Raw genomic sequence first — 144,179 nt, forward strand, 5'->3', positions numbered from 1 at the left:
AAGACTCAACCATGGACACTCTTACTGACAGTTGTGGCTGCTTTGCGTGATGTATTGTTGTCTCTACCTTCTTGCCCTTTGTGTTGTTGTCTGTGCCCAATAATATTTGTAACATGTTTTGTGCTGCTACCATGTTGTGTTGCTACCATGTTGTTATCATGTCATGTTGCTACCATGCTGTGTTGTCATGTGTTGCTGCCTTGCTATGTTGTTGTCTTAGGTCGCTCTTTATGTAGTGTTGTGTTGTCTCTCTTGTCGTGATGTGTGTTTTGTCCTACATTTATAATTAATGAATCTATTTTTAATCCCAGCCCCTGTCCTCGCAGGATGCCTTTTGCCTTTTGGTAGGCCGTTATTGTAAATAAGAATTTGTTCTTATCTGACTTGCCTTGTTAAATAAAGGTTCAATAAAAAATGGATAAATAAAAATAGGAAGCGTTAGACAACCAGGCAGTAAATCTGTACAGGGAGAACATTGTGGTTAGTCACAGCAGAGCCAGAACATCAGGAGGGAACATCAGCTCATTAATCTACAGCCTACTACGAACCTAACAGCCAGTCTGTAGGGAAAGCTAACAAACCCAGACCCGACCTACAGAGACAGTGTTTGAAAAGCCATTGGATTGAAGGAATTTTCTTTGATGTGGGATGGTATCTTAGTGACAGCATGACTAAATGGGATTCACATCTAAAACAATGCTTATTCTAAAGTTATGCAATGATAAACTCATATATGGTGTGTTAGCTGGGGACATTCAGAGAGCAATAATCCTTTAGAATTCTGCAGGGATGTATTAATAAATCGCAGACAATGGGAAATCTGCAACTGCTAACTACAACCATTTTCATAGTGTGGAGTACCTCAGGTTAGCCACCAGGGGGAGACTCGAAGATAAGCGACCAGATAAGCGACCTACTGCACATCACCAAGGCATGGCTCCTGGCTGCTCCACTGGATGTCATAAGGTGAATGCACCAATTTGTAAGTCGCTCTGGGTAAGAGCGCCTGCTAAATGACTTAAATGTAAATGTAAATGTAACTGACATATCCAACCTCTCCATCATAGCTTCTTACGGGAGTTACCCCACAACATGACGAGGACAGCGAGTCTTCGTGCGCCCCAGACCTTGGAGGACCTCCTGGAAGCAGTGGAGACACATCACAACATAGAGGCCCTGCTGAAGGGGAGCCGGGCCGATTCGTGGACCCGTCTGAGGGAACGGAAGGCAACCCCCCTGCCGTATACCCCGAACCAACTGTCAGCGGGGCCAAAGGGCCGCAGAAAGACGGCTGGGGGAGAGCCGACCCGTAGCCGATGACCCCTGGTAGATGGAGACCAAAGGAGGTGTTTTGAGTGTTGCACCTTGCATGGAATTGCCCGGCTCGAGAGGAGTCGGTGCCATCAGCGAGCCCCGGAGGCGAGATGGGTCACACTGTGAACTACATCACCTCTTGTTGGGCCACCACAAAACACCGGCACCCATGGTCCTGATGAAAGTTGACAAACATGACACTGAAGCTTTATTGGACTCCGAGAATGTGGTTACGCTCATCGCCATGAGCCTGCTGACCCAGGGGACCAAACGCGGTGGGGAGATGTCCGTTTCCTGTGTCCACAGTGACACCGAGCAGTATCCGACCGTACAGGCCAACATTGTGACACCACAAGGGAGCTGCCAGATGATGGTGTTGCCATACCGGAGTTGCCAATACCCCTCCTCATGGGACCTGATTGTCCACTGTTCATGGCACTGTGGAGGCATGAGGAAAATGGACAGAGAGCTGACGGTAGACGAGAGCGAGTACGACCTGTCACCTGCGCGGCCCGGAAGCAAGCGGTTGACTAACCCATATCTACGGGTCCAGAGTCAGAGTCTGAGGGGGCGCCGGAACCAGACCCCCCTGGTGAACAACTAGAGGAGGAGTCCAACCTCCCCCTCATTGATTTTGAGGGACTAGCCAAGATGCCCGCTATGGGCCAACTGAGGGGACAGTTCAGTGGGAGGATCCAAACTTGAAAGCCGCTGCAGCCCAAGTGATAGTGGTGGATAGCCAGCTACTTCCGGGGTTGACTGCGAGACCCCCATTTCCAAATCAATAATAACATTTTGTATCAGGTGTGACGCCAACAGAGGGAACTTCGAGAGGTACTGTCGCTGCCCCAACGGTATATGGAAACCGTTCTTCAGCTGGCCCACACCCATCTGTTGGGGGTGCACCTTGCAATGTAGAAGATCCGGGAATGGCTCACTAACCAGTTCCACTTGCCCGGGATGAGGAGGGCCGTGGCAGCTGCCCAGAGTGTCAAATCACTGCCCCTAAAGCACACTTCCGAAACCCACTTGTACCCCTACCGATCATCGGGGTGCCCTTTGAATTGCATCGCCATGGATATAGTAGGACCCCTGGTAAAAATGGAACGAGGACAATGGTACATCCTGGTAATAGTAGATTATTTCGCCCGGTATCCTGAGGCCATTCCCCTATGGGCGGCTTTCTCCAAGGGAATCACCCAGGAGCTGTTCCACGTCTTTAGCCTGGTGGGCATCCCGAACAAGATCTTGACCGACCAATGTACCGAGTTTATGTCCCGACTAATGAAAGATTTGTGTGCTCTCCTACAGATCAAGCAGATCCGGACATCCGTCTTTCACCCGCAGACCGATGGGCTCATCGAGTGGTTCAATTAAACGCTCAAACAAATGCTGCGGAAAGTCCACGAGCAGGACAGGAAGAACTGGGACCAGTTACTACCCCACCTTATGTTCTCGGTCCGAGGAGTGCCCAGTCATCCACCGGGTTTTCCCCTTTCAAACTGCTCTACGGGAGGAGGCCACGCGTACTACTGGACCTCGCCATGGAGGTGTGGGAAGCACAACCAACCCCCTTACGCAGCGTGGTAGAACACGTGGAGATGATGAGGGAGCGGATGACAGCCAAATGGCCAGTGGTAAGGGAACATATGGAGAAGGCCCAGGTCTACAATCAGGGAACCCAGCTCTGAGAAATCCAGCTGGGAGACAAGGTGCTGGTCTTAACTTCTTGGTGACAGGAGGCAGTATTTTCACGTCCGGATGAAATGCATGCCCAAATTAAACTGCCTGCTACTCATCCCCAGAAGATAAGATATGCATTAGTAGATTTGGATAGAAAACACTCTGAAGTTTCTAAAACTTTTAAAATCATGGCTGTGAGTATAACAGAACTTATTTAGCATGCGAAACCCCGAGGACAAACCATTCAGTTTCTCTTTTTTTTTAGGTCACTCTCTTTTCAATGGGTTTTTATTGGGAATCCAGATTTCTAAGGGACCTTCTTGCAGTTCCTACCACTTCCACTGGATGTCACCATTCTTTAGAAATTGGTGAGGTTTTTCCTTTGTCTAATGAAGAAGTACGGCCATCTTGAACGAGGGTAACTTCAAGTGTACTGTTAGATAGAGGCGCATGACCAGAACGCTAGCTACAGTTTGTTTTCCTCCTGTATTGAACACAGATCATCCCGTCTTCAATTTGATTGATTATTTACGTTAAAAAATACCTAAAGTTTTATTACAAAAGTAGTTTGAAATGTTTTGGCAAAGTTTACAGGTAACTTTTGAGATATTCTGTAGTCACGTTGCGCAAGTTGGAACCAGTGTTTTTCTGGATCCAACGCACCAAATAAATTGACATTTTGGATATATATCGACAGAATTAATCGAACAAAAGGACCATTTGTGATGTTTATGGGACATATTGGAGTGCCAACAAAAGAAGCTCGTCAAAGGTAAGGCATGAATTATATTTTTATTTCTGCGTTTTGAGTCGCACCCATCAATCACCACGTATTGCAGCCGGGGAGACAGAAACCACAGATTTACCACAGATTTACCATGTGAACCTATTGAAGAGGTGGCACGAGAGGACAGCCTTGGCCGTGTTATGGTTGGGACCTAGGATGCCAAAGGTACCAGTGGTGGTACTGAGCAATGAGGACCTTGACATGGCCCAGAAGCAAACGCTCTGGTAGCTCGTCAATCGGAACACTGCGGTGTTCTCTGAGAAGCCAGGCCACATGACCCTCATTGAACACCATGTACAAAAGAGGCCATATTGGATCCCAAGGCCCGAAGGAAGGCTGTGAAACAGGAAGTGGAGGCTATGCTGAGGATGGGCGTCATCGAAGAGTCCCACAGCGCCTGGTGCAGCCCCATCATGTTGGTGCCCAAACCAGGACGGTAGCATGTGCTTCTGTTATGACTTCTATGGTGTGAACGACATCTCTTTGTTCGACACCTACCCCATGCCGAGGATGGACAAGCTCATCGACCAATTGGGAAAGGCCCGGTACATCAGCACCCTCAACCTGACCAAAGGATATTGACAGGTATCGTTGGCAGCATCCTCCCGGGAGAAGACACCAGATGGCTATTATAAGTACCGGGTGCTCCCATTCGGTCTCCACGGAGCCCGCCCACGTTCCCATATCTGACGGACTGAGTCTTAAGACCCCATCAACAGTACACAGCGACCTATGTGGATTATATCATCATCCACAGCCAATGTTGGGAAGAGTATCTGACACGCTCAGGCAAGCCGGGTTGACAGCGAATCCCAAGAAATGCAAGTTAGTGTTCGAGGAGGTGGAGTACCTGGGGTATTTGATCGGATGGGGGAACGGAAAGAGAGGAAAGCCCACACGGTATGTGACTGGCCCGTTCCATGCACCAAGACACAGGTCAAGTCCTTCCTGGAACTGGCAGGAACTACAGCCGGTTTATCCCCAACTTTTCGGCAATAGCCTCCCCCTTTACCGATCTATCCAGGGTTCCCCTCCCGAAAACAGTGAAATGGACAGGTGAGACCGAAGCGGCATTTAGGTGCCTGAAGGAAGCACTATGCTCCCATCTGATTCTCGTAACGCCCGATTTCCAGGTACCAATGTTGGTCCAGACGGACGCATGTGACACGGTACTAGGGACGTCCTGTCCCAGGTACATGATGGGGAGGAGCAAACCAGCATGTACATAAGCCGAATGCTGATACCCAGAGAAAAACAAAACTTGATTGTCGAGAAAGAGTGTCTAGCGGTGAAGTGGGCGCTAGACACTTTCAAGTATTACCTGTTGGGCACCCACTTCACCCTGGTCACAGACCATGCTCCCCTGGCCATCCAGACCAGGGACACAAACAGTCATGTCACCAGGTGGTTCTTCAACGCTTCTCTTTTTCTGTTTTGCACAGGTCAGGGGCGAAGCATGGGAATACGGATGCCCTATCGAGAATGGAGACATACGTCACACTGACGACAGCCCCCTCAGGTTAGCCACCAGGGGGAGACTCGTCAAGGCCTGGTGACAGACGGACGTGCCAGGTCTCGACGGGCTCTCCGGCCAGGACTAATTGGGGCTTATTGTGGTTTGTGAGTAATCAAGGGGCTGATTGCTCACCACCTGGACGAGTCTCATAAAGCTGCCAGAAGGGCAGCACACGGGAGTGGGGACTGGAGAAGAGAGTTTACTCCTGTATAGTCGTGCTCAGTACCAGAGATAACAGAGGGAGCTCGGTTTTGTTCCCAACAGGATACAGCAAGATCCCGGAGCCCAGAAGACAGTATCCTGGAGGAGACCTCCTGAAGGAGGCCTATTATTTCCTTTTTGTTTATTATTTAAGTAAACACCCTTGAAACCGAGCTAATACAATTCTGTCCGTGTCCGATCTGTGTAAACGTCTTGACCAAACCCCCTGGTCTGCCACAATAGGCTTAGGAAATATGTGTTCCAGCAAGAAACAAAACAATTCCAGGAAATGAAATGGAATATTCAATAAAAAAATACATGCATTTTTGTTACCATGTTATTATAATAGGAAGAGACCTTGATGAAAATAACAGTTATAATACATGTGCAGAATGGAGGACATTTGAAAAAAAATGAATCATTTTCATTTGTTATAATAAAGAGGCACATAAATGTCCAGTATGTTCTTGGTAAAAACAACAACTGTAATTAATACTATCACCCAGGTGACCCTATATTTCCTTTTCCCCCACAGAGAACTGTCCCCATTTGAGAATTGAGAATTTAACAAACTCATGCAAAAGCACGAGTTGAGTTCATTCCCAATAGCCTAATTAAAAAGCTTTCAAAGCTAGTTTTTCAAATCTTCTAATAATCGAGACAGGGAAGTATTAACTTTTGGCCTGAGCGAGCACAAACATACACTGCCTTATACACTTTACAGAGCAAATACATCTATAATGATTGAATTTGAACTCCTGCAATGAGACACGCTTTTGCCAAGCACTGGGAGCAGTCTCTGCTCCATATACAGGTGGAGGACAGAGAACATCAGACAATCAGCCATACAAGGAATAATGAGCATGACAAGCCATGTCTGGTAAACCCTAAAACAACTACCAATATATAATATAGTACATATCAAGAAGCTGCAAGTTGGCTACTGAAAAACAAAGGCCACGACTCCATGAACACTTAGTTTCAATGAACTATTCAAATGTGTTGTGGGCGTGCCAAACAGCCAGACATTATACCTGGAACTACTGTCCATCACCAGCTGTCAATGGTCCTCCCTATTAAATTAGCAGTGACACAAATGTACACTGTATTGTTTAACTGAGTTACTGTATGTACTTATGAAGTCAGGAAATGGGGATGCTTACACGGGGCACAACTCCTGCAACTCCTGGCCCCTTCTTTCCCCCTTAACCTGAAACCAAGAGCGTTGACAAAATCTCAGCGAAAAGAAACTAACATCTTCCAATACATTCTCGAATGCACACAGAGCATATTTTATCATCCATCCGAGAGTTTGAGTTTATTTATTCATGTAGCTATCGATGGTTATGTTGAATGATTTCTGAGTTATAGGAACACATTCCCTCCAACTAAATGATTCCAGAATTATGAGCTCATTTGCAAGTCTTGATTTCCCAGGCTCGGTGCCTAACGATGGAATATTTGGCACAAGGACCCATTTCTAATGGAATGGAATGGAAATATTAGTGATATCCCATATATTTTGTTCCTCTGGTCTGTCTGTTGCATCAGAGGTGTCATGCCCATAGGGAGAAGAGGGGCACGTGCCCTCTCAGATTTGTCCTGTCCTATTTTGTTGTTGTTTCTTTGTAACACTACTAGCCACCTAGCAATTTTATAAAGTTGGTTTTAGCTAGCCCAGATAGGTTCCCAATCTCCCAGCCTCATAACTAGTGACCAATAAGCCATTTCAGGATATCAATCAAGTTAGAGAAGCTAGCTTGTCTAACTATCTTAGCTGGCATGCTGACAAGGTTGGTAGCCTTTAGAAAAGCAAGCCATTACTAAATGTACTGAATAAGACTAACATTCCTTTCAATCTTTTACCCAGATTTCAGCAGATGCAGAGAAGCATATGTAGTTTCTTGAAATATTACCATCAGTCACAAGGATACAGACAGCTCAAGAGGTATGCTTAAGATATGCAAAAACATAAAACATATTTTTACATAGAATTAAGCATAATAACGGGTTCCCCCAGCCATATCCAGTCTGTATTTCCTTGATTGCCACAGTACGTATGAAAAATCTATTTTGGCCTTTCATCTGGTAATGAACCTCTAGTTCTAGTTTGCGTGATAAAGATTGTCCACTGCTAAATTTATACACTGTTCTCAACATGATCTGTTTTCATAACTTGTTTTATCAGCAACACCAAACCGTCATGGACAGATGGACAGAGAAACGGATGTTAGCTGGCCAAAGTGGTTCCCACTCTCTATCTAATATCAGATCCTTATTGTGGTTTAATCAGCCTGATAATGAGCCTGGGCGCCATGCCATTTCAATCTGACACCAGGGCAGGGTCATGTCTCAGCGAACAGCGGGACCAGGCAGCAGCTAACTAACTTCCCCCAAGCAGCAGTGCCCTCCCTTGGGCTGGAGAGCATTGTTTTAAACTGCTCATACGGCCTGGGACACTAAAGAGTCAATATTACATTCCATACACTCCCTCCACAGATTCCTGTAAGCCCATGCTTTTCTCCAGTTGCTCTTCCAGCCAGCTTCCCCTCTCTCAGAGTCCCTTTGTCCTTTTCACTGATTCACTCAGCAGCTGGGCGGGATCCTTCAATAGAAACTTTTGTAAGAAAATGAAACACTGAGGAAACTGATGCCTACTGCGATCCTCCTCTACCCTCCTCTGCCTCTCTCTCGCCACTCTCTCTCCCTCCATAACAAAAGTCTTCTTTTCCTCATGATTTCTTATTATCACTGTCACTATCTCACTGGCAGCCTTCTACCATCTCTACCTCTACCCCTCCTCTCCCTTCAACTCTCTCTTACGTCCCGTACAAAATAAATACGTCAAAGTTGCAGTTTTACATATGAAAATCACTTTTTCACATGTTGAGCTTAAATTTCACACCTGAAACCATATTTTCACATGTATCAATTTAGAGTTCACATTATAACACCACCTTTTTACATTTGTGGAGAATACAGATGCCGTATGTTAATTTGATCATCCTATTGTTGCAGAAATGTTCCTGCACGCAAACTTGTATTCGAGATTGTATTCAAGGTTTAAAAAAGCTTCTATACCTTGTCATTACCATTAAAAAAAAATCAGATTTGTTTTCCCCTATTGAACATTTTATCAGCCCCTATAAAAAAGCTACAGCGGTGTTTGTCAGACCATAAGACAACCCTGAAACCCACGAAAACATCTGTAGCGTCCAATCAGTTTAAGCTACAAAACAAGGGAAGTACATATGGATGTAGTTCAGTGCCTAAACAAAGGGGTTAAATATGTGTAAGAAATATGTATAAATATCCTGATCTTTCTTATATCTCTCAGATATCGGACAGAATTCAAAACAAACTTCATTTTGTTTGAATTTTTTTACTATGTATTTTTCCATCTATGAAACTGTTATTCTTAAAATAATTCCATATATTAGCTTAGTAGAAACCTCCCTCCCCCGGCTTAGACTATAGAAGGTTTTAATGGATTACGCTCAAATGGCGACATACACTGAGTGTACAAAAAAATTAAGAACACCTGCTCTTTCCATGGCATGGACTGACCAGGTGAATCCAGGTGAAAGCTATGATCCCTTATTGATGTCACTTGTTAAATCCACTTCAATCTGTGTAGATGAAGGAGAGGAGACAGGTTAAAGAAGGATTTCTTAGCCTTGAGATAATTTGAGACATGGATTGTGAATGGGCAAGACAAAACATTCATGTGCCTTTGAATGGGGTATGGTAGTAGGTACCAGGTGCACCAACTTGTGTGTGTGAACTGCAACGCTGCTGGGTTTTTCCCGTTCAATAGATTCCTGTGTGTATCAAGAATGGTCCACCACCCAAAGGACATCCAGCCAACTTGACACAACTGAGGGAAGCATTGGAGTCAACATGGGCCCGCATCCCAATGGAACGCTTTCATCACTTTGAAGAGTCCATGCCTTGATTAATTGAGGCTGTTCTGAGGGCAACTCAAATATCAGAAAGGTGTTCCTAATGTTTGGTGTACTCCGTGTAGTTTACATTTACATTTACATTTAAGTCATTTAGCAGACGCTCTTATCCAGAGCGACTTACAAATTGGTGCATTCACCTTATGACATCCAGTGGAGCAGCCACTTTACAATAGTGCATCTAAATCTTTTAAGGGGGGTGAGAAGGATTACTTTATCCTATCCTAGGTATTCCTTAAAGAGGTGGGGTTTCAGGTGTCTCCGGAAGGTGGTGATTGACTCCGCTGTCCTGGCGTCGTGAGGGAGTTTGTTCCACCATTGGGGGGCCAGAGCAGCGAACAGTTTTGACTGGGCTGAGCGGGAACTGTACTTCCTCAGTGGTAGGGAGGCGAGCAGGCCAGAGGTGGATGAACGCAGTGCCCTTGTTTGGGTGTAGGGCCTGATCAGAGCCTGGAGGTACTGAGGTGCCGTTCCCCTCACAGCTCCGTAGGCAAGCATTTCTTCAGCCTCCTGAGGTTGAAGAGGCGCTGCTGCGCCTTCTTCACGATGCTGTCTGTGTGAGTGGACCAATTCAGTTTGTCTGTGATGTGTATGCCGAGGAACTTGAAACTTGCTACCCTCTCCACTACTGTTCCATCGATGTGGATAGGGGGGTGTTCCCTCTGCTGTTTCCTGAAGTCCACAATCATCTCCTTAGTTTTGTTGACGTTGAGTGTGGGGTTATTTTCCTGACACCACACTCCGAGGGCCCTCACCTCCTCCCTGTAGGTCGTCTAGTTCTGCTGTATGAAGGACACTGCCTGTTAAAGGGGCAATCCTTCGTTTTTACATACATTTTTGGACTTAAATGAATGATTACGTACCCATTGATTCTTGAAGAATATAACATAAATGCCTCATGAGTTTACTTCAACTGTTGTCGCCCATCAGAACCCCACATATAAGCTTCTTTTACCCCAATGTTTGTAAGCAAAGTACATTTAAACAACCACGGTTTAGCCATAGCGCAGTCTATGGATTTGAGAGTGGTTGCATTCCTCCAGCCTCATCCCTCAGCTTTTTACGGAAACTCTGGCAGGGAGTTAACTTTGTTCATTTTCAATTAAGGACTGTTGCTTTAAACACTTTCAATAGAGTAATAGTGTTATTATATGGTGCAATCCTCTAGTGAGTGAGATAATTTTGTGCCATTAATATCAAGCAACGCTTCTGAAGTAGAAAACAGAATTCTTAGTATTGCAAAAAAAAAAAAATTATATTGAAAGCAAAACATAAACCCAAAAATATTGACAGCAAAACAAAATACTGCAAGGAAATATTTTTTTCTTTTATTTTAATAATGTATTTTTGTAAGAGATGCTCTCTACCTCTCCCTCGCTCCCTCTCTCTTTCTTTCTCCATATTTTTCTCTCTCTCTCTCACTCTTTCTCTCTCTCACTCTTTCTCTCTCTCACTCCCTCCCTGAGCTGCAAACTGGACCAGATAGTATCTCTCAAGCATCCAGCGCCACAGCGTCATTTCTTCACACACCAGCTCTGGGTGACAGCTCAGTAGGGGTGTTTGGGAAAACAGCTTGCTGTGAGAGACGTCTCAGGGAGTTCTACCGTCTAGATCCAGGTAAGGAGCACTGCCTCACAGGCATTCCCTTGCTACATACCTTAGCACACATTTAACCACGACTGGTACATAAACAGATATACATTTAGAGATGCTATAGTTTCAAGTTTTCATAGGATTGAAACTCATTTGTATGATCTTTGCTGGTCATTTTATTTAATGTAAAAATGTATACTAATTTTGCTACCAGTCAGATAACACTTTTCTATCTATCTGTGCTACATGAATACTGTATCATGCATGCTGCCTACTTTATGGATTGTTTTGAGCATGAATACTACATGTGTGCATCCTAAAAATACCCCCAAAGCCACCTGAAATGTCTTAACAAACTAGAGAACAATAACAAAAAACATTACATTTTCTTTGTCACTATATAGATACACTATATATACAAAGGTATATGAACACCCCTTAAAATTAGTGGATTTGGCTATTTCAGCCACACCCGTTGCTGACAGGTGTATAAAATCGAGCACACAAGCCATGCAATTTCCATAAACAAACATTGGCAGTAGAATGGCCTTACTGAAGAGCTCAGTGACTTTCAACGTGGCACCGTCATAGGATGCCACCTTTCCAACAAGTCAGTTCATCAAATTTCTGCCCTGCTAGAGCTGCCCCGTTCAATTTTAAGTGCTGTTATTGGGGAGTGGAAAAGTCTAGGAGCAACAACAGCTCAGCCGTGAAGTGGTAGGCCACACAAGCTTACAGTGCTGAAGCGGGTAGTGCGTAAAAATTGTCTGCCCTCGGTTGCAACACTCACTACCGAGTTCCAAACTGCTTCTGGAAGTAACATCAGTACGAGAACTGTTTGTCGGGAGCTTCATGAAATGGGTTTCCATGGCCGAACAGCTGGAGCACAAGCCTAAGATCACCATGCGCAATGCCAAGCGTTGGCTGGAGTGGTGTAAAGCTCGCTGCCATTGGACTCTTGAGCAGTGGAAATGCGTTTTCTAGAGTGTTGAATCACGCTTCACCAGGAGAACCAGGAGAACGCTAACTACCCGAATGCATCGTGCTAACTGTAACGTTTGGTGTAGGAGGAATAATGGTCTGGGGCTGTTTTTCATGATTCAGGTTAGGCCCTTTAGTTCCAATGAAGGGAAATCTTAACGCTACAGCATACAATGACATTCTAGACGATTCTGTGCTTCCAACTTTGTGGCAACAGTTTGGGGAAGGCCCTTTCCTCTTTCAGGGGGAACGTCGACTGCGAGCCAGGCCATATTGCCCAACATCAGTGTCCGACCTCACTAATGCTCTTGTGGCTGAATGGAAGCAAGTCCCTCCAGCAATGTTCCAACATCTAGTTGAAAGCCTTCCCAGAAGAGTGTAGGCTGTTATATCAGCAAATGGGGGACCAACCCCATGTTAATGACCATGATTTTGGAATGAGATGTTCCACGAGCAGGAGTCCACATATTTTTGGTCATGTAGTGTATAAACAAAACATAGGCTCAGAGTTCAGAAACATTGAGTAAGTTCATTCTGTTGACCTGACACAGGCACTAATCCCTGGCACCGAGTTGAGAAGTTTAGAGACGTGGCTGTGGTGCCAGTCACCAAACATGTAATCCCATCTAACGAGAAAAGGTGCTTAGAGCAAAGAAAGTCTAAATCCATGACATTTTCCACCCAAAGGTTTCATTTTGATGTCTAGTTATGCACCATAACATTGCATCATTGCTCTAATTCACAAATACACCTTTAAAGGTTACTAAATCTCATCTATTCCCCCAAGACATTTGAGGGTACAACCTACACTGAACAAAAATATAAACGCAACATGTAAAGTGTTGGTCCCATGTTTCATGAGCTGCAATAAAAGATCCCAGAAATGTTCTATATGCACAAAACACTTAGATTTCTTTACATTTCTGTTAGTGAGCATTTCTCCTTTGCCAAGATAACCCATCCACCTGACAGGTGTGGCATATCAAGAAGCTGATTAAACAGCATGATAGTTACAAATCAAATCAAATCCCACCAAACTTTATTTGTCACAAGAGCTGAATACATCAAGTGTAGACCTTACCGTGAAACGCTTACTTACAAGCCCTTAACCAACAGTGCAGTTCAAGAAGAGTTAAGAAAATATTTACCAAGTAGACTAAAATAAAAAGTAACACAATAATAATAACAATAACGAGGCTAAATACAGGTGGCACGGGTACCGAGTCAGTGTGCGGGGGTACAGGTTAGTTGAGGTCATTTGTACATGTAGGTGGGGGTGAAGTGACTATGCATAGATAATAAACAGTGAGTAGCAGCATTGTACAAAAGAGAGGGGGGGGGGGGGGGGTGGGGTCAATGTAAATTGTCCTGTGGCGATTTTATTAATTGTTCAGCAGTCTCATGGCTTGGGGATAGAAGCTGCTGAGGAGCCGTTTGGTCCTAGACTTGGCGCTCCGGTATCGCTTGACGTGCGGTAGCAGTGAAAACAGTCTATAACTTGGGTGACTGCAGTCTGTGACAATTTTATGGGCTTTCCTCTGACACTGCCTATTATATAGGTCCTGGAAGGCAGGAAGCTTGGCCCCAGTGATGTACTGGGCTGTTCGCACTACCCTCTGTAGTGCCCTACGGTCAGATGCAGAGCAGTTGCAATACCAGGCGGTGATGCAACCGGTCAGGATGCTCTCGATGGTGCAGCTGTAGAACCTTTTGAGGATCCGGGGACCCATGCCAAATCTTTTCAGTCTCCTGAGGGGGAAAAGGTTTTATCGTGCCCTCTTCATAACTGTCTTGGTATGTTTGGACCATGATAGTTCGTTGGTGATGTGGACACCAAGGAACTTGAAACTCTCGACCCGTTCCACTACAGCCCGTCGATGTTAATGGGGGCCTGTTTTCCTGTAGTCCACGATTAGCTCCTTTGTCTTGCTCACATTGAGGGAGAGGTTGTTGTCCTGGCACCACACTGCCAGTTCTCTGACCTCCTCCCTATAGGCCGTCTCATAGTTGTCGGTGATCAGGCCTGCTAACACTGTTGTGTCGTCAGCAAACTTAATGATGGTGTTGGAGTCGAGTTTGGCCACGCAGCCGTGGGTGAACAAGGAATACAGGAGGGGACTAAGTACACACCCCTGAGGGGCCCCAGTGTTAACTTCTTATGGCTGGGGGGCAGTATTGAGTAGCTTGGATGAATAAGTTGCCCAAAGTAAACGGCCTGCTCCTCAGTCTCAGTTGCTAATATATGCATATTATTAGTAATATTGCATAGAAAACACTCTAAAGTTTCTAAAACTGTTTGAATGATGTCTGTGAGTATAACAGAACTCATATGGCAGGCAAAATCCTGAAGAGAAATCAAAACAGGAAGTGAGAAATCTGAGCTTGGTATGTATTCACCACAGTTCCCAATGAGATATTAATGATGTTGCACTTCCTAGGGGTTCCACTAGATGTCAACCATCTATAGAAATTTGAATGAGACTTCTACTGTGTTGTGGTACTGAATGAGAGCAGAATCTATCAGGTGACTGGCAGTCAGCCATTTTCTGATCACACGCATTCCTCATGGTATCCACTTGCGTTCCATTGCTCATCAAGACACAAAGGAATACTCCGGTTGGAACTTTATTGAAGCTATATGTTAAAAACATCCTAATGATTGATTCTGTACTTAGTTTGAAATGTTTCTTCGACCTGTAATATAACTTTTTGAAATTTTTGTCCAATGTAACGCTGACCAGAATGAGCGTTTGGATATGTATACCAAACGCGCTAATAAAAGAAGGTATTTGGACATAAATAACGGACATTATCGAACAAAACAAACATTTATTGTGGACCTGGGATTCCTGGAGTGCTTTCTGATGAAGATCATCAAAGGTAAGGGAATATTTATCATGTAATTTCTTGTTTATGTTGACGCCAACATGGCGGCTATTCTGGCTATTTATTGCATGGTTTGCTTATTCCGTAAAGGTTTTTGAAATCAGACACAGCGGTTGCATTAAGGAGAGGTATATCTATAATTCCATGTGTATAACTTGTATTATCATTGACATTTATGATGAGTATTTCTGTTGAATGATGTGGCTATGCAAAATCACTGGATGTTTTTGGAACTAGTGAATGTAACGCGCCAATGTAAACTCATATTTTGATAAATATGAACTTAATCAAACAAAACATACATGTATTGTGTAACATTAAGTCCTATGAGTGTCATCTGATGAAGATAATCAAAGGTTAGTGATTAATTCTATCTCTATTTGTGCTTTTTGAAAAACTCTGTGTTTTTCTGTGGCTTGGTGGTGACCTAACATAATCGTTTGTGGTGCTTTCGCTGTAAAAGCCTATTTGAAATTGTACACTGTGGTGGGATTAACAACAATATTACCATTAAAACGGTATAAGATACATGTATGTTTGAGGAATTTTAATGATTAGATTTCTGTTGTTTTGAATTTGGCGCCCTGCACTTTCACTGGCTGTTGTCATATCATCCCGTTAACGGGATTGCAGCCATAAGAAGTTTAAGGATCAGCATGGCAGACGTGTTGTTGCCTACTCTAACCACCTGGGGGCGGCCAGTCAGGAAGTCCAGGATCCAGTTGCAGAGGGAGGTGTTAAGTCCTAGAGTCCTTAGCTTATTGATGAGATTTGAGGGCACTATGGTGTTGAACGCTGAGCTGTAGTCAATGAACAGCATTCTCACATAGGTGTTCCTTTTGTCTATTTGAGAAAGGGCAGTTTGGAATGTGATTGAGATTGCGTCATCTGTGGATCTGTTTGGGGTGGTATGTGAATTGGAGTGGGGCTAGGATATCTGGGAGGATGCTGTTGATGTGAGCCATGACCAGCCTTTCAAAGTACTGATGTGAGTGCCACGGGGCGGTAATCATTTAGTCAGGTTACCTTTGCTTCCTTGGGCACAGGGACTATGGTGGTCTGCTTGAAACACGTAGGTATTACAGACTCGGTCAGGGAGAGGTTGAAAATGTCAGTGAAGACACTTGACAGTTGGTCCGCGCATGCTTTGAGTACACAGGTGCATCTTGTGCTGGGGACAATAAAAGGCCACTATAAAATGTGTAGTTTTGTCTCACAACACAATGCCACAGATGTCTAAAGTTTTGAGGGGGTGTGCAATTGGAATGCCCACCAGAGCTGTTGCCAGATAATTTAATGTTAATTTCTCTACCATAAGCCGCCTCCCATGTTGTTTTTGAGAATTTGACAGTATGTCCAGTCGTCCTGACCATCTTCACAACCGCAGAACATGTTTGGCATCGTGTGGGCTAGCAATTTGCTGATCTCAAAGTTGTGAACAGAGTGCCGCATGGTGGCGGTAGGGTTATGGTATGGGCAGGCAGGCATAAGCTACGGACAACAAACACAATTGCTTTTTATCGATGGAAATTTGAATGCTCAAAAATACTGTGACGAGATCCTGAGGCTCAGTGCGAGGCCCATTTTTTGAAGGTATCTGTGACCAACAGATGCATATCTGTATTCCCAGTCATGTGATATCCATAAATTAGGGCCTAATGAATTTATTTAAATTGACGGATTTACTCATATGAACTGTAACGCAGAAAAATCAATGAAATTGTTGCATGTTGCGTTTATATTTTTGCTCAGCATATATCAACAGAATTTAATACATAAATGACCACAACCCTTTGTAAGAAAACTGAAGATGACAGTGCAATCATATCACTATTAGATATCAAATATGCAAAATCTAATTATCAAAATAAGGAATTAATTGTATTGTCTATCTGAGGGGCGAAAGCAGATTTTTGGCATGGATATAGGCCTACTACAGCAACCTGGTCTTGTTGACTACAGAGATATGTAGCACTGACATTGAGACAGACAGCTTTTGCGAATACATTCGAGACGGGCAGTAAAGACCTGCAGCTCCACCAACCTCCAACAGCCGTGACAGACGTGCCCATGAGTATTCATCAGGAGAAGCTAATGGGGCACCGCGGCATGAACCTCTGATTTAGAGCCCTGCCTCCTGTCACTCCTAATAGAAGAGCAGCTAGAGAGCGTGTGCAACAGGCTGGTATTGGAGGAGGAACAGGTGTTGATGAGTGAAAAGATGCAAAGTGATGCTGAAAGGTATGAGTCATTGGGATTTGTTCCCCAGAAATGCTCATTTGCTATATTGTGTTCAGATAAAACATTATGATGAGTAGGAAATATTGTGCAGGAGGTGTACGGCCAGCTGTAGAATTATGAAGAGCCACATTAACCCTATTGAGTTAGGCCTACACATTTTTTTTGTGCTAAAAGCACAAATGCATAATTTCATTCAAAATGCTTTAAGATATGAGTGGGTGAAGAAACCCACGTTATATCTAACATTAAGCCTAATATGACCACTTGTAAGGCTAAAAACGTATCCAAAGTCAAATGAGCAAATATTATGTCCCAAACTAAGAATTTTCTCAAAATAGCAAAGTGGCAAAGCTGAGCTCATAATTTGTTCTGTGCATTGTTGTCAGCTGTGTCTGGGTAATATCACAGAAGCAGTCAAGGGAACACCATGGTCACATCAGACACTACAATAATTTATTTCCAGGTGTGCAGTAGGCCCAAATGGAAGGGTGTGATTCATTATGCTATTAGACTATAAATAAGCTTTAGCATAGAAAGGAGACACACTTTCCTACGAAGGGATAAGTTGAAGGTTCAACTATGTTTTCTCTCACTCGGTCTAGGTCACTTAAACGACTGGCATAGCACTGCATCACTTGACACAGCCCACTCACAAACGGGTACGCAGGCTCTCTGCCTGTGCCCCGTCCCTTCACTCTGCACACTCATTTCCCAGAGAGCCCGGAGAGGTGAGAATGGGAAAATCCGAAAGCCAAATGGATATCATGGAAAAATCAACCAAACCAGTGAAGCGCCGTTGGACTGTTGTGGAGATCGGGCTATCTGTGCTGTTGTTGCTGGTCAGCTGTGCCCTAGCTGGACTGATAGTCCTCTACACTTCGGCTTTGAGAGGTAGGCTCAACCCAACGACCGAGGACTATTCCCCTAATCAATTGCTAAATGCCATTCCATTTGTAAAGTAAAGTGCTTAATGTCCAGAATTGGTCTGTGACCCTCTGATTTTCTCCACTAATAGTAATGCCATTTACATTTTAACGGGTATGTCAAATTGTGGAGGTCATATGGTTTGGCTATAGTTGGGCAATGGTCATTGGGCAGTAGAAATACAAATAGAATTTGACCTCCACTAATTACACTCACATCTTACTGTGATATTCATCAGGTTTTCATGTTATGATTTGTCTATTTGGAAAGCACAAAGCCAAGCAGTATCTGAAAAACTTTATGAGCATCTTGTGACAACTATCCCAGAGTGTTTTGTAAAATATATTGAGGGATAAATAGGCAACCAATTTTCTAATCAGAATAAAATGTCCAATATTGAGGTGGGCAAAGCATTCCAGCCTATTGTAAACAGTAAGTGCTCTAATCAAGCATTTTCCATGTTTATTTTCTCTCCAATGCAGAGCAATCTAATAGATCTGGTGTGTCAAGGAGCTCAGTCACCGAGGGTGAGTCTTGACACTTGAGTTGAAATATGTGATTATATCCATGTTATAGGATACGCTATGACGTAAACTGGCCAGAGGATGTTCCCCTTGTAATTCCCTCTGACAAAAGTGAGAGAATAGTCATCGCTGACACAGCCATTTCAGAGTGTAAGGGGTGCGTAACTGTTGGCAGGGAAGTCAAACGCAGGAGAGCAGAACGTGGTGAATAGCTGGAGCAGTTTAATATATAAAACTAACTGCATGCAAAACAACAAACACATGGCTACAAAACCAGTAGCGCACCAGTAACACATAGAACACGTACTTACAAAATAAACAATTCCCAACATGGACATGTGGGAAACAGAGGGAAAATATACAACATGTAATTAGGGAATTGAAACCAGGTGAGTGTGAAAACAAGACAAAACAAATGGAACATGACAAATGGATCGGCGATGGCTAGAAGACAGGTGACGTCGACCGCCGAACACCGCCCGAAAAAGGAGAGGAACCGACTTCGGCAGAAGTCGTGACACAGAGAGACCAGACAGACAGACAGTATCAAGCCATGATTGACAGAGAAATCCAAATGGTCCTTAATGCCGCTGTTAATAAATTCATACTCTTTGCCAGGAATGACGATAGTTGTTTTCTATTAAAAGTTCCTCTTATATCCATTCACTGTGTCATGTTTTCAGGGCAGCAGTATCATTCTGCCCCCAGCAATGTTTGCACAACTCCTGAGTGTGTTACTGCAGGTGAGCATTCTGCCTTCATACGGGGTTGTTCTTCCTCCCAAAACAAACTCATCACTCAATATTACATCAACATCACAGATAACTGCATCACAAGTTTCCCTTAACTGCTATGTAATCCCATATTCCCCTCTCTTGACTCCTCATCTGACTGTGGCCCCACAGCTGCTCGTCTTCTGCAGAACATGGATGCAACGGTAGAGGCTTGTCAGAACTTCTACCAGTATGCCTGTGGGGGCTGGCTGGAGCGCCATGTCATCCCAGAGACCAGCTCCCGCCACAGCGTCTTCGACATCCTCAGAGACAAGCTGGAGATCGTGCTTAAAGGTCCAATGCAGTCATTTTTTTTATTTTTTTTTATCTCAATGTCAAATCATTTCTGGGTAACACTGAAGTATCTTACTGTGATTGTTTTCAATTAAAATGGTCAAAAATAAACAAAAATAGCAAAAGGCGATATCTCAAGAAATAATTTTGCCAGGAGTGGTCTGAGTGGGGAGGGGAAAACTGAAAATTGAGGTGTTATTGGCAGAGGGGTTTGAAACTATCTTTCTTATTGGTCTACTAACAAATTTACCGCATGGGGATGTCACCATGGAAGGCCAAAACTCACCAAGACAGGCTGAAATTTCAGGTGGTCTTTTCAAACAGTTCTTACACCAAAACGGCATGATCATAACCTCATAGTGTGGAAATATATATAAAACACAGGAAAGTCAATGGGCCTTTAAAGGTCAGTCGGCAACATGTTTCCATAGTAACCTCAGGGTCAGCCATTTTGTGATAAAAGTGACCCATGGTCAGCTACTGTCTTGTATGCAGGATTAGACGGTGTTATCATCAACTTGCTGTGTTAGATAAAATCAATGAATAAAATTAGGTCAATCTTTGCAATGCTGTCGGTTATCTTCTCACAGGAGTTTTTGAGACTGAGAGTGATCAGGACCGTGATGCCTTCAAGAAGGCAAAAACTCTCTACAGCTCCTGCATGAATGAGAGTGAGTAGGATTTCTCACGTCTAAACTCATACTAACTCAACAGCAGTTAACACTGTTACACAGCTCTTTGGTCTCATCAGAATTAGTTGCATACTCTGTAATATTAATCAACAGTAAGTATGTAAGATTGACTCATGGTGCGTTCGTAAAGGTGTTACTGTGTTGTCTGTGTTGTCTGCTGTAGCTCTGATAGAGCAGCTCGACTCCAAGCCTCTCATGCGTCTCATCGACAGCATAGGAGATTGGCCTGTTGCCTCAGAGGACTGGAACAGCGCTACAGGTACTGATCACACACACACACACACACACACACACACAACCTGAAATGATGAAATGATGAGTGATTTGAGTGAGATATGAGTGAGAGTGACGTGTGACATGCTCGTCCAACCTGCCCCTCCTCCCAGCTCTCAGGTGTTGTGAATCAGTCAATCAGGACTGTGACTGATTCTTAAAATAGACCACTGTGCTCTGTGCCAAACCTCCTGACTGCCGCCAGTATAATTAAATGTAGTTAAGGACGGCGGCTCAAACAAAATTGAACACACGTAAGTGCATCTGGTGCCTTTTCACAAGCAGATATATGACTGTAAATTGTGCGGCAGTGGCCATCTACAGTGCTGTGCCTTCAGAAAGTATTCACACTCCTTGACTTTCTGAACATTTTGCTGTGTTACAGCCTGAATTTAACATTGATTAAATGTAGACTTTGTGTCACTGATCTACAAACAGTACCCCATAAATGGAATTGAACAAATTAATAAAATATGAAGAGCTGAAATGTCTTGAGTTAATAAGTCTTTAATCCCTTTGTTATGACAAGCCTAAATAAGTTCAGGAGTAAAAATTTGCTTAACAAGTCACATAATAAGTTGCATGGACTCACTCTATGTGCAACAATAGTGTTTAACTTGATTTTTGAATGTCTACCTCATCTCTGTAACCCACACATACAATTATATGTCCCTCAGGTCCCTCAGTTGAGCAGTGAATTTCAAACACAGATTCAACCACAAAGCCCAGGGAGGTTTTCCAATGCCCCGCAAAGAAGGGCACCTATTGGTAGATGGGTAAAAAAAAAAGAAAGCAGACATTGAATATCCCTTTGAGTATGGTCAAATTATGAATTACACTTTGGATGGTGTATCAATACACCTAGTCACTACAAAGTTACAGGTGACCTTCCTAACTCAGTTGCCGGAGAGGAAGGAAACCGCTCAGGGATTTCACCATGAGGCCAATGGTGAGTGTAAAACAGTTACATAGTTTAATGGCTGTGATAGGAGAAAACAGAGGATGGATCAACAACATTGAAGTTATTCCACAATAATAACCAGAGTGAAAAGGAAGCCTGTAAAGAATTAAAAATATTCCAAAACATGCATCCTGTTTGCAACAAGTCAACAAAAATGTGGCAATGCGATTAACTTGTGGTCCTGAATACAAAGTGTTATGTTTGGGGCAAGTCCAATACAACACAAAATTGAGAACCACTCTCCATATTTTCAAGCATAGTGGCGTCTGCATCATTTTATGGGTAATGCTTGAAATCGTTAAGCACTGGGGAGTTTTTCATGATAAAAAGTAAACGGAATGGAGCTAAGCACAGGTAAAATCCAAGAGAAAACCTGGTTCAGTCTGCTTTCCACCAGACACTGGGAGAGGAATTCACCTTTCTACAGGACAATAACCTAAAACACAAGGCCAAATACCAAGAAGACAGTGAATGTTCCTGAGTGCCGAGTTACAGTTTTGACTTAAATCTACTTGAAAATCCATGACAAGACTTGAAAATGGTTGTCTAGCAATGATTTTGAAAAGAATAATGAGCAAATGTTGCACAATCCAGGTGTGGAAAGCTCTTAGAGACTTACCCAGAAAGACTTACAGCTGTTATCACTGCCAAAGGTGCTTCTGCATAGTATTGACTCAGGGGTGTGAATACTTATGGAAACATTTCTAAAAACACGGTTTCACTTTGGCATTATGGGGTATTGTGTGTAGATGGGTGAGAGTTTGTATTTATTTGATCCATTTTGAATTCAGGCTGTAACACAACAACATGTGGAATAAATCAAAGGATATGAATACTTTCTGAAGGCACTGTATGCTTGGCTGTGTGAGAGGTAGTCAGTGTACTCTCTGCAAGCCAGATGATTCATGTTATATTAAATGGCCTTGTATGTAATTGTTTAATGTTATTATCCCAGAACAGGCTTGGAGCCTGGAAGATACTCTAGCCACCCTCAACTCTCATTACCACAAAAAGGTTATTCTGGACATGTATGTGTGGACGGATGACCGCGACTCCCGGCGCCACATTATCTACGTAAGGACAGTGTCTTGAATACACAATGTTCACAAATTTTCAGTGTTTTATTTGTCAATCTTCACCAATAGTGATTTGGTGATAGAAAACTGACATGTCTGTTTATATTTTACAGATTGACCAGCCAGGACTGGGAATGCCATCCAGAGATTATTACTTCAACGATGGAAACTACAAAAGGGTACTTTCATCAACAGCGTGTTTAATAACGTTATATGGATGTCATTGCAGGTCAACTTTGCAGTTATGTGTCGTATGGCTCTTTAGGTGCGAGAGGCCTACTTGCAGTTCATGGTTTCCATGGTGAGGATTGCCCGCGAGGACAGGAACTTGACCCAGGATGATGACCGTGTGGTGGAGGAAATGGTGCAGGTGCTGGATCTAGAGACAGATATAGCCAATGTGAGTGCCAACCTGCCACAATAGGGACCAGAACTGGGAAAGAAATGAAAAAGAGACTTCAACGAATTAGTCTACAGCAAGAAACTAATCTAATAGAGACTCATGAAATCAACTACACTCTACTTTATGTTGTCCGCATGTTATAATCTTGATGAATATCATGATTAGATCAATATTACTGCTAAATACAGCTTGTCACCTCAAATTATAATACATCAGACATTACTGTACACCTATACTTTCTGTGCTGTCGTGTCATAGGCCACATCCCCTGCAGAGGAACGTCAGGATGTCACGATTCTCTACAATAAGATGACCCTTAGTAAACTGCAGGAGTCCTTCAATCTCAACGTAAGTGCTTCCACTCCAGTGATTTCAAGTGGATGAGACTTGAGTAGGATGGCGTTGTCTATTTATAGTACACTGTACTATATGTGCAGTGCATTCTGAAAGTATTCAGACCCATTCCATTTTTTCACATTTTGTTACGTTACAGCCTTATTCTAAAATTGATTAAATTATTCCCGCATCAATCTACACACAATACCCCATAATGACAAAGCAAAAACAGGTTTTTAGAAATGTTTGCAAATTTATACAAAATAAAAAACAGAAATACCTTATTTACATAAGTATTCAGACCCTTGGCTATGAGACTCGAAATTGAGCTCAGGTGCATCCTGTTTCCATTGATCATCCTTGAGATGTTTCGACAACTTGATTGTAGTCAGCCTGTGGTAAATTCAATCTATTGCACATGATTTGGAAAGGCACATACATCCCACAGTCCCACAGTTGACAGTGCATGTCAGAGCAAAAACCAAGCCATGAGGCCGAAGGAATTGTCTGTAGAGCTCTGTGACCGGATTGTGTCGAGGCACAGATCTGGGGAAGGGTACCAAAGAAATTCTGCAGCATTGAAGGTCCCCAGGATTACAGTGGCCTCCATCATTCTTAAATGGAAGAAGTTTGGAACCACCAAAAACAATGAAGCAAACTTTAGGCACATAAACCAGAACTATATAGTTATGTTAGTGCAATAAGGGTAGATGTATTGGCAATGCCTTTAGGTTTAGCTTGTAAGATCAGAAGAAGACATTTACAATGAAAAGAATGGCTTTGCTTACATTACTTGATACTCTTATTTGAGTATGGGGGTTAACCAAATACCCACAAGGCATAGTCACGACAAAGACCAGCCATTCATATTAGTGACATACACTTTACCACATTCAACAAAAACAAGTGCTCTTCCTAGAGCTGGCCGTCTGGCCAAACTGAGCAATCAGAGAAGAAGGGCCTTGGTCAGGGAGGTGACCAAGAACCCGATGATCACTCTGACAGAGCTCCAGAGTTCCTCTGTGGAGATGAGAGAACCTTCTAGAAGGACAACCATCTCTGCAGCACTCCACCAATCAGGCCTTTATGGTAGAGTGGCCAGAAGGAAGCCACCCCTTAGCTTTGAGTTTGCCAGAAGGCACCTAAAGGACTCAGACCATGAGAAACAAGTCTGATGAAACCTTGATTGAACTCTGTGGCCTGAAAGCCAAGCCTCACATCTGTAGAAAACCTGCCACCATCCCTACGGTGAAGCATGGTGGTGACAGCATCATGCTGTTGGGATGTTTTGCAGCAGCAGGGACTGGGAGACTAGTCAGGATTGTGGGAAAGGTGAACGGAGCAAAGTACAGACAGATCCTTTATGAAAACCTGCTCCAGAGCGCACAGGACCTCAGACTGGGGCGAAGGGTCACCTTCCAACAGGACAACGACCCTAAGCACACAGCGAAGACAATGCAGGAGTAGCTTTGGGACAAGTCTGTCGTTCTGCCCCTGAACAATGCAGTTAACCCACTGTTCCTAGGCCGTCATTGAAAATAAGAATTTGTTCTTAACTGTCATGCCGAGTTAAATAAAAACAAAATGTGTATGTAAAATTATGTTATCTCAAGACATCAGTCAGGAAGTTAAAGGAAGTTAAAGCTTGGTTGCAAATGGGTCTTCCAAATGGATAATGACCCTCAGCATACTTCCAACATTGTGGCAAAATGGCTTAAGGACAACAAAGTCAAGGTATTGGAGTGGCCATCACAAAGCCCTGACCTCAATCCTATAGAAAATTTGTGGACAGAACTGAAAAAGTGTGTGGAGCAAGGAGACCTACAAACCTGACTCAGTTACATCTGCTCTGTCAGGAGGAATGGCCCAAACTTCACCCAACTTATTGTGGGAAGCTTGTGGAAGGCTACCTGAAACAATTTGACCCAAGTTAAACAATTTAAGGCAATGCTACCAAATACTAATTGAGTGTATGTATACTTCTGACCCACTGGGAATGTGATGAAAGAAATAAAATCTGAAAGAAATAATTCTCTCTACTATTATTCTGACATTTCACATTCTTAAAATAAAGTGGTGATCCTAACTGACCTAAGACAGGGAATTTTTACTAGGATTAAATGTCAGGAATTGTAAAAAACTGAGTTTAAATGTATTTGGCTTAGGTATATGTAAACTTCCAACTTCAACTGTATGTAAATGTGATATTTCAGTTTTTTTTTCTACATCTCTCGCAAATTTAAAAAAAAAACTATATTTGCTTTGTCATTATTGGGTATTGTGTGTAGATTTATGAGGGGGAAAAAACAATTCAATCCATTTTAGAATAAGACTGTAGCGTAACAAACAAGTCAAGGGGTCTGAATACTTTCCGAATTCACTGTATGTATTTGTAGCTTGCAGAAGAAGGCTCAGCCTGATAGTAATAGCAGCAAATATATATTTCTGACAGGGTTTTAACTGGACAAGGTTTGTGCATGGAGTGTTGTCCAGCGTGGCTGTGGACCTACAGCGAGAGGAGGAGGTGGTGGTCTACAGCTCTCCTTACCTGGAGAAGATGAACGACGTGCTTTCCAAACACACTGTCAGGTCAGACTCTGCCCAATAGCAGCTGTTCATGTAGAACAATGGTAGGATCATGAGAAGCCCATGGTTCAAATGTGCTTCTATCAGTATAGTATCTACTGTGAATTATCACGCGAGTCATGCAGGAGGGTGGATTGTGGTCACACCATCTTGGGCTGTGTGTGTCATGTAGATACATTGCTTGAGCGATTGAGGGACATAGTTGGTGAAATATGTCCATGTTTTTCTCATCCAGAACTTTGCAGAACTACCTTACCTGGCAGCTCGTCATGGAGAGAGTCAGCAGCCTGAGTCGACGCTTCAAAGATGCCAGGGCACACTACAGAAAGGTGAGACAGATATTTGAGCACACTTAGGAGCACACGTCGAAACAAGCACATTGAAAAGCAAATTTGTGTAAACGTGTGGCAAATTAGACTGTCTGTGTGTGTGTCAGGCACTGTACGGGACCACCGTGGAAGAGGCACGGTGGAGAGACTGTGTGCGTTACGTCCAGGGCAGCATGGAGAACGCAGTGGGTGCTCTGTATGTGCGAGAGACCTTTGCTGGTGAGAGTAAACGCATGGTGAGTCACTCCTGTTGACGAGATGCAGGCAAAACAGGGAAAATCCCTCTCCGGCATGTTATATCACTGTCACTAAAGCAGTTTAGGCTGCACTTTTAACATGAGTGCCCATTTGTGTCCATGTGAGTTGTTACGGGTGTGTATATGTTGATTTATTAACTCTTTGTGTGGACAGGTCAGTGACCTCATCAGTAAGATCCAGGAAGCGTACGTGGAGACACTTGAGGAGCTGAACTGGATGGATGACCAGTCTAAGGAGAAGGCAAGAGAGAAGGTACTAACAAAGTGGTGCAAACAAACATACCATGTACCTCAGCATTTTGAAAGTGTAATTCAAAGAACTTACCAGCTGACTGTTCTACTACTCTATGTTACAGGCCATGGCCATTAAGGAGCATATTGGCTATCCTGACCACATTCTGGAAGAGAGCAATCTGAAGCTTGACCAGGAGTATGCCCATGTATGTGTGACCTGGCCAAAGTACTGTGCTACATCTTCCAATTTGAAAGAGAAATGGATGTAGAATTTGTTGTCTAGATTGTTTCTGATGATCTGGTCTCTTTCTGCAGCTGAACTTTAGTGAGGAGAACTACTTTGAGAACGTCCTTGAGAACCTGCAGGCTGAAGCACACAAGACTTTGAAGAAGCTGAGAGAGCCAGTCGACCCGGACATGTAAGATACATCCATTTAGCCTCACATACTGTAGACGCACCCCCCACTGGGCACAGACGTCAATTCAACATCCATTCCACGTTGGTTCAACGTCATTTCATTAAGATTATTGACTCAACCAGTGTGTGCCCAGTGGGACATGAACACTGAGCACACATTCCCTCTCAAATGATGGGATCTTTATTCTAATTGGGTTTTTTTCTAGGTGGATCATTGGCGCTGCTGTTGTCAATGCTTTCTACTCGCCAAACAGAAACCAGATAGGTAAGATGACAACAGCCAACACAATAGCTGCAACTTTTGTCACCCATCCACAGTTAGCTATCGTCAGCCAATCATGACTTAAAGAAAAATCCCTTACTAGAAAATGAACAAGTTCTGCAAACACCATAATTATTTGATGAATTCAGAAGCATGTAGAGAATAAAAGCAAAAACATGCATCCTGTTTGCAACAAGGCATTAAAGCAATACAGCAAAACATGGCAAAGCAAGTAACTTTTTTAAATGTTTGGGGCAAATCCAAAACAAATCCAATACAACACATTACTGAGTACCACTCTCTATATTTTCAAGCATAGTGGTGGCTGCATCATGTTATGGGTATGTTTGTAATCTTTAAGGACTGGGTATTTTATCAGGATAAAAAAGAAACGGAATGGAGCTATACACAGGCAAAATCCTAGAAGAATGATTCAGTCTGCTTTCTTCCAGAGACTGGGAGATGAATTCACCTTTCAGCAGAACAATAACCTAAAAAACAAGCCCAAATCTACACTGGAGTTGCTTACCAAGAAGACAGTGAATGTTTCCGAGTGACCGAGTTGCAATTTTTACTTAAACCTGCTTGAAAATCTATGGCAAGACCTGAAAATGGCTGTCTAACAATGATCAAAAAACAACTTGAAAGAGCTCTTAACCAATTGTGCTATTTTGTGTTTATTTCGCATTTTTCGCACTTACAACATAAGTTTGTAACTTATGTTGTACATAACATTGATAGTACCATCTCTTATGACCGAAAAGAGCTTCTGGATATCAGAACAGCGATTACTCACCTCGAACTGAGAAATATTTTTTCTTTAATGAGTCTGACGTTCCCGGACAAGAAGAAAGTCCTCGTCATTTGCATGAAGCAAATAAGCAGATACAGGGGGCGCAGATCAGGGTGCCTTGTGAGAATTCTTCAGGGAGTGGGTAACCCGCCGCTACCATCCATTCTATTGGCCAATGTGCAATCACTGGAGAATAAACTGGATGAGCTCAGTTCGAGACTATCCTACCAATGGGACATTAAAAACTGTAATATCTTATGTTTCACCGAGTCGTGGCTGAATGATGACATGGATAATATACGGTTGGCTGGGTTTCCTGTGCATCGGCAGGACAGAACAGTTAGATCCGGTAAGACGAGGGGTGGGGGTGTGTCTATTTGTCAATATGTTACATATGTCTAATATTAAGGTTGTCTCGAGGTATTGCTCGCCTGAGGTAGTGTACCTTATGATAATCTGTAGACCACACTATCTACCAAGAGAGTTTCCATCTATATTTTTTGAAGCCGTCTATTTAGCACCACAAAACGATGCTGGCACTAAGACCGCACTCAACGAGCTGTATAAGGCCATAAGCAAACAAGAAAACGCTCATCCAGAAGCGACACTCCTAGTGGCCGGGGACTTTAATGCAGGGTAACTGAAATCCGTTTTACCTCATTTCACCCAGCATGTCACTTGTGCAACCAGAGGGGAAAAACTGTAGACCACCTTTACTCCACACACAGAGATGCGTACAAAGTTCTCCCTCGCCCACCATTTGGCAATTCTGACCATAATTCTATCCTCCTGATTCCTGTTTAAAAGTTCAAACTAAAGCAGGAAGTACAAGTGACTTGCTCAATGTGGAAGTGGTCAGATGACCCGGATACCATGCTACTGGACTGTTTTGCTAGCACAAACTGGAATATGTTTCCGGGATTCATCCAATGGCATTGAGGAGTATACCACCACCTCAGTCACCGGCTTCATCAATAAGTGCATCGACAACGTCGTCCCCACAGTGATCATACGTACATATCCCAACCAGAAGCCTTGGTTTACAGCCAACATCCGCACCGAGCCAAAGACTAGAGCTGCCGCTTTCAAGGAGCGGGACACTAACCCTGAAGCTGATAAGAAATCCCGCTATGCCTTTAGACAAACCATCAAACAGGCAAAGCGTCAATACAGGACTAAGATTGAGTCCTACTACACCAGCTCTGACGTTTGACGGAAGAGGCAGGGGTTGCGAACTATTACGGACTACAAAGGGAAACCCAGCTGCGAGCTACTCAGTGACGCAAGCCTATCAGATGGGCTAAATGCCTTTTATGCTCACTGCAAGGCTAGCATGACTGAAGCATGCATGAGAGCACCAGCTGTTCCAGATGACCGTGTGATCACGCTCTCCGTAGCCAATGTAAGCAAGACCTTTAAATATATCAACATTCACAAGGCTGTGGGGCCAGACAGATTACCAGGACGTGTACTCAGAGCATGTGCGGACCAAATGGCAAGTGTCTTCACTGACATTTTCAACCTCTCCCTGACCGAGTCTGTAATACCTACATGTTTCAAACAGACCACCATAGTCCCTGTGCCCAAGAAAGCGATGGTAACCTGCTTAAATGATTACCGCCCCATATCACTCACATCAGTAGCCATGAAGTGCTTTGAAAGGCTTGTCATGGTTCACATCAACAGCACCCACTCAAATTTGCATAACGCCCCAAGAGATCCACCAATGACGCAATCTCTATCGCACTCCATACTGCCTTTTCTCACCTGGACAAAAATAACACCTATGTGAAACTGCTGTTAATTGACTACAGCTCAGCGTTCAACTCCATACTGCCAACAAAGCTCATCACTAAGCTAAGGACCCTGGGACTAAATACATCCTTCTACAACTGGATCCTGGACTTCCTGGCGGGTAGTAGTGGAGTGGGTCGAGAGTAGTGGAGTGGGTCGAGAGTTTCAAGGTCCTTGGTGTCCACATCACCAACAAACTATCATGGTCCAAACACACCAAGAAAGTCATGAAGAGGGCACGACAATGCCTATTGCCCCCCAGGAAACTAAAAAGATTTGGCATGGTTCCTCAGATCTTCAAGAAGTTCTACAGCTGCACTATGGCAACTCCTCAGCATCTGACCGTAAGGTGCTACAGAAGGTAGTGCATACGGCCCAGTACATCACTGGGGCCAAGGTTCCTGCCATCCAGGCCCTATATACTAGGCATGTCAGAGGAAGGCCCAAAAAATTGTCAAAGACTCCAGTCACCCAAGTCATTGACTGTTCTCTCTGCTACCGAACAGCAAGTGTTACCAGAGTGCCAAGTCTAGGTCTAAAATGCTCGTTAGCAGCTTCTACCCCCAAGCCATAAGACTGCTGAACAATTAATGAAATGGCCACCCGTACTAATGGCCACCCCTCCTATGTTTTTACACTGCTGCCAGTAGCTGTTTATTATTTAAGCATAGTCACTTTACCCCTACCTTCATGTACAAATGACCTTGACTAACCTGTACCCTGCACATTGACTCGGTACCGATACCCCCTTTATATAGCCTAGTTATTGATATTTAATTGTGTTCTTTAAAAATTAAAAATAAACTTTAGAAATATATTTACAAAATATTTTCTTAACTCTATTTTCTTAAAACTGCATTGTTGGTTAATTAAGGGCCATTTGCTATGAGACTCGAAACTGAGCTCAGGTGCACCCTTTTTCCATTGATCATCCTTGAGATGTTTCTACAACTTGATTGGAGTCCAACTGTGGTAAATTCAATTGATTGGACATGATTTGGAAGGGCACACACACACACACACCTGTCTACATAAAGTACCCACAGTTGACAGTGCATGTCAGAGCAAAAACCAAACCATGAGGTCGTAGGTATTGTCCGTAGAGCTCCGAGACAAGATCTGGGGAAGGGTACCAAAAAACAATTCTGCAGCATTATAGTTCCCCAGATTACATTGGCCTCCATCATTCTTTAATGGAAGAAGTTTGGAACCCCTAAGACTCTTCCTAGAGCTGGCCATCTGGCCAAACTGAGCAATCGGAGAAGAAGGGCCTTGGTCAGGGAGGTGACCAAGAACCCAATGATCACTCTGACAGAGCTCCAGAGTTCCTCTGTGGAGATGCGAGAACCTTCTAGAAGGACAACCATCTCTGCAGCACTCCACCTATCAGGCCTTTATGGTAGAGCAGCCAGACGGAAGCCACTTTTCAGTAAAAGGCACATGACAGCCCGCTTGGAGTTTTCCAGAAGGCACCTAAAGGACTCAGACCATAATAAACAAGATTCTCTAGTCTGATGAAACCAAGATTGAACTCGTCACATCTGGAGGAAACCTCACCCTTTGGTGAAGCATAAATGTGACAACATGGGGAGTCAAAATGTCAACGTGATAACTTGAATATCATACTGTTGCAGCTAATTTAAGGTGTTCATGTGAAAGGACAGTATGGTGCTATATCAGCTGCGGTTGGTGACCTTGCAGAGGAAGGAGGAGCGTTTTTATGAGCATGGCCTTATTTCTATTATAGCATACTGGATGACTGTCATTCATATTCCATTCACCCAGCTCAATGTAACATTGATAGGTTTAGGTTGCTACATGATACTCAAACTTGATTTTGCTTCAATATATCCACATAATTTTCTTACCTCATGTAGCCATCTATTTTGTGAAGTGCACCAGTCCCTCCTGCAGCAAAGCACCAGCACAACATGATGCTGCCACCCCCGTGCTTCACGGTTGGGATTGTGTTCTTCGGCTTGCAAGCCTCCCCCTTTTTCCTCCAAACATAACGATGGTCATGAAATCCAAACAGTTCGATTTTTGTTTCATTAGACCAGAGGACATTTCTCCAAAAAGTACAATCTTTGTCCCCATGGGCAGTTGCAAACCGTAGTCTGGCTTTTTCATGGCGGTTTTGGAGCAGTGACTTCTTCCTTGCTGAGCGGCCTTTCAGGTTGTGTCGATATGGGACTTGTTTTACTGTGGATATAGATACTCTTGTACCTGTTTCCTCAAGCATCTTCACAAGGTCCTTTGCTGTTGTTCTGGGATTGATTTGCACTTTTCGCACTAAAGTATATTCATCTCTAGGAGACAGAATGTGTCTCCTTCCTGAGGGGTATGACGGCTGCGTGGTCCCATGGTGTTTATACTTGCATACTATTGTTTGTACAGATGAACATGGTACCTTCAGGCTTTTGGAAATTGCTCCCAGGGATGTAACATACTTGTGGAGGTCTACAATCTTTTATCTGAGGTCTTGGCTGATTTTTAAAATTTTTCCCATGATGCCAAGCACAGTGGCACTGAGTTTGAAGGTAGGCCTTGAAATACGTCCACAGGTACACCTCCAATTGACTCAAATGATGTCAATTAGCCTATCAGAAGCTTCTAAAGCCATGACATCATTTTCTGGAATTTTGCAACTGTTTAAAGGCACAGTCAACTTAGTGTATGTAAACTTCTGACCCACTGGAATTGTGATACTTTAAACAATTGTTGAAAAAATTACTTGTGTCGTGTATATAACCGACTTGCCAAAACTATAGTTTGTTAACAAGAAATTTGTGGAGTGGTTGAAAAACGAGTTTTAATGACTCCAACCTAATTGTATGTAAACTTCAACTGTATATTTAGTATAGTTTATAGATTTTTTTAACTTTTTCATGTTTCACAATTTTTATGAAATTCACTGAGTAGGATAGTCCTCCCCTTTCTCCACTGTGCTGTATGCTGATTACATTAGAATCAACATCACTTGGGTCTTGAACTCACAACTTTTTGGTTGTTAGCTAACTGAAGTTCCTGCTGCGCCACCAATTCTGTAGACATAATGGAGATCGGCTATACATTTATTGCCGAAGAATACAGTTTTGCACTTTGCCTAAAGTGGCAGGAAAAATGAAGTCATTATATATGAAAACTTGGTGTTGTTTCTATAAAATGACAGTATGCTGCTGTATTCTGATTTCAATAACTTTAAAATCTTGTATAAGTTTGTAGCATGACCACAATTGGAACAGAGCCTTAAATGGGAATTCAATTTGAACTCATAACATCTCAGCAACCTCTAATGTCCTGCTTCAGTGTAGCTAAAGCGTCAAATCTGTGAGCATGGAAGAGATATGGGCCAAGAAGCAAGTAAATAATTATCCAATTATCACCACCAACATAATATTAACATAAAACTAGCAGTGCTCAAGAACTTAGAGAATACATCAACTCTTTGGAGATTTGAACAATGGGAGCACATTGATGTTTCTGCCGTGCCACTAGGTTCATTACTTGGAAAATATATTAACTAAGTGTTTGATGGTTATGCCGAAGCCAGTAAAGCGCCTCATTTGACACAGTCTGTTCTGCAAATTTAGGAAGAGATTATGTCAGTAATGAGGTGCACTATAAAGAGGTTATTGTGTATTTTTCAGTAAGTTAATGACAGCGTATTGCCAGAAGTTGCTGTGAATTTGTCATTTCTTACCTGGACACTACTAGTTAATAAGTTATTTTAACATTCAGAAGAACTTACTGGTAAAACATTGCTAGTAATCTACAGGACACTTGCTGCCACTCCTTGCCAGTAACCTACTTTGCCATCAAATCATCAAATCAAATCCAGCTTTATTTAAACAGCACATTTCAGACATGGAATTCAGACATACTATTTAATGAAGCTGCCATCATTGATTACATTTACTTACTTTAGCGATTTGAGAGTTTTCTGTATAGTTGTCAAATGTTGGTGGGGTATATTATTCTGTTTTAATGTAACACCTGAATCACTATGATAAATATAATAATTTTTCTTGAGTGTATTTTTAACAAAACGGAGATATACTTTGATGTCCAACGTGTAGGAATGCAGGTGAAATCAGTTATTGACACAGACATTCTGGTGTAGCAGGATGATCAGAATGCAGTGAACCTAGAGGTTCTGAGTTCAAATCCCAGGTAAGGACATGAGGAATAATAATTGCTGTTTAAATAAACATACACACTGTAGTCCAAAATGTTAGTTAAAAGCACTGTGTGTGTATCATAACACATTTATTTCCAGGGCATCATCTGTGAAATCTCGTGAATTTTAATCCACGTGAAAGGTTATGCGATCGCGTGAAAATCCATGTGAAATTTAGTGTGAAAATCCACATCACCATGTGAATTGTTCCAAAAACACATGGTTTCACATGATTTCACATGTGCAAAACGTGATTTTCCACATGTGAAATCATGTGGTTTTTCCATAAGTGCTGGCTCACCTCCACTCTCACCTCATTGAGAACAATGACTGGCGGTAATCCGTTCTGCTGTTGATAGTTTCAGGCTCCAGTGCACACAAACTTTGTGGCTAAAAAATATGGACTTGGCTTGGGGCGCCAGCAACAATGAATGTAACTCAGACAATGCTGCAATGATTAGTCAGATGTGAAGAATTTTGTTTCATTCACTTGATATAAAAGATGATGTGCATGATGTGGGAATTCTACCACGGGGCACTCAAAGTCAATCTTAAATGGAGAGGTTCCAACAAACTTGAAGTACCATAGTGAACGTCTGTCAGGAGCTCCCACGGGGCAGTGATTTAGCTTATTCATAATTAATTCATCATTAACGTTTACTTCATTCATGTGACCGACCAATACCTCACAAGGCTTCTTCTCTAAGCTGAGACCTTGAAACTGAGAGGACTTTCATTCTCAAAACAAGGGTCTGGGCGTTCTGCCAAATTGCAGATACTGATATTCAGGGTTCGTTCAATCAGACACTTGCATGAACACAGAAATTGTTAAATAGAAAAGCACCAACATAAAATGTTCCATCACATTCCATTCTCTTATCTCATGTGATAATAATCATTACATTTTAATGTAAGCATTTCGATTTTAGCTTCAATATCAAAATATTCTATACTCCTATTAAAGTAAGGGAAATCAACACAGAAAACACAGATAATTTCAAACCCTCCATTTTGGGTTATACATTCTTATTAGTAGGGTAATACTATCATCATAATAAAGGTTATACTTTTATTAGCAGGAGTGAATTTATCAAGAATACACATACACAGCATGTTAAATAACACAATTTAGACAAACTAAGAAATAAAAAACATGTTGCAGCCCATTGGGCAATTTGGGATCCCCAACTTCCAAACAGGGATTCCAACCAAGTTGCAGATGTCCACTCTGGTTGTGGGGAATTATTTTTAGCAACAGTGGCAATGTATTCGGCGAGATCAGTCATATTAGAAGAGTGATCTGGGACAAAAGTACAACATTCATCGCCAATGATTGCACAAGTGCCCCCTTGACCTGCCAAAAGATAGTCTCTCTGTTTTGCAAAGCCAATTTAAGCAATTCTTTTAGCATTTCCAATTTTCTCTACGTCTCTAGAGATCTCCTGAATCTGGTCTAGGGCACACGCATAGTGACTTTCACAGGGAAGAGAGAATACATGTTATAACAGTTTCACACCAACCTTTAAAAGAATGAGATTGGGGCAAGGTTTGCCCAAGCTACAATCTAGTGGCTCTCCTCACAATTTAGGGGCATAGCTCTGTCTATAGAAGCCTCGACTTTCCAAATCCTAATTATAACTATTGATAAATTATCCAACCCAAATTTAGAATGACAGTCCTTAATGCTTCACGTTGGTTCTATCACTTTAATTTAAGACCCTCAACTTAGCACACACCAATACTGGCGGAATGTAAATTTACATTGACATACAGTATATTTCTCTTATTTTTCTAACATTAACGTTTCTCATCACGGCCCCAATTTGTGGTAATGACAGATTGGTTTTTCAATGCATTCTTAGTCTAAATTACACTCAATTTCGCAGTCTGCAGACCTCCACAATCAACCTGATAGCCCAAATAAACCATTTTGGATAAGCCTAAATCAATTACGTGCACGGTTGACCCCCCTCAACCCTCCCGGCACTCATCCTTCTGCCGTTTTCTTCATGTTCTTCTTCAGATAGTGTTTCATTTTGTCCTCCTAATGGCACATGTTCAAAATGGATGGCCCTTGATAATGTCTCTCACCTGAGCCTCCACTATCCTTTACAGTCCATTATGTCTTTGTCCATTTTTCAACCAGTACACCAACAGTATGACATGAACTTATGTCGCACTCCCGAGAGAAAAGGCATGAGAGAAAAGGCAGTTGATAGCCTCGACTGGATGCTTTGTGCAGGGTGCTGGCTCGGATCAGGTCTCACGGTAGATGTGGTGAAGGACCGTACTGAACGCCATTGTCGCCATTGCTTCAGCCGGTTAGGGGGGGTTTGAGGACCAAATGATCCCTTCCATACATCTAGATACCATCTGTGGTCACCTTCGCCATAACCTCGAGAGAGGACAGACCAGAACAGTTTAGTTTAGGGCATTTCTGATTTAGGAAATCCAGATACAGTAAATCATTTATGACAATTTATTACTACTACCAATACTCTTAATACACAGTTGAAAATATTATTTCTCAAATTGGCTTATACTCCCCTATCATTTTGGCGATCTCACCGCAGAGTTACAGGGTCAGGGAGTTAGAGAGCTAAGGGAGAATCCTTAGGGAGAAATCACGACCATCCAGCAGACCCAATTCGGTGAGATTTGTTATTGAAGCAAGAAAAAAACAAAGAAAACAAAACAACAACAGCAATACAAATATATCACTCGAGGTGGAGAAAACTTCAGTCCATTTGGAGTAACTGTCAACCATTCCCACCATCTTTTTCCTTTTACTGGCAGGCATGTGAAGAAAATCTATTTGCATATTTACCAAAGGCCCAGGGGACCGTTAATTCCCCCTTTGGACATGACTCACATCGTGATTCATGCGTCCAAGAAAACAACAATACTGCCTGTTAAATCAAAAATAAACTAATTAGAATAACAAATCAAATTATAATTAAAACTCTTGATAACTCCATCAGGAAATAATTGTATCCCAAAAGGTAATGGTAAAATAGACTAGAGACAGGTGTTCCTGATTCAGGGGCAGCGCTCTCTCCCTCTGTCTTTCTCGTGGTCCGAATCACACATAGGACGATTGATAAATTATTAACTTATTCTTAATTATTAGAGTTTACATAGCCCATTTCAATTTCACTCAATGTCTCTAGTCTTTCTAGTGCGGGTGATCAGGCCTCACCAGGAAGTCAGAACAGAGGTCCGAGGTCAGTCAGCCCAATTCAGTGAGTGTTTGTTTCCCTGTACCTTAGACATTATTTAAAGATATTTCAAACATTTTGTGTATCAGGCTTACATTGGGTTATTCAGTACATTTCTTATCAAGATAATTTACATGTGTGCAACCAAAACGCTGACAATACAAACTTCAGAAAATGTCATTTGTGTACAGCATCCTATCTAACCTGTGAGTAGGTGGGTTGGGGGTGACACCCTAGACCCAGACTGTTACAGACCTATATCCATCCTGCCTATATAAAGTCTTCGAAAGCCAAGTTAATAAACAGATCACTGACCATTTCGAATCCCACCGTACCTTCTCCGCTGTGCAATCTGGCTTCCGAGCCGGTCACGGATGCACCTCAGCCACGCTCAAGGTACTAAACAATATCATAACCGCCATCGATAAACGACAGTACTGTGCAGCCGTCTTCATCAACCTGGCCAAGGCTTTCGACTCTGCCAATCACCATATTCTTATCGGCAGACTCAATAGCCTTGGTTTTTCTGACGACTGCCTCAACTGGTTCACCAACTACTTTGCAGACAGAGTTCAGTATGTCAAATCGGAGGGCATGTAGTTCGGACCTCTGCCAGTCTCTATGGGGGTACCACAGGGTTCAATTCTCGGGCCGACTCTTTTCTCTGTATATATCAATGATGTCGCTCTTGCTGCGGGCGATTCCCTGATCCACCTCTACGCAGACGACACCATTTATTATACTTCTGGACCTTCCTTGGACACTGTGCTAACTAACCTCCAAACGAGTTGCAATGCCATACAACACTCCTTCCGTGGCCTCAAACTGCTCTTAAACGCTAGTAAAACCAAATGCATGCTTTTCAACCATTCGCTGCCTGCACCCGCCTGCCCGACTAGCATCACAACCCTGGATGGTTCTGACCTAGAATATGTGGACAACTATAAATACCTAGGTGTCTGGCTAGACTGTAAACTCTCCTTCCAGACTCATATTAAACATATTCAATCCAAAATCAAATCTAGAATCGGCTTTCTATTTCGCAACAAAGCCTCCTTCACTCACGCCGCCAAACTTACCCTAGTAAGTTATCCTACCGATCCTCGACTTCGGCGATGTCATCGACAAAATAGCTTCCAACACTCTACTCAGCAAACTGGATGCAGTTTATCACAGTGCCATCCGTTTTGTTACCAAATCACCTTATACCACCCACCACTGCGACCTGTATGCTCTAGTCGGCTGGCTCTCGCTACATATTCGTTGCCAGACCAACTGGCTCCAGGTCATCTACAAGTCCATGCTAGGTAAAGCTCCGCCTTATCTCAGTTCACAGGTCATGATAACAACCCCCACCCGTAGCACACATTCCAGCAGGTATATCTCACTGATCATCCCCAAAGCCAACACCTCATTTGGCTGCCTTTCCTTCCAGTTCTCTGCTGCCAGTGACTGGAACGAATTGCAAAAATCGCTGAAGTTGGAGACTTTTATTTCCCTCACCAACTTTAAACATCAACTATCTGAGCAGCTAACCGATCACTGCAGCTGTACATAGTCCATCTGTAAATAGCCACCCAATCTACCTACCTCACCCCCATACTGTTTTTATTTGATTTACTTTTCTGCTCTTTTGCACACCAGTATCTCTACTTGCACATCATCATCTGCTCATTTATCACTCCAGTGTTAATCTGCTAAATTGTAATTATTCGCTCCTATGGCCTATTTATTGCCTACCTCCTCATGCCTTTTGCACACACAGTATATAGACTTTCTTTTCTCTACTGTGTCATTGACTTGTTTGTGTTATTGGCTTGTTTATTGTTTACTCCATGTGTAACTCTGTGTTGTTGTCTGTGTCACACTGCTTTGCTTTGTCTTGGCCAGGTTGCAGTTGTAAATGAGAACTTGTTCTCAACTAGCCTACCTGGTTAAATAAAGGTGAAAAAAAACAGAAAAAAACAATCATTGATAAACATGTAAAAAAAAACTTGCTAGTGGACATTCCATCAGTCGTATACATAATTATACTTCAGACTTGATGATGATGCAGTGTCCCGTCAAGCTGAATAGGCACCTTCTAAAGTAAACAATCCCAGAGCCCCTCTCTTGTAACCTTGTCATTTTGACCTGTTGCATTAACATACAATTCTGTACAAACTGTCTCTGGGACATAAAACTAGTCAAAATATGAAATCTACTAGGACCTTCAAAAAGTTAGTGCTGGCTTATCAACTTAATATTCGGTACTAAAACATTTACTTAGATCTACTTCATTCTGGACACAGTTCCACGTAATGGATTTTTAAAAAATGTTTTAGATTATATTACTTACATTTTAATTTTTTTATTTAACCTTTATTTAACTAGGCAAGTCACTGGACACAGTTCCATGTAATGGAAACAGAGTATTGTTTTAGATGACATTACCTTCTTTACTTAAATCACTGGTTCTACCCAAACTATGGAATTGTCAAAAAAACTTGCTTATTAAATTATTCATAACCCTGTCCCAAATTTCCCCACTGTCTTTCATACAGCCTGTTTGAGTTCAGAAGGGACTGGCACCTATCTATTGTATCACAGGAATTTTATCTCTAACCCGAACAACAGATGACATAAACACGAGAGCAGTGGACCAGGGCTTGATCCCTCTTACTTCTTCAAATTACTAAGATATTGCATCATTGGAGTGCAATTTGAAAGCCTATTTACCATTCACTTTGTTACTTTCACGAGTCTCCATATCAGTTTCCTTCAACTAGGACTCCCTTCCCAATAGGAAGCACTCTAAACCTTTTTGGGATAGGGGGCAGCATTTTCACTTTTGGATGAATAGCATGCCCAGAGTGAACTGCCTCGTACTCTGTCCCAGATGCTAATATATGCACATTAGTATTATTGGATAGAAAACACTCTGAAGTTTCTAAAACTGTTTGAATGATGTCTGTGAGTATAACAGAACTCATATGGCAGGCAAAAACCTGAGAAAAATCCAACCAGGAAGTGGGAAATCTGAGGTTTGTAGTTTTTCAAAGCTTGGCCTACCGAATACATAGTGTCTATGGAGTCAAGTTGCACTTCCTACGGCTTCCACTAGATGTCAACCGTCTTTAGAAACTTGTTTCAGGCTTCTGCTATAAAGGAGGGGTTATGGGAGCTGAATGAGTCAGTAGTCTGGCAGAGTGTCTCAGGCTCGTGACGCGCGCTCCCGACAGAGTTAGCTCTCGTTCCAGTGCTTTTCTTCAGACATAGGAATTCTCCGGTTGGAACATTATTGATGTTTTATGTTAAAAACATCCTAAAGATTGATTCCATACATCGTTTGACTTGTTTCTACGACCTGTAACGGAACTTTTCGAGTTTTTGTCTGGACGAAGTGCTCGCGCCTCATGAAGATGGATTACTGGGCTGAAACAACAAGTGGATAATTGGACATAAATGATGGACTTTATGGAACAAATCAGTCATTTATTGTCGAACTGGGATTCCTGGGAGTGCCTTCTGATGTAGATCATCAAAGGTAAGTGAATATTTATAGTGTTATTTCTAACTTCTGTTGACTCCAACATGGCGGATATTTCTTTGGCTGGATTGGACTCTGAGCGCCATTCTAAGGTTATGCTTTTTCCGTCAAGTTTAAAAACAATCTGACACAGCGGTTGCATTAATCTACTATTACTAATACACATGGATCACTCTCAAACAACATTCTGCTTTTCCCCCATTGCAAGGTTTAAAACAAAACAAATATGATAACTTTATCCATATTGGAAGGCATTGTTTTCATTTGAGTCTACCCTAACAATGTTACTCTATATATTTATTTCAAATTTCTGTTGGATATTCACTTTCTGCTTCACACTTATTAAATGTCTATTATTTTAAGATTAACATGTAATGCTTTGGAGGGATCAATACGTATTAACTGAGCTGGCATTTTTTATTTTTTTTAAATTTCATTTCACCTTTATTTAACCAGGTAGGCTAGTTGAGAACAAGTTCTCATTTGCAACTGCGACCTGGACAAGATAAAGCATAGCAGTGTGAACAGACAACATAGAGTTACACATGGAGTAAACAATTAACAAGTCAATAACACAGTAGAAAAAAAGAGAGTCTATATACATTGTATGCAAAAGGCATGAGGTAGGAGAATTATTACAATTTTTGGCGGCATGAGTGAAGGAGGCGTTGTTGCTGAATAGAAAGCAGACTCTAGATTTGATTTTAGATTGGAGATGTTTGATATGAGTCTGGAAGGAGAGTTTACAGTCTAGCCAGACACCTAGGTACTTATAGATGTCCACATATTCTAGGTCGGAACCATCCAGGGTGGTGATGCTAGTCGGGCGTGCGGGTGCAGGCAGCGAACAGTTGAAAAGCATGCATTTGGTTTTACTAGCGTTTAAGAGCAGTTTGAGGCCACGGAAGGAGTGTTGTATGGCATTGAAGCTCGTTTGGAGGTTAGTTAGCACAGTGTCCAAGGAAGGTCCAGAAGTATAATAAATGGTGTCGTCTGCGTAGAGGTGGATCAGGGAATCGCCCGCAGCAAGAGCAACATCATTGATATATACAGAGAAAAGAGTCGGCCCGAGAATTGAACCCTGTGGCACCCCCATAGAGACTGCTAGAGGACCGGACAGCATGCCCTCCGATTTGACACACTGAACTCTGTCTGCAAAGTAGTTGGTGAATCAGGCAAGGCAGTCATCAGAAAAACCGAGGCTACTGAGTCTGCTGATAAGAATATGGTGATTGACAGAGCCGAAAGCCTTGGCAAGGTCGATGAAGACGGCTGCACAGTACTGTTGATAGCAGTTATATCGTTTAGTACCTTGAGCGTGGCTGAGGTGCACCCGTGACCGGCTCGGAAACCAGATTGCACAGCGGAGAAGGTACGGTGGGATTCGAGATAGTCAGTGACCTGTTTGTTGACTTGGCTTTCAAAGACCTTAGATAGGCAGGGCAGGATAGATATAGGTCTGTAACAGTTTGGGTCCAGGGTGTCTCCCCCTTTGAAGAGGGGGATGACTGCGGCAGATTTCCAATCCTTGGGGATCTCAGACGATATGAAAGAGAGGTTGAACAGGCTGGTAATAGGGGTTGCGACAATGGCGGCGGATAGTTTCAGAAATAGAGGGTCCAGATTGTCAAGCCCAGCTGATTTGTACAGGTCCAGGTTTTTCAGCTCTTTCAGAACATCTGCTATCTGGATTTGGGTAAAGGAGAACCTGGAGAGGCTTGGGCGAGTAGCTGCGGGGGGGGGGGCGGAGCTGTTGGCCGAGGTTGGAGTAGCCAGGAGGAAGGCATGGCCAGCCGTTGAGAAATGCTTGTTGAAGTTTTCGATAATCATGGATTTATCGGTGGTGACCGTGTTATGGTCTATCAGTCCCCTGTAGATGGCATGGTGCTCTGTCCATAATAAGTCTCTACCTAGCAAGTTAAATGGTTGAGTAGATGAATACAGAAAATCATTGGGTCTATTTAACAGGGTATGGGATTTATTTCAAAATGTATTACCAGGGTGGAGGAAGTCTCATAAGCATTTATAGTTTTATTGGTTAGGTTTAATTCAAGTCCCGTACAATGCTTTAACCGTATCTTTATCAAATGATCCATAAAGGGACCACTGAAGATTACTCCAAATCTTTTACACCACTTAAGCACGTTGATGTGTGGGTGTGCAAGTTGTATATTATTATTATTTCTATTGTTACTTCATCAGATTTCTAGTAACCCATTTTACTCAATATTATGTTACTTTATCTCTAGTAACCCATTACTCAATATGATGTTACTTTTCTCTAGTAACCCATTATACTCAATATTATGTTACTTTTGTCTAGTAACCCATTATACTCAATATTATGTTACTTTTGTCTAGTAACCCATTATACTCAATATTATGTTACTTTTCTCTAGTAACCCATTATACTCAATATTATGTTACTTTTGTCTAGTAACCCATTATACTCAATATGATGTTACTTTATCTCTAGTAACCCATTATACTCAATATGATGTTACTTTATCTCTAGTAACCCATTATACTCAATATTATGTTACTTTTGTCTAGTAACCCATTATACTCAATATTATGTTACTTTTGTCTAGTAACCCATTATACTCAATATGATGTTACTTTATCTCTAGTAACCCATTATACTCAATATTATGTTACTTTATCTCTAGTAACCCATTATACTCAATATTATGTTACTTTTCTCTAGTAACCCATTATACTCAATATTATGTTACTTTTGTCTAGTAACCCATTATACTCAATATTATGTTACTTTTCTCTAGTAACCCATTATACTCAATATTATGTTACTTTTCTCTAGTAACCCATTATACTCAATATGATGTTACTTTATCTCTAGTAACCCATTATACTCAATATGATGTTACTTTATCTCTAGTAACCCATTATACTCAATATGATGTTACTTTATCTCTAGTAACCCATTATACTCAATATTATGTTACTTTTCTCTAGTAACCCATTATACTCAATATTATGTTACTTTTGTCTAGTAACCCATTATACTCAATATTATGTTACTTTTCTCTAGTAACCCATTATACTCAATATTATGTTACTTTTCTCTAGTAACCCATTATACTCAATATGATGTTACTTTATCTCTAGTAACCCATTATACTCAATATGATGTTACTTTATCTCTAGTAACCCATTATACTCAATATTATGTTACTTTTGTCTAGTAACCCATTATACTCAATATTATGTTACTTTTGTCTAGTAACCCATTATACTCAATATGATGTTACTTTTGTCTAGTAACCCATTATACTCAATATGATGTTACTTTATCTCTAGTAACCCATTATACTCAATATTATGTTACTTTTCTCTAGTAACCCATTATACTCAATATGATGTTACTTTATCTCTAGTAACCCATTATACTCAATATGATGTTACTTTATCTCTAGTAACCCATTATACTCAATATTATGTTACTTTTGTCTAGTAACCCATTATACTCAATATTATGTTACTTTTGTCTAGTAACCCATTATACTCAATATTATGTTACTTTTGTCTAGTAACCCATTATACTCAATATTATGTTACTTTTCTCTAGTAACCCATTATACTCAATATTATGTTACTTTATCTCTAGTAACCCATTACACGTGTTTTACATCACAAATTCCTCCTCTACACCTGTGTTCTATTCATACAGGGGTTTTAATATTCACTCTAGTGCTCTATTTAACAGAATATTTGGGAATAGTACTTTCTCCTTTCATATCTCCACATACATAATAACGTTGCACCATCAAACTCCACTGATGAGTCATGTTATCCCCATGTATTCTAAAGGCATGTTACCCTCAGAGACATGTTATCCTTGTTACTAATGAGACGTGTAATCACGTTATCCTCTGAGACATGTTATCATGTAATCCTCGTTACTTATCGAGACATGTTATCCTCCACCTGTAGATCCAACGGGTGGTGGTGGACAAAACCCTAGATAACGTTACAGAGTGAAAAACTCAATTCACAGAACTGGTTGGGGCATTCATTCCCCTCTTTCACACGTGAGCTAGTCCCCTGACAGCTCTCATTCGCTCAGTAATTTACAGCTAAATTTCAATCTCTTATAATCCAATTTTCAATCAGTTTATTATCATATTTCAATCACTCTTAATATCCAAATTTCAATCGTAATAGTAATCATGTCAATCGATTTATTATCCAAATTTCCATCAGTTTAATAAGCCATTTCTCACAATCACACAACTTTCACATCCACATTCCCAAACACACTCTGTAATCTCCCTTATTACCCATGTGCATCTTCAACAATTCTCTTGTCATTACTTGCTATGCACCATATGTATATCCTGTACATACAGTGGAAGTCAGAAGTTTACATACTGTACACCTTAGCCAAATACATTTAAACTCAGTTTTTCACAATTCCTGACATTTAATCCGAGAAAAATTTCCCAGTCTTAGGTCAGTTAGGATCACCACTTTATTTTAAGAATGTGAATATAATACTAGATAATTATTTATTTCATCTTTTATTTATTGCATCACATTCCCAGTGGGTTAGAAGTATACTCAATTAGTATTTGGTAGCATTGACTTTAAATTGTTTAACTTGGGTCAAATGTCCACAGCCTTCCCACAATAAGTTGGGTGAATTTTGGCCCATTCCTACTGACAGAGCTGGTGTAACAGTCAGGTTTGTAGGCCTCCTTGCTCGCACATGCTTTTTCACTTCTGCCCACACATTTTCTATAGGATTGAGGTCAGGGCTTTGTGATGGCCACTCCAAATCCTTGACTTTGTTGTCCTTAAGCCATTTTGCCACAACTTTGGAAGTATGCTTGGGGTCATTGTCCATTTGGAAGACCCATTTGCGACCAAGCTTGAACTTTCTGACTGATGTCTTGAGATGTTGCTTCAATATATACACATAATTTTCCTGCCTCGTGCTGTCATCTATTTTGTGAAGTGCACCAGTCCCTCCTGCAGCAAAGCACCCCCACAACACGATACTGCTACCCCCGTGCTTCACGGTTGGGATTGTGTTCTTCGGCTTGCAAGCCTCCCCCTTTTTCCTCCAAACATAATGATGGTCATTATGTCCAAACAGTTCTATTTTTGTTTCATCAGACCAGAGGACATTTCTCCAAAAAGTACGATCTTTGTCCCCATGTGCAGTTGCAAACCATAGTCTCGCTTTTTATGGCGGTTTTGGAGCGGTGGCTTCTTCCTTGTTGAGCGGCCTTTCAGATTATGTCGATATAGGACTCATTTTACTGTGTATATATTCCTTTGTACCCGTTTCCTCCATAATCTTCACAAGGTCCTTTGCTGTTGTTCTGGGATTGATTTGCACATTTTGCACCAAAGTACGTTAATTTCTAGGAGACAGAACGCGTCTCCTTCCTGGGCGGTATGACGGCTGCGTGGTTCCATGGTGTTTATACTTGCGTACTATTGTTTGTACAGATGAACGTGGTATCTTCAGGCATTTGGAAATTGCTCCCAAGGATGAACCAGACTTGTGGAGGTCTACAAAAAAATTCTGAGGTCTTGGCTGATTTCTTTGGATTTTTCCATGATGTCAAGCAAAGAGGCACTGTGTTTCAAGGTAGGCCTTGAATTACAGCCACAAGTACACCTCCAATTGACTCAAATGATGTCAATTAGCCTATCAGAAGCTTCTAAAGCATGACATAATTTTGGGGAATTTTCTAAGCTGTTTAAAGGCACAGTCAACTTAGTGTATGTAAACTTCTGACCCCCTGGAATTGTGATACAGTGAATTATAAGTTAAATAATCTGTCTGTAAACAATTGTTGGAAAAATTACTTGTGTCATGCACAAAGTAGATGTCCTAACCGACTTACCAAAACTATAGTTTGTTAACAAGAAATTTGTGGAGTGGTTTGAAAAACAAGTTTTAATGACTCCAACCTAAGTGTATGTAAACTTCCGACTTCAACTGTAGATATTTATTATAAATGCCTGTAGACAGCTGTCAGCGAGGCTTTCCATGGTACCGTTACGTCCTCGCTCTAGTCTTCTCGTTAGACTAGTGAATAGCCTTCTCTCTATAAGAATATGAGTACCTTTTTATGCATTGGTCACCTTCATTTTATTTTGTATAATTTATTTTCTATACTGATTCATTTATAATTGACTTACTGAAATCAGTTACCATCCCTCAATTGTTCGCGGATGATACATCTCCTCCTGGGCAGCTCATAGTAAGGCTCTGGTTTGGGCGGGTCTCGTCCTCTTTTGGTCAGACAGGAATTTCCCTCATGCGTCATACAATGCCTACCCCCCACTGGAAAGCTCGGCAGGCAGAATTAATAATCCAGTTTGTGACGTCAATATTTTGTGGAAATTCTTACACAGGGATCATAAAAGAATCATTGTTTATTATCAGCGCGCTGAAGAGGTTCCAACAAACTTGATGCACCATAGTGAACGTCTGTCAGGAGTTCTCACGGGGTAGTCATTCATTCTCTTATATAATGCAGACAAGTCATATTTGCATGATTTAGCTTATCTATAATTAATTCATCTGACCAATATTGGGTCATGCATGTAACAGATCAATACCTCACAAGGCTTCTTCTCTAAGCTGAGACCTTGGAACTGAGATACAGTGGCTTACGAAAGTATTCACCCCCTTGGCATTTTTCCTATTTTGTTGCCTTACAACCTGGAATTAAAATGGATAGGCCATTCCAAGACGCTGAAATGTTTCCCCTTAAACCAGTCGAGTGTTGCTTTAGCAGTATGCTTAAGGTCATTGTCCTGCTGGAAGGTGAACCTCCGTCCCGGTCTCAAATCTCTGGAAGACTGAAACAGGTTTCCCTCAAGAATTTCCCTGTATTTAGTGCAATCCATCATTCCTTCAATTCTGACCAGTTTCACAGTCCCTGCCGATGATAAACATCCCCACAGCATGATGCTGCCACCACCATGCTTCACTGTGGGGATGGTATTCTCGGGGTGATGGGAGGTGTTGGGTTTGCGCCAGACATAGTGTTTTCCTTGATGGACAAAAAGCTAAATTTTAGTCGCATCTGACCAGAGTACCTTCTTCCATATGTTTGGGGAGTCTCCCAGATGCCTTTTGGCGAACACCAAAAAAATATTTCAGAGATGGCTTTTTTTCTGGCCACTCTTCCGTAAAGCCCAGCTCTGTGGAGTGTACAGCTTAAAGTGGTCCTATGGACAGATACTCCAATGTCCGCTGTGGAGCGTTGCAGCTACTTCAGGGTTATCGTTGGTCTCTTTGTTGCCTCTCTGATTAATTCCCTCCTTGCCTGGTCTATGAGTTTTGGTGGGCGGCCCTCTCTTGGCAGGTTTGTTGGGGTGTGATATTCTTTCCATTTTTTAATAATGGATTTAATGGTGCTCTGTGGGATGTTCAAAGTTGCAGATATATTTTTTAAACCCAACCCTGATCTGTACTTCTCCACAACTTCATCCTTGACCTGTTTGGAGAGCTCCTTGATCATCATGGTGTCGCTTGCTTGGTGGTGCCCCTTGCTTAGTGGTGTTGCAGACTGGGGCCTTTCAGAACAGATATATATATATATAGATATATATATATATATACATGTATACATACTGAGATCATGTGACCGATCATGTGACACTTAGATTGCACACAGGTGGATTTTATTTAACTAATTATGTGACTTCTGAAGGTAATTGGTTGCACCAGATCTTATTTAGGGGCTTCATGTCAAAGGGGATGAATACATATGCACGCACCACTTTTCCATGTTTTATTTTTATTAAACAAGTTATTTTTTAAATTTCACTTCACCAATTTGGACTATTTTGTGTATGTCCATTACATGAATTCCAAATAAAAATAAATTGAAACTACAGGTTGTAATGCAACAAAATAGGAAAAACGCCAAGGGGGGTGAATACTTTTGCAAGGCACTGTATCTTTCGTTCTCAAAATAAGGGTCTGGGCGTACTGCCAAATTGCAGATACTGATCGTGAAGGTTCATTCAATCAGTCACTTGCATGAAAACGGTGATTAGAAAAGCACAAACATAGAACACAGAAGTTGGTAAAAAGAAAAGCACCAACATTAGTTTCCATCACAACGATTATAGACGGTCTTAGTTCATTTGGCCCGATCTGTTCCTTGTACGATTCTCTCTGTCCCTTTTCCTAGTATTCCCTGCCGGTATCCTGCAACCTCCTTTCTTCAGTAAGCAGCAGCTCCAGGCCCTGAACTTTGGTGGAATAGGGATGGTTATTGGACATGAGATCACCCACGGGTTTGATGACAATGGTGAGGCAGTCCTCATATTTACAGTCACTGTCCATGTCTGTGTCCAATGTGTTGCAAAATCATTTTTAGTATAGAGCATTAATTCATGGGAAAATGTCAAAGAGATTGCATCACAATTAATTCCACATTATATCTTTCAAAAACAGGCCGTAATTTTGACAAGGATGGTAACATGCTTAACTGGTGGAGTAATTATTCTGCTGAGCACTTTAAGGACCAGTCACAGTGCATGGTGCAACAGTATGGCAACTTCAACTGGAAGCTTGCAGGAGGACAAAATGTGAGTTTCCCAATGTAGCAGAAGCATGGGCAAAATGTTATATGTATTTTGGTATAATGACTAAAACTAAAGATTATAGAAGATGCTAGATTTTTTTTTGAAAGAACCTCGATTGAGTGTTTACCATTTAGCTGCTGTGCTGCTGCTCCAGTTTCAACTGTTCTGCCTGCGGCTATGGAACCCTGACCTGTTCACCGGACGTGCTACCTGTCCCAGACCTGCTGTTTTCAACTCCCTAGAGACAGCAGGAGCGGTAGAGATACTCTTAATGATCGGCTATGAAAAGCCAACTGACATTTACTCCTGAGGTGCTGACTTGCTGCACCCTCGACAACTACTGTGATTATTATTATTTGACCATGCTGGTCATTTATGAACATTTGAACATCTTGGCCATGTTCTGTTATAATCTCCACCCGGCACGGCCAGAAGAGGACTGGCCACCCCTCAGAGCCTTGTTCCTCTCTAGGTTTCTTCCTAGGTTCCGGGCTTTCTAGGGAGTTTTTCCTAGTCACCGTGGTTCTACACCTGCATTGCTTGCTGTTTGGGGTTTTAGGCTGGGTTTCTGTACAGCACTTTGAGATATCAGCTGATGTAAGAAGGGCTATATACATAGATTTGATTAAATTTGAGTGTGTTATATACCTTCTGCAGTGATTTTGGAACCTTTTCAAATATTTTATGTACAAACACTTAAGACAACCTAAATCAGGTGTTAAATGAGGTAAAAAGGAGACTGGACTTTAATGACTGTCTCTGTGTTACCCCAGGTCAGTGGAATTAGTACTTTGGGGGAAAACATCGCAGACAACGGAGGAGTTCGGCAAGCTTACAAGGTGCGACACAATCATAGTACCCTGGCAAAACACATTCAACCCCCATAAAACACAATGAACCACTTCATAACAACAACAAAAATTATCTGACTAAATACTAATTATATTTTATATTTGTATGTTTTTCATGTTTGTGGTCAGGCCTATATGAAGTGGGTGGAGAGAGAAGGAGAAGAGCTTCGTTTACCTGGTCTGGACATGGACCACAAGCAACTTTTTTTCCTTAACTTTGCCCAAGTGAGTAAGCTCCCATTTTAATAAATTGAGTAGTCTAAAGCAGGATTCCCCTACAGGGGTGGGCAACTCCAGTCCTCAAGGGCCTGATTGGTGTCACAGTTTTGCCCCAGCTAACTCACCTGACTCCAATAATCACCTAATCATGATCTTCAGTTTAGATTGCAATTTGATTAATCAGCTGTGTTTGCTAGCGATGGAGAAACAGTGTGACACCAATCAGGCCCTCGAGGACTGGAGTTGCCCACCCTGCGCCTAGCACTACACAGCTGATTAAAATAATCAAAGCTTGATGATGAGTTGGTTATTTGAATCAGCTGTGTAGTGCTAACCGAGGTTGGGAAACCCTGGTCTAAAGTAGCCTTTATTACACCATGGGACCTAAAAGCTATATTAGCGTCCCTCCTCCACTGCTGTCCACAGACCATTGAGAACAAAAACACAAAGAGATTATATTTTCCTAAATACTTGGTTTTCAAGAGATAAACAATTGGACCAAGGAGTTTAAAACTACACCAGATCATGACTATATCAAGCGACCTACCTAGGGGTACAGAATGTTGTTGTTTTTAAAGACCACTGCGGTGCCAGGGAAAACAAGGCAAGAGCAAAGCCAGACTAGTGTTTTATAGTCCTTATCCAAAACCAGGTCAAAAGCCAATGTCTGCATAACAGCCAAACAAAATCCCTGCTGGGATTATTCAGTCGAAAGGCACTTTGGAAAAAATAATTTTCTCAGGCATATCAATTTCATTATCATTTTATGGTTTACATTTACTGTATATTCAAAAATATCAGCACTGGTAAAATGCGAACACATGTAGCTGAGAAAAGAAATGTGCTTTTACTGTTTCGAACTTGAATGTATTTAATTAGTGATACATCTTTCTCCTCCAGGTATGGTGTGGTGCCTATCGGCCTGAATATGCCAGCCAGTGCATCAAGACTGACTCCCACAGTCCCCTGGAATACAGGTAACGACCAACAGTAAAAATGTAGCGCTTGGCTATTGCATCATACAGTATTTTCTGTCAATCTGTTAACACTCTTTACCTATCTTCTCTCACAGGGTACTCGGCTCCCTACAGAATTTTGGAGCATTCTCAGATGCATTCCAGTGCAAACCGGGTACTCCCATGAATCCTGAGATGAAATGTCGGGTGTGGTAGCCAGTTTGGGCTTTTCTCTACTCTTGTTATTTATTTCTTGACTTGGGGCAGCTAAACAAAAGAACATGCTTAACAACCACCTTGTGTTATACTGAAGCCAAAGAGGCATCCTGCTTTGGAGAATGTCCGATTGATTTACATGGCAGAAGATAAGACATTTACATAAGTGTTACAGATTGGATGACTGACCAAACTACACCCTAGTATCACCACTTGAAGCAGACGTAAACTGTGATGAGACAGGAAAAACACTTGGAATGCGTATGTACTTATATGGCTACTCAACCTAAAGATGTTGTCTGTGGGTGAACAGTTTTGCTTGTTCTTGTTTACAAGTGGTTTTGTTGTATACATGCATACATCTGAAGCTCCTATGGACCAATGTGGGTGGTCAGTGGATACATGCATAATCGGGCAAATGTAGGACATTCCTAAGACCTTGTAGAATATGTTTGAGCCAAGCTGGCTTAATATGCTTTAACTGACTTTTTAAAGAATTTCCTAAACTCTTTGTTCTTTTTGCCAAGTCATTCAGATGGCAAATCCACAGCGCTTTTAAGCCCACATATTTAGTGGCTTTCATTTATGTGCAAAAAGTATCTTTTGGTACTGAGTTGCCTGGTATGATCCTGTCTGATATGGAACATTTGTTTTTTAAGACATTTTGCCACAGGGCAAGAGGCAAAAGTGAATAATAAGTCTGACAGTACAGTGTGACTATGAAATGAATAAAGGCTCTGTGAAAATGAAGAGCAGCGGTGACCTAGAGATGGACATAATTAGTCTCACTCCTAGGCTAAGGCTTGGCTACGTCACTCTTTGAAATGAAACCATTTACCTGAAGACATCAGACTGTTAAACCTTTGCAGCTTTAACCTTATATGAACATCTTAAAATCTTTTTGATATAGCATATATAAATGTGAGATCTACGAAGATAAATGCTTGGAAATAAGTTTAAATACTTGCTAGGCTAGCACGGTTTTGTTTGAGATTAATTTATAGTGATAATGATCTGCCATGGAGTGATCAGTGTCTCATATTAGATACTCTATACTCGATCACAACTGAAAGTGATTTGACTGACTTATTGTGTTAAAGGATGTTTCAGAGACAAACATTTGATCAACAGTGTTTCTGATCTCGGGCTTAGTCCACACAGCACCAGTCAGCATTTGGGACTAGGATATGATCAGAAAGAAATGTTTAGAGGAGTGTTTTTCAAAAAGCTGCACAGAGAAGTCTAAGTGTATTCAATGCTTTGTGTTTACTGCATAAAATAAAAAACAGAACAGAAAACTGTTCCCAGCATCCCGTAATAGTCATGGGGTTAGCGCCTACCAATAGTCCTGGCTTCGCCTATCAATAGTCCTGGGGTTGATACTTCATATAAGAGGAATGTGCAGCCATGTCTCCTTCCTCCGTTTAAAAAAATATATATACAGAGACAAATACACTCTTTACTTTTGGATCCGGATACCCCTTTCCATATTGGATGTGCAAGAAATAGAGAAATGAAATAAAATATTATATTCCCCCCAAAAAAGGGATACTAGGCGTGACATTTTTTTATGGTGTGGCTTGGATGTCTAAAATGCCAATATTTCAGATATCACTACGAGGTGTTTCCACAATAGTTTCCAGGACAGGCAACACATGTTCACAATTTGACAAAGATGTTTTTTTAGAAATGTCCATTGTTCATAATTCCTTACCCGTTGTTGTGTATCTTGCCATGATTGAACACATGCTCTTCTGAGAACATCTAAAAGCTAGAACTTGATTATTGTATGCAACCTTTGAGGCAAAACCCCATTGGCATATCCACACAGAAGTGGAACGTAGGTTTGAATAGAGAAGCAGGTGAAGGCCAGGTGAAGGGGCACGTCTTGATCTCTGCCATTGACTAGTGGCCCAGAGAAAGAGTGTGCTGGTGCGTGTGTGGGGACAGTTGGGAGCCTGGTAACTAGCCGCTATAGGGGCCCCTTGGACAGACTTGACAGATTGACACTGGGGAAATAGCTTCTCATTAAAGAGTTCCCAGTCAAGGCCAGGACTGTTATTTTCTACCTTGATTAACAACTAATGACAGCAGAACTAAAGGGCAGAACAGGAGAGCGACTGAGAAACTGACATGATCAAACAGATTGCCATGGTGGTGGAACAGAGGGGTTTGAAGCACTGCTGGGGAAAGAAAACACACATTGTTAAAAGCTCAACATTGTCATTGAGAAAATTCTGGATGCCTTTGTCAATTGACCATGACTGTTATGTCTGCTCAGAGGCTGATTTAGTGAATGTTCATGGTACATGTATCTTGCCTTTGAAGCTTTATTTACAATCACTCTGCCTGTTTACTTCTTGTAATGGCTTGGATGTTGTACAGTGCAGTGCAGGGGATTCCAATAGCTTTGTTACTGGTGCCTGTTTCACTTGGGATGTAAGTGGTGAAGTAGTTTGTTGCCAATCAAAGCGACTATCCATAGTTGACAAGGAATTAAAATAACCAACAGTGACAATATAAAGATAACATCTAGATAAGCTACTTGGGTTGCTTCTCAAATAGCACCCTATTCCCTATATAGTACACTACTTTGGGATGTGCCATTGTATTTGTTGTTTGGTTGTCCATTTAAACAATCTGTTATAATGGTTTCATCATGCGCATAAGATTTAAACAATACCATTCGCACAAAATCAGTTTGAGAATTGTACATACCTCTTACACATTGACACACACATACAAAATAGCCTCTCCAACCTGTGATAGATATACATTCTGCCACCAGTATTCCTTAGACCATTAGAATCAAATAAATACCCAAACTACAGCTATCTGCAATTGGATTTGTACTTTTCTTGCATAACTAGCTGATATAACTATAAACCTAAATGAAACACAAATATAATATATTTCTGAAGCAACAATAAGACACCTTGTCAACGCTGTGTGCTTCTCTGGTATTTACAGGTGAAAGCTCATGCTGCTATATAATTATCTATATAAACAGCTATTTTTGCGACTCAATCTGTTATTAGTGCTATCAATTGATTGTTTACCTGAGACGTTTCAAGTCTCTTTTTTCCAATGTTTTATTGTGATCATTATAAAGAGCTATGGAGCTAAATCCTCACTTATCAAAGTAGTGAGTCATTTTCAAACTTGTGTTAAATGTTTGTACATCAATGTTCTGAATTTGTGCCGTTTTGTGATAAAAATGCATATCGCATTGCATTAGTCATATGCAAATTATGTTACTGTATATCTTGGTGTAAAAACAAATGCTATGCTTATTGAAGATATTACATAAATGGATTAAATTCACTTTTATCTAAGCATAACAAGTGTTTGGCCTGAGTTTGTGGAATGCAAGTTGGATATTTTAACACTGTTTATATGACCTTACATAAGGTATATACATTTTAGCCTAGATAAACCCAAGTCGATCTAATGGTGCTATTTCAGATCAGGTACAAATATTTGATTCATAAGATGTTGATTGTGTGTGTTCCAGCTCTCTATGTCAAAAAGAATATGGTTACTGTAAGGTCATACAACCAACACCTGGCAGCTCTGTCCAGATCAGATGACTGAACTCCATGTTTGTATTTCACGAGTGTGGAAAGTGTTCACAGATCTCTGCAAAACACTCACCAACATCAGGGTAAAGTCATTGTATTCAATCCCATAAGCCACGAAATAGCAAGTTTTCATTTTAATTGGGCACGACACATACATACAAAAAAAATTCAAACACAGTACGTCGTAGAATGTCACAGACCATTGAGAAATTACTATAAAATAAAATCTTCAATGTTAAATGTTATGTATCTGATTAAGGAAAAAGTATCAGGATCATTTATAGGAATGTCTAGCGAGGCGTGCGTAAGTCAGCACAAGCCTCAGCACACATACAGTTGGTGTTTAAATTAGCCGCTCTGTGACGGAACTGGAGTGACTGGCCACTCACCAGTAAACAAGCAACTTGATACTATTTAATAACATTATCCACAATCATTTATAAATACGGATTTACAAACTGGAAAACATCTAGTAATCTACTATAATCGAGAATCAAAATGGATTTGGTTGTACCGAGTTGGGGTATCCATTATAATAAACATTGACGTAGATTCAAAAGGTTATAATCATCCTGCTTCACAGTCCAGATTTGCCCCCGCTTGATTGGTGGTCGGGGTTCAGCTCTCCTCCCCAAAGTGCACTTGAGTTGTCACCAGTCCAGGGTGTGTTCAGGCTTCATCTGGTACAAACATCATCGTTGCACTGGGAGGAGATGCAGTGAGATACCGAGGTTATACTACTATAAGGATTAACCTTCAACTGGGTATTTTACATAGTGCTCTGATAAAGGCTGACTGACTGAAAGCTCAGCCACAATTAAATACATTTGCACATGACTGGAAGTGTGGCAAAGACTTTTGCCTCCAGCACCTTCACTAATCAGCTGTGTGCGCAGTAGATTCTGCATGTTATTACATGGTGAAAGGCCAAAAAATGGGTACTCTTTCATAGATATACTCATTCAAAGCCAAAACAATAGTTCAAAAACAACTCAGGGGGATAAGGATAATGGAAATACATCGGGTAGGAAACCCTGTTCCTGGAGTGCCGGAGGTACTGCAGGATTTTGTTCCAACTAGGCACCACACCTGAGCTAATTGATCAGTTCAGTGATTGCCTAAATTCAACACATCTGGTCTTCCCCATCGGTTAAATCCAAAACATGAAGTGACTACAGCTCTCAAAGATCGGGGTTTCCTACCCCTGCTGTACATGTACTCAAGACAGGTAAGTCAACTGTGAGTGACATAATAAGCACACTGCTCCAAGGTTAAAGTAGTAAGATTTCGCGGATATTCTGCTGCCTACAGTAGCCGTTGTAGGACATTTATAACTCTCACATTCATCCACATGTGAAAGCCTGCGCTCTAGAACATCCCTTCAGTTCTAAATACAGTCGGGAGGAAATTGTCAAATCAGTTTGGAGATGTTATTGCGGCCCACACTGTAGGCAGTCTGCGTGCCTGTAGGTGCAAAGCCAGGGGAAGACACGTCACGTTTTTCCATAGCTAGTACTACTATATATATATATATATATATACATACACACCATATGTTTTGGACTTCGGTGTAGCTACTGTTTTGTTTTACAGACAGTATTTTAATTAGCTTTTACTTTGTGCCTTTTGTGTTATGTGGGCTGCATTGATGAGGAGTTACTGGTCCTTGGGCTTGATTCATTTATGCTGTAGATAAAGGTTCTGTAGTTTGATTTATGCGACCCAAATATTTTCCTTATTTCTGAATGCCACTCTCTCAGAGATGTGGTAAGTCAGGAATGGAGAGCTTTTAGTCCATTCTGGAGAAGGGATGAGATTTAATCCATTTTGCTGTCAAATGGAATGCTACAATGGCTGGATTTACAGCCAACTAGGACAGCTAAGTGTTGGCTCAAACATGTATTTTAATGCGTCATTGAGAACAGGACTTGGCCTTCAGCCACAGGAACACTCTCCTGCCATAGACATACAACTGACAGCAGGTCTCATAAAAGGTTCAATGACATCAACTTAATTCAATCCTCCAATAACAAAACACATAGCTTCTTTGCCGTGCAGCACATCTCACAGAAGCTGGCCTGTAGTATAGAATTTAGGAACCACCTCGTAATGCCCTGTGCACCAAGCCCTGTCCAGGGGAAATCGCCTGCCTCCTGAGGGAGAGGGTGGAATAATGTCCCTGGTGCCCCTGGCCAGGGGCAGAGCTGGAGATGCGGTAGGGCACAGGGGCTCCCGAGTGGTGCAGCGGTCTAAGGCACTGCATCTCAGTGCAAGAGGCATCACTATAGTACCTGGTTCGAATCCAGGCTGCATCACATCTGGCTGTGATTGGGAGTCCCATAGGGTGGCGCACAATTGGCCCAGCATCATCCGGGTTTGGCCAGTGTAGGCTGTCATTGTAAATAAGATTTTGTTCTTAACTGACTTGCCTAGTTAAGTAAAAGTAAAATAAAAGATAAATAAATCAAATAAAATGCAGGGGACTGAATTGATTCCCCTGGGAGAAACGGAGCATTTCCAGCTCTGATTCAGACACAGATAGCAGCCTGTGAGTGACACTGTGTTTACTACCAGACAGGCCAGAGGACCTATGTGGGCATATTAACCCACCCACACTGGGTGAGCTGGGGTCATTTCTCACCATGGACAGATTAAGTTGAAACTTGTTCTCCTGTGATTATCAAACAGCCACATGCCTTTTTAACAAATGCTGTCATGTTTAGCTCATGATAACCGTGATAAAATGGCTATCCATGAAATGCATCGCCTTCCGGGCTTACAGACCGCGGCACTGCAATGTAGGCGTTGGAGCCTAAAGGCTTATTTCACCCACCTCTTCACCCTTATAAAGAAAGCATAAAGGTTGCTGTGTTCCCGAGCTGGTGAGAGGACATCTGCTTGTCCTTAGCAGTCACGGGAAACACCCATGCCTTGCTGGCTCTAGGCCTGGCACTGAAGTGTTAGCAGAACATCGGCCTGCCTGAGGGTAGCCTGCAGTTGTGTCCCACATGCTGAGCCTCTTAGGCCTGCAGACATCACTAACAATCACCGGGTCACCAGCCACTCAGTCGTCTGGAAGTATGACTCTGTTTATTTCTCAAGGCATGTGCTTACAAAACCCCTATTGTGTTGATGAATGACAAACGATGGGTGGGTGGGCGTAAACGTGACTATTAGGGATGTAATGATTCACCGACACGCATCGGTCCCTGATTCAAAATGTTGAAGATACGACTGCATCAGTCCACATTCCCCAAACTGATCCAAAATGTAGCATGCGTCAGTCAGAAAATCGATTTAAAACATTCCGAATTGCCGATTTCCTCAAATGTTTTGCTCATATTAAGTTCTACCTTCCAAAAATACCTCATATTTTGTGACAACTTATCCTTCAGTGTCAAACTAAGCATATAACTGTGTTGACATTCATAGATCTACAAGTCATTTACAAGTCAACCCCAGCGAATATCAGTAGCGTAGTCAAACTGCACCCATTCACACACTGACCACAGAGGTCAAATAAGAAGTGGAGAATGCGTCCAAGATGTCTGTCATTTCCTATGTAATCTATTCACGTTCACATAGGTTCAAGGTGGCCAGCCCGGGCACTCATCGTTAAAGCTCCAATTTGTGTTTATCTGAATGGTGGTTTAAGATGACGCATGATTTAGACAGATTATAACACATTATCTATTAAATCACCAAGAAAGGGTAAATGGAGAGTCTGAAGATTTTCTACAGGTTAAAAATATAAACCCTGCCAGTCTGACCTCTCCCTACAACAAATTATCAACAGCTCAACCTATTCACGGGAACATCCTTGGGAGATGAAACAGCAGCTATGGTATTCTTGGTCTATCTATTCTCTTCCTGATTCCATAGGAGCACTGAGAAATCATCAGGTTCTCATGGGAGCTATTTCAAAATCTCACACTGTAGGGATATGCTGAAAAAACTATTACACCAGCCAGAAAGACCATTGTCAAGGTTCAAAGGAGTTTGGAGAATTAAGAGTGATAATACAGGCTGCCTATCTAAAATTGAAGAAAAGATCTGGATCATGGAGTGCAGGCAGAATGTGTGTGGCATTGTCAATAAGGAGTATTCTCTGATATAGGTGTGGCTGTGTCTGCACACAGCATCAGTGGGAAAATCACCATAAGGAACTTATCCGCAGCCTGGAAAAACTCAGCTCTTTATCTCAGAGTGACATGATGAGATCTAAAAATGTCCTACTCTGAGCTCATTCACAACAGCAGTAATCACTAAATCATGATAATATAAATTATTCCAGAACATGGTCTCTCTCAAGAATGTTCTTGTCTTGCCCGTCATTGGTTGGTTGCCAACTTACCTGTGGTCTCTCCCCTGCTTGTACATTGGCTGAGATGTCAAGAGCCTTGGAAATGTCCTCCAATGGTACATAGTCTCCGGGTGAATCCTGGACAAAGTGTAGCAGTACTTTTTCTCCACCTGTATAGTACACAAAACACAGCATGGACAGGCCTGAGATGCATACCAACAACCTCAAATACCAGTCTAGTGTGAACTGATGTTATCACACTGCCCTCTGGTGGAGAGTATAGTACAGTCACAGATAGAACAAGGAGACGGATGTTTAGGCAGAAGTATAAATCTGAAGCATGTGGTTGGAATTTCCACTCACCACCAAATATTGTGATGAGAGGAAGCCCAGTGGCCAGGAGTGGGAGAAAATGGAGCGAGACTGGGCTGACTTTCTGCTAATTCTCTCATCTATGAAACATTTGATCTCAATACAATTTTCTGATCACCAAAAAAGGATTATGTGTTATAGACTTTACCCTAAGAATTGAGTTGTTTAGAAAGACTGCAAGGGCGAATTGAGTCATTGCACACGCGTACTTCATAGGCATTCACTATTGGAAATATGCAAACGCATGGTAGAACGAACCAATTGGATCTCGCTAGCGCGTGCTTGGTTTTGCCCACCTCCTTGCTTGTTCTGCCTACTATGCTTCATTTGCTCCATTGGAAACAGCATGCTATAGTGCATCTTGGGTTAGTTCTAAAAAATCTTTGGTACAGTACACAAAAAGTGGCCACAGCATTACATCTATTTATGAAAAAAATCCCATGAGGATCTTAATTTATGAAACTTATTATCACACATGGTTATTTTTTATGTATTTAACTAATATTTGAAAAATGTATCTTTCCAGCAATCAATTCTAATCACAACAGCTTTGATATGTTTTTCCAGACAGGTCAACCCCTGAAAGCTGTATTTCTGACCTATATATGGTTCCTATGGCGATTATCTGGAATGTACTTCAACCTTTTCTCCCCATGTCTGTGTATGGACCTACCTTTGGCGACGATGAGCATGCCTCCACTCTGTAGGAGGTCCCCAGTGAAGTTCCCCTGGATCCCTTGAGCTTTGGCCTGGAGGACAGAGCAGAGGACAAATCATGTAAAACACCTTCCAATTCCACTCAGACAGACAGACGATACTGCATGTATATGTCCTCAACTGAACATAACCCCCCTCCCGTGTCAACCATGAATACAGAAATGCTATTGGACAAAGTGAAATCACAAACGTTACCTTTGTCGTAACCTCTCGTACTTTCTTCCCCAGTGCTGCAGGAACCACACTCAGAGCCGTGTACCTGTTTACAAATGTAAAATTACAAATGTAAGTTCTCTTCAAGAGCTATTTTTCTTCTTGGCACTCCAAGTAGTACACCTAGGGAAGTAAATAGTACTCAGACGACCCAGCTTACCTTTTGAAGCCCAGGTCCCTGTAGCATTGCTTTTTCTCGTCAATGTAAAGGTCTGCCACAGAAGACAACAGGCAGATAATGATACGATCAACAAATTCGCAAAACTCTTACTATGGCAGGGCATTTATGGTCGGCTGTGGAATCCATCAGGAGGCAAGTTTATTGCTTTCCTAGTAAATGGTCATAACTATGTAACTATGGCTACTTAGGACACGCCCGCTTGCACTGAGTGTTACAAAAGGAAGCTACATATGTTGTGTAAGGGTGACAAAGCTTCTATTGATTCTAAATGACAAACAGTCATTAAAATGTAAAATGGTATTCAAAGATCAATATATTTTTATATACTTTAAAAAAATGTATATACTATTTAAGTAAATATTTGATTTGCTTAAAAAAAGTGTATTTAACTTTTTTTTTTTGTTAAAGTCATTTGTGCTTGAATACATTTGTGGTTGCTTGAGAAGTCAAAAAGGCTGGGTTGTAGACATCATTGGTGTATTGACACTTACAGCCAACTGTAATGTGACTTTGGACAACTGACTCTGTGCCCCCAATCGAGAATGTGTTTTTTTGCAAAGCAGCAATGGTTTTTCTAACCTCCTTTGAAGAATCCCCCCTCCTTAAACTCCTCCAGGCCTGTCTCCTCAGGTCCAATGCCCACCAGGGCGATACCGTGGGCTGTCAGGTCTGGTTCCAGTTTACTGATCTCTGCAGCTGTCCAGCGGCACACCTGGCAGCCAAACCTGCGCAGGAAGAACAGCACCACAGGCTTGTCACTCCATAAAGACTGGAGCTCCACACTCTGCAACAAATGACAGAGAAAAATGACATGTTATGAAAGATTGAGGGAGGCAAGGAGGGAGGTTACCTCCCTGAATAGTTATCTGTATCTGTTTAAATTGAATGAAGTACATAAGTGGCTCACAAACAATGACTGAGTGAATAATCAATGTAAAAAAGTCAGTCAGAACAAAGTAACACTTTCATGTTATGAAACATTGAAGGAGTGAGGAGGGAGGCAGGATAGAAGTCAGCAAGAGAGAGCGGGAGGTATGAAACATTGAGAGAGTGAGGAGGGAGGCAGGATAGAAGTCAGCAAGGGAGAGTGGGAGGTATGAAACATTGAGAGAGAGGAGGGAGGCAGGATAGAAGTCAGCAAGGGAGAGCGGGAGGTATGAAACGTTGATGGAGGAGGTAGATAGGGAGTGGTTGAGATGGGGAAGATCAATGTTTATGTTCCCTCTACTGAATTGTATTGAACATTTTGACCCATACCTAGGGGATGCCATTTACAATTTGCTGCAATAATAATATGGATGAAGAGGTAATGATAAGGTTGTGATTTCAGCAATGGAGGGATTATATCAATCATTAAAGTGCTGCCTGTGGCTCGCAAAGTAGCAAGTTAGCTGGCTAGGAAAGCCGTTCGACCTTTCTAAACCTGGCACAACCTGATAAAGAGAAAACAGATCTGTCCGAACCAGTAAAAACCTGGGTCTATATCTACTGAGTATTGTAAATGAAACAAGGGGGAGTAGGTCTCGAACCCTCGACCTTCTAGCCCGAAGTCCAGCGCGCTATCGACTGTGTCGCAAAACCATGCTGGTGCGGCAGAGTCGATATCCTCGCTTATAAACCCAGAATCGTTACATCTTCCGAATCAGCTAGCTAGGAGCCTAAACCCACCATTATCTCACACAAACATTGACGTTTCAACACATACGTACCTCTCCAGAAACACTCTTCAACAAGTTCGTTCCAACTGGCTTTAGTTCAATCTTTGCCATTTCCACAGAATGTATTGAATTGGCTAGAGACAAAATACGTGAGTAAAAACGACTTACACAACGGACTATAGCAGACAAGCTAGTTGCACAACCAGCCCGGTAAACGAATGTACAACGACCACGCCTATTGCCATATTAATATCCAATCACAATCAAGAACAGCACCCTGGCGCGATGAACGCACGTGGGCGGGTTTGATAACATAAAGTATACATTTTTATGAGCAGATACAAAGTCGCCTATATTCCAATTTCCAGTATTGTTGAGTAAAGTGAATAGCTGGGATTATATATAGCTATGTATTCAAATATGATGTAATTTCACGCAGTTTGTGCATGCTTTTGAAGCACAAAACAGACATATTTTCAAGTTTCAAGTATTACTATATGTACGGGTTTACACCAGCCTGGTCTCATAAACTAGACGTAACACAGTAAATTTAAATCCGGAACTCTCAAATTAGTATGATATGATCTTTGGTTACGTAAAACAGAATGTTACCTAATTAAGGCAGACAGTAGGGTGGGTAGGTGTATAATGTGAACGTCTAGCAACCCAATGTTTGTGTGTTTGAATCTCATTCCAGACAACTTTAGGTACTTGCTACTTTGCAACTACTTAGCATGTTAGTCAACCCTAACACCTAACCAATAGCCTAGCTCATTTTAGCCATCTAGCTAAGGTTTACGTTAGCTACAACAAATTGGAATTTGTAACATATAGTAGTAATTCTAATTCGTAGCATACCATACACATTGTAATTGGTAGTTATCATATGAAATGGATGATGGACATCCACAAAATAATACATACCATATGAAATTAAACATATCATACTAAATGTAATACCACGTGTTTACATGTATTATGTTATGTCTACCCCTGAGTCCAGGTTGCATACAGGTAGAATGCAGGTTCCTTATCGAACAATGCAACAACTAGAAATAATAAAAGATAAGAATACGAACAAAAAGTAAATGGCCCAGTAGAATATAATAAATATTTTAGAATAAATCTAATACAGGAGCCACCATTTTTTGTCCAATATGTACACGTATTTTGGGGAAGGTGGGATACTAAAAACATGTGAAATGCTAATTAACTACAGAGAAGACCTCACTCAGCAAGACTACAAATTCCTGCAGGAAGCTCCTGCTTGTCATTATCAGCCAACACTGTCAGCTACCGTTCACCAGCGCGATCAGAGACCTGTGCCCAATTCATGACTAATCCATGTGCTATATTAAAATCAAATCAAATGTATTTGTTACATGGACCGAATACAAAACAGTGAAATAACAGTGACATTCTTACTTACAAGCCCTTAACCAACAATGCAGTTTTAAGAAAATCCTTACAAAAGTAAGAGATAAGAATAACAAACAATTAAAGAGCAGCAGTAAATATACAGGGGGTACCGGTACAGAGTCAATGTGTCAATGTGCAGGGGGCACTGTTGTCGAGGTAATTATGTACATGTAGGTGGAGTTATTAAAGTGGCTATGCATAGATAATAACAGAGTAGCAGCAGCGTGGGGGGGGCAATACAAATAGTCTGAGTAGCCATTTGATTAGCTGTTCAGGAGTCTTATGGCTTGGCGGGTAGACGCTGTATAGAAGCTTCTTGGACATAGACTTGGCGCTCCAGTACCGCTAGCAGTGCAGTAGCAGAGAAAACAGTATGACTAGGGTGGCGGGAGTATTTGACCATTTTTAAGGCCTTCCTCTGACACCGCCTGGTATAGAGGTCCTGGATGGCAGAAGCTTGGCCCGGTGATGTACTGGGCTGTACGCACTACCCTCTGTAGTGCCTTGCGGTCGGAGGCCAAGCAGTTGCCATACCAGGCAGTAATGCAACCCGTCAGGATGCTCTCGATGGTGCAGCTGTAGAACCTTTTAAGGATTAAAAAAATATATATATATTTCACCAGGTAGGCTAGTTGAGAACAAGTTCTCATTTACAACTGCGACCTGGCCAAGATAAAGCAAAGGAATGTGACACAGACAACACAGAGTTACACATGAAGTAACATGGAATAAACAATAAACAAGCCAATAACACAATAAACAAGTCAATGACACAGTAGGGGAAAAAAGTATATATAGTGTGTGCAAAAGGCACGAGGTAGGAAATAAATAGGCCATAGTAGCAAAGAATTACAATTTAGCAGATTAACACTGGAGTGATAAATGAGCAGATTATGTAGAAGTAGAGATACTGGTGTGCAAAACAGCAGAAAAGTAAATAAAAACAGTATGGGGATGAAGTAGGTAGATTGGGTGGGCTATTTACAGATGGACAATGTACAGGATCTGAGGACCCATGCCAAATATTTTCAGTCTCCTGAGGGGGAAAAGGTGTTGTCGTGCCCTCTTCACGACTGTCTTGGTGTGTTTGGACCATGATAGTCTGTTGGTGATGTGGACGTCAAGGAACTTGAAGCTCTCAACCTGTTCCACTACAGCCCTGTCGATGAGAATGGGGACGTGCTCGGTCCTCCTTTTCCTGTAGTCCACAATCATTTCCTTTATCTTGCTCACGTTGAGGGAGAGGTTGTTGTCCTTGCACCACATGGTCAGGTCTCGGACCTCTTCCCTATAGGATGTCTCATCGTTGTCGTTGGTCATGCCTACCACTGTTGTGTCGTCAGCAAACTTGGTGTTGGAGTCTTGCCTTGCAGTCATGAGTGAACAGGGAGTACAGGAGGCGACTGAACACGCACCCCTGAGGGGCCCCCGTGTTGAGGATCAGCGTACCACTTGGGGGCGGCCCGTCAGGACATCCAGGATCCAGTTGCAGAGGGAGGTGTTTCGTCCCAGGGAAATTAAGGGTTTTACTTATTCCGTATCAGCTAGCTACTAAGCTACTAACTAGTAACTAGTTATAGATTGTGTTACGTAGGCCTAGATAATTGTACAGTACGTAGACTCATGTCCATTTCAGACCTTATGGAATTTAAGGATGAGCATAAGAGCATTGAAAGGGGAGAGGACCCCTAAATCTGTCCATGTGGAGAGGGATGTGAGGGATACAGTTTGGGTTGGTGAGTGAAGTAGCATTGGCTCATAGGGCAGGAGCCCATCTCCTGTTTCTGTAGCTTGATGTACAAGTACACCCACTGGATATGACCGTAGTCTAATCGCAGAGCCTTATCTCCAATCTGTCTCCTTAATGCGGAGTGCCAAGCAGACACACATCATTCCCCTTTTTACAGTCTTTGGGATGACTCAGCCAGGGATTGAACTCACAACCTTCCAGTCTCAGGGCCAAAACTAATCACCAGGCCACTGAGTTGTGTAGCAGTTAAGTTAAAGCATCTTAGCAATACAATGTGTTCTGTATAGCTGCCAACATTCAAGGAAATAACCACTTAATTATATAATCACTAACCAGATTACATTGCAAGAACTCAGTTCTAGAATGTTGTCATTAATGAGAATTAATCAGTCTATTGACATTCAGAATTTACTTTGTTTAGACATCCAGCCTGTATTGTAGTTTCATGACCAGAGACAAATATTGAAAAGCACAGAATTTATTCAGTCGTGCATGCAGTCTTGATTTATAAGATCCTTCCCAATATAGGATTGATATGTCAAGTGGTAAAATCCTAAATTGGCAATTAAGTTTATGGAAAATCTGCATGTGAAAATGACAGCTTAAGTATTCTACAGGTGCAATGCCATAAAGCTAAATATTCAAACCGAATCAAATGTATTTGTCACATACACATGGTTAGCAGATGTTAATGCGAGTGTAGCGAAATGCTTGTGCTTCTAGTTCCAATAATGCAGCAATAACCAACGAGTAATCTAACCTAACAATTCCAAAACTACTACCTTATACACACACGTGTAAAGGGATAAAGAATATGTACATAAAGATATGAATGAGTGATGGTACAGAATAGCATAGGCAAGATGCAGTAGATGGTATAGAGTACAGTATATCCATATGAGATGAGTAATGTAGGGTATGTAAACATTATATTAAGTAGCATTGTTTAAAGTAGCTAGTGATATATTTGACATAAATTCAGTATATAGCACATTTTTTGCATTGAAAGGCATGTGGCACTTAACATCCTGACTCTTGGCAGGTCTCTATATGTGACCGGGGGATTCCCTCTACCACATGTGAATGACTCCATGGAGCTTGTAAGTGTAGCCATGCAGCTTATCTTGGCGATTCACAATATTGACCTTGCAGATGTGGAATGCAAGTAGAGGAAGCCAGCTGTGCCCAAGCAGGTGCAGTCAGTAGAGGCCCTGTACACAGCCCTCTGTCACAGGGCTGTCACAGGTCTGGGATCCTGGGTGCCTCACTGGATGGTCTGGTGGGCACCACAGCAGTGCTGGAGGTAAAGTGTCCCTACAGTGCAAGGGACCTTACCATTGAAGAGGCAGTGAAGTAGAAGGATTTCTCTATCAAGGACAGAGGGTTTTATAGCCTCCGTGAAGACCATCTTTACTGGCACCAAGATCAGCACGAGTCTTCGCTGTGTGGACAACCAAAGCCTCCAGCACCATCCAGCATGACAACCTCTGACACTCATTTCGCTCCGCCTCCTGTCAGGACCTGTTTTCAGGGAAGGCAATGGTCCACAAATATTCCAGTTCATAAGTGGACACACTTCCCAGAAAAGGTTATATTACATACAAGTAGAGTTGCAAACATTTCCATGGGAAGACTGAGAATTTAGCTTAAAAATCACCACAAAAGTTACTTGACAGTGGACCTTTGTTGGATACACAAGCCAGTTCTAAGTCTTTGGGCATATTTTGGTTAAACTATCCCCAATTGCAACCCTGCATGTACAGTGCATTCTTCCCTCACATATACAGCTGATTATCAAGATCTTGCACTAATGAGATGCTATCGAGCCCATACTCCTACACTGTCTGAGCCAAGGACTGCATGGTTTCTGGTAAGTTTTGATTACAATACTGGGTGGGGTGAATGTATTTTATGACATACATTATTTTTTTGTTAACTAGTAAATAGCCTCCAGCAAATTGTGTTTTAATCATTTCTAACTTGTTAACAATTTCTGCTAGTTAGTTTTTGCTACCATGTGGGTTTTAGTTTGCTTGAGCCTGCTAACTGAGTGTTACTAAACCAGTTTCCATACAGGTTTCATTTTTAAAAAAAATCTTACAAAGGAGTTATTTAATCTAACCGCTTAACTAATTATCTGTACATGGAATTGTATTTGTGTTTTTTTTTTTTTTTTATCCTTTTTTTCTAATCTTTACAGGAAAATGCCACGGGGACTGATGCGTGGAGACATTTCATTCCAGCTAATATAGAAGGAAAAGCTATGTACATTTGCAAATACTGTGCCAAATCATGTGAAGAATGCAACAAAGACGTAGAATCTGGCCAATTGCATCAAATTCCCTCGCTGCTTGTTGTGAGCACTCTCTGACAAAAGTCCCTCTACTTCTTTTCGATAGCAACAGCTCATGGTCCTCCTAGAATCCAATTTTTTTAAACTCAAATGGAGGAACCTAGTCAGAAATGCTGATAATGTTTTGCTTGAGCTGTGTACATAACTGGTACACCTCTGATGCTCACAGGCAATGTGTATTGGAAGAGATTTCTGAATGTTCTTTGCCCAGCATACAACCCTCCAATCAGACTTGCTTTATCTACTCATTTGCTGGATGCAGAGTTCAATAGAGTTCAAGTGAAGGTCAAGCATATCAGAAAGCAGACTATTGCAATCTGATGGGTGATCGAATGTTTGTGGGAAAGGAATAATTAACTACATCTCCACCACTCAACCAGTATTCTATAAGAGCACAGACACACCGGTCTCTACATTGCAGATTAACTGAAGGCAATCAAATGACCTTGGACCACAGAAGGTATTTGTACTGATGACCGACAATGCTGCGAACGTGAAGGCTGCTTGGTCTAAAGTGGAGTCCAACCCTCACAACCATTGGCTGTGCTGCTCATGTATTGAATCTGTTCCTCAAGGACATCATGGCACTGAAAAGGAAACTCTACAAGAGAACCAAGGAATTGGTTCGGTATGTGATGGGTCATCAAGTTATAGCAGCAACCTACCTCACCAAGCAAAGTGAGAAGAATAAGAGCACCATATTGAAGTTCCCATAAACACCCTTTGGGGTTGTGTTGTCAAGTTTGACCGTCACCTGGAGGGGAAGGAGTCTCGCCAAGAAATGGCCACATCACAGTCTGCCGATATGGACAGCCCCATCAAGAGGATCCTTCTGGTTGAAGCATTTTGGGAGAGAGTGGTAAGCAGCCTGAAACCTATAGCAGTAGCCATTGCACGGCTTGAGACAATGCCATACTGTCTGATGTTCAGATGCTACTTGCAGGTGTAAGAAGAAATCCGTACTGCCCTGCCCACTTCACTGTTGCTCCAAGCAGAACAAACTGCAGTCCTGACATACATAAAGAAGCATGAAGCCTTCTGCCTGAAGGCCATGCACGTCACAGCATACACAGGACAGTCAATATTCCCTTTTGTTGTTCAGTGAAATCCCATGTGAAGAGTCAGCTAATTTAATTAAAGTTAATTTTGTAACCCCACATTCATTTCTCTGTTGGAAGGATTTAATCATGTCTACTTATGTTAAGGTCTGTTTCTGTCTCCATATAAATATCCAATGCAAAAATAAACATTTAAATGTATTAAATATTAATTCCCATACATTTCCATTAATTCCCATGGAAAGTGTCCACCTCTGAATATTCCCCAAAATGTGCAACCCTAAATAAGGGTAATTTACTTAACTTTCCCCATAGGCTTCAGTTGGAGTAGCTGTGATGTTTCAATTATTTCTTACCCCCTGTTTCACTTGCTGAAGGCCCCAGTCATCCCTGCCTGTATCTGACATAGTTGAAAAACAAGTGAACAATTAATAAAGACCATACACAAACAGGCTCCTAGAATAGATTATGTTACCTTGAGGTTTCGCTCAAAGCAGCCAACTGAAGTAATGTAGTTAACATAAGTTCAATCACAAAGGCTGGTCTGATATAGGGGAGGTAATCAGGAAGGTGATAGAGTCCAGGTGAGTGTCATGAGGCGCAGGTGCGTGTAACGATGGTGTCAGGTGTACGCAATGATGAGACAACTGGCGACAATGAGGAGGAGTGGGAGTAGACGTGACAACTATGTGGTTGGGACATTTCTGCTGGAATGGAAAAATGATCAGTCTAGGGTAAGTATTGCAATTAGCTACAGTATATGGCTGTACTTCTGATTCTAAAGAGGAAAGTTACAACCCTTAACCATGAGGTCACTGAGAAGGACCAACAGCAATAGGGGATCCTCTGAAAAAGCCTGAGATGTACTGGCCAGCAGACTACGATTTCCTCCAGCCCCGGTAACATTCAGGTCCTAAATCTGTGGCATGCAACATTTCACTGCTGTGTCAGGCTAATTTGGCACATTGTCTCCTATTCCAGTCTGAAAAGTACTAGCCTGATTTCCATCCCTGCTGACATGCATAACTGACTTCACACATATTAGCCATGTACAACAGATGCACTCATGGAACAAAGGCATTTGTTTTGAATGGGAAAACATTGAGCCCACAAGTCCTTTGTGAGCTAGCCAGTTAACTTTTGCTCTCCTTTCGTGTAGTCAAACTTTTCCATGTGTTAACATGCTAGCTAATGTTAGCCCACCAGGGCAGGAATATTTAGGTAACGTTTAGCTAGGTAGTTACATTAGCTCATCATTCGTGTAGTCAGAGTTTCCCCCAGACACCACGGATGGTGACATGCTAACTAGTCCACCAGGGCAGGAATATTTAACGTTAGCGTTAACATGCTATCGAATATGCCTGCTGGGAAAGTCCGACTACCCCATGGTGAGATATAGTACAACATTCGCTAATGTAGCCAACTAGCCAACCAAGGTACCTAACTTGCTAGCCCACCAGGCGATATTTAGCTAGCTGTATCCCTATCAATTATTTACACAAACAAAGGCTATCATTTACTTGTTAGGTTACTTAAAGCTTAAAGCTTGAGAGTTTGCATGGAGAAATGTGGAGTTTTTTTCCCCCACCCTGCACCTTGAGTGATTACATCAAAGCTTGGGACAGGATGTGTAGTTCTGTATGATAGCCACATTAGCGGCTAATTAGTATTACTTTTTTTGGGGGGGGGGTAATTACAGGCAAATGTATTGTTAAAAGTTTCCTTGCCCGAGAGAGATTTGCACGATTATCAAAACATCAAGCCAGAGTAAACGTACACGAAACACAGACCTTAAATGCAGTAGTTCTAAAATCCCCTATGGAAAAATGATTGGAACCATTTCCGGGTTTTACCGATAGGTTTTATGGGTATTATGACTCATACTGTGGTACTCAATAAGAGTTTGGTAGCAGCAGATGTGTGTGCGTGGATGTAGTGCATGTATGTGTTGGTGGGTGGTAGTGTGAGTTGAGTGCATGTGTGCTAATTTGCTGAGAATCAGGGCAGGTTGTCTGTCCAGTTCAAGTGTTCAGCAGTCTGATGGCTTGTAGATAACACCAGGCTCAGAGAGTTTCTATCAGACCTTGTGCTTCGATAGGGGCTGGGGTTTACAAGTTGCATAAGTTAACAAAGGTGTGGCAAGTGTTCTATTATGAAATGTTGGTGAGATCAAAGATTAACAGGAGAAGACACAGTATTGGCATCAGCTTTCATGTTGCTCATTATGGTTTATGAAAATAAAACTACTAGGCTACTGTACTTCTACCAGAGAGCATTTCTATGAAACTCCATTGCGTATTGGGCTAAAACTGTCTGGACACCACAAAAACCAAATGCAGATGTTTGTCTAGGTAGTCTGAGCCCAGGCTTATTTGTATGGTAAATGGTCGACATCGGTACTGCTTTTAACTATTAGTTATTGTTGGCAATCATTTTAAAGGTCCAATGCAGCTGTTTTTATCTCAATATAAAATCATTTCTGGGTAACAGTTAAGTACCTTACTGCTATTGTTTTCAATTGAAATATTACACAAAAAAAGAAACGACAATGGCACAGCAAAGAGCAATTTCTCAAGCAATAATTTTGCTAGGACTGTCGGGGAATGGTATGAGCGTGAAGGACAGAACTATGAACTAGACTGGCCAGCAAAACACCAAGTTGAGGACTTGTGAGGCATCTGTTTCTCAAACTAGACACTCTAATGTACTTGTCCTCTTGCTCAGTTGTGCACCGGGACCTCCCACACCTTTCTATTCTGGTTAGAGACAGTTTGTGCTGTTCTGTGAAGGGAGTAGTACACAGCGTTCTACGAGATCTTCAGATTCTTGGCAATTTCGCGCATGGAATAGCCTTAATTTCTCAGAACAAGAATAGAGTGACGAGTTTCAGAAGAAAGTTTTGTTTCTGGCCATTTTGAGCCTGTAATCGCTCCAGATACTCAACTAGTCTAAAGAAGGTTTTATTACTTCTTTAATCAGGACAACCGTTTTCAGCTGTGCTAACATAATTGCAAAAGGGTTTTCTAATGATCAATTAGCCTTTTTAAAATGATAAAGTTGGATTAGTTAACACAACGTGCCATTGGAACACAGGAGTGATAGTTGCTCATAATGGGCCTCTGTATGCCTATGTAGATATTCCATTCAAAATCAGCCATTTCCAGCTACAATAGTCATTTACAACATTAACAATGTCTACACTGTATTTCTGATCAATTTGATGTTATTTTAATGGACAAACAAATAGTTTTTTTCTTTCAGAAACAAGGACATTTCTAAGTGACCACAAACCTTTGAACGGTAGTGTAGGTAGCGGTAAAGTGGCTATGTATAGATAATAAACTGCAAGTAGCAGCAGTGTAAAAACAAAGGGGGGGGGGGGGGGGCAATGCAAATGGTCCAGGTGGCCATTTAATTAATTGTTCAGCAGTCTCATGGCTTGGGGGTAGAAGCTGTTAAGGAGTCTTTTGGACCAAGACTTGGTGCTCTGGTACCGCTTGCCGTGCAGTAGCAGAGAGAACAGTCTATGACTTGGATGACTGGAGTCCTTGACCATTTTTGGAGCCTTCCTCTGACATCGCCTAGTATAAAGTTCCTGGAGGGCAGGAAGCTTGGCCCCAGTGATGTACTGGGCTGTACGCACTACCCTCTGTAGCTCCTTAAGGTCAGACGCTGAGCAGTTGCCATACCAGGCGGTTATGTAACTGGTCAGGGTGCTCTCGATGGTGCAGCTGTAGAACGTTTTGAGGATCTGGGGACCAATGCCAAATCTTTTCAGTGTCCTGAGGGGGATAAGGTGTTGTCGTGCCCTCTTCACAACTGTCTTGGTGTGTTTGGACCATGATGGTTTGTTGGTGATGTGGACACCAAGGAACTTGAAAATCTCGACCCGCTCCACAACAGCCCTGTCGACGTGAATAGGGGGCTTGTTCGGGCCCTCCTTTTCCTGTAGTCCACGATCATCTAATTTGTCTTGCTCACGTTGAGAGGTTGTTGTCCTTGTACCACACAGCCAGGTCTCTGATCTCATCCCAATAGGCTGTCTCATTGTTGTTGGTGATCAGGCCTACCACTGTTGTCGTCAGCAAACTTAATGATGTTGTTGTGCGTGGCCATGCAGTTGTGGGCGAACAGGGAGTACAGGAGGGAATTAATCACGTACCCTCGAGGGGCCCCCGTGTTGAGGATCAGTGTGGCAGATGTGTTGTTGCCTATCCTTACCACCTGGGGGTGGCCCGTCAGGATCCAGTTTCAGGGGGAGGTGTTAAGTCCCAGGCTTGTTGGAGTAGTGATGAGCTTTGTGGGCATTATGGTGTTGAACGCTGAGCTGTAGTCAATGAACAGCATTCTCACATAGGTGTTCCTTTTGTCCAGGTGGGATAGGGTAGTGCGATTTGAGATTGTGTCATCTGTTGGAGTGGTATGCGAATTGGAGTGGGTCTAGGGTGTCCGGGAGGATGCTGTTGTGAGCCATGACCAGCCTTTCAAAGCACTTCATGGCTACTGACGTGAGTGCTACGGGGCAGTAATCATTTAGGCAGGTTACCGTCGCTTTCTTGGCCACAGGGACTATGGTGGTCTGCTTGAAACATGTAGGTATTACAGACCCGGTCATGGAGAGGTTGAAAATGTCAGTGTAGACACTTGCCAATTGGTACGCGCATGCTCTGAGTACCCGTCCTGTTAATCTGTCTGACTCCGCAGCCTTGTGAATGTTGACCTGTTTAAAGGTCTTGCTCCCATCGGCTACAGACCGCGTGATCGCACAGTCATCCGGAACAGCTGGTGCTCTCATGCATGCTTCAGTGTTGCTTGCCTCGACTCGAGCATAAAAGGCAATTCGCCCATCTGGTAGACTCGCATCACTGGGCAGCAGGTGGCTGGATTTTCCTTTGTAGTCCGTAATAGTTTGCGAGCTCTGCAACATCCGACGAGTGTCAGAGCCAGTATAGTATGATTCAATGTTAGTCCTGTATTGACACTTTGCCTGTTTGATGGTTCATCTGAGGGCATAGCGGGATTTCTTATAAGCGTCCGGATTAGTGTCCCGCTCTTTGAAAGCGGCAGCTCTAGGCTTTAGCTCTGTGTTGGTGTTGCCTGTGATCCATGACTTCTGGTTGGGATATGGTCACTGTGGGGATGATGTCATCAATGAACTTATTGATGAAGCTGAGGTGGTATACACCTCAAGGGGCGGCAGGTAGCCTAGTGGTTAGAGTGTTGGACTAGTAACTAAAAGGTTGCAAGATCGAATCCCCGAGCTGACAAGGTAAAAATCTGGCGTTCTGCCCCTGAACAAGGCAATTAACACAATGTTCCTAGGCCGTCATTGAAAATAAGAATTAGTTCTTAACTGACCTGGCTAGTTAATTAAAGATAAAATAAAATACTCCAACTGTGGTGGAAAAAAGTACTCAATAGTCATACTTGAGTAAAAGTAACGATACCTTAACTTCTTGCGTCGAGCCATCCCGGATCCGGGATGCAACGTTAACTATTCATGAAAATCGCAAATGAAATGAAATCAATATGCTAGCTCTCAAGCTTAGCCTTTTGTTAACAACACTGTCATCTCAGATTTTCAAAATATGCTTCTCAACCATAGCAAAACAAGCATTTGTGTAACAGTATTGATAGCTAGCGTAGCATTTAGCGTTAGCATTCAGCAGGCAACATTTTCACAAAAACCAGAAAAGCATTCAAATAAAATAATTTACCTTTGAAGAACTTCGGATGTTTTCAATGAGGAGACTCTGTTAGATAGCAAATATTCCGTTTTCCTGAAAGATGATTTGTTTAGGAGAAATCGCTCCGTTGTCTGCGTCACGTTTGGCTACCAAAAAAAAACAAATTCAGTCATCAAAACGCCAAACTTTTTTCCAAATGAACTCCATAATATCGACTGAAACATGGTAAACGTTGTTTAGAATCAATCCTCAAGGTGTTTTTCACATATCTCTTCGATGATATATCGTTCGTGGAAGTCTCCTCTCTCCCCTGAATCACATGGATGAATGCGTGCAGCTTGTAGATTACGCAGCAATTTCGACAAAGGACACCGGGCGGACACCTGGTAAATGTAGTCTCTTATGGCCAATCTTCCAATGATATGCCTTCAAATACGTCACAATGCTTGCAGACACCTTGGGCAAACGGCAGAACGTGTAGGCTCGTTCAGGGCGCATTCACAGCCATATAAGGAGACAATGGAAAACAGAGCCTCAAAAATTCTGCTAATTTCCTGTTTGAAGTTTCATCTTGGTTTTGCCTGTAGCATGAGTTCTGTGGCACTCACAGATAATATCTTTGCTGTTTTGGAAATGTCAGAGTGTTTTCTTTCCAAAGCTGTCAATTATATGCATAGTCGAGCATCTTTTTGTGACAAAATATTGCGCTTAAAACGGGCACGTTTTTTTAATCCAATAATGAAATAGCGCCCCCATAGCTTCAACAGGTTAATAGAAAATGACTCAAGTAAAAGTCACGCAATAGTAGTAAAGTAGTAAAATATTACTTGAGTAAAATTCTATGTATTCGGGTTTTAAATATACTTAAGTATCAAAGTAAATGGAATTGCAAACCAGAGAGCACGATTTTTATTGAGGGATATCCAGGGGAACACGCCAACACTAATTTACAATCGAAGCATTTGTGTTTAGTGAGTCCGCCAGATCAGAGGCTGTAGGGATGACCAGGGATGTTCTCTTGATAAGTGTGTGAATTGGACCATTTTCCTATCAAAATGTAACGAGTACTTTTGGGTGTGAGGGGAAAATGTATGGAGTAGAAAGTGCATTATTTCTTTAGGAATGTACTTCAGTAAAAGTTGCCAAAAATATAAATAGTAAAGTACAGACACCAAAAAAAAAAACGACTTAAGTAGTACTTTAAAGTATTTTTACTTAAGAACTTTACGCCACTGTTCCTCAATGCCATTGGATGAATCTCGGCACATATTCCAGTCTGTGCTAGCAAAACAGTCCTGTAGCACAGCATCCGCGTCATCTAACCGCTTCCGTATTGAGTGTGTCACTGAGTCACCTGCTTTAGTTTTTGCTTGTAAGCAGGAATCAGGAGGATAGAATTATGGTCAGATTTGCCAAATGGTGGGTGATGGATAGCTTTGTACGCATCTGTGTGTGGAGTAAAGGTGATCTAGACTTTTTTGTTTATTTTTATCCTCCTCTGGTTGCACATGTGACATGATGGTAGAAATGAGGTAAAGTGGATTTAAGTTTCCCTGCATTAATGTCCCCCGCCACTAGGAGCACTGCTTCTGGATGAGCATTTTCTTGTTTGCTTATGGCCTTAAAAGCTTGTTGAGTCAGGTCTTTATGCAAGCGTCGGTTTGTGGAGGTAAATAGACAGCTACGAAAAATATAAAAACTCTCTTGGTATACTGTGTGGTCTACAGCTTATCATGAGGTACTCTACCTCAGGCAAGAAATACCTCAAGACTACCTTAATATTAAACATCGCGCACCAGATGTTATTGACAAATAAACACACCCCCACACCTTGTTTTACCGGACGTAGCTGTTCTGTCTTGCAGATGCACGGAAAAAGCAGACAACTGTATATTATCCGTGTTGTCGTTCAGAAACCACTCTGTGAAATACAAGATATTACAGTTTTTAATGTCCCGTTGGTAGGATAGTCTCGAACCGAGCTCATCCAGTTTATTCTCCAGTGATTGCACATTGGCCAATAGAATTATGGTAGAAGCGGGTTACCCACTCACTGACGAATTCTCACAAGGCACCCTGATCTGAGGCCCCTGTATTTACTTACTTTCTTCATGCGAATGATGAGGATTTGGCCTTTGTCCGGGAGCAACATTATATCCTTTGGGTCAGACTCATTTAAATAAATAATATTGTCCAGTTCGAGGTGAGTAATCGCTCTTCTGCTATCCAGAAGCTCTTTTTGGTCATAAGAGACATAAACATGATGTACAAAATAAGCTACAAACAACACGAAAAAACACACAAAATAGCACAATTGCTTAGTAGGCCATAAAACGGCGTCCACCCCCTCCAGTGCCATTCTTCCAACCTCATAGTGTGGATATATATATATATTTAACACAGGCAGTCATGTTTTTGACTGCACTGGGCCTTTAAATATGGATGACGCTAACTTCATATGCATTGGTGCTGAGGCTGCAGGTCTACCAAGAACCAAGCGCAGGGAACAGGAGGGGTGATGGTGACGTCACGGGTGAGGGACGGGAAGGGAGAGAGAGGGGGAAGGAAAAGGGACGGAGGATAAAGAAGGGAGATGACTGCATCTAAGGGAAAAAAAGCATATTTCTCTCATCCAACGTAAATATTCTAAATCATAAATATGATTGACTTGTTTACTAACAGAGAATACTGAAATAAATGACAGAGAAACGGTGATAAGGTAATTTCTTTAACGTTTCAATTTGCACGCTCTGCCCTGTCTAAGACCATGTGTTAATTTGATTGTATAATCTTCACCTTGACTCGAGAACAAAAATGTTTTCAAGTCGACGAGCATAACGTCGATGACAATTAGAAAATAAATGATGACAAACCAAACCTATCAAGCCGTAGTCACATGCCAAGCATGTTTAATGTTTAAGGACGTGTGTTTCACAAATAAATAATGTGTAGCCTTGCATGTTAAAACGTATTATTTGAGACGATTTGTGCCAATGGCTTTTTATAGCTCCTACGCATCCGATTAGCTTGTAACATGGGCAAAATACACCCATGAAAAATCTAAACGGAAAAAGCCACGGTGAGAGACGATGCCGCATACCACACTGCTGTACTAGAGCACATGGGTTTTGTGCACATCAACATGCACATTTGTTGCAGTGCGTCTTGCCCATGAGGAGTATAGTGCCATCATAGGCTGGCAGTGGCCTTACCGCCTGTTACCTTGGTGTCTACTATTCCTCTCCTGTTTTACAGTACTAGCCATATGAGCAGATGTTACCTTGAGTGTCCTCTAAAAGTAGCTTGCCAAAGCTACTAATACTTTATGGATGTAATTACTGCAATTCTGTTATTGATATGCCTCCTTACATCCTTACAGTACAGTCTTCCTCCTCATACAATGGTACATTTATCTTTTGAACTTTAATGTGATTGCATTTTGATCAATGAATGAGAATCTCCTAGTGTGTCCAGAGTAAACTGGGCCCAGCAGAGTGATGTCATCTCCAGGAATGGGCACCCCCAGTGACCCCCTGTTGGCCAGCCCAGGAGGGAGGTCATCAGAGAGGTCATTGGGTGCCACAAATGATGGCCTCTGGAGGAGCTCCATGGCCAAGACCGTCAGCTTCCCATCGTCTACCACACGCCTCCTGAGTCACCGTGCCAACAACTTCCAGAGACACCCGAAGCGGCGGAAGCTGATCAGACCGTCCCCACCCCCCCCGCCCAACACCCCTGCCCCCTAGATCAGCTGGACCTCAGTGAGATGCCCCCTCGCCGCACCTTCCCTGAGCTGCTCTTCAACGGCTGTGTCCTGTTTGGCATTGAGTTCAGCTACGCCATGGAGACGGCCTATGTCACCCCTGTCCTGCTACAGATGGGTCTGCCCGAAGAGTTCTACAGCCTGGTGTGGTTCATCAGTCCTATATTGGGTAATGAAGTGGCTGGGAGAGATGAAGTAGATACAGAAAGTCCTGTTTGATTAGATAAAGATAATGCATAACTGTGCTTTGAATAGTAGAGTTAGATTATATTGCTGTTCCCATCAGCATTGCCCATTTGAGTGCCACTAAATCCTTCTAATTTCTCCCCATGGTTTTTAGGATTCCTGGTCCAGCCTCTCCTAGGAGCTTGGAGTGATCGTTGTACATCCCGCTTTGGCCGTCGGAGACCGTTTATTTTAGCCTTGGCTATTGGTAAGGAATATTCTGTCTTGCAAGGCTCTCCCTCCTCTGGTGAAACTCTGTTCCAGTTTTTAACTAATATTCTAGTCCTGAAGTGGAGTTCTCTGTTTTAACTTTGTAGGAGCTCTGCTTGGTTTGACAATGGTGCTGAATGGGCGAGACATTGGAGCTGCGGTGGCAGACACAGCAACCAATCACAAGTGGGGCATCATACTAACTATTTGTGGAGTGGTTCTGATGGACTTCTGTGCGGACTCGGCAGATAATCCCAGCCACGCCTACATGATGGACGTGTGCCTGCCAGAGGACCAGGACCGTGGCCTCAATATTCACGCACTGCTGGCAGGTTAGAGACCACTGTATGCACTACCTACTGGTCAGTCAGGGAATGCTATACACTACTGGCTGGCTATAACTCACCACTGGTAGGTGAGACAGTAAAATGTACATATAAAACACTTCTGACAATGTAGAGTTAAACAAAACATATAAAATAAGTCTAAGATGTGAAAGTGATAGCATAATCAATGTCACTGATATGATGACCAGTTCTATGATGATTATGTCCCACACACTCTATGCAGGCCTGGGTGGTGGATTCGGGTACATCGTGGGTGGAATTAACTGGGACCACACTGAGTTTGGGAGGTCAATGGGAGGTCAACTTCGAGTCATCTACATGTTCACCAGTGTCACATTGGTCATTGCCACGTGCATGACCCTCAACAGCATCCCAGAGCGGCCCCTGCCAAAGACGCAGCCTCAGAAGAACACTAAAAACTCTCTAAAGAGCCCCATCCTCCCTCTGCCTCCCTCTCCCCCCGTCCCTCCGGGGGCAAGCCTGGGATTGGAGGAGGAAGAGGCAGAGGAGAGGATTTATAGCTACCAGTTCTCTGAACCCTGCCCCTCAAACCCTAATCCTATGGCACACTCCTGTAGTGCCAATGCACGCCTCTGTGCCGGCCTCACCAGCCCCATCTCCCCCCTCAGCCCCCTTACTCCTAAATATGGCAGCTTTATCAGTCGGGATAACTCTCTCACTGGCGTCAATGAGTTCGCCTCATCCCTGGGAACCTCCTATATAGACAGTGTGCTCATCGACTGCTACACCGGACAGCCATCCCCACAGCCCCTTGACCAGGACACTGCAGCCCGACCACTGCCTCCAGGGGACACCCCACCTCCCCAGGGATCTCAGCCTGGAACTGGGTCACAGTCTGGAGCAGTAGCCCAGGCTGGAGCACTAACCGTGGCTGGGACAGTGGCCCTGGCTGGGGCAGGATCCCAGGCCGGGGCTCAGGCCGGGGAGGCTCAGATTGAGGCAGGGTCCCATCGAGGTTCGTCCGCTGGTATCCTGAAGCGCCCTCAGAGCCTTGCGCTTGTGGAGGAGCCAATGGTGATCCAGAGTGAAGGGCTGGAAAATGGCTGCAGAAGAACCGTGACCTTCAGTCAGCAGGTCAGCCTGGAGTTTAATTCCTCTGATTAGTTTAACAAATCATCATGTTGAGATAATTAATGTTTCTGATTCTTCTTCCTCCTGTAATAAAGGTGGCAAACATTCTGCTGAATGGGGTGCGCTATGAGAGTGACCTGAGTGAAAATGTGGAGACAGCAGATTCACAGATGTCAATGAGGCTACTGTGTATCGCCATCTACAGGATGCCTCCGTCACTGCGCAGCCTATGCACTAACCATTTCTTGGGTGAGTCTTGTCACTCGTGTGCTTGTTTTATTGTCTGTACGCCCACTAAGGTTGCGGTGACATCATCACTGATGATTTTAACCTATCTGTACTCCAGTGGAAGCTGTGAGTATGTCTATGTAAACATGAGCCATCTGCCACCCTGTCTTGATCCTATAGGTTGGCTGTCCTTTGAGGGCATGCTGCTGTTCTACACTGACTTCATGGGGGAGGTAGTGTTTGATGGAGACCCCAGAGCACCACATGACTCTGAGGCCTACCAACGCTACAATGCTGGGGTCAGCATGGGCTGCTGGGGCATGTGCATCTATGCATTCAGTGCTGCCTTTTACTCAGGTGAGTCCTACACACACACACCAGTACACTCATAAACAAAAAAAGAAAAACGCATTTTTAAATACTTTATTTGAATCCACAAATCACATTACTTTCAAGAAGGATTCAAACATTTCAAAGGTCTTTGTATGCATGGACACTTAAAGATACAGAAAACACCCTGTTCCCCAAACAGCTAGACAGCAAAGTACTGTGAGCCTACATACATTGCAGAGACTGCCAAATATCAGTGATACTAACTGTCCGAGGCCACTGTCCGTGGCCAGTGGGACCTTATGGACTGACGGAGGAGGAGGAAGGCTCTGCCTAACTGCCGCATCGTCACTGTTGAGCATTTTCAGCGGATTATTCAGTCTGGTAGCAAGTGTAAATCCACTCGACATTCCACACACTCACAAAAACACAGAAATAGAACACACACCTCACACAACATCCATCATTTAGATTCTTTATCAGATATAGTTGTTTTACAGGCTTTCCCCTTCTGTTATCTTCCTCTCCTCTTGTTTCTATTCATAGCCATACTGGAGAAGCTGGAGGAGCGTTTTTCCCTCCGCTCTCTCTATTTCTTTGCCTACCTGGCGTTTGGCCTTGGCACGGGCCTTGCTACACTCTCCACCAACCTCTATGTGGTGCTGTCGCTCTGTGTCACCTACGGGGTGCTCTTCTCCTCTCTGTGCACACTGCCTTACTCTCTGCTGTGTGAATACTACCAGAGCCCACAGGTTAGTGAATATGAATGGGTATACACCGACTATAACACATAAATGTGAACATATTATATAATGTTCTGAATTGGATTTTTGTGAAAGTATTTTATACAGTATTGGTCAAGTGTTTTGATATAGCACAGTACTGTCTTTTTATAGATTTATTTATAAAAATGTGTTTGTTGTAAAAGTGTTCACAGTATCAATCATACATGTGCCATCTCTCTCCGTTTGTGTAGTTCTGTGGCTCGTCAGAGGAAGGGACCAGGAGAGGGATGGGGGTGGACATCTCTCTGCTCAGCTGCCAGTACTTCCTAGCTCAGATCATAGTCTCCGTGGCGATGGGACCTCTGACCTCGCTGGTGGGCGGGGCCCAGGGAGTGATGTACTTTTCTAGCGCGATGTCATTCGTGGGCTGTCTGTACTCCTCCCTCTGCGTGGTGTACCACCTGCCCCCCCCTGAGGGTGAGCCTTCCGAAAGTGAGGCCCAGCCACTACTGGTGCACATTTAGACCCCCCCTTGTCTCACACTGCACTACACACTATCACACTGCAGCCTTCTGTCACAACGCACACCGCGTATAGCCTACACACCCTGTGTCTCCCTGCAAAGCACATACAATACTGTACTCTCTCGCACTACTTAGCATAGCTCCTCTTAGAGCTTAGACTGACAGAGGCCACCGTTCTGCGGTGTCAGTGTGTTATAGTGTGTCCATGTATTTCTCTCCCATAATTTCCACTAAAAAGCGGCACTTATGTTAATTTTGCGCGTGCCTAAATAATTACGGCCCTACAGCTCCTATTCCCCAGGACATCAGGAAAAAAAAAAAAAAAATCTTTGAAGGGGTTAATTGTTTTGGCCTCGCCTAATATATGCATGCGCTGTAGCCTCAATGCCCTGCATCTTCTGTTTTGGTCTGATGTCCGAGGGAATGTCTACCTGCCTGTTTCTCTGTCAGCACACTATCATCCCACTGTAGGCAGGCTTAGGGACTGTCTGAATGTGTCACCAATGACCTTTTGCTTGAAGCCCTGAATTCATGTAAACACAGTAGCATATCTACAGTACATTTACACACACATGCAAGCCATAGGACCACCCTCACTCAATGTAGTTTGTACTATGTTAACAATAAAGAGCCAAACTGTGCCTCTGAGGTTTTACATCTTTCACACAAGGCACTCAGATTATTATGGTCATTATGTATTACCATTTTGACTTGACACTCACTAATGCGTTTACAAACATACACAGAGATGGACCCTTTACTAAGCCATGGACATCACTCTGTCCTTTCACCTTGCTCCTGGCGTGACTGTTGTAATGACAGTGATTCTTGTCATTACCAGGAAGAGAAGTTGAAACTGGGGTGTGATTCGGCATTCCATCGGAAACCGAACAAAAAAGAAGAACAACAAAACTGTTGTTTTGGTGGCGAGAAAGAATTCAGGAAGATGCATGTGAACTATGCTTAAGATGGCGCTGTACAACTTTGAGAGGGAAGACTTTTGGGTTCATATTTGCCATCAGCAAGTGCTTATTTTCACCGCTAAGGCGCATGCTTTAGTTAAGGTTTAGGCTTGTTTCACCACACGACCCAAACTGGCTCACTGGAGTGACCCTCTCACATTTGGGTTAGTTATCCAGTCTCATCACACGCTGCTGCATTTATTCACTTAATTCATTTGATTATAAACAGCTCAAATAACATTTCATCTTCCATGTAATCAGCCAATTATAAAACATTGGTGAAATCATAATTACTTTTCAATTGAGAAAATCTATGACAGGCTACAAAAACTTGCTCGGCATTGCTTACCTTGAACATCACTTAGTTGACACCGAGACTGTTTCCAGGCATTTTTTTAAATGAATTAACAATAACTCATGCCTGCGTTCAGCTTCATTTGTAAGTTTCACTAAAATGCCCACCACCGTGAAACACCCCACTGTCATGAGTCATCTAGAGCTGATGCCTCAGTGGAATGTTGATCAGGGTCTACCACTAAAGCCTCCATAACAGACTGGACACGTGCCATGATGTCATGTTTCTGACTGGTTTCTTTTGAGAAAACAGCAACTGTATGGATCATCATGCTGTTGCAACTTGCTTCAATTCAACACAACATTTCTAGTATTTTACAATAAAGTGTTTTCTCATGTTCTTCATCCTTAATTCCAATATTAACTGTATTACTGTAACAGCTACTTTAGGGTTGAGTTCAATTAAAAATGAAAATTTTTACTTTTTGGGCTATTGTCCTTTTTTATAAAGCTCACTATCTCAGAACTTCACACATCTTAGAGGTCTCCTCTATGCAGATAATTATGCATATGTGTACTTTAGGCTTAATTTCCTTTTAAAAATATTGGTATTAGATTTACAGCTATGTAATCTTCATAACTGGACATTATCAGAAAACCTCTATCCCCATGGGGGTTCTATCAAATAAAAACGATTCTCAAAAATCAATTATACCCTGAATTGACCTACAGTACCAGTTTACACCACTAGATGGGTCTAAACTGCAACACGTCAGGACTTCAATTGATTGACGTGTAGTGTAGTTCTATGGAGAGAAAAAGAGAGGCCAAAATCCAGATGACAAGATTCACCCCTTTCCCAGTTACAAAATCATCTTGGGAATTACTCCCATCCATATTCAGTCTTAAGTCAACTGACATCAGATACTTTACATGGCTAGGACTGTTTTAATTGAAAGCATCCCTTATTTCATTGTTAACACTAGTGTTAGGCACAATTGTAATTTGGTGTTAACAGTGTAAAGCATCTGACATGGCAATTCCACCACTAACCTAATTTTCATTATCTCCAGCACAATACCAGTGTCTACATGTGTTTAACAGCGCATTTCTGTTTTGTAGAAAAAAGTTACAAAATTCGACCCGATGATATCAGGTTAAAGCAATGATTTTTAAAACCCTGAGACTTGTAGTGACGTGGGGAGCAAGAAAATATCCTCTCTATGGCTAGAAACTCATGGCAGGGTTTGACATTTAATTTTTAACTTTGAAATCTACCCTGTGACGTCACAGAGAAGCGCTTTTTAGGACCTTAACCGCAGACCATGGAAAAGTACCGTTTACAGATATGTAGACACTAGTATGGCACTGGAGATCATGAATAAGAGGTTGAAAAGTGGCAGAATTGCCCTTTAAACAGAGGTGAAATATCCAGCACATTTAACAACAGCGTATGCAAAAACAAAACCATGGTTAAAAAGACAAGACTGACTTATTTAATCATCAACAACCAGAATATACAAAGCAGTGGCCGAAGCAACCAAATAGCAATCATGAAATATAACTGCACTATAAGAGAAAGAACACTAGATTGGGAATGTTGTTCTGATAAAGACCATTGTAACACAATTTGAGTCAACCAGACAAAAAATAACTGAAAATGAAACAGAAAAACAGTATCTTGGGTACAAACTTGTTTTAAAATGCATACAAAACATATGACCAATGCCTTAAGAATTAACAGGGGGTAATTAACATTGCAGAAGCCAGACCCCTAAACAGGATCAAGCCATCTTTGATCACGGAGGTGTTCTTTTATTTGTGCCATTGTTGTGTTAACAGATCAGTCAGACAAAGGATTAACTACTAGCAGCAGCACTAAACAAAAGGTATTAAAAAAGCCTGAACTAATAATGCTAACAATAGTCCATTAGCCCCTGCTTAAAACTTATCTTTGGTCTTTAGTGAGTCTGAGGTCACCTTGAAAATGTGGAGAAGGGTGCAGCTGCCTGCCTGAATCAACTGGTCAGCAGTAACAAAGTAGAGAATGTGCTTAACTCATACAGACACAAACTAACATACTGATAAAACAGCATGGATCCTATTTGCACAAGTTTTTCTTTGCGTAAGAAACCAATAAATAACATCTTATAAAAAAAGGGAGGAGGCCACTATGTTTAAGGACTCCAGTGCAATGTAATATCTTGGGGGCAAACAAAATCTGTAAAACATACATAAAGCACAAGCTCTACAAGGTGAAGTTGACAACGTCATGTAGACAGAGCTGCAGAAGAGTACAGACGGAGTGTTCTAGGCCTCCACTTCAGCTTCCTTTGAGTCATCGTTTTCTGTTTTCTGTTTTTTTGTTTCCCCTTGTTCCTGAGGGCAAACATAAACATTTTTTAAGTGAGAAGAGAACTTAGTGGCCAGATATAAAACAGTAATAAAGATGGTTCAACTTTTATTGTGAGACTATTGTATATTGACGGTTTTAAAATCGGACAAAACTGTACCTCCTCCTCAGCTGGGCGCTTCACAGGGTGGTCAACCTCCTCATCAGCAGCTTCTTCTGCATCTTCTTCTGCATCCTCTCCCTCTCCTGTAATCACATTCATATATGAAGTAAAAACATGGGCTTCAAGCACCTCACATGTATCAAATAACCATTAAACATGTAATTTTTTTATCCAGCTGTTAGTCCAAAGAGGGACATGAATTTACCATCCTCTTCAACCTCTGGAGTTACTTCAGAATGAATTGCACCATTTGTCTTCTCCTTTGCACCATTTGTCTCCTCTGCACCATTTGTGTGCTAGAGGGAAGGAATCGAAGAATGACCAACTTTAATATTTCACATAAATGTGGGTTAATTGTATGCATGAGTGATAAGGAATTTCTTTCAGAAAAGTATTCTGAAAAAGTTAACCCAAGAGTTACAGCCAACACGCTTCAGAGTTAAAACAGGGCACATGTTGCAGTTTATACTTAATTCCCCCTGAGAATAAGGAAAGGGAATGCAATGACGTCCAACACATGTCTTAAGAAACATTTGTGCCATTTCACAAAATAAACAAAGAGTAGTGAATGGGGGTGGGGTAGTTGGGGCTGAGTCTGGGGACACCTGTATGAGGATGGCGTCAAGACAAAAGGCCATGAGGCTCCCAAGGAAATAAACTTCGGCATCCAACTCACTGTTTCATTGCCAGGTGCGTCCCCACTGCCGTTCTCCTTCTTCTCCACCATCACCTCCTCGGCAACCTCTTTCTTCTCTTTAAGCTCCTAAAAATACGTTATTCTTGGTTGTCTCACTGACACAACTGAAGCATGTCCACCACGATGTGGCCATATACTCGTCGCCATCTTTAATTCGGATGGTTAAAATTGTAGTAACCTTTCTACATATCTCCAGTATTTACTAGCGGCGCATGCCCGACCACTGCCAAAGTGCACACAACGGAAGGCATCGGGAACTAGCATCGCTGTTCCCTACGAGAAAGATAAGCGTGCACACTCCTCTCGCACTGTGAAAGATTAACGTTATCCCTTCCCGCCATCGCGCAACAGTGTAGCTCGAGCGCATTCAATTTGAGGTGCTTTTTTTAGCTAACGTTTACTAACTAGTAATAACTTAAACTTACTACAGTAGCCACATTGCAAATGTAACGATAAAACTAGCTGGTTAGGAAAGTTAGTCACAGGCCAAGTCGCCAATAGTTTAAGTTAAATGTCACGTGCTGAAGTACAGTGGAAAGTCCTTTCTTGCAAAATCAAAACAACGCAGTAATCAATGTAGTACTACTAATGGAGCTAGCGAAGTTATTGAACAGGTTAAATAGCTAACTAAATGTTTGAGAAATACATACTATGTTTCAGCCATTGACAGTGACTAACATTAATGTTAGCTAGCTACTTGGTTATTATTACACGGCTGGCTACTGTAGCTTGCTATTACAGCTCAAGTTAGCTAGCTGGTGTTCATGCAGGCTTAGCTGAAGAGTAAAGTTGTTAGCTAGTCAAATTAATCAAACTCACCTTTGCTGAAATCTCGGTGGTTGTGGTCGTCTCTACTGCGGTATCAGCCATAGCTAGTTTAATTTAAGGGTATAATATGCTTCCGAAATAAATACTTTGTTTGATGTTTATGGCAGTGATATAAGCCTGTTTCAATGACACGCTGAGGAGAGAGTTATGAACACCAGCGACATCTGTTAGGCTCAACTGTAGTCCATTAGTTAGAATGGAGACGGTCGATCTAAAACGTAATTGGACAATCTAAAGTAACAAACACGCTAAAGCGGTTCTTATTGGACAGATTGTTGTCAATCTTCCGAATTGGAGCCCGATTATCAAGCTCCTCCCAGCTGTCCTTCTCCTAATTGGTTGAAAATGTAAAGCGTGCACTCTGATGTAAAGCATAAAGAAAGTGTTCATGTGATAACATTAAATTATTTAAATTGAAAGTATTTTAGGGATATTAACATTGTTATTTTCTCTCATGAATTACATTTGACATTTTAATGGTGTTTAATGTAAGCAATAGCCTATTCTAAGAACGTGCTTGAAGTGCACGTTGATGAATGCAGTTCCTTTGTGTGACTGCAAGCATTCCCTACATTCAAAAACAACAACATTTTTATAATTAATGCTGTTGCCAATTGTAGTTATTTCTTGTCTTGATTTTGACATATTTGTATTCAAAACAAGTTGTCCTTGATTTCGTCCATCTAGAAGCATGTGTAAAGCCCTGGTAGAGACTCTAATCCCTTTGTCTTCAGTGCCTAAGTATCAAATTACAGCACAAAGATAACATGATGTGAAACCATTTACTAACTAAACCACACCTCTTGCCTCGGTTAGACTTCTCTATTTTAAACATGAAGGTCAGGAACACAGTGCCTCGTATGAAAAAAATGAGAAGGAGGCTTTTGTATTTGAATACAATAGCTAGCCTACATAAGCCTATTACAAGCAAGCCAGTAAGCTACCTACACTTATTCGCTGTGTCTGTGACTGTCTGTGTAATATGAAATATCTGAACTGTAAAGCACGAATGGTGATCCATGTGAATGTTAACCATTGCAATTCTTGGGCCAGAGTAATAATTGGGAAACAAGCAGCATGTCTAGTCAAATGCATTTAGAAAGCCCTTCTTACATCAGCTGATATCTCAAAGTGCTGTACAGGAACCCAGCCTAAAACCCCAAACAGCAAGCAATGCAGGTGTAGAAGCACGGTGGCTAGGAAAAACTCCCTAGAAAGGCCAAAACCTAGGAAGAAACCTAGAGAGGAACCAGGCTATGTGGGGTGGCCAGTCCTCTTCTGGCTGTGCCGGGTGGAGATTATAACAGAACATGGCCAAGATGTTCAAATGTTCATAAATGACCAGCATGGTCGTATAATAATAAGGCAGAACAGTTGAAACTTTAGTAGCAGCACGGTCAGGTGGACTGGGGACAGCAAGGAGTCATCATGTCAGGTAGTCCTGGGGCATGGTCCTAGGGCTCAGGTCCTCCGAGAGAGAGAAAGAAAGAGAGAATTAGAGAGAGCATATGTGGGGTGGCCAGTCCTCTTCTGGCTGTGCCAGGTGGAGATTATAACAGAACATGGCTAAGATGTTCAAATGTTCATAGATGACCAGCAGGGTCATCTATGAATGATGGGAATCATGGGATCAACTAGGCCTATGTGTTCTTTTCTGAGTTGTTTAGAAACATGTTTCATAAAACTTCTGATTCTGTGTCCCACCAATACTTTATCCGTGTTCAGTAACTTTATGAAACATAACGCAATGGACTACAGGCTGAGGGCTGGTCAGAAATCATTGGTCTGTTTGGGGCCACGTATTCTATGGCAGGAAAGTCCACATGCAGTACAATGGCTTTGGTCGTAGGGTCAGCAATTAAGGTGTGGCCGTCTGATTTGAGTCTGACAGACAATGACGGCAGGAAGGAGAATGGGGTGTGAGGGGAGGAGAGTAGGGTGGTCTCCTTTTTTTGTGAATCTGGAGAAACTTTGCTCGGCACATTGGATTACTGCACTTGTATGGACCGTTGGCCACTTCTCTCACTTAACGCTACCAAAGCCTCGGAAGTCATTCAAAAAAAGTCGGCCTAAATGTTTCCTTCACAGATTTGATGTCATGTCCAACATAGATTGTGTCCCATGGCCATGATTGTACAGTATGTCTCTCATTGTTTTGTGGTTCATACTGTACATACAGTGGGGCAAAAAAATATTTAGTCAGCCACCAATTGTGCAAGTTCTCCCACTTAAAAAGATGAGAGAGGCCTGTAATTTTCATCATAGGTACACTTCAACTATGACAGACAAAATGAGAAAAAAAAAGATTTTCTATGGGGTTGAGATCTGGAGACTGGCTAGGCCACTCCAGGACCTTGAAATGCTTCTTACAAAGCCACTCCTTCGTTGCCCGGGCGGTGTTTTTGGGATCATTGTCAAGCTGAAAGACCCAGCCACATTTCATCTTCAATGCCCTTGCTGATGGAAGTAGGTTTTCACTCAAAATCTCACGATACATGGCCCCATTCATTCTTTCCTTTACACGGACCAGTCGTCCTGGTCCCTTTGCAGAAAAACAGGCCCAAATCATGATGTTTCCACCCCCATGCTTCACAGTAGGTATGGTGTTCTTTGGATGCAACTCAGCATTCTTTGTCCTCCAAACACGACGAGTTGAGTTTTTACCAAAAAGTTATATTTTGGTTTCATCTGACCATAATGACATTCTCCCAATCTTCTTCTGGATCATCCAAATGCTCTCTAGCAAACTTCAGACGGGCCTGGACATGTACTGGCTTAAGCAGGAGGACACGTCTGGCACTGCAGGATTTGAGTCCCTGGCGGCGTAGTGTGTTACTGATGGTAGGCTTTGTTACTTTGGTCCCAGCTCTCTGCAGGTCATTCACTAGGTCCCCCTCACTGTGGTTCTGGGATTTTTGCTCACCGTTCTTGTGATCATTTTGACCCCACGGGGTGAGATCTTGGGTGGAGCCCCAGATCGAGGGAGATTATCAGTGGTCTTGTATGCTTTCCATTTCCTAATAATTGCTCCCACAGTTGATTTCTTCAAACCAAGCTGCTTACCTATTGCAGATTCAGTCTTCCCAGCCTGGTGCAGGTCTACAATTTTGTTTCTGGTGTCCTTTGACAGCTCTTTGGTCTTGGCCATAGTGGAGTTTGGAGTGTGACTGTTTGAGGTTGTGGACAGGTGTCTTTTATACTGATAACAAGTTCAAACAGGTGCCATTAATACAGGTAACGAGTGGAGGACAGAGGAGCCTCTTAAAGAAGAAGTTACAGGTCTGTGAGAGCCAGAAATCTTGCTTGTTTGTAGGTGACCAAATACTTATTTTCCACCATAATTTGCAAATAAATTCATAAAAAATCCTACAATGTGATTTTCTGGATTTTGTTTTCTAATTTTGTCTGTCAGAGTTGAAGTGTAGCTATGATGAAAATGACAGGCTTCTCTCATCTTTTTAAGTGAGAGAACTTGCACAATTGGTGGCTGACTAAATACTTTTTTGCCCCACTATACGTTTAAAGATGATTCCTTATAACACCTGGATGCTTTTATAAATATAATTAGATAATTGAGTGTGGCATTGGTGAGCCCTCACACAGTCATCATTTGGTCTAAGGTTGGGGCAGGACCATCACATGTTGTAGTTTTCTGTATGCTTGTGTATTTGCACGCGCATTCAAATGCACACACACACACACGCGCTTACACACAGATGCAGGCACCACACACACCACGCCAAGCCACTTTGGAGTCTTTTGTTTATGGCCACCGTTTTGTTTAGCTTGTTGTGTGGGGGCTATTGTATTGCAAATGGAGCTACGCTGAGCATCTGTTCCAGTATAATGCAGACTCACTCACTGTGGAATATTATCTTGTCAATCTCCTCTACCCAGACCCAGACATACAATCAATGCTCAAATACGATAACTCCAGTTTTGCCTCTGATATGATACATGTATGTCATTAGTATCACGGTATTAAGAACCGTTTTCATTATTCTTACTATTATGAAATGAGACTTTTCATTTGTCCCCCACTAAGAGGGTGGGGTGAGCACCTGCTCCAGAGTATTAGAAAGTGGTACTGCATATCACAGATCACACCTGATTCCTCTCTCCTGGGTAATTTAAAGGTGAGCTCTTCTGCTCTGTTTCTCACTCATCTCACGGTTTAAACCTCAGGGCGCTACATATGGCACATCACGTGCCCAGAGCCATCCCACTGAACACGCTTAACTGAGCTCAAGGTGATTAAATCAAATCAAAGTTTATTTGTCACGTGCGCCGAATACAACAGGTGTAGACCGTACAGTGAAATGCTTACTTACAGGCTCTAACCAATAGTGCAAAAAAAAAGTATAAGGTGAACAATAGGTAAGTAAAGAAATAAAAACTACAGTAAAAAGACAGTGAAAAATAACAGTAGCGAGGCCATATACAGTAGCGAGGCTACATACAGGCACCGGTTAGTCGGGCTGATTCAGGAAGTATGTACAGGCCACCAAAAACGGGGATCACCTGAACATGGTGCTGTAACAGCTTGTGTCGCAGCTCGGTAGGGGCCACTGGGCAGAATATTTTCATTTGCTTCTCTCCAGGTGCTCACTAGAGACATCAGAGATCACCAAGATTGATAACAAAGCCCTCTTGGAGGTCCTAGATGGAGAGCGTTTTTGTTACATGAGCTTTTGACTCCGCCTGGCCAACATTTACTGATGTATATGAATATCCTTCTTTGGCATCAGGCTGAGACAACCTTTAAAAGGATAGAACAGTGACGAGAGAGAATTTATGAGATGATTTGCATTTTTTTTGCTGATATTGCTCATCTTCCATATCCATAGCTTGGATATTTCTACTCTCGGGGTTGAAATTATTGGGACTCATGCATGTGCACCCTTTATATATGAAGAATATCAAAACAAGTGTTAAATGAAGGCCCAGACTTTATTTTCAGGGCACCCTCAAGTGTAATACCCTGGCTGGCTGGTTTGGTTATATTATGTTCACCAAAACACAGAAGCTTTATTTGAGGAAGCCTCAGAGAGCTCATTCAGTCATTAATCCCAGATTTGACTCAAATGTAATTATAACCGGTGGAAAACAGCTATAATTACATGGCGAGATCAAAGGGCTGTGTCAGTGTCATAGTGGGTTATCTCAGTCCATGGGAGTTTGTGTCTGGGAATCTTGTTTTTTTCGTGGGGAAGAGGACAACTATTGTGTCCATCATAAAAATAAAAATAAACTTTAACTGGTAAATACTTACTTAAATACTTACTTAAATCTATTGATTTAATGGCACTAAATCAATAGACGACAGCAAAGGAAATGCATTCAATGAAGGCTGACATAGTGTATATATAGGCCTACAGTTACGGTAGTCCTTTTATTTTGGAAATGAAGACCACGTGGAGACCACAGAGCACTGAAACAGACATCTGCAATCTAATGATCCCAGTCTTTGCGTAGTCCGAAACCAAAAGAGAAGCAGTCTAACTGCCCGAAAAAAAGCAGTCAGTCCAAGCATTACTCATTCTCTGTGACTGGAAAATGGGGGCAATCAGAGAGGGGAGTGTTTGTGAGATAATTTCCTGTCATTTTTTTTCTCTCTCTCTCTTTCATATGCCTACCACCTCAACTTGTTTCCATGGATACTGGACCTCTTCCAGAAATGTCCCCCTGCTGGTCCCTTGTAGTAGGTTGCTTGAAACAGGTAGAGAAGTTCACTGAGAAAGAGTGAGTTTGAGCAAAAAGTGAAGAGGGAGTGAGAGAAATATCCTACATCTGTATGCGGTTCACGGTTGTGTGATCTATCATCTTTACGGTTTGCAGGAGAAGGTCTCAGAATCATGGGCAGTGTTCCATTTTACCCTCTGACACAGTAAGAGTATTTTCCTCACAGTTGCTACACGACTTAGAAAGCCATGATGGAACATTATTTTGACTTATGAACGGATGCGGTGCAACAGAGAGTCTCTATAACTGTCGGGGCCAGGCAGAGAGAATAGAGTCTTTGTTCTCAAGAAGTTGATCTTTAGTTTTAGAATCACAGGCAAAAGTGAGTCGTTTGGCCATCAGGCATCACCTCCACCACCACCACCACCACCACCACCACCACCATCACAAAACAAAGAACTTTCAACGTCAGAGTTTTTTTTTGCTTATGATTGTTGTCCCCCCAAAAATCTGAATAAACACAAGACAGAGTTACTCACAATCAATCACACCTGACAAACAGGGAGACAAAAGACCTGATCCATGGAATGTCAGTGCTTGAGGGGAGAGCAGAGCGGGGGGCATCAAAGAGCAGAGGTCAGGATTAGGAGGGGCAAGGGTCCCCATAATTAGAAGAATTGGCAGTGGCTAACTGGGCTCTATTCTTCTGAACAGTGGTGTCTTGCACGCTCTGAATGGCTTTCTCGGGGTTCCAGGCAGATCCAATAAAGAAGCAGGACAACATATAAGTTGACTGCTGCACAGTGACAGAGTGTACAGAACCTCTGAAGAGTTCCTAGACAGTGGATGTGCCAGCGGGGGAGCTCAGTCTTTGCTATCAGTGCCAACAGGGGTGTTGGTCATGTACACTTTCATAAGTACATGCAACAATGAAAACACCTATGATTGCTATCGTACCTTCACCACTGCAATTGGTCTTGCATGATGTATTCTCTGTATCCTTACAGACTGTGGACTTACAAAGCCACATGGCCGGCTACCTCCTGGAATGTGGCCCCTTGGCCCCAACCCGGAGGTGTCCGGCTCATTTTAAGGTGACAGGAACATCGAAGCATGTAATCATTGATTTAATCTCTCGTTTTGTCAAATTAGCATTAAAGGAGAGAGGACTGAAATGAAAAGGACTGGGTGGAAAGGTTTGCAAAATGGATGCCACCTTTTATTTCTGCTAGTACCAAAATAGTGGAGTTTGTGAAGAGACTGAAAAGGGACAGAGTGTAAAGGAGAGTGGGAAAAGTACTGAATGGATGAGCAAGTGGAGAAAAAACCCCATTTTACTTCAACCCGATAGGCCAACCTGCTGAGCGCTATTTTAAGAATTCTTATTGTACTCTATTCTTGGTGTTATCTCCTGCTTTCCCAAGTGCAAACATCTGTGGCAGGTAGAAAGAATAGCCTAGCCTTCATCGAACTCGCCAAGGCTTTCGACTCTGTCAATCATCATATTCTTATCGGCAGACTCAATAGCCTCGGTTTCTCGGATGACTGCCTTGCCTGGTTCACCAATTACTTTGCAGACAGAGTTCAGTGTGTCAAATCGCTCATCAACTCATCCCTGACCGCTGGCTACATCCCTTCTGTCTTCAAGAGAGCAAGAGTTGCACCCCTTCTGAAAAAACCTACACTCGATCCCTCCGATGTCAACAACTACAGACCAGTATCCCTTCTTTCTTTTCTCTCCAAAACTCTTGAACGTGCCGTCCTTGGCCAGCTCTCCCGCTATCTCTCTCAGAATGACCTTCTTGATCCAAATCAGTCAGGTTTCAAGACTAGTCATTCAACTGAGACTGCTCTTCTCTGTATCACGGAGGCCCTCCGCACTGCTAAAGCTAACTCTCTCTCCTCTGCTCTCATCCTTCTAGACCTATCGGCTGCCTTCGATACTGTGAACCATCAGATCCTCCTCTCCACCCTCTCCGAGTTGGGCATCTCCGGCGCGGCCCACGCTTGGATTGCGTCCTACCTGACAGGTCGCTCCTACCAGGTGGCGTGGCGAGAATCTGTCTCCTCACCACGCGCTCTCACCACTGGCGTCCCCAGGGCTCTGTTCTAGGCCCTCTCCTATTCTCGCTATACACCAAGTCACTTGGCTCTGTCATAACCTCACATGGTCTCTCCTATCATTGCTATGCAGACGACACACAATTAATCTTCTCCTTTCCCCCTTCTGATGACCAGGTGGCGAATCGCATCTCTGCATGTCTGGCAGACATATCAGTGTGGATGACGGATCACCACCTCAAGCTGAACCTCGGCAAGACGGAGCTGCTCTTCCTCCCGGGAAGGACTGCCCATTCCATGATCTCGCCATCACGGTTGACAACTCCATTGTGTCCTCCTCCCAGAGCGCTAAGAACCTTGGCGTGATCCTGGACAACACCCTGTCGTTCTCAACTAACATCAAGGCGGTGGCCCGTTCTTGTAGGTTCATGCTCTACAACATCCGCAGAGTACGACCCTGCCTCACACAGGAAGCAGCGCAGGTCCTAATCCAGGCACTTGTCATCTCCCGTCTGGATTACTGCAACTCGCTGTTGGCTGGGCTCCCTGCCTGTGCCATTAAACCCCTACAACTCATCCAGAACGCCGCAGCCCGTCTGGTGTTCAACCTTCCCAAGTTCTCTCACGTCACCCCGCTCCTCCGCTCTCTCCACTGGCTTCCAGTTGAAGCTCGCATCCGCTACAAGACCATGGTGCTTGCCTACGGAGCTGTGAGGGAACGGCACATCAGTACCTCCAGGCTCTGATCAGGCCCTACACCCAAACAAGGGCACTGCGTTCATCCACCTCTGGCCTGCTCGCCTCCCTACCACTGAGGAAGTACAGTTCCCGCGCAGCCCAGTCAAAACTGTTCGCTGCTCTGGCCCCCCAATGGTGGAACAAACTCCCTCACGACGCCAGGACAGCGGAGTCAATCACCACCTTCCGGAGACACCTGAAACCCCACCTCTTTCAGGAATACCTAGGATAGGATAAAGTAATCCTTCTCACCCCCCCCCTCCTTAAAAGATTTAGATGCACTATTGTAAAGTGGCTGTTCCACTGGATGTCTTAAGGTGAACGCACCAATTTGTAAGTCGCTCTGGATAAGAGCGTCTGCTAAATGACTTAAATGTAAATGTAAATGTAAATCGGAGGGCATGCTGTCCGGTCCTCTGGCAGTCTCTATGGGGGTGCCACAGGGTTCAATTCTCGGGCCGACTCTTTTCTCTGTATATATCAATGATGTTGCTCTTGCTGCGGGCGATTCCCTGATCCACCTCTACGCAGACGACACCATTCTATATACTTTCGGCCCGTCATTGGACACTGTGCTATCTAACCTCCAAACGAGCTTCAATGCCATACAGCACTCCTTCCGTGGCCTCCAACTGCTCTTAAACGCGAGTAAAACCAAATGCATGCTTTTCAACCGATCGCTGCCTGCACCCGCATGCCCGACTAGCATCACCACCCTGGATGGTTCCGACCTTGAATATGTGGACATCTATAAGTACCTAGGTGTGTGGATAGACTGCAAACTCTCCTTCCAGACTCACATCAAACATCTCCAATCGAAAATCAAATCAAGAGTCGGCTTTCTATTTCGCAACAAAGCCTCCTTCACTCACGCCGCCAAGCTTACCCTAGTAAAACTGACAATCCTACCGATCCTCGATTTCGGCGATGTCATCTACAAAATGGCTTCCAACACTCTACTCAGCAAACTGGATGCAGTCTATCATAGTGCCATCCGTTTTGTCACCAAAGCACCTTATACCACCCACCACTGCGACTTGTATGCTCTAGTCGGCTGGCCCTCGCTACATATTCGTCGCCAGACCCACTGGCTCCAGGTCATCTACAAGTCCATGCTAGGTAAAGCTCCGCCTTATCTCAGTTCACTGGTCACGATGGCAACACCCATCCGTAGCACACGCTCCAGCAGGTGTATCTCACTGATCATCCCTAAAGCCAACACCTCATTTGGCCGCCTTTCGTTCCAGTACTCTGCTGCCTGTGACTGGAACGAACTGCAAAAATCGCTGAAGTTGGAGACTTTTATCTCCCTCACCAACTTCAAACATCAGCTATCCGAGCAGCTAACCGATCGCTGCAGCTGTACATAGTCTATTGGTAAATAGCCCACCCATTTTCACCTACCTCATTCCCATACTGTTTTTATACTGTTTTTTATTTATTTATTTATTTACTTTTCTGCTCTTTTGCACACCAATATCTCTACCTGTACATGACCATCTGATAATTTATCACCCCAGTGTTAATCTGCAAAATTGTATTATTCGCCTACCTCCTCATGCCTTTTGCACACATTGTATATAGACTGCCCATTTTTTTTTCTACTGTGTTATTGACTTGTTAATTGTTTACTCCATGTGTAACTCTGTGTTGTCTGTTCACACTGCTATGCTTTATCTTGGCCAGGTCGCAGTTGCAAATGAGAACTTGTTCTCAACTAGCCTACCTGGTTAAATAAAGGTGAAATAAGATAAAATAAAAATAGAGATAAGGTGAGTTCTATAGAGAGATTGTGGTAGAGAAAAAGGTTAATGGCAGCCCACCCCAGTAGCAGAGTCAAAGTAAGGAGAACAGGGAATGACTCCATGTGCCCTGTGTTTGTACAACACCACCTTATTCCATCTCAAGCCCCACCCACACTCCTGCCTTGCCAGGAAAGTGGAAATTTCCACTAATTCAGTTTCTCCAACTCCCTCTAGGTTTCCTGCCTTCATTCTACCTGTTCTGTACTGCGACTATTGGTCAGTGTAATGCCTGCTCAGAGGCATCTCATTGGTGGACCCTCCTCACTACCCTTTTCCTCCGAACCTACATTCATAAGTCATGCCTTGAGTGTTTTTTTGTTATGTAACAAAACAACATGAAACACCTTGTCCACATCAAAGGGACAGCAGTGGAGGTGGAAGGATTTAAAGTTCCTTGGCGTAAACATCACAGACAAACTGAATTTATTTTATTTCACCTTTATTTAACCAGGTAGGCCAGTTGACAACAAGTTCTCATTAACAACTGCGGCCTGGCCAAGATAAAGCAAAGCAGTGCGACACAAACAACCACACAGAGTTACACATGGGATAAACAAACGTACAGTCAACAACACAATAGAAAACAAGTCTATATACAGTGTGTGCATATGGCGTGAGGAGGTAAGGCAATAAATAGGGCATAGTAGCGAAGTAATTACAATTTAGCAAATTAACACTGGAGTTCTAGATGTGCAGATGATGATGTGCAAGTAGAAATACTGGTGTGCAAAAGAGCAGAAAAGTAAATGAAACAATAAGGGGATGAGGTAGGTAGATTGAATGGGCTATTTACAGATGGGCTGTGTACAGCTGCAGCGAACGGTAAGCTGCTTAGATAGATATGCTTGAAGTTAGTGAGGGAGATATAAGTCTCTAATGGTCCACATGTCTCAAATGGTCCACTCACACAGACAGTGTGGTGAAGAAGGCACATCAGTGCCTCTTCAACATCAGGGCGGAAGAATTTTGCCTTGTCACCCGAAACCCTGACAAACTTTTACAGATGCACAATCGAGAGCATCTTGTCGGACTATATCACCGCCTGGTACGGCAACTGCACCGCACGCAACCCAAGGCTCTCCAGAGGGTGGTGCGGTCTGCACAACGCATCACCGGGGGCAAACTACCTGCCCTCCATGACACCTACAGCACCCGATGTCAAAGGAAGGCCAGAAAGATCATCAAGGACAACAACCACCCGAACCACTGCCTGTTCACCCCGCTATGATCCAGAAGGCGAGGTCAGTACAGGTGCATCAAAGCTGGGACAGAGAGACTGAAAAACAGCTTCTATCTCAAGACCATCAGACTACTAAACAGCAACTACCTCAGAGAGGCTGCTGCCTACATTGAGACCCAATCACTGGCCACTATAATAAATGGAACACTAGTCACTTAAACAATGCCACTTTGAAAATTGGCACTTTAATAATGTTTACATATCTTACATTACTCACATGCATATACTGTATTTTATACCATGTACTGCACCTTGCCTATGCCGCTCAGCCATCGCTCATCCATATACTTATATGTACATATTCTCATTCACCCCTTTAGATTTGTGTGTATTAGGTAGTTGTTGGGGAATTGTTATATTACTTGTTAGGTACTGTATTACTGCACTGTCGGAACTAGAAGCACAAGCATTTCGCTACACTCGCATTAACATACATGTGAATGTGACCAATAACATTTGATTTGATTTTTGCTCTCAAATGTAGTATTATTTTATTTTTCTCTGAACAGATTTGACCACACACACTTGGACTAGGTGCAAAACGCCATCACCCGTGGGGTCAGTCAGCATCGCTGTTGAACTTAGAATCCGTGGCGAATGGCTCAATAATGGTGGCTCTGACCAATGATGAGGCAGGGCATGTTGTGGGATGACAGAACAGATGATACATTTACATTTCCTTCTACAGTAGATCAGACATTTTGCCTCCAATTTATACTCAGCAAAAATATAAACACAACATGCTACAATTTCAAAGATTTGACTGAGTTACAGTTCACATAAGGAAATCAGTCAATTGAAATAAATGAATTAGTCCCTAATCTATGGATTTCACATGACTGGGAACATAAACTCAGCAAAAACAATAACTTCCCTTTTTCAGGATCCTGTCTTTCAAAGATAATTCGTAGAAATCAAAATAACTTCACAGATCTTCATTGTAAAGGGTTTAAACACTGTTTCCCATGCTTGTTCAATGAACCATAAACAATTAATGAACACGCACCTGTGGAACGGTCGTTAAGACACTAACAGCTTACAGACAGTAGTCAATTAAGGTCACAGTTATGAAAACTTAGGACACTGACTCTGACTCTGACTCTGAAAAACACCATAAACAAAGATGCCTAGGGTCCCTGCTCATCTGTGTGAACGTGCATTAGGCATACTGCAAGGAGGTATGAGGACTGCAGATGTGGTCAGGGCAATAAATTGCAATGTATGTACTGTGAGACTTCTAAGACAGCGCTACAGGGAGACAGGACGAACAGCTGATTGTCCTCGCAGTGGCAGACCATGTAACAACAACACCTGCAGAGGATCGGTGCATCCGAACATCACACCTGCGGGACAGGTACAGGATGGCAACAACAACTGCCCTTGGTGGAAGAGCTAAGTAACATCTCACAGCAAGAACTGGCAAATCTGGTGCAGTCCATGAGGAGGAGATGCACTGCAGAACTTAATGCAGCTGGTGGCCACACCAGATACTGACTGTTACTTTAGATTTTTACCCCCCCCTTGGTTCAGGGACACGTTATTCCATTTCTGTTAGTCACATGTCTGTGGAACCTGATCAGTTTATCTCAGTTGTTGAATCTTATGTTCGTACAAATATTTACACGTTAAGTTTGCTGAAAATAAACGCAGTTGACAGTGAGAGGATGTTTTATTTATTTTTGCTGAGTTTAGATATCTGTTGGTCACAGACACCTTAAAAATAAAAGATAGGCCTCCTGGGTGGTGCTGTGGTCTAAGGCACTGCATCGCAGCTGCTTCCAGAGACAGCCGGCCGCGACCGGGAGGTCCATGGGGCGACGCACAATTGGCCTAGCGTCGTCCGGGTTAGGGAGGGTTTGGCCGGTGGGGATATCCTTGTCTCATCGCACACTAGCGACCTCTGTGGCGGGCCGGGCGCAGTGCACGCTGGGTGTACGGTGTTTCCTTTGAAACATTGGTGCGGCTGGCTTCCGGTTTGGATGCACGCTGTGTTAAGAAGCAGTGCGGCTTGGTTGGGTTGTGTTTCGGAGGACGCATGGCTCTCGACCTTCGTCTCTCCCGAGCCCGTACGGGAGTTGTAGCAATGAGACAAGACAGTAACTACTAACAATTGGACACCATGAAATTGGGGAGAAAAAGGGGGTAAAAAGAAATAAAAGATAGGGGTGTGGATCAGAAAACCATTTACATCATGCAGATCTCCTTCACATAGTTGTTGATTGTGGTCTATGCGAAGTTGTTGAATATTGGCGGGAACTGGAACACGCTGTTGTTCAAGTCGACCCAGAGCATCCCAAACATGTTCAAAGGATGACATGTCTGGTGAGTATGCAGGCCATGGAAGAATTGGAACGTTTTCAGCTTCTGTGTACAGATCCTTCCTTGCCACTGCCACGCCCGCTCGACGTCGCCTGTCTACTAACCACCGGGCCTGGCAACCCACATTGCGCACACCTGGCAACCATTATTGCGCACACCTGCTCCCATCGTTAAGCACACCTGGACTTCAGCACCACCCTGACTACTCTCCCTTCTTATAGCCCTCACCAACCTCAGTCATCAGGCAGTATTGGTTCTGTTTTCATGTCAGACGCGTCTCTTGTTTTGTAACGCTCTAGGGGCATTATTAAACTAGTCATCTGTACCTGCTTCCTGACTCTCTGCGTCTTCATTAAAGTGACATGGGGCAGTGTATTATCATGCTGAAACATGAGGCAATGGCAGAGGATGAATGGTATGGCAATGTATCTCTGTGCAATTGTGTTATAACCCCACCATGGGGCACTCTGTTCACAACGTTGACATTAGCAAACCGCTCGCCCACACATGCCATACACGTAGTCTGCAGTTGGCCGGTTGGACATACTGAATTAAAAAAAAAATGTTGATGGCTTATGGTAGAGAAATTAACATTCAATTCTCTGGCAACAGCTCTTGTGGACATTCCTGCAGTCAACATGCCAATTGCACACTCCCTTAACTTGAGACATCTGTGGCATTATGTTGTGTGACAAACCTGCACATTTTAGAGTGGCCTTTTATTGTCCACAGCACAAGGTGCACCTGTGATCATGCTGTTTAATCAGCTTCTTAATATGTCACACCTGTCAGGTGGATGGATTATCTAGGCATAAGCAAAAATCCTCACGAATAGGGATGTAGACAAATTTGTGTGCAACATTATAGAGAAATAAGGCATATGGAACATTTCTGTGATCTTTTATTTCAGCTCATGAAACATGGGACCAACACTTTACATGTTGCGTTTGTATTTTCGTTCAGTGTAGATTGAACACCAATGAGACGGTGTCCAAATTGAAATGTCTCAGCTCTTCTGAAATTTGACTATCTTCTGATGTAATAGGTAAATGATGGTTGGTAATACAGATATGCTCTTCCTTTCAGTCACAACCACAACAGTTGAATTGTAGGGTGGCTACTGGCTAAATCTTTATCTGGGGGTAAAGGCTCCTTCCTCATCACCAAGGTAGCGAGAGACTAACATTCTGTGTATTCTCAAACATTGGTGGAGCTGTAGAGTTAAGGGGACGTCATAGATAAGCGAACGTTGATTGAGAAATGATGGCGTACCATTCGGAGGCCGTGAGACAGAGAAACCGAGGGAGGAGTATCCATGGGTTAATGTTAGGGCACACTGACCTCGGCCCCATAATGAAACACCAACAAAGAACCATCTGCACAGCCACCAGAGAGCAGAGACGAGGAGGGACACTTGGGGGATAGGGTGGGGGAGGGACTGATAGGAGCATAGAGACTAAGGAAGGACAGAGAATGAACCAGGGCTGGCCGAGAGATATTTGTATTTATTATGGATCCCCATTAGCTGTGGCCAAGGCAGAAGCTACTCTTCCTGGGGTATTGCAAAATAAAGGCAGTTATACAAAGAAACATGACATTACATTTCACAGCAGATTGCACAACACATTAAGTGTGTACCCTCAGGCCATTACTCTACTGCTACATTTCTACAACACAAACTCCATGGGTACATAGTGCGTATGTTATTATGTGTGTGTGTGTATGCGTGTGTCTGTGCCTGTGTGTGTGTGTCTCTTCACAGTCCCCGCTGTTCCATATGGTGTATTTTTATCTGTTTTTAAATCTGATTTTACTGCTTGCGTGAGTTACTTGATGTGGAATAGAGTTCAATGTAGTACTGTGTGCCTCCCATAGTCTGTTATGGACTTGGGGACTGTGAAGAGCTCTCTGGTGGCATGTCTTGTGAGGTATGGATAGGTGTCTGAGCTGTGTGCTCGTAGTTTAAACAGACAGCTCTGAGTATTCAACATTTCAATACCAATTGTAATTTTCCTAAGTCCCTCTTTAGGACTTTCCTTGTTGATAGTGCTGTTAAGAAGGCAGAGCAGCACTTTATTACAGACAGACATCCCCCATCTTAGCTACTGTGGTATCAGGGAATTCAGTGGTGTAAAGTACTTAAGTAGTACTTTAAAGTATTTTTACTTAAGTCGTTTTTTGGGTTATCTGTACTTTACTATTTATATTTTTGACAACTTTTAATTTTACTTCACTACGTTCCTAAAGAAAATAATGCCCTTTTACTCAATACATTTTCCCTGACACCCAAAAGTATTCGTTACATTTTTAATACTTAGCAGGACAGGAAAATGGTCAAATTCACGCACTTACAGTATCAAGAGAACATCCATGGTTATCCCTATTGCCTCTGATCTGGCAGACTCACTAAACACAAATGTTTTGTTTATAAATGATGTCTGAGTGTTGGAGTGACCCTGGCTGTCCGTAAAAAAAGAAAATGGTGCCGTCTGGTTTGCTTTATATAAGGAATTTGAAATGATTTATACTTTTACTTTTGATACTTAAGTATATTTGAACAATTACATTTACTTTTAATACATAAGTATATTTAAAACCAAAGACTTGTACTCAAGTAGCATTTTACTGGGTGACTTTCACTTGAGTCATTTTCTACTTTTACTCAAGTATGACAGCTGGGTACTTTTTCCACCAGTGGGGGATTTACATGGCTCCTCAGACACACAAACTAGAACCCCCTTAGCAGCCTGTGAAATGGAGGGCCGCTGTAATTATTCATGAGCAAACTTCCTGTAAATGGCAGAATGACGCCAAGTCAACTGAAACTCAGAAGGCTGATCAAGACTAATGTTTAACCTAGCCCAGGGCCTGTTCTGGTTCCAGCAGACTCGGTCATCTCAACATTTCACATTTACCACAAACTGAGGGTTTTTAAGTCCACACCAGAACACAAGTATTTCAGATGTATGTCCTCTCATAGAAGGGAAAACCACTATGAAAGAGAGCATAATAACATCGCTTGCTTTTTAATTTAGAACTACTGAAAAGTGATGACTATCATGACTTTAATGCAAGTGTACTATCATATTAAACGGACATCTGTGTCAATCACACAGTCAATTACAAAATATCTCAGGTAAAGGATCTAGATTACTTAGCATCCACTGCCCAGTAGCCTGTTTTTTTGCCCAGCTGAAAGCAAAAGTAAACTGCTAGTGTTGCCGCTTAGTGGTGGACTGCCTTTATGCCAAGTATAGGACTAGGCACAACATTCACCCCCCAAAATACACAAAGCCTGGAAAACTGACCCTTTAAAGTGAGAATAAAACCTAAAACAGAACATGAATAAAATGGTATCTGAAGGTAGAGGTTCAATCAACGGATTTGAAAAATAACAGCACAGCCTGATTGGTTGGAGACTCTTGGTCTGCTGGTTGCCTAGCAGCACATATTGGTGGGTGAATTGGAGGGGAATGGGGGGAGGGCTCTGGGCTCTTTAGTCATGTTCCAGAGCAGCAGGCAGGCTAGGGAAATACCTGGCACAATTCCCAAATAGACAATCTGAAAAGGAGAGAGAGAGAGAAAAGGGAATAGGTTGAGAGTCTTAACCGGTGGAGAGTGAAGATCACAGAGTTGTTGCAAATAAATTATATTTCTGGTTTGTGTGAAGGGAGGTGATTTATCAGAGCAATAAAATCCATTGCACTCTCTTGTGCTTAGAAGCTGATAACATGCTATATAAAAAGTGAATCCTACCAGGGGAGAGGGAAAATATGTTGTCGTACATACACATATCTAAATGGATTTGGAAAGGATTGACGAACTGCATGCAAGTATTACGTCAAAGAAATTAAGTGCCGTTTTGACTAGACCTACAGTGACGAGAGCCAAAAGAGAGAGTGAAGGCAAAAACACAGGAAAAAAAAAAATACAAAACAGGACATTGACTGTAACTGATAAGGGCATAGAGGAGGTGAGATAGAAATGGCAAAAATGAACAGGAAACAGGCCAGTTTGGAAAGCTCAGATAAGAGAGCGAGAGAGACAGAGAGTGTTCGTGTAGATGCAGGTCTGGCAAGTGTGGGTGTAAAATGTCTCTCAGCAAGTTTCCACTAGCTGCTCTTATGCTTTGTCTGAGACTAATCGCAATATTTCATGTGAAGCAAAATAGGGATGAGAATAGGGGCCCAAATCAGAGTAGGCGGCAAAAAGGATATAGTGGGGGCAGAAGGTGGAGAAGTGAATGGAAAGAGCATGGGAGTAATAAGAGAAGGAAAATGGGGAGGAAAAAAGAAAGTGAGGGAGACAGTGAAAAGAGGAGAGAGTAGGAAGAGCAGTGGTGGCCTGCTGGTTGGCAGGGCTTAGAGAGTAGGAGGTGGGCCTTGGGACTGGGCTGGGGACTGGCTGGTGCAGGCGGTCTCCAAGGCAGATGTGGAGCCTTTGTCAGGAGGAAGAAATTAGGTTCTGTTGTGATTAAAGGGAAGGTTTCTATGGCAATGCAGCGAGCTGTGCGCACAGAGAATTTAGTTGGGCGTGGAGGGGGCTCAGTAAGAGTCGAATTTCAAAGCAAACATCCTCCTCCATATCATCTCTCTTACCCTGCCTCTTTCTCATATTTCCTTTTTTATCTTTGGTTTTTTAAAATCTTTTATTCATAGTTACACAGTGGAGTTTCAGAGTGGATTAGTCACAGTCTCACTTCTTTACAAACTGCTGTCAAATCTCTCTGTATAGGGACAGATACAGTCAGGTCCAAAATGATTAGCACCCTTGATAAAGATGAACAAAAAAAGACTGCATAAAATAATACAAATACTGAGCTATTATTGTATGCAATTTTTGGGGGGGAAATTATTTTGATACTAATGTGTGTTTGGGGTTATTGGAACACGGTATAATTGGTACTTGGGGTTGTTTTCTTGCTGAAGATTCACTTTGCGGCCAAATTTCAGCCTCCTTTTAGAGGCATCCGGCTTTGTTGCTACCAACATATTTTGCAGTAGCCCTTCTCTGTATATGCAGATTTTTTAAACCGCAAAACCCAACACTGATGTGTGTGGTCAAAGAGCTCTATTTTCATGTCATCTGACCATAGCACCGGTTCCAATCCAAGTGCCAATGCCGTTTAGCAAACTCCTGGAGTTTACATTTGTTGGATGACATGAAAATAGAGCTCTTTGGCCACGCACACCAGTGGTGGGTTTTTGCTATGAAAGAAATATGCAGAAAAGAACCCCATACCTACTTGTAAAAGATGGTGGTGGATCTTTGATGTTATGGGGCCATTTTGCTTTTACTGGTCCTGGGGGCCTTTAAAAGGTCAACGGCATCATGAACTTCACCTAGTGCCAGAACATTTTTAGGCAAAAATCAGGTTGCCTCTGCCGAGAGGCTGAAACTTTGACGCAAGTGAATCATACAGCAAGACAATAAGCTCAAGCACAACTGAAAATCCACTAAGTCATTTGTAATTGATCACAAAATCAACATGTTGCAACTGCCATCTCAGTCTTCAGATTTGAACCCCATTGGAAACCTCTGGTTTGAATTGAAGAGGGCAAGGATCTGGAAAGACTCGGCATTGAGGAATATAATTGCATTTTTGGACCGAAATCACATTTTATATATAGTTCCCTATCTGCTTGAATTAGGCGTAAAACAATATCCTACAAATATTCATGATCAAACTTTTAGATATGAAAAGGAAATTAAAAGTCCCTCGGTACCAGTAAGTGACAAGCAGGAAACAGACCCGGAAGGATAGAGGTAGGAACCACCTGACACACATTGTCATTCAAAATCATTCAAACTCTTTCATCACATATTAAAGCCTTTGAAGCCCTTTAACAATGCGGATTGTCCTTTGTGGCTATCAATCTATACGTGAACCTACAATGAATGGAATGGCAATGATATGCTGCCCTCTTGTGTTCGGTTGTCAGAGAGCAGGACAGCAGGGGGGTCTTGACAACAGACTTGAGTAGGCAGCCTGGTGGCCTGTGACACGTCAAAAAAACAGCTGGCTGCCAGACTGAGAGAAGTCTCCTAACCTAATTAGTTCAAGCTAAACAAATCACACTTTGTTGAAACAGACCATGATGATGCAGCACCATGGCTGTGGACTACAGGAAAAGGAGGACCGAGCATGCCCCCATTCTCATCGACCGGGCTGTAGTGGAGCAGGTTGAGAGCTTTAAGTTCCTTGGTGTCTACATCACCATCAAACTATCTTGGTCCAAACACACTAAGACAGCCGTGAAGAGGGCACGACACAGCCTATTCCCCCTCAGGAGGCTGAAAAGATTTAGCATGGGTCCTCAGATCCTCAAAGTTCTACAGCTGCACCACCGAGAGCACTGGTTGCATTACTGCCTAGTATGGTAACTGCTCGAACTCCAACCGCAAGGCACTACAGAGGGTAGTCCGTACGGCCCAGTACATCACTGGGGCCAAGCTTCCTGCCATCCAGGACCTCTATACCAGGCGGCGTCAGAGGAAGGCCCTAAAAATTGTCAAAGACTCCAGCCACCCTAGTCATAGACTGTTCTCTCTGCTACCGCATGGCAAGCGGTACCAGAGCGCCAAGTCTAGGTCCAAAAGGCTTCTTAACAGCTTCTGCCCCCCCAGCCATAAGACTCCTGAACAGCTATTTGCATTGTCCCCCCACCCCCTATTTTACACTGCGGCTACTCTCTGTTTATCATCTATGCATAGTGACCAACTCTACCTACATGTACATTTTACTTCAATTACCTTGACTAACCTGTGCCCCCACACATTGACTCTGTACCGGTACCCCCTGTATATAGCCTCGCTACTGTTATTTTACAGCTGCTCTTGAATTATTATATTTTACTTATCTATTTTTTTACTTAACACTTATTTTTCTTAAAACTGCATTGTTGGTTCGTAAGGGCTCGTAAGTAAGCATTTCACAGTAAGGTCTACACCTGATGTATTCGGCGCATGTGACATAACATTTGATTTAATTTGATCGTTCAAAAAAAAGCGTGATAGAAGTGCAAGTAATACCATCTATCATACATTAAATCAGAACTGAAACGGAGACATTTGGTCATTTACTCTTGGTTGAAATTCAGGTGATATTACTATATGACAAGAGCAGCCATTCGCCCTAGGGCCGAGGTCCTTCACCTGGTGGGTAGCTATGGCTGTCTGTGTGTGCCGCTCCTCTCAAGCCACTGGGGGACGCCGGTGGCAGTTGGACGGCAAACTCATCTTTCTCCTCGCTCCTGCATGACGCAATGATCCCTCCTTCAGCAGTACCTATGGAACATCATCACTTATAGCGGGCATACAGTAATTGAGAGGGTTCATGTTGAAAGTACAGGATGTTTTGAACGGTTTGATCTTCATCGACAGTCTTAGTAATCTGGTGATCAAGGTGAAGGGAATGAAAAACAAAGATTGCAAAGTATCGTAACCGAAAATGATATTGTTGGAAGGGTACGATTCTCTGGCGTAGTTCTCCTGCTCTTCCTCGTCAGTAAGTGGAGACTCCTCCGTGTTATAGTCATCCCTGAGGAGCGCCATCACACACACAGGGTACATGTAGAAACACACAAGCTAAAACCAATACACAAAAGTACCAACCCAGTGACTGGAGGCTGTATGATGATATTCAGTCTGGTGACGTCTGGGTTCTAACCCAGTAGAAAAATCAGGACAGGCCTTTTGGTTCATACTCCTTATCAATATCCTGTGAGACGAAACAGAGAGGGGGTTACATTGCACAGTGTGACGTGTGTGTACATACAGACTGACAGTAGACTGGTCCTGAGCTTCATGCTGTAAGATGAGAAGGAGCAAAATACAGAGAGATCTTTGATGAAAACCTGCTCCAGAGCGCTCAAGACCTCAGACTGGGGGTGAAGGTTCACCTTCCAACAGGACAACGACCCTAAGCACACAGCCAAGACAACACAGAAGTCTCTGAACGTCCTTGAGTGGCCCAGCCAGAGTCTAGACTTGAACATCTCTGGAGAGACCTGAACATAACTGTGCAGCGACACTCTCCATCCAACCTGACAGAGTTTGAGAGGATCTACAGAGAAGAATGGGAGAAACTCCACAAATACGGGTGCCAAGCTTGTAGCGTCATACCCAAGAAGACTCGATGCTATAATCGCTGCCAAAGGTGCTTCAACAAGGTGCTGAATACTTATGTAAATATAGGTCTAGAAAAACTGTTTTAGCTTTGTCATTATGGGGTATTGTGTGTAGATTGATGAAGGGGAAAAAAACATTTGAATACATTTTAGAATAAGGCTGTAACGTAACAAAATGTGAATAAAGTCAAGGGGTCTGAATAGTTTCTGAAGGCAGAGTGTCTTACCATACTTTAGGACTTTTTGGGGACCAACAAATTTCCATTTTTCCACATAAAATAGCCTTTCTCAAAGTGTGGATGGCAAAATGGCCTCACTTCTCTGAATTTTCATTGGTTTACTATTCTTGTGAGGACTTCCGGTAAAACCTACACACGCATGTTTGCTGAGTGTGCATATGGACTCCTACCATGGCTGTGCTGTATGTATGTATTGTGTGTTGCAGGGAGCCCAGTGCTGGCGGAATCACTTGAGAGCTGCCATGGCTGGCTGGCAGATCAGGACCAGGACAGTCAGAGCAACATTCCAACATCACATCCACAGACATTACACACCTACACAGTTAGGACTGAACTCAATGTTAGAGAACTCACATGTGAAGACTTGCTTCAGTACCTGAAGATTCTTTGTGACCAAAAAGTTCACAAAACAATAGATATTTTGGAAAAAGGTGTATTATCAATACAATAAGCATTAAAAATAACAAATGTTTCAAACTACCAATGCAGTTTCAGTGCAATTTCAGAATATACATATTTTTTCAGCAGGGCAAGTCACATCAGTATAAACACAGCAAATGCCTGTTAATAAATACATACATTAAAATTAATAAATAAAAAGCACGCTACTTAAGTTAATCATATTCAAGGGAGATTTCTTCTTTTTATTTTAAATTGGTCACTGTTTTGATGGTCATTGATTATCTCCCTATTGTCCTATGCTATAGGAAGCTCTTAGGTGATACCGTCACTAAGGTAAAACCTCAAAACAAAAACCATCCTCCAAACGTAACACTCAAATGCAAGTGAAATGTGAAATAAACAGAGAAAAATAAAAACTATAGTACACTACAAAACATTGCTTTTGTGAATGAAAATTAAACAAAAAGGAACATTTAAGTGGAAAGAGATTGTCTGTGGGATTTAGATAAATGGCTAATCATTTTGTTAATCGTGTCACAAGATGTGATCCACTAAACCAGAGCTTAGAACATCATTTAAAAAGGTCCAATGCAACTGCTTTCACCTCAATATGAACTCACTTCTGGGTAACAATCAAGTACCTTGATGTGATAGTTTTGAATTAAACATTGTCAAAAATAAACAAAAATAGCTTCTTAGCAAAGAGCAATTTCTCAAGCAAGAAATTGGTCTGAGTGGGGAGGGGAAACGGAAAACTAGTTGTTATTGGCCGAGAGGTTTGGAACTCTTTCTTATTGGTCCATTAACCAATTTACTGCCTGGTGGTGATACCAGGCACGTCAAAACTCCATCCCACCAAAACAGGCTGCAATTTCAGGTGGTCTTTTCAAACAGCTTTTACACTAAAAAGGCATTATCATCATATTCACAATTTCACAGTATTATTCCATCCTCAGTGTGGAAACAAACAAAAAAAAATTCACATTTTTGACTGCGCTGGGCCTTGGTGACTGCCATTTCAAATTGGTGACTGCCATTTCAGGTATTTGGTGTGTAGGTATACATTACATTTACATTTAAGTCATTTAGCAGACGCTCTTATCCAGAGCGACTTACAAATCCTTTCGTAATGCTCGTTATGAACCCCAAATAATATCCCATGTAAGCTTCAACATATCTTTTTAACACAGGCATAGCTTGTCTGCTTGAACTGGGAGGTATATTAACGCTAATGTAAGATGTCCCTCATTGCGACAGTACTTGCTGGGCACCGATGCATCAAAATAATGCTAGCGAACACATTTTAGTTCCAGTGAGAGGGTGAACATGACCTCCTGCAATGACAGTCAGCCCACAGCTCTCCACAGAATAAAAATCAGATCCAAGGCCATTAGAATACAAGTTGAGAAGGTCGCAGCAATAGAAAGTTCTGCTCTACACAGGCACTCCTTTATATAAGTGATCCATACTCAATTATACAGTATACTCACAGTGCTCTGACAAGCACACAACCGTTCAAGTTTTCAATCATACAGGGTTTGGATAGCAACTTTCTCACTGTTTTTGCTGCAATATTGTTACTATGTCAACAATGTAGTGAGTGGACATCAGCTTTCCTTTTCACGATCATGTATTTTCTGCCCGGCTCCTTCGCCAAGTTCAGATGACATGCGCGTAATTAGGCCTAATCTATTTTCCTAGAGCATCTTCAGTCCCACCAGAGAGTCACCCCAGAACCAAACTCGTATCTATACTGTATGTTCTAGTACCATCTGTTGATCACACTGGCCCTCCTCGTGAAAGAGTGACAAGATAAACTGGCAAATACTCAATGTAAACAATGTCAGATTCTGAAACTTAAACACAACATCATCGTGATTGTTCAAGGAGCAACACAGGACTGTCAAACATCTAAAACACAGCATACAATGTTTAATCCAGTGTCCAATGGCAATAGGCAACCCAAAGGGTATAAAATAGCCATGTGAAATGGTAAGACCATCCATCCATCCGGCTGTCCGTCGGTGAATCAGAAAGATGAGTTTGTTTGAGTGGGGTTTCAGTTGTGAGTTTGAGGAGAGAGGGCAGTTCTACCATTGGTTTCACCCAAAGAGAGAGAGAGAGTGAAAGGGAGAAAGATCGGACCGTGAGAGGAGAGTGTGTTTCTAACGGGCAGATGTTGGGAAGGGGGATGTGGTCACAGGGTAAGCCCCCCTCTCCTCTTCCGCTCACTGCTTCTTCTCTGTCTGTTCCTGGGGGTTCTGGTAGGTCACAGGGTAACATCTTGCTCCTCCATCTCTCATCACTCTCTACCTGATACACTCCTCCTCTGATGGGCTTTCTGATTCCTCGTTCTCGCTGTCCTCTAGCTCGGGAAGGTCCCCCCACAGCAACAAGTTTAAACCTGCAACAAAAGACAAAGTCAACACCAAAGTTTGTGTGTGGCAGACTGTGTGGTGCAGCAGTTTAATTAAGTCTGGCCAACTCGCTAAGCCAATCAAAAATTGGCCAAAGCGGAAACAGGCTAGCATCCAGGCGTTGCACAACGACCCCAAGTAATATATTCAACCTCTCGGTGTTGCAGAGGGTACTGTATCTTGTCACAAACTATGCATTTAGGGGAATTTCTTCTTTACATCTACTTTAACTAACTCCTTTGGGTTCTGGACAGTCCTCTTGGGATACAGTCTGTATTGTTCATGAGCAGGTACTGTAAGAGGGCAGTGTGCTGGGGAGACAGTGAGTGAAGAAGTTTTAAACCTGTAGCATCCAGTCGGTTGAGGGTGGACACAGCATCACTGTTAAACATCCAGAAATGGCCATTGTTACAGGACAGCAAGCAGGGCTTACAGGGAGCGACCACGTGATACCCCACAACATTACCACTGAAGAGGGGGAGAGAGGGGAGGCAGAGTGGGGGAAATAGATACAGAGAAAGGGGTATGGGGAAATTGATATATATAGAGAGAGACAGGGAGGAGAGAGAGAAACAAAAAAAACATGTCAGCTTTTTATAGGGAGCACCTGTGAAAGTGCTAACTATCAGTAGGGCAGTAGGTGTCTATTATCTACCCAATGCGTTTCTGTGAACAACAACAAAGCACCGGAGAAACAATAGGGGCCTGACAAAAGCCTCCCTGTACCCACCAAACTGCTGGCTGAACAACTTTCCTACTGAAGCACAACACATGGACATCTGCAAGCATTTACATTGGTATTTGTCAATATAAACATGAATAAACAACACCCCCACCAAAACAGCCACGGTAGTGTTGCGCTGTTATTTTGTAAACATAAAGCACATAGGATTATATGGCGATGCAAACAGGTTAGAGTGATGGGAGTAGGCAAATCTGTGATTACAGTAAGGTTAAATACACACCATTTCAGGCAGGCGATATCTCTCAGTTTGCATCTGCAGCTTTCTGTAGAGTAGCAGCTGGCTACAAAGTCAACAGTCCTAGAAGGGGGGGGGGGGACACACACAAAGGGGCACCATCTCATTCTAGCCATAGTGTGTGATAATTGATAAGAACTTATGTCGATTTATAAAGTATTCACTATATCTCACTGTAATCACAAACACACAACATATGAACAAAAACAACTGAGCGATCCCCTCCCCCAATAGAAAACATAATATTAGCTCATTAGTCACAACTACATCCACACATTCAGTGATCATGTCACAACAACATAGTGGCGGTATTGCTTACCTGTTGGGAGGTATGTCCGTAGAAAACAGCTCAATTTCGGTGTCTGCAAGAAGTACTGCCTTCATTCCTCTTGTGCAGAGTAGACTCTCACAGTATATACAATTCACTTGAGTGACACATTTGTTTTTGAAGTTGGAGGTAGACATGCTCTTCAAATACTGTTCTGCTAGCCCCAGAACCCCAGTGTCCAGAGGAAATGTGTCAAAACAGATCGATCAATGTAGCAATGGTAGCTCCTCTGAAGCGAACGTTATCAAAATTAAAAATGTATCGCTAACTGTTACCTAAGTTAGCTAGCTAAACACTATTGTTACTGGATAACTTAGTAGGTAACTTAGCTAGCAACAACTACCTGGACGTCGCTAGCAGCAGGTTGGTTATAAAACATACGCCACAAATCAGATGGCGTAACGTTGTCATATAGCTACCGTTAACGTTTCCACGTCTATATTGGAGGTGTCAATAATTAGCTAACTAGATAGCTACCGACTCTTGTTGATATCAAGCTAGCTACGTTAACTACTTGTCAACACAGAGCCGCAAGATAGCTATCGTTAGCTACGTTCCTTAAAGTAACAAGTGACCACAATAACACAGCATCCGATGTTCAAAATAGCTAATGGTCTGTTGCCATTTCAACTTATCTTCGACGTGCTCTTCTCATATGAAACAATTTCCTGAATCTTTGTTCAGTTACGTCGTTGCATTCACAGATTCAGTCAATTGTTGTAGTAGTAACCAGCTAGTTTCACTGTTGTGTTGATTGTTTATAACTTCCTGTTAGCTGCCGATACTTCCTGAAACATTTTTAAACGGCTTTATGTCAAATTTCGATTGGCTCTCGGGGACAATAATGACTATTCCATTGGGTAATAATCGTAAATCACGCCTACCTAGGTAATCTTGACAGTCGATTTAAAGGATGCTATGTCATTCATAATCAATTCAGCCAATCGAAAGATGCAAAATCTCATATTTTTCCATGAAGAGGCGGGGTTATTTTTTGAGAATTTGTGAAGAAAGCACCAAATAAATCTTCACGATGGACTTCAATTAAATAGTAAATCTCGTATTCTCATTGAAGTCGACATACGAGGTAAAAATCAATGTGGTGCATGTATAAGATTGGCTTTTAGCAACTTGCATTGTAAAGCGTGTGCGATGCAGTATGCGTTTATATCACACAAATAGTTAGAAAAGTAACTTTTGCAACTTATAACTTGGATGTATGTCAACGTTTGTAGAAAGACAATGGGTATCTAGCTAGTTAGCTAACGGTGTCCCGGAGACTTTACCTTCTTATTATATCTCAGTGGACTTGTCTAGAAAGCTCCTTAGCCTACCTCTGATCCTGAGACTTTTCTATGGCAAAAAAAAGCGAAATACTTTATTCGTGTATAGCTTGATGTAACCATCACTATTATTTCCCCCTTCACTTATGGATGAGTGAAAATGAAATAATTGTGAATTTAGCAACAGGCTGCTTCCACAAGGCTTTCATTCTTATGCCACACATGCTCAAATGCAACAGTTATATTTCCCTCCACGTATAAAAGCCTTTAGTTTTTCACATTGTTGTAATGTATGTATTTAAATATCCTATTTCTTTTCTACAGCCAAATGCATCTCGCGACAATATTGCAACTTGCGTGACCATTGCGTGATCTGACCGCAGATATAACAATGAGCTAATTATAAATATATTAGATCTGAATGATAGATTTGAACCTCGTGCTTCAATTCCAGGCTATATTGCAGCCTACTACTCTGCAAGATCCAATGTTGTATATATAACAACATTAATATCATCTGTAGGGCTAAACTTTGATGGCACCTTCTTTAAAGGGGTTGTCGCTCAGCTGCTATAGTTAGTTTAGTAAAACAGCTATAACTCATTGATTGGTTAACATTGCGATATGCCCATGTTTTGCAAGCACCACATGACTCTATTTCACACAATGATATAGGCCTAGGCTATATGAACTGTAACGTGTTCTAAGCTACCAATAAACTAATACAAAGTGTAACTGCCTATATAATTTACAAACCCCTATAAAAGGTACCCCAGTTTGTTTTGAAGTGTTCTTACCTTTTTCTGAGTTTTTGCTTTTCACAACACACCCGGAGTTAAACTGTTTTTAGTCAATTATATTGTCAATGTCATGGGCAAGTTGGACCACATTGAACTGAAATATATTTGTAGCTTTATGTTCTCTGGGCTCTGCCAGATATGACCCCACCCTAAAACAATGTAATGCATTTCTGTCTGATAATTAGTCGATCACAATTCAAGAGTACAGCTATTATATTGAGTCAGATTAGCCCTATGTGTTATTACAGTGTAGTGTGTAGGCAAGGGTCCGTTCACCAACTCTAACCGTCACTGTTCAGAACTACAGTTGGATATCATCCCAACCCTGTAAGGCCCTACACCCACCCCCCAGACACATGGCAACAACCAGCATCTGGCCTAATCACTGCAGTATCAATAAAGTTGCCCATTGTTATAGGTTTGAATGATGTGTAAAAGCCCACTATTTTATTCATACATACACAGTATTAAATACTGGGCTAGTGTGATAATGAATATGTATGGACAAGCACTCAGCAGTTTATGTATCAACCAAATAAATGCGATACATGCATGGTGTGTGTGCTTTTCCCCATGCCTGCGCATTGGCTTCCCATTCCCAGCTCATCCGTGTACCCCACTCTGACTCTAGGAGGAAGAGCAGAGAGCCACGGAGCCAAGCCATCCTCCGACCGTCGTGGTTACAGCCACTCACTGAAGGACTAAACTTTTTGGGAGTCTCCTCATCCGGCCGGGCTGGCTGACTGGTTATTGTTGGTTTAGGGGAATGCATCTCTTCTCTGTTTGCTCTATAAACGGGTTTGGGAATGCATTGAGGAAGGGGTCCACACGAATGGGAATACGGCAGCGCCAAACTCTTGCAATGCGGCCAGAGTGAAGGGGGTAGAAGACAATACCATTCCACGGGCTGTGGGGCTGCTCGCTATCAATATTTCAGTGGGGTCTGCTTCCAAGCGAATAGTTACAGTTCCATTTTTTTTTCTCTGATTGCTCCTATAACCCATTATTGCGACGAATAGTGTTTTTGATTAGAAGAACAAGCCATGACGTCTACGGCCAAATTCCGAAAGGACAAGGAGATCGTAGCCGAATATGAGACTCAAGCCAAAGGTAATACTTTTCTACCAAGTTTTATATTGTTATAAATGCTGTTCCTTGCGCCCATGTTGGCTATCCAGCCCACAATGCCTTGGCGCATTTATTTTCCGCTTCGTGGATACGTCAACGTGGATCAGTTATTCCTGTCTAAGCCTACTCCAATATTCAAACTAATAGCCTATTCATTTTACAAAGGGTAACACCGTGTGGTTCCTATTCGACGGGTTTAGTAGGCAGATTATTCTTGTTTAATTGTTATCATAGTCTACCGTGGTGTCACATCGAAGCGTTCTGTTTATTAAGAACATCTTGATAACCTATTTTATCGAGAGTATCCTACCAAATCATCAGGCCCACAGTTGATAAAAAATACATCCGATAGCCTTATATCTGAATTACGCGGTATCGGTGCATCCATATACTGCATTAATAAGACCGTATGAAATGTGTTTTTGCTCTCCATGGGGATGTTATGTATGTAGCCTACAGATTCCACATGCCTGTGAAACAACGCAGGGCGTTTTCTCTCCCTGCAGGTCTCCCTGCCTTCTGGTGTGGTGCTAGGCATTCAGAACAACGTTAGGAATAGAGGACAGAATTATGAATTAAATGGCCCGTCGCCTCACGTGCGAGGGTCTGTCCGAGGTTCACCGAATGTCGCCTGAACCAAGGACATGGGCGCACGGGAGGGTTTTGGCGAGGTTTGTCACGGGGGAGAGGATGAGAGGGGTAGTGTTTAGCGGGTTAACTGTTTATTCGCTGATGGTTTATCGATGTTTGCTGTCAAGGGGATCGTGGTATTTTCGTGGTTAGGGAGTCAGTCATACTAGATTTATATCTGAGTGGTAATAAGGATTGGAGAGGAAACTGTAGAGTGAAAGAGAGGAAAGGATATGATCCTCCTAATGAACAGCACTGCATCCACAGAAGATTAGGGTCAGAGAAGGAGACAGAGAGGGGGACAGACACCACTTCATCATAAACTAGTCAGGTTAGCTGCATCCTAAGAGTCTGAAAGCGCTCCCCCCTCTCATTACATCTTTAAATCACAACCCCTGCTATAACTATACCCAAATCCATCCATATAGGAGAAATGAATGGACAGGTTTCCAACAATGGACAGACGGGAAGAACAGGAGAGAGAAGGAGAAGAAACATTTGATTAAGTTGGCACAGTGTGTTTGTGACTGTAACAGACCAGTAAGACTAGCCCAGAGGCTGGCAGATGGCGATATTGAGTCATGTCATCTTACCGTCCAAATGCATTGTATTCCGCCGGCAGTACATTCGTTTACCCGTGGACCGGTTTTTACCAAAAACATTTTCCATTCAGGCTGCAAAGGCTTCGATTTCCTCTTTATGCATATTTTCATTTTTACACCACAATGCTAGTGGCTGAATGCTAATCCCAGATGATGTGTATCGTGTTCAGCCAATCATGTTACAGCAGTCTGTTTTTTTTACCCCTAACCTAATGCAGGGCTGTATCTCATTAGTGGAAACCAAGACTCTTCTCAGAGCGGGTCTGTCGGTTTTGACCCTTTTCGTAGCAGGTGAGGAGATCATACGCAGTAGGTTAGGAGAATTAGGTTAAGGTTTGGAAAAGGGTTAGGGTTAGCTAAAATGTTAAAATTGTCCCCAACGCGAATCGAACATATCTATCTACAACCAGGTCTGCCCTGAGAATAGTCTTGGTTTCCACTAATGCGATGCTGCTGAAGCCCAACTCAAAGGAAAAGTGTTTTTTGGTAGTGATTGAGAGAAAACAAACCGGCGTGAGCGTCAACGGTGTATTGTTCTCAAGTGTATGCGGAGCGATTCTGATCAAATAAGCTGATAAATGGCGTGGGTCGTTTGTTGCAAAGGAATTTGAGAAATTGTTATGATCTTCCCTGTGCTAAGTAGACTAGCTAAACATTTAGTTTAAAATGTATTGGTCTGTAAGCTAAGGTTTCAGTCAAATAAGATATATATTTGAAACAATGCAGCCCACCTGTGTTGATTTTGGTCATATATAGCCTAGTCTTATATAGCTAGTCGTATATAGCCTGGTCGTATATAGCCTAGTCGTATATAGCCTGGTCGTATATAGCCTGGTCGTATATAGCCTAGTCGTATATAGCTAGTCGTATATAGCCTGGTCGCATATAGCCTGGTCGTATATAGCCTGGTCATATATAGCCTGGTCGTATATAGCTAGTCGTATATAGCCTAGTCGTATATAGCCTAGTCGTATATAGCCTAGTCCTATATAGCCTAGTCGTATATAGCCTAGTCGTATATAGCCTAGTCGTATATAGTTAGTTGTATATAGCCTGGTTGTATATAGCCTGGTCGTATATAGCCTGGTCGTATATAGCCTGGTCGTATATAGCTAGTCGTATATAGCTAGTCGTATATAGCCTGGTCGTATATAGCCTGGTCGTATATAGCCTGGTCGTATATAGCCTAGTCGTATATAGCTAGTCGTATATAGCCTAGTCGTATATAGCTAGTCGTATATAGCCTAGTCGTATATAGCCTAGTCGTATATAGCTAGTCGTATATAGCCTGGTCGTATATAGCCTGGACGTATATAGCCTGGTCGTATATAGCCTGGTCGTATATAGCTAGTCGTATATAGCCTAGTCGTATATAGCCTAGTCGTATATAGCTAGTTGTATATAGCCTGGTCGTATATAGCCTGGTCGTATATAGCCTGGTCGTATATAGCCTGGTCGTATATAGCCTAGTCGTATATAGCTAGTCGTATATAGCCTGGTCGTATATAGCCTGGTCGTATATAGCCTGGTCGTATATAGCTAGTCGTATATAGCCTAGTCGTATATAGCTAGTCGTATATAGCCTAGTCGTATATAGCCTAGTCGTATATAGCTAGTCGTATATAGCCTAGTCGTATATAGCCTAGTCGTATATAGCTAGTCGTATATAGCCTGGTCGTATATAGCCTGGTCGTATATAGCTAGTCGTATATAGCTAGTCGTATATAGCCTAGTCGTATATAGCTAGTCGTATATAGCTAGTCGTATATAGCTAGTCGTATATAGCCTGGTCGTATATAGCCTGGTCGTATATAGCCTAGTCGTATATAGCCTAGTCGTATATAGCCTAGTCGTATATAGCCTGGTCGTATATAGCCTGGTCGTATATAGCTAGTCGTATATAGCCTGGTCGTATATAGCCTGGTCGTATATAGCCTGGTCGTATATAGCCTAGTCATATATAGCTAGTCGTATATAGCCTGGTCATATATAGCCTGGTCGTATATAGCCTGGTCGTATATAGCCTGGTCGTATATAGCTAGTCGTATATAGGCTAGTCGTATATAGCCTAGTCGTATATAGCTTGGTCGTATATAGCCTGGTCGTATATAGCCTGGTCGTATATAGCCTGGTCGTATATAGCCTGGTCGTATATAGCCTGGTCATATATAGCCCGGTCGTATATAGCCCGGTCGTATATAGCCCAGTCGTATATAGCCCAGTCGTATATAGCTAGTCGTATATAGCCTGGTCGTATATAGCCTGGTCGTATATAGCTAGTCGTATATAGCCTAGTCGTATATAGCCTAGTCGTATATAGCCTAGTCATATATAGCCCAGTCGTATATAGCTAGTCGTATATAGCCTAGTCGTATATAGCCTAGTCGTATATAGCTAGTCGTATATAGCATAGTCGTATATAGCCTAGTCGTATATAGCTAGTCGTATATAGCCTGGTCGTATATAGCCTGGTCGTATATAGCCTGGTCGTATATAGCCTGGTCGTATATAGCTAGTCGTATATAGCTAGTCGTATATAGCCTAGTCGTATATAGCTAGTCGTATATAGCTAGTCGTATATAGCTTGGTCGTATATAGCCTGGTCGTATATAGCCTGGTCGTATATAGCCTGGTCATATATAGCCTAGTCGTATATAGCCTAGTCGTATATAGCTAGTCGTATATAGCCTAGTCGTATATAGCTAGTCGTATATAGCCTAGTCGTATATAGCCTAGTCGTACATAGCCTAGTCGTATATAGCCTGGTCGTATATAGCCTGGTCGTATATAGCCTGGTCGTATATAGCTAGTCGTATATAGCCTGGTCGTATATAGCCTGGTCATATATAGCCTGGTCGTATATAGCCTGGTCGTTTAACCTCTTGCTTCTACTCGGGACGCTTGCGTCCCAACTAGAGCTCTGGAAATGCAAATGCGCTACGCTAAATGCTAATAGTATTAGTTAAAACTCAAACATTCATTAAAATACACAGGCAGGGTATCGAATTAAAGCTACACTCGTTGTGAATCCAGGCAACAAGTCAGATTTTTAAAATGCTTTTCGGCGAAAGCATGAGAAGCTATTATCTGTTAGCATGTAACACCCCAAAAGACCCGCAGGGGACGTAAACAAAATAATTAGCATTTCGGCGTTACACAAACCGCACAATAAAATAGAAAACATTCATTACCTTTCACCATCTTCTTTGTTGGCACTCCTAGATGTCCCATAAACACTATTGGGTCTTTATTTCGATTAAATCGGTCCATATAAAGCCTAGATATCGTTATATGTAGACTGTGTGATAAACGAAAAAAACATCGTTTCAAAACGTAACGTCATTTTTTAAAATTCAAAAAGTTGACGATAAACTTTCACAAAACACTTCGAAATACGTTTGTAATGCAACTTTAGGTATTAGTAAACGTTAATAAGCGATAAAATTCATCAGGAGGCGATGTAAAGATCATTAGCTGTCCGTCTGGAAAAATGTCCGGCTAGAAACTCAACGAAAATATCCGGTCCTAGACATGAGGAAATACGGTGCCCTGCATGTGTTTGACCAAGAAAAAACTCGAAGGGAAATGACAAGACTCTAGACACCGTGTGGAAGCTGTAGGTACTGCAACCTCAGTCAATTAATTGTGGTTCACCTTTATCAATGGGTTCAAGTAGCGCATGGATATATTTTCCCATTTTCAGTGATCAGTTTTTCCTGTGCTTTTCGATGTAAATGCCGTTCTGGTAAAGCCACAGCAGTGATTTAACCAGTTTTATAAACGTCTGAGTGTTTTCTATCCACACAGACTAAGCAAATGCATATACTATATTCCTGGCATGAGTAGCAGGGCGCTGAAATGTTGCGCGATTTTTAACAGAATGTTCAAAAAAGTAGAGGGTAGAAGCAACAGGTTAAAGCCTGGTCGTATATAGCCTAGTCGTATATAGCCTAGTCGTATATAGCCTGGTCGTATATAGCCTAGTCGTATATAGCCTGGTCGAATATAGCCTGGTCGTATATAGCCTAGTCGTATATAGCCTGGTCGTATATAGCCTAGTCGTATATAGCCTAGTCCTATATAGCCTGGTCGTATATAGCCTGGTCGTATATAGCCTAGTCGTATATAACCTGGTCGTATATAGCCTGGTCGTATATAAGTATATAGCCTGGTCGTATATAGCCTAGTCGTATATAGCCTGGTCGTATATAGCCTGGTCGTATATAGCCTGGTCGTATATAGCCTAGTCGTATATAGCCTGGTCGTATATAGCCTGGTCGTATATAGCCTGGTCGTATATAGCCTAGTCGTATATAGCCTGGTCGTATATAGCCTGGTCGTATATAGCCTGGTCGTATATAGCCTAGTCGTATATAGCCTAGGCAGGCTGAGCTGGAAAAATCGAGAGATAAGAGAGAATACTTTTATGTTAAACGATGAGACTAGCTCAATTCTAGCTAAATTCTAGCTAAATTCTTCATGAACTGTTAGGATGTATCTACAACTCTCCTCACAGTTGGTGAGCCAACATAACTGTTTGGTGCTGGCAGGCAGGTATAGTAGCTCCCACAGGACATTTAAGGGGAGTCAAAAGGAACACACAACAATAGTATGTAAGGGCTACATAGCGAACATAACAAATACAACTGTTTAAATGGATTCTCTTGACATTTAAGTTGGTTTTTGCAACGCGGTGCCTGTGAATTGACGCGCTTTACTCTCGCGCGCACATTTTGACGCGTCAAAAGAAACTGCAGCAGGCGTAAAATAAACTAAATGAACCTCTGGTCATATAGATTTAACCTGATTGCCTGAACGCGATACACAGGATTAGCATTTAGCCACTCTTGCATGGTGGTGGAAAATGGTGTTTCATAAGGAAAGTACACATATTTGACCAGTTTATTTCCTCTTTTCTCACCATTAAATAACGTTAAGGAGGAGATCGAAGCCTATGCAGCCTGAATGGAAAATGTTTTAGGTAGGAACCGGTCCACGAGGGATTTCCGGCTGCCATACACAGAAGAGAACAGAGGGGTAGAAAGAGAGGCTTTCATGGTCCAATGAGGAGGAGGCTGGGAAGTATGGGCCATACCTTTTCTCTCTCTTTCATTCTTTTCCCCCTTTCTCTCCCCACCCAGGGAATGGAGCATGAAAGCAAGTCAGATGTATTCACAGATAGTATGGCTCTCTATTGCTTAGCAGCATCTCAATGGAGCCATAACCCTGTAGGATCTGGGTTGTGGGCAGTGACTTCTTGACCAGTGTTGGGGAGGAGTGAACTACATGTCGTTAAATGAGTAATTTAAGTACATTTTGAAGTAGCTTGGTGGTATTTGAACTGAATTCAAATCTAGGTGGTGTTTTCAGTAGTTAATAACTGTTTTTTTTGCCATGTAGCGGTGTAGATACCTACTGGAACTACACACTACTTTTTTTGCAAAAATAAGATGTGGGCAATCATTTCCTTCATTTTTTGCATCAGACCTGCCTAATTCTCACTCGAAACATCATTTTTGTGTTTAATGGGCTAAATTACACATTCTGTTAACATATGACCCCAAAGTGAACTGGTCTTGTAGTTTGTTGTTGACATTTCAGATTTACATATGAGGATTTTTCAAAAATTAGTTTGGATGTACTTAACTAAAGTTACTTTGAAAAAGTAGTTAAGTAAACTATATTTCTCTTAAGGGTAGCTTTCGTGTAGTTTAACTTCTTTCACTGTAAAGTAATTTGTAACTTGGTAAACTATCTTTTCAGAGTAGTTTCCCCACACTGCTTCTTTCAAGTGTAAAGTCATTTGTAACTTGGTAAACTATCTTTTCCGAGTAGTTTCCCCAACACTGCTTGTTGCCCTGAAGGCTGTTGCTGTGTTCCTACAATGACAGGGGTTTCATGCCTGGCCAAGTGTCTGAGGTTGCTACAGTGAGTCTGCTTTCTGAAGCAGACAATGTGTTCTTACTAAAGTTTTATAAGAATGTACAACAATTTCAGGGAGTACACCTACGTCCTCTTTTTCTTCATGTTTTCTCCCATTTCATGCCCATCGGTGGTGTAGTGGCGCCAGGAGATTTGGATATACTCTAATGTAGCCAACGTTTTCCCAAACGGACCACCCAGCGAAGGAAAGGTGATCTGTGTGAAGTTCTATGAGAAACAGTAAGACACTCTGAATGACCTAAAATGAGGAATCCCATATTAGTCTTTGAGTCAGGCCAACCCAAGCTGTACTGTGCAAGTAGGCTAATAGTAGGCCGTCTATTAAAACAGATAAATTAGCCTGTCAACTGAGTCACATGTTTCTGATTTTTGAACCCCCCCCAGGTTTTCACTCTCAAAGTCACATATTTTTAATAGAAAAGGTCCATAACTATGCTTAAACCACATCAGGAGACCGATTTATTTATTTTCCCCCCATTTTTTGTTGTTATGTTGTTACCCTTTAATTCAAGTGCACAGGCACCTAACACTGCTGTTCAGTTAGCAGTGTTTCTGTAGCACATGAGATGGAGGTCGCAAGTAACCATGATGTCATTCAGCCAGGTAGGCATAGGCTACTCTGTAGCTTGTGAATGTTTCACTGAGATGGTTTCTGGGAAAGCCTTTCCATCTACAAGAGCACGATTAGGCCTGTCATTAGCATCACTATATTTTTTCCCATTCCTTAATTGTTATAAACCTGGACATTTTACTTCATATTATGAGGCATGTCTCACCTTGATTCAGAGTAACCTATAACCAAAATGTTATAACGTGGAGGCAATTCTTTTACGAAGACGTCCTTATTATGCGTTTTCCTGTTCTATTGGTTTTCTTTCAACTTTATTTCATAGTCTAGCAGCCAAAGGCATTCTCCTAGTCACATTAGCAAACCATAATAGTTGTTGCATCTTTAGATCTCCTCTCTTTCTAAATGTCTAACAGATATTTCCATCTCTGTCCATGAAACCGTTTGCACGTGCATTTTAGAATGGTGTCTTTCCGCAAATTGCATTTTGTAACATTCGCGCTACTGCCGTGTGCACACCGCTGCACCTAAAATGGGAAGAAATAACAGTTCATCAACATTTGAAGCTAAGCGTTCTGTTCTGTTCCATCAGCCTTATTCATTGATACGGCGTAGGCCTCCACTCCACTACTTTGATAGGCATCATGGGGATTAAGAAGTGAGTATACGCAATGCCCTCTGAAGAATAAGTGGATATGCAGCGTATTGCTGTGTATATCCTCCACGACACCACTGATGCCCATTGAACATGGCAGTGTTGAGCTTGTGGATCGATTCTACGTGGTTACAGGGTTAATTCCACATGGTTACAGGGTTAAAAGAGAAACCGCTCAAAGGCTTAAGTTTAGGTAGACATTTCGAGTGGTTAAGGTTAGGGCTATGGTTTGGGGAAAGCTTCAAATATAATTAAAAAAACGATGCGTTTTAAGTATCATCAAGTACTCTCCCTGCTTGTTAGAGAATTGTGAATTGCCGTTTTGCGGTGGTCTAAGGGTCGCGCTCTGGCTCTGAGCCTCGTCAGTTCCAGCGCTGTGCCATTGTTTTTGTTTTGGTGAGCGCCGACGAAGGCATACATCCACGTCCTCGGGACCTTTTCAAACGTCCCAAATCGATGGCTCTTTCCTGTGACCAGCCTGTGTGGACAGATTGGCACCCTGGCATCAGTGGCGTGCTAGGGCTTTGAAACTCGTGAGTCTCCAGCAGGCTGGGTTAGCTGTGTGTCTGTCCCCTGCCGGGTCCTCCTGTTCCCCTGCCGAGGCCTCCTGTTCCCCTACCACACCTGTCATCGCTGTCTTTAAACAGCGTACAGGGTAACAAGTCTGTGTTTTACCAGTTTGGAAAGGATTTCTATTGTGCTTACGAGTGTAAAAAGTTTACTGAACAAAGCATCTTTATTTATTTATATTCCCCTATCTATCCCTCTCTCTTAATTCTGCTTGTATCTCTCTCTCTATCTCTCTCTGTATAGCTGTGGGGTCTCTCAATCCCAGCAGAGCCCCACTAAGACATTAATCTGCACCCTGCAAGGAAAGCACATGTCGCCTCAAAGGAAAATGAATAGAAATCTACAGGCCTGATAGCAATATTGTGCCATGGCAGCTATACACACACACACACACACACACACACACACACACACACACACACACACACACACACACACACACACACACACACACACACACACACACAGTTTATTCTGTCAGGTTCTTGAAAGGGGGAGGAGGTGATGGGATGTGGAGGTGTTGCCTGTCTGTCTTTTCCCCCCTTCTCCTCTCTCCCTCTTCCTCTTTCTCTCCATCCTCAGGGCTGTTCTGGGACTCTGGGAAAATGCATGTATGCAACTCCTCAGTCCTGTATTCCCAGAACCAGCAGCTCAGCAGAATAGCACACCCCATTTCACAGCTCTGGAATTCCACAGGCAGACTTTTCCCCCCTTGTTATTTCCAGTCCAATCCCAGGTGGTGTGTGTGTGTGTGTGTGTGTGTGTGTGTGTGTGTGTGTGTGAGAGAGAGAGAGAGAGGAATGTCACTCCTACGGAGATGCAGGGACTCAAATGTTAAGAGGAAACGTAATCGTGATCACCATCTCGACTACGACACAATTACTCAAAACGCAGTTAGACAGTAACAACACACAAATGGACACACACACACGCACGACGGTCTCAAGTGTGACACAGAGAGAGAACCACTCGCTCAAAGAGGCACCAGGTTGTTTTCCTAGGGAGATCCTCCGTCTTCTCTCTCTAGAAATAAACCCTATCATATGTCTGAGAAAGGGTTTAAATTCTCCCTGTTGCGTTGGTCAAACAAACAAGAATCCATTTATATTCCTGACAGAAATATTGATTGGAATGAGGTCTGAGTGTTGGAAGGCTGAACTCTGAGCTCTGAGCTGCCCTGATTCCGTAGGGAACCATTCTGGGGACGACAAATGAGAAATCATAGTTCATATCTGCTTTAGGCTGTCCGTCTCCCCCGTCTCTCCCCCAAAAGATACTTGGTGGAGAGTTGCTATGGGTTCACACACTCGCGTTTACACACACACACACCACACGAACAGTTCTAAGCTCAATTGAGGAACGAAGCTGCCCTGTGATATTAAAATTGTCTGCGAGCTTAAGCAACTCTCTTGGAGACGTATGATGTCAACGGTGTGTGTGTGTGTGTCTGATTGTGAAAGGCTGATTTTGCTTCCACACACAATGGCGGAAAATGGAGGAGGCACCATATGTGCGTTTTTAGAGTGTGTTTTGGTACCTCTACTTGCGCGCGTGTGTGTGTGTGCGCGCGCGCATTGCGTGTTCACAGGCTGACTTAATGTATATTTGATCAGACGGAGCACTAGGGAAAGAGTGGGCCAGCTGAATACTGAGTGTGTTATGTCTATAGCAGAGTCTGCTGTTAAATGGGTCACAACCAGCAGACAGAGAGACAGAGAGAGAAAGACAAAGGGAATGATGGAGAGAGCAGAGGCCATCTGCTGCTAGAACTGTCTTTTTTTCAGGGGAGAATGTGGCACGGGACAAGTCCAGGTAGAACTGTCGACGTACCTCCTCCGTTTCCTGACAACCTAGTCCACCGCGGCTTTGTGCTGGTCTTACAGCAACGTGAGAACGTGCAGTGCCTCTCCGTCAGTATCCAGGGCAACCGAAAGCCAGACGACCATTCCTTAGTCAAACCGATAGAATTCAAACCTATTGAAACACTGGCCCCGTCTGCAATTACCTTCTAATCTGTCATCATGATACATGATTACTTGCCTGTGTGTGTACTGGTGCGTGTGTGTGTGTGTATGTTTATGCTAGTAGAGGCTTTGGGAAGCGGTCATTAAGTTCCCCTAATCTCCCATTGTCCACTTTAGTACGATCTCCTAACGACCCGTAGTCAATTATTGCTGAACTGTGTGTGTGTGTTTCTAACGACCCACACTCAGAGGTGGATTGCACGGCTCAATCAGATGACTGTTCACTCCATCTGTGTGTGAGAGAGCAAGGAAGTTTGTGAGTGTGTGTGAAGGAGAGAGAGCGGTAGTCTGTGTGAGGGAGGGGGGAGAGATGGAGAGAGAGTGGTAGTCTGTGTGAGGGAGGGAGAGAGATGGAGAGAGAGTGGTAGTCTGTGTGAGGGAGGGAGAGAGATGGAGAGAGAGTGGTAGTCTGTGTGAGGGAGGGAGAGAGAGCGGTAGTCTGTGTGAGAGGGAGGGGGAGAGATGGTGAGAGAGCGGTAGTCTGTGTGAGGGAGGGAGAGAGATCGAGAGCGAGCGGTAGTCTGTGTGTGGGAGGGAGAGAGATGGAGAGTGAGCGGTAGTCTGTGGGTGAGGGAAGGGGAGAGATGGTGAGAGAGCGGTAATCTGTGTGTGAGGGGAGGAGGAGGTGGGTGAGAGATGGAGAGAGAGTGGTAGTCTGTGTGAGGAAGGGAGAGAGATGGAGAGAGAGTGGTAGTCTGTGTGAGGGAGGGAGAGAGAGTGGTAGTCTGTGTGAGAGGGAGGGGAGAGATGGTGAGAGAGCGGTAGTCTGTGTGAGGGAGGGAGAGAGATCGAGAGCGAGCGGTAGTCTGTGTGTGGGAGGGAGAGAGATGGAGAGTGAGCGGTAGTCTGTGGGTGAGGGAAGGGGAGAGATGGTGAGAGAGCGGTAGTCTGTGTGTGAGGGAGGAGGAGAGATGGTGAGAGAGCGGTAGTCTGTGTGTGAGGGAGGGGGAGAGATGGTGAGAGAGCGGTAGTCTGTGTGTGAGCGAGGGAGAGAGAGCAGTTTTCTGTGTGTGTACTGAACAGAAAATGCTGATGGGGCTTCAAATAATCTCTCAGCAAGGATGTTTGTCTAAAGGGGAGGATGGGAAGGATCGGGAGTCAGACAGACAGACAGACAGACAGACAGACGCTGTTGAGGAGGGCTGAATGTCGTGTTCCTGTTTGCCTCTGCCCACTCTCCAATATAAATAGAGGGACGGAGACAAATAAAGGTATACTGTAGTGACAGAGACAGAGACAAATAAAGGTATACTGTAGAGACAGAGACAAATAAAGGTATACTGTAGAGACAGAGACAAATAAAGGTATACTGTAGAGACAGAGACAGAGACAAATAAAGGTATACTGTAGAGACAGAGACAAATAAAGGTATACTGTAGAGACAGAGACAAATAAAGGTATACTGTAGAGATAGAGACAAATAAAGGTATACTGTAGAGACAGAGACAAATAAAGGTATACTGTAGAGACAGAGACAGAGACAAATAAAGGTATACTGTAGAGACAGAGACAGAGACAAATAAAGGTATACTGTAGTGACAGAGACAGAGACAAATAAAGGTATACTGTAGAGACAGAGACAAATAAAGGTATACTGTAGAGACAGAGACAAATAAAGGTATACTGTAGAGACAGAGGCAAATAAAGGTATACTGTAGAGACAGAGAAAGAGACAAATAAAGGTATACTGTAGAGAGAGAGAAAGAGACAAATAAAGGTATACTGTAGAGACAGAGTCAAATAAAGGTATACTGTAGAGACAGAGAAAGAGACAAATAAAGGTATACTTTAGAGAGAGAGAAAGAGACAAATAAAGGTATACTGTAGAGACAGAGACAAATAAAGGTATACTGTAGAGACAGAGACAAATAAAGGTATACTGTAGAGACAGAGGCAAATAAAGGTATACTGTAGAGACAGAGACAAATAAAGGTATACTGTAGAGACAGAGACAAATAAAGGTATACTGTAGAGACAGAGACAAATAAAGGTATACTGTAGAGAGAGAGAAAGAGACCAATAAAGGTATACTGTAGAGACAGAGAAAGAGACAAATAAAGGTATACTTTAGAGAGAGAGAAAGAGACAAATAAAGGTATACTGTAGAGACAGAGACAAATAAAGGTATACTGTAGAGACAGAGACAAATAAAGGTATACTGTAGAGACAGAGGCAAATAAAGGTATACTGTAGAGACAGAGACAAATAAAGGTATACTGTAGAGACAGAGACAAATAAAGGTATACTGTAGAGAGAGAGAAAGAGACAAATAAAGGTATACTGTAGAGACAGAGAAAGAGACAAATAAAGGTATACTGTAGAGAGAGAGAAAGAGACAAATAAAGGTATACTGTAGAGACAGAGGCAAATAAAGGTATACTGTAGAGACAGAGACAAATAAAGGTATACTGTAGAGACAGAGGCAAATAAAGGTATACTGTAGAGACAGAGACAAATAAAGGTATACTGTAGAGACAGAGGCAAATAAAGGTATACTGTAGAGACAGAACGAGACAAATAAAGGTATACTGTAGAGAGAGAGGAAGAGACAAATAAAGCTATACTGTAGAGACAGAGACAAATAAAGGTATACTGTAGAGACAGAGACAAATAAAGGTATACTGTAGAGACAGAGACAAATAAAGGTATACTGTAGAGAAAGAGACAAATAAAGGTATACTGTAGAGACAGAGGCAAATAAAGGTATACTGTAGAGACAGAGAACGAGACAAATAAAGGTATACTGTAGAGAGAGAGGAAGAGACAAATAAAGGTATACTGTAGAGACAGAGACAAATAAAGGTATACTGTAGAGACAGAGACAAATAAAGGTATACTGTAGAGACCGAGACCGAGACAAATAAAGGTATACTGTAGAGACCTAGACAAATAAAGGTATACTGTAGAGACAGAGACAGAGACAAATAAAGGTATACTGTAGAGACAGAGACAAATAAAGGTATACTGTAGAGACAGAGACAAATAAAGGTATACTGTAGACAGAAACAAATAAAGGTATTCTGTAGAGACAGAGACAGAGACAAATAAAGGTATACTGTAGAGACAGAGACAAATAAAGGTATACTGTAGAGACCGAGACAAATAAATGTATACTGTAGAGACAGAGACAGAGACAAATAAAGGTATACTGTAGAGAAACAGACAGAGACAAATAAAGGTATACTGTAGAGACAGAGACAGAGACAAATAAAGGTATACTGTAGAGAAAGAGACAGAGACAAATAAAGGTATACTGTAGAGAAAGAGACAGAGACAAATAAAGGTATACTGTAGAGAAACAGACAGAGACAAATAAAGGTATACTGTAGAGAAACAGACATAGACAAATAAAGGTATACTGTAGAGACAGAGACAAATAAAGGTATACTGTAGAGACCGAGCCAAATAAATGTATACTGTAGAGACAGAGACAGAGACAAATAAAGGTATACTGTAGAGAAAGAGACAGAGACAAATAAAGGTATACTGTAGAGAAAGAGACATAGACAAATAAAGGTATACTGTAGAGACAGAGACAAATAAAGGTATACTGTAGAGACCGAGACAAATAAAGGTATACTGTAGAGACAGAGACAGAGACAAATAACGGTATACTGTAGAGACAGAGACAAATAAAGGTATACTGTAGAGACCGAGACAAATAAATGTATACTGTAGAGACAGAGACAGAGACAAATAAAGGTATACTGTAGAGAAAGAGACATAGACAAATAAAGGTATACTGTAGAGACAGAGACAAATAAAGGTATACTGTAGAGACCGAGACAAATAAATGTATACTGTAGAGACAGAGACAGAGACAAATAAAGGTATACTGTAGAGAAAGAGACAGAGACAAATAAAGGTATACTGTAGAGAAACAGACAGAGACAAATAAAGGTATACTGTAGAGACAGAGACAGAGACAAATAAAGGTATACTGTAGAGAAAGAGACAGAGACAAATAAAGGTATACTGTAGAGAAAGAGACAGAGACAAATAAAGGTATACTGTAGAGAAACAGACAGAGACAAATAAAGGTATACTGTAGAGAAACAGACAGAGACAAATAAAGTATACTGTAGAGAAAGAGACAGAGACAAATAAAGGTATACTGTAGAGAAACAGACAGAGACAAATATAGTATACTGTAGAGAAAGGGACAGAGACAAATAAAGGTATACTGTAGAGAAAGGGACAGAGACAGAAAGACAGAGAAAGTTGTTGGTCCTTGCAGCTGATGGAGTGATCGGTACAGAGGATGCGTCAAACCTGTTGAGGTGTGCACGCTTGTGTGTCTACGTGCGTGTGTGTGTGTCTACGTGTGTGTGTGTGTGTGTAGGCAGCTGCGCGTGTCTGTTCTCTGTGTTGACAGAGAAGAGGAAGAAGAGACATGTGCAGGAGAGGATGGAGGAGGCCAGATTCAAATGTGAAGGACGGATGGAAAGAGGAGGGTGGGGAGGGAGTGATGGAGGAATAGTGTATTTTTCTCCTTCACTTAGCAGAGAAACAGTTTGTTCCCAGGGTCTCTCCGTCTGACAGGTGTGAGTGTGCGTGTGTGCACGCTGTGTCAGCACTATCTGCTGTCCAGTTAAAAATGGTCCCATTGACTTTCTTTCTTTCTGCTTCCTCTCTGTTCTACATTGAATGCATACATTTTGTTTAATTACACAGAGAAACACTCACACACCACCCAATTCAGAAACACAATTAGGCTAATATGCCGTGTCAGCCTTCTCCAAAGTACACACACCGCTGGGCTACACGCCGGTGAGAATGAATGGGCTGGGCATTTTCTCTCCTACTTACCATGTTGATTCTGAACAGCTTGTGTATTGACCGTTAGTGTGTGTGTGTGTGGGGGGGATTATTGATTTAAAGGGAAGATTGCAGAATTAGGTTGCTGTTAAACATTCTGATTTGTTTCATCCTTCCAACTAAAAGTCCCAATACGACATTCATGAAGGCATGTCGGGACACGCTTTCCGGATGTGACGTAAGGAGGAACAGTAGACGCGCAGGAGTGTTTTATTTATTCTGTATCAGCCCCCTCCATTTTTAAAAAACACTTCTACAGCTCGCAGGCTTTTAGAATAGGGCCTCTTATACCCCTGACTTTCCCCTACTGGCTGCCCACGAGCAGCCTGGAAACACCTGACTTATTAGCAGTTCAGCACATCAGCATTTCTCCTACTGTTACGCCAAATTAAGATACACCTTTCCCATCACAGTAGACATTGAACGTCTATAACCAAACTGGTACACCAAACTGGCCCCTAAACCCCCCAAACAAAAATGTGAATAATAGTTTGGGTTGGGAGGGTTGAAAATATCTTTAAACTGCAAACTTGTCTCTCAGCCTTATGACAAAATGTGTAGAATAGCAGGAAATGAGTTTCAAAACGGTAAAGTTATCTCTCTGCCCCATGGCAAAAAGTATAGAATTACAGGAAATTAGCTTTCAAACTTCATTCTTTTCTCTCAGCCCCATTACAAAATGTGTAGAATAGTATTATAAAACTGCAGATGTTTCTCTCTGTACTTTGGAAAAATGTGTTGAAATGCAGTAAGTTAGCTGAGGTCGTTGCCTGGGGCCCCAAATGTGGTAGTCCGGCCCTGTAGCTAGCCACATGCTAACCTGATTGCTACTACTAGCAGCAGTAAATCCAGGTAACTATCATGGCTAACACAAACATTGGCTACCATAAAATCCTGCAATGTATTGTTGGTATATACGTTTTTGATAAATGTAATTCAAACGGAGAATATCGAAGTGTGTAATTATTATTATTTTTTTAAATAAACTTTTGCATAAAGACCTTTTTAGATGGAATATCATCCCTCTACATTGTTAAATTTGTGGAAATATATTGTGCTATACTATGGTATGTAGAAGAAGGGTGTGGTAATGAGAGAGAGAGCGAGATGAAAAACAGCCCATGGCGCAAGGTAGGAGAGGTTAAAGTTCAGGTTTGCGATCATTGGTGTCAGATGGTCTATCTATGCTCATTGGATGCTATCTATCCTCATTGGATAACAGATGTTCAAACCGCTCTGATTGGTGAATGCAAACACACAGGCCACTGCCCCTTAAACACACACTCATTACTGAGGCATGCTGAGATTGTGCAATGGCTCCTTTGCCTCACAGTCAGGTGTTCCTGCTTTGATGTGTGCACTGTGTAACTGCTATGTGTTTTGCATGGCGTCAGCTGAAGCATTTGTCAACAGTAGACAGTCCTGTATGCAGGGTAACTGTACTGTCTGTGTCTGAAGAAGAGAAACAGGTTAGCTGTTTTTGTTCACCAGCCATAAGCCACCTTGAAGATATTTTATGATAACTTTATTGCTCAATTGTACACAAGGTCCAACCAAAAGTTGACTTCTGTTTTTAATCCAACCGCTCCAAAAGACACATACATTTTTTTGGGGGTGGAGAGGTGCTAGGTGCTGCCACACTGGGCCCCCGGGGAACTGTTGTTGTGGGGTTTAATTGCCTTGCTCAAGGGCATTGTCACACCCTGACCATAGTTTGCTTTGTATGTTTCTATGTTTCGTTTGGTCAGGGTGTGATCTGAGTGGGCATTCTATGTTGTGTGTCTAGTTTGTCTGTTTCTGTGTTTGGCCTGATATGGTTCTCAATCAGAGGCAGGTGTTAGTCATTGTCTCTGATTGGGAACCATATTTAGGTATCCTGTTTGGTGTTGGGGTTTGTGGGTGATTGTTCCTGTTTCTGTGTTTGTTTGCACCAGATAGGCTGTTTAGGTTTTTTCACATTTATTGTTTTTGTATACTGTTCGTGTTTTCATCTTTATTAAAGTTGTATACAAGTAATCACGCTGCATTTTGGTCCGCCTCTCCTTCAACTCAAGAAAACCGTTACAGGCATAACCAATCAATCAATCAAATGTATTTATCAAGCCCTTTTTACATCAGCAGATGTCACAAAGTGCTTATACAGAAAATCCAGCCTAAAACCCCAAACAGCAAGCAAATGCAGATGAAGCACGGTGGTTAGGAAAAACTAGAAAGGCATGAACCTAGGAAGAAACCTAGAGAGGAACCAGGTTCTGAGGGGTGGCCAGTCCTCTTCTGACTGTGTCAGGTGGAGATTATAAGAGTACATGGCCATTTAAGGCCAGATTGTTCTTCAAGTTGTTCGTAAACTCAGGAAAAAAAGAAACCTCCCTTTTTCAGGACCCTGTCTTTCAAAGCTAATTCGTAGAAATCCAAATAACTTAACAGATCTTCATTGTAAAGGGTTTAAACACGGTTTCCCATGCTTGTTCAATGAACCATAAACAAGGAATGAAAATGCACCTGTGGAACGGTCGTTAAGACACTAACAGCTTACAGACGGTAAGCAATTAAGGTCACAGTTATGAAAACCCAGGACACTAAAGAGGCCTTTCTACTGACTCTGAAAAACACCAAAAGAAAGATGCCCAGGGTCCCTGCTCACCTACGTGAACATGCCTTAATCATGCTGCAAGGAGGCATGAGGACTGCAGATGTGGCCAGGGTAATAAATTGCAATGTCTGTACAGATGCCTAAGACAGCGCTACAGGCAGACAGGACGGACAGCTGACCGTCCTCGCAGTGGCAGACCACGTGTAACACCTGCACAGGATCGGTACATCTGAACATCACACCTGCGGGACAGGTACAGGATGACAACAACAACTGCCCGAGTTACACCAGGAACACACAATCCCTCCATCAGTGCTCAGACTGTCTGCAATAGGCTGAGCGAGGCTGGACTGAGGGCTTGTAGGCCTGTTGTAAGGCAGGTCCTCACCAGACATCACTGGCAACAACGTCGTCTATGGGCACAAACCCACCATCGCTGGTCCAGACAGGACTGGCAAAAAGTGCTCTTCACTGACGAGTATCAGGTTTTGTCTCACCAGGGGTGATGATCGGATTTGCGTTTATCGTCGAAGGAGTGAGCGTTACACCGAGGCCTGTACTCTGGAGCGGGATCGATTTGGAGGTGGAGGGTCCGTCATGGTCTGGGGCGGTGTGTCACAGCATCATCGGACTGAGCTTGTTGTCATTGCAGGCAATCTCAACTCGTTACAGGGAAGACATCCTCCTCCCTCATGTGGTACCCTTCCTGCAGGCTCATCCTGACATGACTCTCCAGCATGACAATGCCACCAGCCATACTGCTCTTTCTGTGGGTGATTTCCTGCAAGACAGGAATGTCAGTGTTCTGCCATGGCCAGTGAAGAGCCTGGATCTCAGTCCCATTGAGCACTTCTGGGACCTGTTGGATGAGGGTGAGTGCTAGGCCCATTACCCCCAGAATAGTCTGGGAACTTGCAGGTGCCTTGGTGGAAGAGCTGGGTAACATCTCACAGCAAGAACTTGCAAATCTGGTGCAGGCCATGAGGAGGAGATGCACTGCAGTACTTAATGCAGCTGGTGAACCCCCCTTGGTTCAGGGACACATTATTCAATTTCTGTTAGTCACATGTCTGTGGAACTTGTTCAGTTTATGTCTCAGTTGTTGAATCTTGTTACGTTCATACAAATATTTACACATGTTAAGTTTAGATGACCAGCAGGGTCAAATAATAATCAAAGTGGTTGTAGAGGGTGCAACAGGTCAGTCAGTCCCGCAGTCAGTTGGCTTTTCATAGCCGAGCATTCAGAGGTCGAGACAGCAGGTGCGGTAGAGAGAGCGTCGAAAGCAGAAGGTCTGGGACAAGGTAGTACGTCCGGTGAACAGGTCAGGGTTCCCTAGCCGCAGGCAGAACAGTTGAAACTGGAGCAGCAGCATGACCAGGTGGACTGTGGACAGCAAGGAGTCATCAGGCCAGTTAGTCCTGAGGCATGGTCCCAGGTCCTCCGGAAGGGGAGGGCGAGAGAATTAGAGGGAGCATACATACATTCACACAGGACATGAGATATAACAGAGTGACCCTAGTCCCCGGCACAGAGACTATTGTAGCATAGATACTGGGGACTGAGACAGGGGTGAGTCGGGAGACACTGTGGCCCCGTCCGACAATACCCCCAGACAGGGCCAACCAGGCAGGATATAACCCCACCCACTTTGCCAAAGAACAGCCCCCACACCACTAGAGGGATATCAACAGACCACCAACTTACTACCCTGAGACAAGGCTGAGTATAGCCCACGTAGATCTCCTCAACCGCACAAGCCCGAGGGAGGCGCAAAACCAGACAGGAAGATCACGTCAGTGACTCAACCCACTCAAGTGACGCACCTCTCATAGGGACGGCATGGAAGAGCACTAGTGAGCCAGTGACTCAGCCCCTGTAATATGGTCAGAGGCAGAGAATCCCAGTGGAGAGAAGGGAGCCGGCCAGACCATGGAATCTAGGATTTGAGGTGGGACCAAGTCACAAGCAAGTCGAGTTCCAAGTAGAACGGGTCAAGACCACGCCGTGCATTCTAAGAGCAAGTCGAGTCCCAAGTAGAACGGGTCAAGACCACGCCGTGCATTCTAAGAGCAAGTCGAGTCCCAAGTAGAACGGGTCAAGACCATGCCGTGCATTCTAAGAGCAAGTCGAGTCCCAAGTAGAACGTGTCAAGTCCATGCCGTGCAGTCTAAGAGCAAGTCGAGTCCCAAGTAGAACGGGTCAAGTCCATGCCGTGCAGTCTAAGAGCAAGTCGAGTCCCAAGTAGAACGGGTCAAGTCCATGCCGTGCAGTCTAAGAGCAAGTCGAGTCACAAGTTTGCAAGTCAAGTAAAAAAAAAAATCATAACAACCACAAATCTTTGTCTATTTATTGAGGCCTTTTTCATTATTTTGTCTACAACATATTTTGATGATGTCATTGTAAAATAGGGACCTTGTAGCAGTGGTAAGGACATGACATCAGCAGAAGACAAGGCAGGTTGATGTGCTCAGTGTAGACGTATTTACTGGTCTTGGTGATCCAAGGATGAAAGCACCATATCATACAAAATACACAAGTAGATTTACCCAACATGCACAGGCAACAGGCCAAAAGAAATAGCCTCTGTATCAGGCTTAACCTGTCCTATCTGAACGAATCCAAGTAGAGGGCCAGACTGTACAGCCTGGTTCCCCTCGAGAAATCAATTCAAATCTGTCTAACGGGAGCTAAAACATGTAGTCTCTTGTGAATCTCATGCCAGCATCACAACATTACAAACCTAGTCAGATAAAGTCAAGTGTCAAAGCACCAAGTCTAAGTCATTTTTATTTTCTATCAAGTCGAGTTTCAAGTCATCAAATGTATGACTCAAGTCTGTCTCGAGTCCAAGTCATGTGACTCGAATCCACAACTCTGCAGCAACCCTCCGGTTGCCAGCTCCCTTCCCTGACAGATTTTTCCCATCGTACCTGGGATTTGAACTGGCAACCCACCGGTTGCTGGCTCTCCTGTCTAACTGCTAAGATACTACTCAGTATGCTTCTTCATCCCCTCATATGTTGTCTTGAAGCATAGTTGCAGGTCAGAGCTGTATGTGTGTGTCATGGAAGGTTTCCGTTTCTCTTTGTGCTCCTGGTGCCACGCTCTGCCTAGTGACAATGCGCACTCGCGCACACACATGTGCACGCTAGCACACACACACACACACACACACACACACACACACACACACACACACACACACACACACACACACACTCACAGCAACCGCAGAGCAACCGGTGAGAGTGTGTAAGAATGTGAAACATGAGCCTTGCACTCGGACACCCCTCTCTTTCTCTCTTTCTTTCTCTCTGGCTACGTGTGAGCCGAACAATGAGAGCAGTGTCAGGAGCACCAGTCCAAAACACTCCTTCTCTGCTATGTCTCTCTCTCTCTCTCTCTCTCTCTCTCTCTCTCTCTCTCTCTCTCTCTCTCTCTCTCTCTCCCCCCCTTTCTCTCCCCTCTTTAGTAATGTTTGTCAGTTATGATGAAATCTGACACATTAGCTTTAGACACACCCGCTGAGGCTGCTTGGCCCAATAATCCCAATAATCACTCCTGTGTGTGTGTGTGTGTGTCCCAGAGAGATAGGATGTTGGTGCTGGTGGGAAAAGTTGATAGCAATAGGAACACTGAGCTCTATATAAAGCCCAGGTTTAAACAAAGACACACACACTTTCTGGTTTAAATATTGCAGTCGTACACACACTGAGACACGGACACAGATGAGGACACACACAGCGTGTATGTTCATATGTGTGTTCATATTTAACCCTCTCCTCTCTCCCCAGCCTGTCATACACACACACACACACACACACACACACACACACACACACACACACACACACACACACACACACATCCAGTATTGATTGATTGTTTTACGGAGGAGAGAAGAAAGACCAGCAGTTGTAAATAAACTGGGATGAGTGATACAATAAAAACACACAGACAAGTTCCATGGTGAGAGAGGATACAGGTTTCTGCATTATGTAGATTGTGTGTGTGTGTGTGTGTGTGTGTGTGTGTGTGTGTGTGTGTGTGTGTGTGTGTGTGTGTGTGCGACAGGCTGGGGAGAGAGGAGATGGTTAAATTATGTAGATTATGTAGTGTGTGTGTGCGACAGGCTGGGGAGAGAGGAGAGGGTTAAATTATGTAGTGTGTGTGTGTGTGTGTGTGTGCGACAGGCTGGGGAGAGAGGAGAGGGTTAAATTATGTAGATTATGTAGTGTGTGTGTGTGCGTGTGTGTGTATCTGGGATGAATGTGAACATGCTTCCTGGGAGATCCTTTCGATGGAGCGAGGGCGGGAGCCGCCACTTGCCCACTAGTATACACCACAGTGCATTCTGGGATAGGACTGCGAGGTCCTAGGTCAGCGTTTCCCAAACTCGGTCCTCGGGACCCAAGGGGTGGTCGTTTTAAATGTTTTAACCTAACAGTACACAGTGATGATCAGTTGATTATTTGAATCGGCTGTGTTGTGCACCCCTTGTAGTCCCGAGTTTGAGAAACCCTGTCCTAGGTGGTGCAGAATGGCTTCGAACCTCAAGGACTAGTGATGTGACAGGCCAAGTCAGTATCACCAAGCCACTAGAGGAGAGAGGATTGCTTCACACTGCAAAGATAAGGTTCTCTCCTTTTGTAGTGTAGTGATATTTATCATGTATGATACAGTGGAAGTCGGAAGTTTACATACACTTTAGCCAAATACATTTCATCTCAGTTTTTCAATTCCTGACATTTAATCCTAGTAAAAATTCCCTGTCTTAGGTCAGTTAGGATCACCACTTTATTTTAAGAATGTGAAATGTCAGATTAATAGTAGAGAGAATGATTTATTTCAGCTTGTATTTCTTTCATCACAATCCCAGTGGGTCAGAAGTTTACATACACTCAATTAGCATTTGGTAGCATTGCCTTTAACAAGTGTCAAATGTTTCGGGTAGCCTTCCACAAGCCTCCCAGATTAAGTTGAATGGGTGAATTTTGGGTCATTCCTCCTGACAGAGCTGGTGTAACTGAGTCAGGTTTGTAGGCCTCCTTGCTCGCAGACGCTTTTTCAATTCTGTCCACAAATTTTCTATAGGATTGAGGTCAGGGCTTTGTGATGACCACTCCCAATACCTTGACTTTGTTGCCCTTAAGCCATTTTGCCACAACTTTGGAAGTATGCTTGGGGTCATTGTCCATTTGAAAGACCAATTTGCGACCAAGCATTAACTTGATGTCTGAGATGTTGCTTCAATATATCCACATAATTTCCTTCCTCATGATGCTATCTATTTTGTGAAGTGCACCAGTCCCTCCTGAAGCAAAGCAATCCCACAACATAATGCTGCCACCCCCGTGCTTCACGGTTGGGATGGTGTTCTTAGGCATGCAAGCCTAACAGTTCTATTTTTGTTTCATCAGACTAGAGGACATTTCTCCAAAAAGTACAATCTTTGTCCCCATGTGCAGTTGCAAACCGTAGTCTGGCTTTTTTTTGGCGGCTTTGAAGCAGTGGCTTCTTCCTTGCTGAGCGGCCTTTCAGGTTGTGTCGATATAGGACTCGTTTTACTGTGGATATAGATACTTTTGTACCTGCTTCCTCCAGCATCTTCAAAATGTCCTTTGCTGTTGTTCTGGGATTGATTTGTACTTTTCACACCAAAGTACGTTCATCTCTAGGAGGCAGAACGCATCTCCTTCCTGAGCTGTATGACAGCTGCGTGGTCCCATGGTGTTTATACTTGTGTACTATTGTTTGTACAGATGAACGTGGTCCCTTCAGGCGTTTGGAAATTGCGCCCAAGGATGAACCAGACCTGTGGAGGTCTACAGTTTTCTGAGGTCTTGTGTGATTTCTTCTGATTTTCCCATGATGTCAAGCAAAGAGGCACTGAGTTTGAAAGTAGGCCTTGAAATACATCCACAGGTACACCTCCAATTGACTCAAATGATGTCAATTAGCCTATCATAAGCTTCTAAAGCCATGACATCATTTTCTGGAATTTTCCAACTGTTTAAAACTTGTTAGAGAAGTGGTCCCGCTTTGGGGATCAAATCAGCGGTAATTTCAAGTGCACCACGTATAGTTTTTGATAAAACTCAAACTTTAATTAAAATTGACATACAATATACTGAATTAAAGCTACACTCGTTGTGAATCTATTCACCAAGTCAGATTTGTAAAATGCTTTTCGGGGAATTCATGAGAAGCTATTATGTGATACCATACACCCTACAAAAATACTGCAACGTCACACAACGACAGATTTTGCGTTCGCGTCGCAAACGAAAAGGCTGAAATAAAATATAAAGCATTCATTACCTTTGACGAGCTTCTTTCTTGGCACTCCTATATGTCCCATAAACATCATTTAGGGTCTTTTTTCGATTAAATCGGTCCATATATAGCTTAGATATCGAAGTCGGAATACTGCGAGTAAAGAGAGAAAAATTAGCATTTCATAACGTAACGTCGTTTTTTAAAAATCAAAAAGTCGACGATAAACTTTCACAAAACACTTCGAAATACTTTTCTAATGCAACTTTAGGTATTAGTACACGTTAATAAGTGATAAATGGATCAGGAAACGATGTTAAAATCTTTATCTTGTCGTTGTAGAAAAACATGTCTTACCAGAGGTCGACCAAAAATCCGGGCGGAGTCATCAGGGAAGATGTTCCCTTGTTTGGGCTATACCAAGAATCAATTGCGAATCAAATCACATGACTCTAGACAACCTATGGCAGCTGGAGGCAGTGTAAACTCGGCTCTATTTAATTCGATTCACTTTGAACAATTGCCTGAAGTGGCGGAAGGATATATTTTTCCATTTTCAGAGAACAGATTTTCATGCACTTTTCGATGAAACGCCCGTTCTGTAAATGCCACAGGCGTGATTTAAACAGTTTTGGAAACGTCTAAGTGTTTCCTATCCACACACACTAACCATATGAATGTACTATATTCCATGGCATGCATAGCAGGGTGCTGAAATGTTGCGCGATTTTTAACAAAAAGCTAAGAAAATTCGCAACATCCTTAACAAGCTATTAGGTACTTTAAACGTAGTGTATGAAAACTTCTGACCCACTGGAATTGTGATACAGTGAAATAATCTGTCTGTAAACAATTGTTGGAAAAATTACTTGTGTCATGCACACAGTAGATGCACACAGTACTAACCTACTTGCCAAAACTATAGTTTGTTAACAAGAAATTATGTGGAGTGGTTGAAAAACTAGTTTTAATGACTCCAACCTAAGTGTATGTAAACTTTCGACTTCAACTGTATATACATATTATATACAGTACATTTTGAAAGTATTCAGACCCCTTGACTTTTTCCATATTTTGTTACGTTACAACTTTATTCTAAAAAGGATCAAATAGTTTTTCCCCCCATCAATCTACACACAATACTCCATGTTGACAAAGCAAAAACAGGTTTGACGCTACAAGCTTGGCACACCTGTATTTGGGGAGTTTCTCCAATTCTTCTCTGCAGATCCTCTCAAGCTCTGTCAAGTTGAATGGGGAGCGTCGCTGCACAGCTATTTTAAGGTCTCTCCAGAAATGTTTGATTGGTTTCCAGTCCGTTTTCTGGCTGGGCCACTCAAGGACATTCAGGGACTTGTCCCAAAGTTCAATCTTGGTTTCATCAGACCAGATAATCTTGTTTCTCATGGTCTGAGATTCCTTTAGGTGCCTTTTGGGAAACTCCAAGCGGAGGAGTGGCTTCCATCTGAACACTCTACCATAAAGGCCTGATTGGTTGAGTACTGCAGAGATGTTTGTCCTTCTAGAAGGTTCTCCCATCTCCACAGAGGAACTTTGGAGCTCTGTCAGAGTGACCATCAGGTTCTTGGTCACCTCCCTGACCAAGTGGACTTCAATCAAGTTGTAGAAACATCTCAAGGTTGATCAATGGAAACAGGATGCACCTGAGCTCAATTTCGAGTCTCATAGCAAAAGGTCTGAATACTTATGTAAATAAGGTATTTCTGTTTTTTAACATTTTTAATACATTTGCAAAAAATTCAAAAAAACCTGTTTTCACTTTGTCATTATGTGTTTTTGTGCATGTTTTATTTCATCCATTTTAGAATAAGGCTGTAACGTAACTACATTTGGAAAAAGTCAAAGTGTCTTAAAGCTTTTCCGAATGCACTGTGTACCTCACATGACTCGTAAAAATAAGACTACACAAGCAATCATTAGGCAATGAGTTGACGTTGATTTGCATTAATTGGTCTGAGAATTGTCTATATCAAAGGCAGATATTTTATTAACATTGTAAAATGAATGGATTCTATACAAAAGTTTGTGGACACACTTTCAAATGATT

General features: G+C 42.5%; 6 protein-coding genes and 1 long non-coding RNA gene across 8 annotated transcripts in view; 3 read left to right on the plus strand and 4 right to left on the minus strand.

The window, feature by feature from the left end:
- The first annotated feature begins 10,968 nt into the window (after positions 1 to 10,968).
- Positions 10,969 to 55,177, plus strand: LOC115136762 (membrane metallo-endopeptidase-like 1). Of its 2 annotated transcripts, none has more exons than XM_029672524.2 (24): positions 10,969 to 11,080; positions 17,832 to 18,055; positions 18,571 to 18,615; positions 19,296 to 19,355; positions 19,518 to 19,679; positions 20,270 to 20,350; positions 20,535 to 20,630; positions 22,561 to 22,679; positions 22,795 to 22,860; positions 22,947 to 23,081; positions 23,343 to 23,432; positions 25,873 to 26,009; positions 26,242 to 26,335; positions 26,443 to 26,571; positions 26,747 to 26,845; positions 26,949 to 27,032; positions 27,142 to 27,245; positions 27,451 to 27,509; positions 49,207 to 49,326; positions 49,473 to 49,606; positions 50,377 to 50,442; positions 50,584 to 50,679; positions 51,574 to 51,650; positions 51,746 to 55,177. In XM_029672524.2, the coding sequence occupies exons 2-24, from the start codon at positions 17,899 to 17,901 to the stop codon at positions 51,843 to 51,845; spliced, it is 2,310 nt and encodes a 769-aa protein (XP_029528384.1). In that variant the 5' UTR covers positions 10,969 to 11,080; positions 17,832 to 17,898; the 3' UTR covers positions 51,846 to 55,177. The 2 variants fall into 2 exon arrangements, with proteins under 2 accessions (XP_029528384.1, XP_029528401.1); XM_029672541.2 differs by having other exon boundaries at positions 17,880 to 18,055.
- Positions 55,178 to 55,542: 365 nt separating this feature from the next.
- prxl2b (peroxiredoxin like 2B) lies at positions 55,543 to 63,107 on the minus strand. Its single transcript, XM_029672552.2, has 7 exons — positions 62,922 to 63,107; positions 61,792 to 61,996; positions 61,192 to 61,243; positions 61,014 to 61,077; positions 60,775 to 60,850; positions 59,781 to 59,899; positions 55,543 to 56,129 (listed from the first exon to the last, which is right to left on the minus strand). The coding sequence occupies exons 1-7, from the start codon at positions 62,979 to 62,981 to the stop codon at positions 56,103 to 56,105; spliced, it is 603 nt and encodes a 200-aa protein (XP_029528412.1). The 5' UTR covers positions 62,982 to 63,107; the 3' UTR covers positions 55,543 to 56,102.
- A 3,394-nt stretch (positions 63,108 to 66,501) lies between these two features.
- Positions 66,502 to 71,462, minus strand: LOC115136820 (uncharacterized). The gene is made up of 2 exons (XR_010465682.1): positions 71,241 to 71,462; positions 66,502 to 69,850 (listed from the first exon to the last, which is right to left on the minus strand). It is a non-coding gene; the product is annotated as an uncharacterized LOC115136820 (long non-coding RNA).
- On the plus strand, positions 70,045 to 84,321 carry slc45a1 (solute carrier family 45 member 1). Its single transcript, XM_029672616.2, is given in 11 exon segments — positions 70,045 to 70,349; positions 78,603 to 78,866; positions 78,869 to 79,069; positions 79,241 to 79,333; positions 79,443 to 79,667; positions 79,906 to 80,777; positions 80,870 to 81,023; positions 81,183 to 81,359; positions 81,879 to 82,084; positions 82,309 to 82,534; positions 83,423 to 84,321. Coding segments are annotated over 10 exon segments (2,412 nt in total). The 5' UTR covers positions 70,045 to 70,349; positions 78,603 to 78,634; the 3' UTR covers positions 83,449 to 84,321.
- Positions 84,322 to 85,310: 989 nt separating this feature from the next.
- si:ch211-222l21.1 (prothymosin alpha) lies at positions 85,311 to 88,062 on the minus strand. The gene is made up of 5 exons (XM_029672628.2): positions 87,870 to 88,062; positions 87,030 to 87,116; positions 86,559 to 86,649; positions 86,351 to 86,436; positions 85,311 to 86,216 (listed from the first exon to the last, which is right to left on the minus strand). The coding sequence occupies exons 1-5, from the start codon at positions 87,918 to 87,920 to the stop codon at positions 86,148 to 86,150; spliced, it is 384 nt and encodes a 127-aa protein (XP_029528488.1). The 5' UTR covers positions 87,921 to 88,062; the 3' UTR covers positions 85,311 to 86,147.
- A 22,446-nt stretch (positions 88,063 to 110,508) lies between these two features.
- Positions 110,509 to 115,136, minus strand: LOC115136824 (protein FAM72A-like). Its single transcript, XM_065027245.1, has 4 exons — positions 114,210 to 115,136; positions 113,876 to 113,953; positions 113,254 to 113,378; positions 110,509 to 112,897 (listed from the first exon to the last, which is right to left on the minus strand). Exons 1-4 carry the CDS (start codon positions 114,353 to 114,355, stop codon positions 112,803 to 112,805), a joined length of 444 nt encoding a protein of 147 aa, XP_064883317.1. The 5' UTR covers positions 114,356 to 115,136; the 3' UTR covers positions 110,509 to 112,802.
- Positions 115,137 to 116,923: 1,787 nt separating this feature from the next.
- Positions 116,924 to 144,179, plus strand: part of LOC115136830 (SLIT-ROBO Rho GTPase-activating protein 2-like) — a 141,146-nt gene continuing 113,890 nt past the window's right edge. Inside the window, exon 1 of the mRNA XM_065027237.1 lies at positions 116,924 to 117,411. Within this exon, the coding sequence (XP_064883309.1) occupies positions 117,345 to 117,411 (67 nt within the window). The 5' untranslated portion in view covers positions 116,924 to 117,344. The remainder of the gene's footprint in view (positions 117,412 to 144,179) is intronic.

This window comes from Oncorhynchus nerka, linkage group LG2 (assembly GCF_034236695.1).
Source record: "Oncorhynchus nerka isolate Pitt River linkage group LG2, Oner_Uvic_2.0, whole genome shotgun sequence".
In the NCBI taxonomy this organism is placed as follows: Eukaryota; Metazoa; Chordata; class Actinopteri; order Salmoniformes; family Salmonidae; genus Oncorhynchus; species Oncorhynchus nerka.

Bases quoted from the DNA above. Each gene is read 5' to 3' on its own strand.
- LOC115136762 (XM_029672524.2), top strand. From the start codon at position 17,899: ATGGGAAAATCCGAAAGCCAAATGGATATCATGGAAAAATCAACCAAA. The intron at 19,356-19,517 runs GTGAGCATTCTG...GTGGCCCCACAG, and splicing joins TCCTGAGTGTGTTACTGCAG to CTGCTCGTCTTCTGCAGAAC. The intron at 23,082-23,342 runs GTGAGTGCCAAC...GTCGTGTCATAG, and splicing joins TAGAGACAGATATAGCCAAT to GCCACATCCCCTGCAGAGGA.
- si:ch211-222l21.1 (XM_029672628.2), bottom strand. From the start codon at position 87,920: ATGGCTGATACCGCAGTAGAGACGACCACAACCACCGAGATTTCAGCA. The intron at 87,117-87,869 runs GTGAGTTTGATT...ACGTATTTTTAG, and splicing joins CCACCGAGATTTCAGCAAAG to GAGCTTAAAGAGAAGAAAGA. The intron at 86,650-87,029 runs GTGAGTTGGATG...CCTTCCCTCTAG, and splicing joins ACGCACCTGGCAATGAAACA to CACACAAATGGTGCAGAGGA.
- LOC115136824 (XM_065027245.1), bottom strand. From the start codon at position 114,355: ATGTCTACCTCCAACTTCAAAAACAAATGTGTCACTCAAGTGAATTGT. The intron at 113,379-113,875 runs GTGTGTATTTAA...CCCCCTCTTCAG, and splicing joins GATATCGCCTGCCTGAAATG to TGGTAATGTTGTGGGGTATC. The intron at 112,898-113,253 runs GTTTAAAACTTC...CTTTTGTTGCAG, and splicing joins CAACCGACTGGATGCTACAG to GTTTAAACTTGTTGCTGTGG.
- prxl2b (XM_029672552.2), bottom strand. From the start codon at position 62,981: ATGGCAAAGATTGAACTAAAGCCAGTTGGAACGAACTTGTTGAAGAGT. The intron at 61,244-61,791 runs GTTAGAAAAACC...CTTCTGTGGCAG, and splicing joins GGGGGGATTCTTCAAAGGAG to ACCTTTACATTGACGAGAAA. The intron at 61,078-61,191 runs GTAAGCTGGGTC...ATTTGTAAACAG, and splicing joins AGGGACCTGGGCTTCAAAAG to GTACACGGCTCTGAGTGTGG.